The sequence below is a fragment of the Rutilus rutilus genome, assembly GCF_951802725.1.
Source record: "Rutilus rutilus genome assembly, chromosome: 15".
NCBI lineage: Eukaryota > Metazoa > Chordata > Actinopteri > Cypriniformes > Leuciscidae > Rutilus > Rutilus rutilus.
In genome coordinates, this window is record NC_140220.1 from 7,436,288 (window position 1) to 7,580,466 (window position 144,179).

At 36.6% G+C, this 144,179-nt stretch overlaps 10 protein-coding genes across 11 annotated transcripts; 6 read left to right on the forward strand and 4 right to left on the reverse strand.

Annotated features, from left to right (window-relative positions):
* The first annotated feature begins 286 nt into the window (after nt 1-286).
* On the forward strand, nt 287-7,616 carry unc93a (unc-93 homolog A). Its single transcript, XM_084432354.1, has 8 exons — nt 287-462; nt 1,012-1,193; nt 3,074-3,303; nt 3,383-3,508; nt 3,708-3,925; nt 5,660-5,795; nt 5,883-6,014; nt 6,695-7,616. The coding sequence occupies exons 1-8, from the start codon at nt 364-366 to the stop codon at nt 6,988-6,990; spliced, it is 1,419 nt and encodes a 472-aa protein (XP_084288480.1). The 5' UTR covers nt 287-363; the 3' UTR covers nt 6,991-7,616.
* Nucleotides 7,617-10,243: 2,627 nt separating this feature from the next.
* ttll2 (tubulin tyrosine ligase-like family, member 2) lies at nt 10,244-12,007 on the forward strand (the record flags this gene model as incomplete). Its single annotated transcript, XM_084431330.1, has 1 exon — nt 10,244-12,007. The coding sequence occupies one exon, from the start codon at nt 10,244-10,246 to the stop codon at nt 12,005-12,007; it is 1,764 nt and encodes a 587-aa protein (XP_084287456.1).
* Nucleotides 12,008-13,427: 1,420 nt separating this feature from the next.
* Nucleotides 13,428-26,891, reverse strand: LOC311305462 (uncharacterized protein). The gene is made up of 17 exons (XM_084433204.1): nt 26,805-26,891; nt 26,316-26,611; nt 24,344-24,440; nt 23,942-24,103; nt 21,264-21,393; nt 20,188-20,287; nt 19,123-20,111; nt 18,582-18,666; nt 17,983-18,183; nt 16,915-17,013; nt 16,194-16,254; nt 16,020-16,078; nt 15,623-15,724; nt 15,403-15,540; nt 14,900-14,984; nt 13,778-13,898; nt 13,428-13,688 (listed from the first exon to the last, which is right to left on the reverse strand). The coding sequence occupies exons 2-17, from the start codon at nt 26,586-26,588 to the stop codon at nt 13,499-13,501; spliced, it is 2,892 nt and encodes a 963-aa protein (XP_084289330.1). The 5' UTR covers nt 26,589-26,611; nt 26,805-26,891; the 3' UTR covers nt 13,428-13,498.
* Nucleotides 22,154-23,964, forward strand: gpr31 (G protein-coupled receptor 31). Its single transcript, XM_084433205.1, has one exon. The coding sequence runs from the start codon at nt 22,182-22,184 to the stop codon at nt 23,127-23,129; it is 948 nt and encodes a 315-aa protein (XP_084289331.1). The 5' UTR covers nt 22,154-22,181; the 3' UTR covers nt 23,130-23,964.
* Nucleotides 26,892-27,644: 753 nt separating the features above from the next.
* plg (plasminogen) lies at nt 27,645-36,012 on the forward strand. Its single transcript, XM_084432442.1, has 20 exons — nt 27,645-27,780; nt 27,930-27,959; nt 28,242-28,368; nt 28,508-28,614; nt 29,581-29,695; nt 29,811-29,950; nt 30,450-30,570; nt 30,649-30,767; nt 30,853-31,015; nt 31,494-31,618; nt 31,732-31,888; nt 31,985-32,181; nt 32,283-32,431; nt 32,514-32,607; nt 32,747-32,861; nt 32,953-33,027; nt 33,317-33,457; nt 33,855-33,961; nt 34,096-34,241; nt 35,546-36,012. Exons 1-20 carry the CDS (start codon nt 27,732-27,734, stop codon nt 35,705-35,707), a joined length of 2,439 nt encoding a protein of 812 aa, XP_084288568.1. The 5' UTR covers nt 27,645-27,731; the 3' UTR covers nt 35,708-36,012.
* Nucleotides 36,013-36,480: 468 nt separating this feature from the next.
* On the reverse strand, nt 36,481-45,192 carry slc22a2 (solute carrier family 22 member 2). Its single transcript, XM_084432443.1, has 11 exons — nt 44,708-45,192; nt 44,521-44,624; nt 40,999-41,153; nt 40,731-40,899; nt 39,660-39,774; nt 39,472-39,575; nt 39,188-39,402; nt 39,008-39,116; nt 38,756-38,868; nt 36,784-36,883; nt 36,481-36,698 (listed from the first exon to the last, which is right to left on the reverse strand). Exons 1-11 carry the CDS (start codon nt 45,116-45,118, stop codon nt 36,611-36,613), a joined length of 1,683 nt encoding a protein of 560 aa, XP_084288569.1. The 5' UTR covers nt 45,119-45,192; the 3' UTR covers nt 36,481-36,610.
* Nucleotides 45,193-46,202: 1,010 nt separating this feature from the next.
* On the reverse strand, nt 46,203-79,960 carry igf2r (insulin-like growth factor 2 receptor). Its single transcript, XM_084432906.1, has 47 exons — nt 79,750-79,960; nt 79,249-79,388; nt 75,597-75,715; nt 74,724-74,822; nt 74,115-74,247; nt 73,777-73,888; nt 73,335-73,446; nt 73,099-73,258; nt 71,942-72,122; nt 71,732-71,835; nt 71,372-71,527; nt 70,428-70,574; nt 70,042-70,329; nt 68,077-68,227; nt 67,717-67,894; nt 64,660-64,775; nt 63,802-63,961; nt 63,528-63,704; nt 63,318-63,419; nt 63,125-63,226; nt 62,600-62,774; nt 61,954-62,127; nt 61,333-61,476; nt 60,987-61,162; nt 60,005-60,092; nt 59,720-59,923; nt 59,479-59,609; nt 59,296-59,399; nt 58,871-59,004; nt 58,601-58,797; nt 57,961-58,087; nt 57,566-57,697; nt 56,447-56,709; nt 56,149-56,361; nt 54,980-55,129; nt 54,736-54,894; nt 53,831-54,029; nt 53,433-53,585; nt 52,153-52,390; nt 51,495-51,631; nt 51,302-51,422; nt 50,699-50,845; nt 50,412-50,596; nt 49,593-49,779; nt 49,340-49,486; nt 48,947-49,016; nt 46,203-48,852 (listed from the first exon to the last, which is right to left on the reverse strand). The coding sequence occupies exons 1-47, from the start codon at nt 79,866-79,868 to the stop codon at nt 48,478-48,480; spliced, it is 7,386 nt and encodes a 2,461-aa protein (XP_084289032.1). The 5' UTR covers nt 79,869-79,960; the 3' UTR covers nt 46,203-48,477.
* Nucleotides 79,961-80,823: 863 nt separating this feature from the next.
* Nucleotides 80,824-94,068, reverse strand: tdrd15 (tudor domain containing 15). Its single transcript, XM_084431556.1, has 5 exons — nt 93,950-94,068; nt 93,416-93,524; nt 82,744-88,364; nt 81,461-81,484; nt 80,824-81,381 (listed from the first exon to the last, which is right to left on the reverse strand). Exons 2-4 carry the CDS (start codon nt 93,436-93,438, stop codon nt 81,471-81,473), a joined length of 5,658 nt encoding a protein of 1,885 aa, XP_084287682.1. The 5' UTR covers nt 93,439-93,524; nt 93,950-94,068; the 3' UTR covers nt 80,824-81,381; nt 81,461-81,470.
* Nucleotides 94,069-95,539: 1,471 nt separating this feature from the next.
* Nucleotides 95,540-107,057, forward strand: rfx6 (regulatory factor X, 6; the record flags this gene model as incomplete). Its single annotated transcript, XM_084431557.1, has 19 exons — nt 95,540-95,735; nt 95,920-96,073; nt 96,189-96,312; nt 96,582-96,643; nt 96,762-96,839; nt 97,019-97,046; nt 97,657-97,764; nt 97,852-97,929; nt 98,017-98,130; nt 99,153-99,202; nt 99,321-99,480; nt 99,579-99,717; nt 100,415-100,524; nt 100,604-100,721; nt 101,872-101,994; nt 102,480-102,686; nt 103,495-104,010; nt 105,381-105,590; nt 106,563-107,057. 19 exons carry the CDS (start codon nt 95,540-95,542, stop codon nt 106,739-106,741), a joined length of 2,754 nt encoding a protein of 917 aa, XP_084287683.1. The 3' UTR covers nt 106,742-107,057.
* A 24,159-nt stretch (nt 107,058-131,216) lies between these two features.
* On the forward strand, nt 131,217-136,843 carry vgll2a (vestigial-like family member 2a). Of its 2 annotated transcripts, XM_084432875.1 has the most exons (4): nt 131,217-131,477; nt 132,088-132,379; nt 133,198-133,668; nt 134,867-136,843. In XM_084432875.1, exons 1-4 carry the CDS (start codon nt 131,394-131,396, stop codon nt 134,908-134,910), a joined length of 891 nt encoding a protein of 296 aa, XP_084289001.1. In that variant the 5' UTR covers nt 131,217-131,393; the 3' UTR covers nt 134,911-136,843. The 2 variants fall into 2 exon arrangements, with proteins under 2 accessions (XP_084289001.1, XP_084289000.1); XM_084432874.1 differs by lacking the exon at nt 134,867-136,843 and having other exon boundaries at nt 131,276-131,477; nt 133,198-133,779.
* The last annotated feature ends 7,336 nt before the right edge of the window (nt 136,844-144,179 follow it).

The window sequence follows — 144,179 nt, forward strand, 5'->3', positions numbered from 1 at the left end:
TAGCACAATTTTGACAAATGCCAGACTCTATATATATATATTTTTTATCTTAGGTTGATGTTTTAGAACAGGGACAGGACAAGAATAGGAACGTGCTTTTCCATCCTAAAATTTCCATTGAAAAACTTGTTAAAAGCACTTTTTGTAACTGATAAGAGATCAGCAATCATTGACCAAGCTTTAGTCGTGTAAATACTGTATGCTTTTTGATTGCATTGCATTGAACTTTGTCCTAGAGGATGTTCAGCCTAGCTATATTAGTTCAGTGTGAATTGCAAATCAGTTTAGAATCCGTTTCGTTTTGGCACGTGACACATTCACTGGAGGAATTCCTTCTTCTTGAAGCATTTACAGGATTTCAAAATGAAAACATTTATGAGCCGAACCACCAAAAATGTCCTTGTGGTTTCTTTTGGATTTTTGCTCTTATTCACAGCATATGGAGGGCTGCAGAGTTTACAGGTAACTAATATAAATCAAGAGATCATAGATTGTGTAGCATTTTTTATTTGTATGTCGCTTTGGACTGCGTTTGATAATGATGTCTAATAAATGATGTAAAAAATCTTTTTGTTGACATTACTCATAATCAGACTCTCGCAGTACAGCGTCAGTGTAATTTTCATAACCAAATAGAAATTGAGCTCTAAATTAGCATGATGTTAGATGACAGCATAGGTTATGTATATATAAAATAAATAAAATTCAACATATTTTTACTTAATAGACCTATTTATAATTGAAATATGATTATTTGCAGAAAAGGTGTAAAGTATAGTTCATTGATTTTTTCCACATCCATTTACTAAAGAGGAAGTTTGGGTGCATGGGAAATCAAATTCATAATATTGAAAGTATGGTACAATTTACACAAATTATTTATAATTTATGAAAACAATTTATGATTGATTTAAAGCATTTTTTTTAATCTTTAAAATCATCTAAAGGGACAGAACAGGTATTGATTTGTGGATGTATTTATAGTGACAGAAGCATGTTTGTATGTTACAGAGCAGTCTCAATGCTGAGGATGGAATGGGCGTTATATCACTCAGCGTCATCTATGCAGCCATCATTTTGTCCTCAATGTTTCTTCCCCCAATAATGATCAAAAATCTGGGCTGTAAATGGACCATCGTCATTTCAATGGGTTGCTATGTGGCATATTCCTTTGGAAACCTTGCGCCAGGCTGGTGCGTGTATTTCTCCACCTTTTGTACTTGCTTATCCATAATATACACAAATACTTAATGTAAGTGTTTAGTTTTAAGCTAAAATGTGAGAGACCGTTTCAAATCCCAGACATGACAAGACTATTATGTTTGAGATATAAGACAGAGCTTAAAGGGATGGTTCACCCAAAAATGGAATTCTTTCATTAATTACTCACTCTCATGTGAGTTACTCACTCACGCATGTGTCATGGTGCTTTTGTGAATGTGAGTTGTAGATTAATATTTTGTAAATAAAGTGGAAAATTATGTTTTTTTGCGCAAACAAAGCACTCACATCGCTCCATAAAACTGAGTTTAAACTATTTGGGTCACATGGATTACTTTAATGATGTCTTTATACCTTTCTGGGGCTTGAAAGTGGAAGTTAACTGTCAATGGAGGGACAGAAAGCTCTCAGATTTCATTAATAACTTCTTTATTGGATTTCCGAGGATGAACACAAGTCTTGCATGTTTGGAACGACATGAGGGTGAGTAAATAATGACAGAATAAAAAATTTGGGTGAACTATCCCTTTAAAGCAGTGGTTCTCAAAGTGTGGGGCGCGCCCCACTGGTGGGGAATAGAGACGTGACAGGTGGGGCGCGCCAAATGGGAGGAAATTGTCCTTTTATGCCTTTATATCTTTATCCAGACATCCCAACTGTCCCGGAAGTTCCAGGAGTCTCCCACATATTGATAGCGGCTCCTTGACGCCCGCAAATGAGATCCAATCTCCCGGAATCGTGCACTAGAGAGTGACTGCGCGCACATGTGTGTGTGTGTGTGTGTGTGTTTGTGTGACTATAAAGGCATATTAATATTAGCGGAACAAACTTTCGCGCCCATAGATATATGTGTAGCTATATCTATGTTTCACGCCGATGGGTAGCAGGCTAGTGTGGGCAATAAATAAATTGTGCAATGCAAAACAGGCTCATTGCAGCCACTAATGCAGGGATAAATAGACCTTTTTTAACAGATTGCAAAGTGGCACTTTTATTGCTTTTCTATTTTTGAACTTGATACAAATTTTGACACAGCTGCACTTTTATTTTCTCTATTTTTGAATTTCATGCAAATTATGACACAGCTGCACTTTTATTTTCTCTATTTTTGAATTTCATGTAAATTATGACACAGCTGCACTGTGTATTTTTTAACTTTCTGTTATTTGATGTAGATATTTAGTTTGTATTTAGATATAACTTGTTACTATACTGATACTACTTGTTAATTCAATAAATTTGAACATTTTATTTCTTTAGCATGTTGAGGCAGGTGGGGCTTGGAAATTCCCCCTTGTCCAAAGTGGGGAATTACCGAAAAAGTTTGAGAACCACTGCTTTAAAGGGATAGATCTGTAAAACCATCATAAAAGTGGTCCAAATGACTTGTTATGGAAGGGTTATGGAAGCTAGCACATAATATATGAAAAAAATATATTTAAACTGTTCAGAAGTTTTTTAATGTTTTTGAAAAAAGTATCTTACCAAGGCTGTATTTATTTGATCCAAAAATACAGTAAAAACAGTAATATTGCAAAAAATATATTACTGTTTTCTATTTGAATGTCAAAACGGAATTTTCAGCGTCATTACTCCAGTCTTCAGTGTCACATGATCCTTCAGAAATCATTATGATATGATGATTTGCTGCTCAAGAAACATTTCATATTATTATCAATGTTGAATGATGAATGATTTTTGTAAAAACCGTGATATTGATACACTTTAATGAATAACAATTCAAAATAATTTTTTTGGTAACATTATTGTCTTTACTATAATTTTTGCCCAATTTAACAAATTCCGAAGATAACAAATGACTGAAGTCTCTGAAATCATTTTGTTTCTGCAGGCCAAGTCTGATGACCACTTCTGCCATTCTAGGTATGGGAGGTTCTCCGCTGTGGTCTGCAAAATGCACCTATCTCACAATTAGTGGAAACATGCGTGGCCAGAAAATCAACAAGAAAGGCCAGGATCTCATAAACCAATATTTTGGCATTTTTTTCTTAATTTTTCAATCTTCTGGCGTATGGGGAAACCTCATGTCATCTCTCATATTTGGCCAGGACTCTAACATAGGTACAGTTGAATTAAATACTTTGCCAGCGTCTCTGTATTTTGGTGACTGTAAATGCACTGAGCGTCTATCCGTTTCTAGTCGAAGTCCCTGAGGAGAACCTGCAGTTCTGTGGTGTGGCAACATGCCTTGACAATTTCACCATCATTGGAAACTCAACCCGTCCAGCAAGACACTTAGTAAACACACTACTAGGCTGCTACATTGGTAGGTCATATTTGTGTACAAACATAACATTAATTTTTTTTTTTTTTTTGGAATGCTTGTTGAAATAGGACTTCATTAATATTGTCCCCTGAAAAATATCTAGCTTAGAATATTCAGCGCTGTGTGTAGGCAACTAATTTTCATTGTTCCATGAAGGTCCATTAAGACTGTATAACTTAGTGTTTCCTGGTCTATGCAGGTGTGGGGGTTCTGGCCATGATTTTTGTGGCAGTGTTCTTGGACAACATAGACAAAGGTCTGGCCAAAGAATTTCGAAAGAACAAGGGCAACGAATCATTTTGCAGCACCTTTCTGGCTACCTTCAAGCTCTTGAGAGATCCCAGACTGTTGCTGCTCATCCCTTTGACCATGTACAGTGGGTTCGAGCAAAGTTTCCTCTCTGGCGAATTCACAAAGGTACCTAACCAAATACAGACTGGGGCAGAGTCAAAAAATAAAGGGGGCTTGGGAAACAAAATGCCACCAGAATTAATAAAAATGCAAAAAAAATGTATGATGTTTTTAAAATTTATAACATACAAAACAGTTAAGCAAATGGATGCCCTACGCAGAACTTCAGTTATCCCCTTATATTTAAAACACTGAATATCTCATTGCATTATTTGGTTACACTTTATTTTAATGTTTCCATGTTACAGTGTTATTACACATTTAAAGGGATAGTTCACTTTGAAATAAAATTTTGGTATGTTTTAGCTTACCTCAAGGGCATCCAAGATGTACTGTAGGTGTCTTTTTTTCCGCAGTAGTTTCAATTTTGATATTTTTAGGTCAAACCGTTCTTGTCTGTCAGTCATATAATGCAGGTTGATGGTCACTGTCTCAAAACACAAGCACAGAGTCCAAATTAAAACAATTCCCCATCGTCCAAATTAAACAATTCCCCATCGTAAGTACACATTGATGGCCTAAGACACGAAACGAGCGGTTTGTGTGAGAAAACGAACAGTATTTATATCGTTGTTATCTCTTGAACACAGCACACGTCCAAATGATCTGACGGCGCGGGCGGGTATAGATATATAAATAGATGTCGCCTTGGCTACTGCAGTTCATTGGAACGAAACCGTAGCCAAGCGACATCTAGTGTATACATCTATACCCGCCCGCGGGCGGGTATAGATGTATACACTAGATGTCGCCTTCGCTACTGCAGTTCATTGGAACGAAACCGTAGCCAAGGCGACATCTATGTATATATCTATACCCGCCCGCGCCGTCAGATCATTTGGACGTGTGCTGTGTTCAAGAGATAACAACGATATAAATACTGTTCGTTTTCTCACACAAACCGCTCGTTTCGTGTCTTAGGCCATCAATGTGTACTTACGATGGGGAATTGTTTAATTTGGACGATGGGGAATTGTTTTAATTTGGACTCTGTGCTTGTGTTTTGAGACAGTGACCATCGACCTGCATTATATGACTGACAGACAAGAACGGTTTGACCTAAAAATATCAAAATTGAAACTACTGCGGAAACAAAGACACCTACATCTTGGATGCCCTTGAGGTAAGCTAAAACATATCAAAAATTAATTTCAAAGTGAACTATCCCTTTAAGTACTGAGTAATAATAATGTACTTACTATAAGGTTAGGGTTAGGATTAGGTTTATGATTAGTTCCATGTATTTAAGCACAATTCATAGTGATTACTATTTTTAGTAAATACTATAGTAAATAAAATGACGTTACTTATAACAAAGACACTGTAAAGTTACCCATTATTTATGCAATTGTAATTACTGCATTAAACAGTCTGTGTAAATACATTTACAGTAAATGCCACTTCAGATGCAAAGATGGATTTGGATATTTACCCCTAAAGGGTGCAACATGGCGAAAGTAGTACGTTAGAATTACATTCATACTACACACACTCATACATACAACACACTCTTTTAGCGGTTCTGAAGTAATCACTCACTCAAAATAAGTAGCTACCTGAGAGAGTATGCGATCTCGGACTCAGCCATTTTGTTTGACTGGTAACAGGTCAATTGCTTATTCTAATTGAATTTATTGTTTAAACATTTATAAATTCAAATTTAAGATCATAATGGGAAAGTTAATTTCTAATTCATTCTCATGGAATACGAGCATGTGTTTGTGATCCTCTTTCCCGCAGAACTATGTGACTTGTGCATTAGGAATACATTATGTTGGCTTTGTGATGATCTGTTTCGCTGCTACTAACTCCCTGTGCTCATTTGCGTTTGGGAGACTGGCTGAATACACTGGAAGAATCCCCCTCTTTTGTTTGGGTAATACATGAACAGGTTGACATATGGTTTAAGGTTAAATATTGTCTCTAGAATTGATGCTCATACTGTCTTACTACACTTTCACAGCGGCACTGACAAACCTGGGCTGTTTTGTGGGTCTTTTGTTCTGGGAGACTCAGCCAAACCAGCTGCCTGTGTTCTTCGTGATTCCGGCTCTCTGGGGCATGGCAGACGCTGTGTGGCAAACACAAACCAATGGTGAGTGCTTCATTCTGCATCCTACTTAGTTACCTATACAGTCAAGTTATTGTTATGAATATTAAAGGGTTAACGTTAGCTCACCTAAAAATGTACTCACCCTCAAGCCATCCTTAGTGTTTATGACTTTCTTTTTTCAGCCGAACACAATCAGAGTTATAGAAAAAATATCCTGGCTCTGAATGGCAGTGAATGGCACCATTTTTTTTAAGGCCAAAAAAGCGCTTCCATCCATCATAAAAGTAATCCATACAACTAGTTAATAAAGGCCTTCTGAAAGGCATTTTTGTAAGAAAAATATCCATAATTATAACTTTATAAACTGTAATCACCAGCTTCCGGCGTATGACGTAGGATGTAGGATGTAGGAGTAGCGTAGCGGAAACATTTCTCTTTAAAAATTCTCATTTTAGACTTCTAATTTGTGACCGGTGTTTTGTTTTGCTCGATCCTCTGCGCTTCCGCATTCGTCAATATGTCATGCGTCATTTAAAAAAAAAAAAAAAAGTATTATTATTACTATTATTATTACTTAACATTAATAAAAAAATGCTTCCACAGATATTTTATGTGTTTTATATTTGTTGTTTTGCATTTTATGGTGTTCAAGTTCACATTATGTTGTTAAGTTATAAATATTTGTATAGTTATTTATTATACTGTATATTATTTCATTGCAGCACTTTATGGAGTTCTCTTTGCTGAGAACAAAGAAGCAGCATTTGCCAACTACCGCATGTGGGAGTCCCTTGGTTTTGTTATAGCCTTTGCTTACAGCACATTCATCTGCCTGTCCACCAAGATCTACATTGCTTTGGCTGTTCTGGCCCTTACCATGGCAACTTACCTTTACGTTGAGTACCAGGAGTACAAGCATCCAACTCCACCAGTGATAATGGAGGACTTGCATAAACCGGAAAAGGCCGACCTCAAAGAATGTAACGATAAAGATATTATTGCCCAGACACAAATGTAAATAGATTTTGGTTGATATTTCTGCCTCAGCATGTAAAATGTTGATTTTTTTGTTGTTGTCTTTCAGAGATTATTTTTACAGTAGTTTTTACAGTGTTGATGTAGCATATAAATATTTTGATAAATCTTCTTTATAACTGTACAAAGGCAAATTTTGTGTTTTTATGATTCTGTTTTACCTCATTTTTACACTAAGTGCAACAGATAGAATGCTCATTATGTTAAATGTGAGCATGTCTGGTTAACATTTGGCACTCAAGGACCTGGTTTAACCTTAGTTCAATAAGTACATTTAAGTAGCTTTTATAAACGTGCCTTAGAAAAAAACATTACTGGTGTGCATCTTGAGACAAAACAATGGCACATTTATTTTAAGATATGTCAGTGCAAGTTGCTTTCAGTTAAAACAGCTCAAACATGCATTTTAGTCTAAGACTAGCTTAAGCCTTGTCTGTGAAACCAGGGGGAAAGTATTTGATTGATTAGGAGATCATATGAAAATATTATCATAAAGTAGGCTTGTTTTACTGATTTTGGGATAGATATCTATATGGAGTAAATAAGCTGTTTTTCCCCACATAAAACATGACGTTAAATTAAATTACACCAGCATCACTGTGCTGAGTCAATGATCAAAGTTTGGTGTTGTAAAACATGCCAAATCTACAAAAAAGAAAATCATTGGGTAAGATCCTGATAATAAAATGTGTAACTGAGACCATAAAAAAGAAATGACGTTTAAGATTATATTATTATCTTTTTATAATACTATATAATATTCTTTACAGACAGAAGATTAACCCCTCAGCATCACTGAAGTGGCAAAAACAAGACAGAATATATGTAAATATTGCCATATATGTATATATATTTGGTGGGGGGGGGGGGGGGGGGGGGGGGATTATATGAATTATGATTGTCATATAAGATAATCTTTACAGCTTTTATCAGATATGGCTAAAGGGTGTTTCTGCATGCAGGTTCTTCCTGAAATACTCATATAAATAGTTTGTGTGAGTCATCATGAAACCATTTGCAGATTAAACTCTTCCGGAAGCTCAAATAGTGTTTCAAACTTTGTATGCATTATAGCAATGGCTTTTACTTTTATTAAAGGCAAAATTTTGAAAATGAGAAGTTAAACAATGAATCAAAATAACAGAGGAAAGAAACTCATACAGGTTTGGAACAACTTGAGGGCGAGTAAATGATGAAATAAATTTTATGTTTTGGGTATTTTACATGACATTCTACCTCCAATTTTAGTTACCATGACAGGAGTTAATTCATTCCCCAATATACAAACAGCTGGACTATCAAATTCTGTACGCGGTCGGCTGCTATGAAGGCTGTAATGTAACTCACTGTTTTCAAATGTGCTTTCTCCCTTATGGTAAATATAAACTAATATGGTTTATGGTATGCAGCCTGGCCTGCACACTAATGCACAATATATGTAGCCTATAATACTACATACTGCAGCTACATTGTTTTGCATTGTAACCAGTAGATGGTAGCTTTCTCACTGAAAATAAACTCTCGGGCCTCTTCCTTAGCTTTCAATTGGTGCATTTTGATCTCCAGTAGGTGGCAGTGTTTTCTTCTTGTCTGTTATGGTCGGATCTGAGGAAAGAGAGAGAGAGAGAGAGAGAGAGAGAGAGAGAGAGAGAGAGAGAGAGAGAGCAATAACAATAACATCGCTCATCAGTTTACCTAAATTGTAACGCTATTAGGCCTACGTGACATTAAGTCTACGTTTCGACTTCACTTAAAATGTTATATGGTTGCCAATTTCATTTAGGCCTACATAATAACATTTTCATCTATTGTCAATTACTGACATTTTTGAAATGCTTACAAAATACACTAATCTTTACACAGCACAAGTGTAGCTATTAGTTAAACTGTATTCGATTTAGACCTTCGAAACATATTTTTAGACAGATAAATAGCCTAATATGCAAACAAAAAAATACGTTTGGAAAATATATATTTTAAATTGTATTATTAGTATTATTATAAAACACAAAAAATACAGAATGACAATATATTAGCCTGAATGCCAGGGAGCAAGAAAATAATGAAGGCTACCTTTTTAAAGGATTCACAGTTTTCAGTAGAAGAATCAGAAATCAGATACACAGTATAAAAAGGTTGAAGAAAGGCTTACTCTTACTAAATTTACACTTGTGTATAAAATATTTAGCCAAGTTTGGAAAATATGTTGACGTCGCTTATTCACGCATGGTGACGTCACCTGCTGTGACCGCGCAACATAACACTCGCATGTCAGCAGCTCACATGGGCGCGCTTTCATTCCAAGGTTTCCTAGCAACGAAAGATGACCAGAGCAGAGCAGAGGACAGAAAAGGAGCCACAACCACAACCTGTCTGACAGGAGCTCTGAGTGTAGAGGATCTCCCAGACAACAAAGCTCGGGCAGGTAAGAGTGATTTATATACTCTACACTCGGTGTAAAACTAAAACTATATATTTTATAATGTGATAATTTCACAGTTAATGTCCCAAATTAATGTAGAAACAACATAAAGACAGTTTTATAAATGAAGGCCAGTATTACTGATATTAATACAGCTACTGATGTCTCAATGAAATAGATTTTTTTCCCCCCAATTTTAAACTTTAATTATAGCCATTCAACATTACAGTGTAATGTTGAACGATAGGAAAGCTATCAATTGATAAGGCTTCAAAAAAATATATAACAACTTTTAATTTAAGTGAACTTCATATTTACCTGTGCCCTTCCTGCCTGTCTAACAGGTAGGAAATATACAGAAATTGAACAAGAGCGTGATCATATAGCTAATGTAACGCTAGCCAAAGGATGACAGAAAAATTACCGGATGCTGCGTTAAATGCGTTAACTTAAATATTTTAACGCATTAATCTGGATAAAAAATTATCGCATGTGTTAACACGTTAACGTTGACAGCACTAATATATATATATATATATATATATATATATATATATATATATATATATATATATATACTGGATTTGCTACTGGATTTGTAAGCCTGTTCACCTGTCGAGAGGAAGAGGTATATTTCTATATGTATCTCATGTATCTCATGGCATGCATTTGTAACGAGTCACGTGTCTTGTAATTAAGAGGCTGTTTACATTACTGTCCAAATGACTATCCAATGGATAATTAAATGTGATTTCTCCTATTTCCCATAATTCAAAGAATTGTCTGATTTCTTGGAGGTTCTGGGATCTTCTCTATGGCCGAAAAGGAACATGGTTTTGCTCCTCTGGTGTTCCGACTGCATGGAGGAGCTCCGCTGGTGGTGCGTGAGGTTCTGCTGGAGCGAGGATGGGAGGAGTATGATGAAGACGAGCAGGAGGAAGGAGACTGGAACCTCTACTGGAGATCCTCTGGCTTCCGAAACTCTGACTACAAAAACATCCTGCCCTGGCAGAGACTGAACCACCATCTCAAAATGACCCACATTACACACAAGGACTATCTAGCACGACATTTGAGAAGAATGAAGAGCGCTTTCGGCACAGCCTTGTATGACTTCAGCCCTGCTGCTTTCATACTGCCAAACGAATACACTAAGTTTCTAGGGGTGTACACTAAGAATCGCACCACTGATAGAGGGAAGTCTTGCTACTGGATTTGTAAGCCTGTTCACCTGTCGAGAGGAAGAGGTATATTTCTGTTTAAAGATATCAAGGACTTGGTCTACGACTCTTCAGTAATCATACAAAGATACATCAGCAACCCGCTTCTCATTTCAGGCTACAAGTTTGATCTCCGCATTTACGTTTGCGTAAAGAGCTTCTGTCCTCTTGTGATTTACATGCACCAGGAAGGCCTAGTGCGTTTCGCGACTGAAAAGTACACCCTTGCTTCTTTAGACAACCCATACTCTCACCTGACGAACACCAGCATCAATAAGTTCGGATTGTGCTACGCTATGGACAAAGAGCGAGTTGGCCGAGGATGCAAGTGGACCATGAGCAAATTCCGCAGCTTTCTTCACAAACAAGATGTAAACGAACTTCTCCTTTGGCACAGGATCAGCAATATCATCACGTTGACTCTGCTCGCAGCCGTTCCTTGCATTCCCTCCAACCCCAATTGTCTGGAACTGTTAGGGTTTGACATCCTCATCGACTCCAGCTACAAACCGTGGCTTCTGGAAGTCAACCACAGTCCGGCGCTTTCATTAGACTGCCCTGCTGATGTAACTGTCAAGAAAGGGCTGATCAATGATATAATCGACCTGATGAATTACAGGATGATGGATGGTTTCAGACAGAAGGAAGACCTCAGAAAGAGATATACAAGATCAGGTAGATGGTATTTACAGCCAAAAATTCCTCTGCTACCCAAAACTTTGCATGCTACTCCATCGGGCAAGAGAAGCTGGAATCAGTCTATCTCAACCTCTTCAAGTTCTCAAGACACTGTGTTGTGTTCTGTGGATGATTGTGCTAGAAATAACAGCAGGTATGCTTCTCGCCCCGTTCACCCCATTTCAAAATCCACAATGTCCAGTGGACATGAAAAGGCTCCACAGAAGCTGGAGGAAATTAAGGTTGAGGTGGATTCTGATAACCTAAAACTCACAACGCTTAACAGTACGAGGCAGTCTCACAGAAATACACCATCTTCCATATTCAAGTTGCCTTCTCTTCACATACATAAACTCAAGTCCCCAACCATCCCATGGAACCGCAGGACTCAGGACAGAGACATCCCTCCTTGTCGTGTTGGAGACTTCATACTGACGTTTCCCTTCAATGAGGCTACGTGGAAAGCCTCTCAGGACCAAGTGGATGTTAAGGGTATTGTGAATGAGGTCCGTAAACTCACGAAAAGACTGGGATCTTCCTTTAACGGAAAAAAGAGGACAAAGGCGGACAGCAGTCAGAGTTGTAATGCTGTCAGGGACAAATTTGAGTCTCTGCTTTGGGGGCCAAAAGATCCACCTCTTCTCAGCGAATGCTACTCCTCAAATTCAGAAACTACGTAAAATGGTTTAAGTTGGCCTAATTTTTTCAACAATTTGTATTCTCTTACAAGACAAGACAATTGGGGAGAGCATATATATCGCACTTGCGCATACACTCACCTAAAGGATTATTAGGAACACCTGTTCAATTTCTCATTAATGCAATTATCTAATCAACCAATCACATGGCAGTTGCTTCAATGCATTTAGGGGTGTGGTCCTGGTCAAGACAATCTCCTGAACTCCAAACTGAATGTCAGAATGGGAAAGAAAGGTAATTTAAGCAATTTTGAGCGTGGCATGGTTGTTGGTGCCAGACGGGCCGGTCTGAGTATTTCACAATCTGCTCAGTTACTGGGATTTTCACGCACAACCATTTCTAGGGTTTACAAAGAATGGTGTGAAAAGGGAAAAACATCCAGTATGCGGCAGTCCTGTGGGCGAAAATGCCTTGTTGATGCTAGAGGTCAGAGGAGAATGGGCCGACTGATTCAAGCTGATAGAAGAGCAACTTTGACTGAAATAACCACTCGATACAACCGAGGTATGCAGCAAAGCATTTGTGAAGCCACAACACGCACAACCTTGAGGCGGATGGGCTACAACAGCAGAAGACCCCACCGGGTACCACTCATCTCCACTACAAATAGGAAAAAGAGGCTACAATTTGCACGAGCTCACCAAAATTGGACAGTTGAAGACTGGAAAAATGTTGCCTGGTCTGATGAGTCTCGATTTCTGTTCAAGATGCTATCCTATCAATATGGGCCAACATTTCTAAATAATGCTTTCAGCACCTTGTTGAATCAATGCCACGTAGAATTAAGGCAGTTCTGAAGGCGAAAGGGGGTCAAACACAGTATTAATATGGTGTTCCTAATAATCCTTTAGGTGAGTGTATAATAATAGCTTTTTTACTAATTTAGACAGAATTTTCTTTTTGCCTTAAACATCTTTGACATGTTAGCAATTGTTACATATGACAATTAAACTCACTTGTGTATTTTTTTATGTATTTTTTTTTTACTTTTAATGCTCACCAAGGCTGCATTTAGTTATGCAAAAATACAGTAAAACACTTATATTATGAACTATTATTACAATTTAAAAGAGCTGTATTTAATTTTTAAAATTACATTTATAATTTTTCTGACCCAGACTTTTGAAAATTAGTGTACATGCTACGATTAGACAATACAAAAACATTTTCAAACACGAAACATAATGCTTATGTAAGATATTTATCCCAGCTCTCCCTTACTATTTTAGGAATGTTCCTCTTCTGAAACCGGAGAGTTGCAATGTAGTACAATGTCACGACTAGGTCAGAGGGTCTTCACCTGAATACAGTATCAGATGTGTTCATGCTGAGAGAAACTCTTAGCAACACAAGACACCTGCTGACAGCACATGTAAAAATAGGCAGGCTTAGTTCACCCGATTGTCATTTACAGTTTATTGATATGTTCAGATCAAAGACAAATAAATAAAATGAAAATATTTTTTAGAAGTTCACTTTTTGTCCATTATAAGGACACATTCATTGTTCTTAATGTGAACCCTCCCAGATGAGAACTTTGTCTCTTGTCTCCCATCCCTATAAACAGTTTTAACGGTTCCATCCGGATACATCCTCCTCTTGTACAGTGAAGTGTGGATCTCTCTCTGCCCATTAGGAAACTCCACCATCTTTTCACCATGTCTGTGGAAGCAGTGTGTAAGAGAGTAAATAAAAAAGAAGCAGAAAAGAGAAAGGAACAAATAAACAGGAAAGACAGACATTCATCTTACTGTGATATCTTGACAATAGTTCCATCTGGAAAAATGCTTTCCTCTCGACCATCGGAGTGGAGAATCTTGACGGTGCCATCCGGGAAGGATATTTCCCTTGTGCCATCAGGATGGTGTTTTTCTAGGGAAAAGTAACATTTAAACAGACATTTGTAATCCCAAATTCAAATTACCCTGACATTTTAAAAATAATTTCACTCAGAAAGTGCTAGTAGAAAAATTATTATAAAGAAACGAATTCCTGTAGTGAAAAATAAATATACCAAAATGTATTTGTAATACATTTATTTTAAGCTAAGTATACTACAAATACATTTACATATTTATGTACTTAATATAAATACCCTACAATTGTACACTTAGTATACTAAATTGATAGACTTAAAGTATGCTAAATTGGATACTAAATTGGAAACTAATTTTGTACTTAATGTACTTTAGTTATCCAGAAATAATATTGAAGTCCAACTAAAGATATACATAAGTATATATGATTGTGCTAAAATTTACTTTTGGTACACTTTAAATATCTTGCATTTAAAGACGTCATGCTATCCTTATTAATAATGATATTAAAACACATTTTAGGCTTAATATTGAGAAATGTGCTATGTTTCAATAAAGAAGTACTCCAAATAAAGTTTAATTATAATATTTATACCTGTAAGTCTCAAGCGGTATATCAGTAAATATATTAATGGATTTGTAGTATGAAATAAAAGTGTTTTAAATACATTTTGGTGTAGGTTTTTTTCACTGGGGTCACACTGCACTGACAGACGCAGACCAATGCCAACAATCACTAGATTACAGTGAGTCATTTCTCAGATATTCCACGACCCAACAAAAGCAGACTGAACATGGAAACATTAAAACAAGCGCCAACCAACGGTAACAGACACTGACAGGGTAACACACTGATCAGACAAAACCCACCGAAGCGTCTGTCGCTGTTGGTCAGCATTGTCTGTGCAGTGTGAGTTGGCATTAACACGTTGAATTAAACATGAAATGTTGAAGTCGAAAGACTGAAATAGTAATGTACTCCAATAGTCCAATTTATTTTTTAAATTTCTTTTTTTTTACAGTGTATGTCAACAAAAGAACATGTTTTCTTCTAACCTCTTTGGTTGTTTGGAAACTGTACAACCTCCAAACCAGATGGATAGGTTGAGTGAGTTGTTTGAGCATCACAATAGTAGTATATCTATATAAACAGAATTTAAAACAGGTTATTTGTTAACTAAAATGGCAAAACCAAACAATAATAAAAAAAAAATGTAAAATTGCGATGCTTTGGTATAAAAAGGAAAAACTTAAAAAAAAAAATCTAAAGGAAACCAAAATACAACATGAAATAAAAATAAAAACAAGTGACATTTTGAAACCTGTAAAAAACCCTGATCTGAAGACTTATCTGAAAAATACAAATTCAGGAACAAAGACAAAAGGCGTGGTGAATTACGGGAAACAAAAATCGAAAGCCTAAGCCTGTAGGAACCTGTAAATATGTGAATGTGCACATAATATTTTGTGAATTTTGAAATGTTGCAATACAGCAGCAGTAAATGTGGGAACAGACTTGAAAAGACATCCTTATTCTCTAAGGGCCTCATGATACACACCACAGTCCCGTCAGCCAACGTGCGTTTAACATCCCCATTGAAGAAGGAAACAGTGACCGACTTGTCAACGCCAATCTCTTTCTTTGTTCCATTGCGAAATGTGATCACACGACATCCGTTCAAAAAAAGCCGTTCTACCTAAGAGAAAGTAAAACATTTTGAAAAAGGGTTGGAAGATAATGCGTAATTCAAATTTCTAATTGCAAAACACCCTCCTTACTCTTCCATCTGGATAGTGAGTTTCCTCCCGTACTTTGTCTTTTCTGGCCTGGGATGCCATTTGTGCGTCATTGCAGTCAGTATGATGATAAAACAAACTTCCCTGTGAACAAAAGTGTCATTATGATACTATGATGCATTGCACATTTCATAATAGAAACTGGGTCAGAGTCTATTCTGTCATGATGAGTGATACAAAATACACTCAGAAAAAAAAGTACAAAAGCTGTCACTGAGGTGTATTAGTACCTAGAAGGAACAAAAGTGTACCTTTTGAAAATGTGATTGCTTTTGTACCTTTTTTTCTGAGAAGTGTGTGTAATTCCTTCAAGCTCTGTGAGTACTGATGTTGACTGCCTGCATCGGGTGATCTGTGCCTTTAAGAGAAAAGTAAATACCTTTCCGCCACTCATGCCATTGTTCTGTGGACTGTCAGTGGAAAGTGCAGAATTCTTTCCTTTTGAATAACATAACACACAAGATATAGCAAGTTGAACACAGTAGGCTTAGATTCAGTGATGACAACTTGTATTTTGGTTCATAAGAGATGAAGCACAAGCAAACATACTTACTCAAAGAGTCGGCTGAGCATTTTGTCATCCTGTTAGCTTTGGTAAAAGAGTGTCCATTTGCCTGTTCATCAAATAACAAGAACCAAGAATAACTTGAAAAAGACACTGAAATCAAATGTTTTCAATAAACAGTATTGCACTAAATATCATTTTTGTTCTGTTATCCATTAAAATATCAAAAAAGAAAAGGAAATGTATTTATTCACTTAATAAATCAAACAAATAGATGATGATACAGATGATCTGCATGCTTAATCATGCATGTCACAACAACATGCACAGTGATTGAATAAATATATTATGTGAAAGTGATTCTGCATTTATTCTCTGTTCCGTTAAATTGAATAGCTCTTTGTGTTCATAAATTATGAACAGGGCAAACAATTACAAAATAAAATCAGGATTTAACACTTACACTGTATGAAATGAAGATGGGTAGATGCATTGCACAAGCATGAATTAATTATAAAGAGCCGAGTCAATTATCTGACACTGGGCTTTGAGAGCCACCATGAATTATTTCTGAAGAGATTAAAGGGCACTTGAGAACACATTACACACCTCGACGGCTTTAGCAATTGAGTTTATAACTAGTTGTATGGGTCCTTACAGCAAATGACAAAAAATAAAAAATAAAATATTTACTTCAAAGTAAAATTATATTTTCATAATTAATATTTTATAGCAAGACCATGCACATTAATAATGTTAGCATACTAACATCGCACTGTTGTGTCCTATGGATGGTGGATTTGTTGAAGGCTGGAGTTGCGCTCCTAACACGAGGGGTCTTCTGTGGTTCCTCTCTGCTTTTCTCAAACTGAAGCACAACATATGTGTTATTCATTGAGGCATATATAAATACAGATATTTGTTTTTGTTCTGAGTAAAGATCATAACCTGCTGAGAAATATTGCCCTCCATGTTTAAATATTTAGGTATATGAGACTTTAGACATTCTTCTAAGTAACTTTGCAACTACAGTACATGTCAACAAGCAGTCATTCGAGTATTAGTAGACTGTAATATTTGCTAACACTTTACCGACTATAAGTAACTTTGCAACTAAGAGTCAACATATTATACTAAATCTAACCTGACAGTCTACTAATGAAAGTTGGTTGACATGTAGTTGCAAATTAATGAAATTAATGAGTTAGTTGACATGTAGTTGCAAATTAATGAAATTAATGAGTTAGTTGACATGTAGTTGCAAATTAATGAGATAGTTGACATGTAGTTGCAAATTAATGAGTTAGTTGACATGTAATTGCAAAGTTAATTATAGTTAGTAGAATGTCTAAAGTGGACTGTCTAAAAAAAGTGTAATCAACCGTATGTTCATTCAAAAAGATCGTTTTCATTTTGCCCTGCTTTCCATATAGAATATCTAAATATTCTTAAAAGAAGAAAGTTCCTTTGAGCAAAATTGCCAAATGTACTAAGGCACTTATAATAAAACAAAATTATAGGAGACTTGACATCTATATTATATTTTAATAAATAAATAAATAAAGTTATATATTCAAATTGTATTTCAATAAATAAAAATAAACTTCAGAGTTCAAAGGGAAAGTGTACTATATTGGGAAATATTGTAAACCTCTTGAAATGTAGTTATATTTCTCTGAAAACAAACTTAATGGCCTGGTTTCAGACAGGGCTTAGATTAAGCCAGGATTTGGCCTTAGTTCAAGATGGACATTTATAAATGTGTATAAAAATATAGTTTAAATCTAAATATTTAATCTGTGGATCATTATTGAATAAGGTTTGAAATAACTCTTACTGCGCAGTATGATCCAGCATGAGGAGCAGAGGAACCAGCGCTCTGGGGCAAACTCTTGTTCACATTAAACCTGCTGTGAAGCTCCTGGTTCTCTCGGATGAGGGCTTCCACACGGCTCTGGAGGAGACTGTGGGCCTGTGACCACTGAGACTCCCTCTCTATCAAATGCTGCTTCAGAGATGAGATCTGCTGGCTCAGATCCTATAGTAAATGCACAGTGATTTAAACATGATATGAAGTACTTTCTGAATGCATATTGCTATTAAAACCATGTAAGGATCCTAAAAAAAAAAACGTAAAAATAAAGGTTCTTGTTTGGCACCAATAGCTCCATGAAGAACCATCGACATCTATAGAACCTTTCCACTGAATGAAAGTTTCTTTATAGTGGAAAAAGTTCTATACAGAAAAAAGAGGTTCTTTACTACTTCCTGAAAGGTTCTTTGGGGAACCCAAAATGATGGTTCTATGAAATCGCTGTGAGACCCTCCTTTTGTAACTTGTATTTTAGAAGTAAAGTGGTGGTTCTTTACAAGGTCACACATGGAAATGTCATGCGAAAAAGGAGGAAACTTTGGTCTAAAATGTCTTGTTTCTACCTGAGGTTCATGAAGTTCTTTTGTAAGCCCGAGCAAAGGTCTGCAGCCATCCTCTCCTTTGAAACCATGCTCTTCCATCTCAGACCTAGTCAAATTCAGGAATATGTTCAATCAGAGATAAAAACTTAGAAATGTTCTGTTTTCAGTTGAAAACGACGTTGTGTAAGTGGCCCCTAAGTTAATAACTAATGATTTTTACAATGGAAATGAATGAATCAAAAACATACCCAGACAGCAAAATAGTGTCGGCCCAGATCTGGCCCACATCACACGTACCAGATGTGGGCCGGATCTGGGCCGACACTATGTTGCTGTCTGGGTACTTAAGCTAGACAATGACTTTCTTCTAGAGCTGCTGTAGAGCCAAACAATCTTTGTTGCATTAATTTCCTATTATCACTGTAAAGCTGCTTTGATACCATCTGTATTGGAAAAAGTGCTGCTATATAAATGAAGGTGACTTGACTTAGGTTTCAGGGCATATAGAGTTTCTCTTCAAAATACCAAAACATTGGTAAAAGTCATAATCTTTCTACAAAACCTGATTGAAGTATGTGGTTTCTCTTTCTCCATGCCATGTGCGACGTCTTCTGGAGTAACCTTGACTTTTGGAAATGTCTTTGTGAGAGTGTCAGGAACAGAAGGTGGTCTAAAATCAGTGTAGTTCCCTCTTTCTTCTGTTTTCTTGGAGCAGTTAGCCATAGACCCCTCTAAGTTCTTGAGTTCAGAATCACTGCTGAAGCTCGAAGAACTAGACATAGGAGTTGAAGTGCGATGTTCTTCATTGAATTGAGTCTCACTCGGGGCATCACTAGCATAGTCGCCATCCGACAGATCCGGACTCTGATCTTTGTGATCCGTGTGCCTTGAAAGATAATGAGGAAACGGACTGTGAGGCTGAGAGTTGGGTCCGTCCTCGCTGCTAGAGCTGTCGTTAGATTCACTAAGAGCCAGTGACTCCATCACCTCATCGGTTAAATTGACTTCTTTAGACGTCTCTTTGGTACGTCCGCTTTGACGGTGGTTTTTGGTAAGACAGTTTTTCTCATGGATTTTGACAATGTGGTCATTAACTTTTTTAAAGCCAACACTCCTGCTTTGTGTCGGAGCAGATCCACTTGGCTTACTTCCATTGGTTTTACCATAATTCCTCACAACTCCTTCCCTGTGCTTACTTTTAAGTGAGGCTGCATTGTTAGCATTATTAGCAGTCAAAGCTTTGACTTTCCCTTTGTTGTTTGATGAAAAATAATCGTCTTGTAGAACAATGGTCTTCTTTAGAGAGTCTTCCAGGCCCGGTTTTTGGTCACTGAGGTTTCCCACACTCTTCAGGGCAGGACTGCTCCTATTTGGTATCTCTTCAGTGGGTTGCACTGACTGCTGACTAGGCTTCATGTTCATCATTTGTGGACTAATAGAGCATCTCCTCTTTAGACTTAGTGAGCAGTCCTTAACCTTCGAAATTTTAGATGTTCCTTCTCCTTTACGAAGAAAATTCCTCTTCTCTGCTCCTCTGATTTGTGCACTAGCCTGTAAAACAGAAAGGATAATGCTTAGAACACACTCAATCTGCAGAAGAGTTTAAGAGTTTAAATGCTGCTCATACCTGATTCTCATATTGGAGAACAGCCTGGTCTGTTTTTAGATGTTCTTCAACAAACTCTTCAAATGTTTTTTGCTCTTCTCTCAGTCCTGGTCGAATGGGCCTGTGTTTAAATTATATTTCTTTTTAAATTGTACAGCTCTCATACTATACATATTGCAAAAGTCTTCTATTATACACTTGTGACGAACATGATGCACTGAGTCAGATGATGCACTGAGTCACATGATGCACTGAGTCACATGATGCACTGAGTCACACGGCTTAAGAGAGTTGGAAGACGGCAGTTAAAGGGCAATGCCTTGTACAGCGGGAAGATGTGGGAAGTACATCACCAAGCTGCATTTATTTGGTCAAAAACACAGTAAAAGCAGCAATATTGTGAAATATTATGACAATACAATATATTTTAAAATGTAATTTATTCCTGTGATGTCAAAGCTGAATTTCCAGCAGCATTACTCCAGTCTTCAGTGTCACATGATCCTTCAGAAATCATTATAATATGCTGATTTGCTGCTAAAGAAATATTACTTATTATTATCAATGAAATCAGTTGTGCTGATTAGTACTTTCATAGAAACCATGATCATTATTTTTAGGATTCTTTGATGAATATAAAGTCCAAAAGAACTGTATTTAATTGAAATAGAAAACTTTTGTAGCAATGTACTGTCACTTTTGATCAATTTAATGCATCCTTGATGAATCAAATTTCTTTAAAAAAAATCTTAACCCAAACTTTTGAACGATAGTGTATATGAAACCAATTAGCCTCTTAAGTGACTTGAATGGCTTATTTCTTTTACTTAAAAAAATCAAATAAACAGCAATATCATTATAAATATCAATAAACAGTTAAATGAATCATACAAATTTCAACCAAGTAGGTCATTAGCCTAATTGAGACAGTTATATTCATTTATAACTGTATATTTATTAATGTAGGTCACGTGTGTTTCAGAATTTGACAACAACTTCAACATCTTACACACCTTCAACAAAATCAAAGTGGCTCATCCAGTCAGTATTTAGAGTGATAACTAAATGTTTTCTAAACTATATAACTAAATATATACCTTTCCTCTGGGTTTGGTGGGAGACCTTGCCTCAGTCCGAAAGGGCTGAGAGGACAGTCATCTTGTGCAGGTTCTGAAGACTCTTCTTCAATAGGAGACAAGCATCTGAGCTCTGCTGCTTGTGCAACATCTGCAATACAAATTCAGATCTCATGTAATATTATGACTCAACTTGTTGGCATAGTTTAGTGTACGGGAAGTCAGGTAACCTGAACTTCGAGAAACAAATGTAAATGCAATTCACCTTTCCAACATTGTGCAAGATATAAAGTCTTAGAAATTAACGTCTGCATTGTTAGTAATAGTGAACAAAAAATCATCTTGCTGTGCAAATATATAAGGTGTGGCAAATCTTTTAAACAGGTCATAAAAGGCAATACTTGCCCTTCAGCTATTTTTTTTCTTTCCCATATCTGCTCAAGCTTGTCTGGACAAGCCACTAAATAGATCTAATTTATGGTGTTTAGAACAGAATATCAATAACCTTCAAATTTTTCCATGTACATTTGTTATAACTTGCATGGTGAAGTCAACACGCCCGCTATTGTCCTGCCTAAACATGCTCAGTTCTTATTATGATCTTTGCAAATAGATTTGACTGTCTTTAGCTGACTTTTTTTTTTAAATGTTTGTTTGCTTTGTCCACTGTGTGGACACTTGATCTCTATCAATGCACGCTCACTGAGAGCTCTTTAAAAGATTTAAACTTCAGTTGTCTTTGATGACTGTACTTGTCTTTTTCAAAGCAGTTCGTGACATCAGGCATTTAACTTCTCAACAGGTAGAGACTTGAACGCTCAGGCGGAGGAAGGGCTTCGCCTTTAAGTCTGAGGAGCTTTAAAATGCTCAGCTTTGGGAGCACAGACATTCAACATCTACACCCTTTAGGAAGCGGTTCAGTCCAGGGATCTGTAAAATATGGATAATTTAACCGAAACGGACAACAACTGTCAGGAGAACATCGACAAAAGCAGAGCGCTGTATATTTTCTACTCTTCTGTGGTTGTGCTGGAGTTTATCTTGGGTTTCCTGCTGAACATTTCAGTTATCCATCTCTTCGTCTTCAAGCTCAAGTTCTGGAAATCTAAAACCATTGACATTTTCCTGTTCAATCTGGTCCTGGCTGACATTTTGTTGCTGATTGGATTGCCCGTAAAGGCGTATAACTTTCAACAATGTAGTGAAAATAAGGTCGTGTGCAAAGTACAGCTCTTTCTGCAGTTTCTCAACCGAGGAGCCAGCATCGCTTTCCTGACGGTCATCTCCATTTATCGATATTTTAGCGTCGTCCATCCAGGGAAGAGGAAACTCCTAAGGATTTTGAAACGATCACCTCAGATTTCTATATTTATCTGGGTGCTACTGGGAATTTTGACTATTCCGGCCATGTTGCAAAGTTTTATCCGGTGCAACAGCAATGAAAACGATGAGGAGCCCAACTTGGTCGTTCTACTGAGGGAAATTGTGTTTTTTACCCAGATTCTGATCCCCTTTTTTGTTCTTGTGTACTGCTCAATACGGATAATCAAAAGACTCAATCAGAAGTCGGTGGGTGACAAGACTAAGCTCCGGAGAGCGATGTTCCTCGTCACTACGGTGGTTCTCGTCTTTGCCGTCTGCTTCTTGCCGTATACCTTTACAAGAGTGGTGCAGCTAAAGAATGGGTTTGTAATGAAAGAGGAAAAAGTTGCTGTCGTTAAACTATACGATGGGTTTATTTGTCTCTCTTATCTGAACTGTCTGCTGGATCCAATACTGTACTGTCTGAGCAGCAGTAAATTTAAGAAGTTATACATATCAATGTATCTCCCCTTTCTGCTGAAGAAGGAACAAGCGGAAATTTCAGATGACACTGCAGATGAGTGAACCTGAGCATGCCAACTGAAAAAGAGGATTCTTGGAAAGACTGTTTTGGGGAATTTTTTGTAAATTATTTGCAATTGTATTGTGTTTAATACATTTGAATAGTTGACTTGACACATCATGACATCGTGTCCAAGACTTATTTAAAAAAAAAATTTTTTTTAAATCAAAGTCTGGATTTTAGTTAAAAACTTTAAGGAATGTTTATGGCAAAAGTCTCTATCTTATGCACTGTAATCATTTTAAATGACCATTTTGCCTTTGCCTTTATAGTTCATTCTAAATGGTCCTGTGACAATTTTAAATTCACAAATAGTCCATGTATTCTCATTTTGCATTCTGCTTATGTCCTCATATTATTTTACTATTTAACAATTAATAAAATATGAGGTTATGAAAGCTGTATGCATAATAATGACAAAACTATTAGTCATATGCCATTTAAAATAGTTTTAAATGAAGTAGCATGTCACACGGAAGCATTTTTAACAGCTTTATCTCCCGTTTACACAATGTGTCTTGCACATATTGGACATTCTGATGTGAGTGATGTATTTGTAAATGTGACTCATGATTTGGACTCACAGGCGGTTGTCTGTTTTCTCTTTAACTGGAAATGTATGATTCTAGAGACTTCTCTGTCAGGCACAGAGGAGGAAGAAATGTCCAAGATTTTGTTTTGCATTCTATGTTAGGCTACTATAATTTTTTTGCATGTATTATTATTGTTTTGATTATTAATGTAGAGAATATAGTATCTCAAACTGATTTTTATCACAACACTATTGTAAGATAAAGGACTTCTCGATTCCTACCATTGCTGTTGTTAGTTGCCAGCAGAGCTTCTGACTTATTCTCAACCTGGCTTTCCTTGAAGGGATCTAAATTCTCAGTAGTGTTGTTGAGATCAGCTTCTGAAGTGCTCGGAGGTGTCTGGGCTTGCCAGTGCGCTAAGAATGTGGGAGATAAAATCAGCCCTGAAAGAGAAAGGAAGGTTCTGTAATGAGAGTGGTCAACTATAGTGATAGGTATACTGCATTTGCAGAGCTGGTGGCTTGGTGGTTAAAGCTGAAAAAAAGGTTGTGATGCAAATGCCACAGGTCTAATAACAGATTAAAATTGTCATTTACATTACGCTTCCATTTCAGAAATGAAACCCTAAAGAATGAAGACACTTTCACAAAGATTTATATGCATGAGGGTTTCTCCAGTCATACCTGGACTGATGAGAGAGAGCAGTGTGTTCTGTTCCTGCAAAACCCTCTGCAACTGCTTCACCTGACGCTGAAGGAGAAGCTCATTCTGGCCTGGATTCTGTTCAGACAGAGATATAAAAATCGAAATCTGTATTGAGATTCAAAATGTAAAGGTTCTATACTCTGCATCAAGCTAATAGAGTCACTAAGTGTTGCAACAAACCTATTCCACACTTCTTAATATATATATATATATATATATAATTATTAGAATCAAACATTGACAAAGAAGCATTTGTACTCTTAGGTTTTATTAATTTACAGTTATTTAAATAATTCATCCCCCTTAAGTGTCCTTTTTTTTTTAATAGACATGAAAATGCACATTCTGAACTTAAATGGTTGTAATTCAAGAATGCGTTGGAATATATAAATTTAGAAAGTGAAACAGAAAATAAGTTATAGAAGTTTAAGTTTATGAAAATGTACAATGTAAAAATGTAATTATTCATATTTTATTTTCAAAACATGTTGGAATCTAAAACTGCAAGAAAAGGAAAGCCAAAAATCTGAACAAGTTGTGTTTTCAAATTTTAGGTTGATATCTCAAAAAATGAGCTTTCAGTAAGATTTTGTTTGGGCGCAGTTCCAAACATTTTCACTAGGCTGGTGACAACCAGACTCCATTACCCATATAAGGGCGCCTAAATTTCCATATATGTTTTGAGTGACCTGAACCATATATTTCCAAAATTTCATACAATTTATAAAGTAGACATCCTATTCAGAAGTAGTATGGGAAGTTTGGCAGATTTTGATATGAATTCAACCTCTAATAAACATAAAAATAACACGTATGTGCGTTATAGTTCGCTGCCACATCACATATTTTCATTCTTTATATTTAAAACATTTTCAGACGTTTTTTTCAACAAAAAACAACAAACTTTTTTCAACAAACTGAGGTTTCTACCATTCTTTCATGATTTTTCATGTTCATTACCATTTCAAAATAAAGGTCTGAACACGCCTTAGGAGTATGAAAATATTCTTGTTGCAAATTGATAAATTACGACTCCTCTGTAATTTATTTTGAAGATCAGTCACCAAATATGAAAACTAGAGATTGTAAGCTTTCAAATGATATATAGTTTGTCAATATTAGTTTAGGTTTAGTATAGGATATTACTGTTTTAAATATGTAATGGCTTTGGGCCCACCGGTGAGCACTGTGAAATCAAAATGGACAATTCCTATTTTTAATGGAATATTGCAGGATTTATTATAAATGATTTATCCATGCATATCCCAATTTTTTTTCATAATCTTTAACCAAAATAAAGCAGCGACATCTCATAGAGAAAATCAAGTCCCGTCCTACATTTATTCTTGTTCGAGAAGCCGTTTCACCCAGTAAAAAGCTGTTATGTTTATTTTAAAAAAAAAAGAAAAAAAAGTTTCTGATAAGAATGTTTGGGGCGTGAGTGTGTGCAGTTTAACAAAAATGTTCAAGTATCGGAAAGTTGTTTACCAAATACATTATTTTACTCATAAACTAATAATAATATCTACTAACACTTTATTTTGATGCTCCCCTAACAAACATTTGCAAGTAAATGTCAACTTATTCTACTAACCCTATTGTCTAAAGTGGACCATCGAAATAAAGTGTAACCAAAAATAGTTTAAAACCAAAAGAATACACATTGAATAAAAATATTTGTGATTTACTTCAGAGTGAAAGTCAGGACCATTTAATATCAGAACATCTTTTCTGTTAACCTGTGAGTTTACCATCTAAAGGTAGTATTAGCTAAGACAATAGATTTCTGTTTAAACATGGCTTCATCTTACACATCTTACACACCTGCAAATTCCAACTTGCACATTATTCACTGAGATTATAAAGGCCACATTCAGCATTCATCATGTCCACTAACTCATTGATAAACAATACAAATTAATACAAATGTAAAAACCAAAATAGACTAACCTCCTGAGGGGATCTTTGAGACATTATATGTTGGGCAGGTTGGCAGGCGGCTCTGCCCATTTCAGATATCCGCTGTTCCTCAAACGCCTCCTGACTCACTGACTTAGATGGAAAACTGTGGTGAGACTCACTCATTGGAGGTAGTTGGCGGATCGACTGGTTTTCTTCATGATGCTGGACAACAGAGCCGACAGATTGAGACTCCGAACTGTCTGTCTTTGGGCTTAAACTGGTTTCTACCACAGTTCGGTTTTGGGGTATTTCTGCAGACATTGCCCTCAAGTTTGACTGTAGAACTTTGGTGAAAGATGTTTGATCGTTGTTATGAAATCAATATAGTTATGGACAAACAAATGAAGCAAACTCAAAATCAATACAATCTTAACAAATCTTCAAATGTCATGCCTTGAACAACTTAATTCAACTCCATGTAAACACAAAACTGATACATAATCTGTGCAATTTAACCTCAACAAAACTACAACTTACCTTGATCAATTCTTTAATCTGGTTAAAGTAAGCAATGAGCATTTACATGTGTAGACTTATGCGGCCATGCACACCCTACAGCGGACAGTTTCAACTGTACTACAGTAGTTATAGTAACTGTAAACAGTGGATGTTGATACCTGATTAAAATGACAAACCTTGAATGCTTCCTACAGTTTTGCTGAATGGGATAGACTGAGGAAAACAAGCTAAAAATCGAGTGTATTTTTCTGAGACGGCATGTTTATTTTTTCATTGCACTATTTTTGCCTTGTTAGCTTATTTTGCTGTCATTCCGTCTATTTTCCATTCATTTCAAATCTTGATTACACTAGTATTTTTCTCATGGTTGCTTGGCTCAATGTTCACAATTGCAAAATTAGGATGTTCTGTTTGTGTATTGAGTAGGATGGCTCCTAGTCTCTCAGTTGATAATTAACTTGTTGATTTGGTCTTTATTATTTGTGACACTGATGAGAATATTCTTTTAAGGAGGATTGAATTGATATGTATTTAAATCTGTATTAAAATATTGAAATGAAATACATTATTTACTTAGCCGGGTCTTAATAAACAATCTTGTAGTTTCTTTAATCGGTTGCTTTATCATGAATGACTTTCTCTGCCTATCCTTTCTTCTCAACTTTATTTCTTATAGTTTTTCTCAATGCAATTTTAGTACCAAATCAATATGAAATAAAACCAATGATGTTAATCAAATAAAAAAAGTCCAGCTCTGATAAATCATGTGATCAGAAACAGTAATGGTGGGTTCAAACGCACTGATCGACAAACACTATTTGACCTGGTCCATGTCCTTGTTAGGACAATGATTGACTGATGAGTGACGGCCCTATGATGTTTGTTGTACTGATATGCTTAAAAGATTGAAAACCTCTCAAAGTCCCTGCCTGTCAATGCTCCAACATGAAGGTTCACAAAGCTGTTCTTTTGCTTAGTCTATTCCTTTTTACAGGTAAGCCAACAGATATTTATTCACAGCGCCTTAATTATTAAGCTATTTCGGCGATCTATAAATGAACAAAAATAAAATGAACTGAGTAAAATCTATAACTAATAGCATTCATTTATCTGTATATCATTAACAACTCATGTTACCTTCAGATTTCCCAAGGGCCCAGACCGAAAGCACAGGCAAGTAAATCTGATCATCTGAAAATGTGTTTTTTCAATTCATGTTTTGATAGTTCTGTTGATCAAGTTTCAGATCTTTATATTTTAGAAATAGTCTGTAGTACAGTTGGTAAGGGCTTACGTGGGCTCTTGTTCAGGATAATTTTGCTTTGTTGGTTTCACTGAATCTAGATAGCACAGTCCACAGAACCCATTCGTCTTACTTCATCAACATCGGTAATCATGTCTTTATGATTAGAAGCGTAACTTTCTCTTTTTGCCACCCTTTTTTACATTTTACAGATGTTCTGGAAGCATATATTAAAACGGATGGGGCCTGGATAGTGAAGTTGCCTAAAGTTCTATACACTGTGAAAACAGTGGAAGAATGTGCCTCCAAGTGCGACAAAGAGACTTCCTTTACATGCAGGTGCAAGTCAGACCATAACTATAACTCTCAAAATACATTGTGTTGCACTAGTGCAGACTGATCTGATGTTAACGAGCAATGACAAATGATTTATTCTGCTCTATTATGTTAAAATACTGGGTACATATGTGCTTTGCAGGTCCTTTTTGTACATCGAAAAAGATCAGGATTGTGTAACATTACCTGCCAACTCAAAAACTGATCAGATACTGCGAAGAATGAGTGCTGTTCTCTATGAGAAAAAGGGTAAGTTTTTATTGCCCAATCTATTTGATCACTTTACAGATTTGAAAGTTTAATAGACAATGTTATGAATTATCTTCAGCATGCATTACCATTATGAATTATAATAATAAATGGTTACGCTTTTTCTTGTTGTTTTTTTCTTCTTCAAAAGTCAGTCCGAGTTAATATTTAATCTAGATTTATCAAAGTTTAGTTTGGTCCATGTCAGTAAACAAAGTAAATAAGATTATCTGAAAATCTATCGTCCAATGAGGGATTTCTCTTTCAAATGCAAATGTTTCAAGTACTGTCTAGGTTAAACAATGAGAAATGTTTCGCTCGAAATATACATGATGGATGTTGTCTTAACAAGCATACTTAAGGTCAATGGTTCTCAACTGGTTTTGCATTAAGACCCAGATTTTACATTTAAAATCATGTAGTGAATAGTAGTATCATAAAAAAGTCCTTAAAATCAAACATTTTGAAAATAATTGACACAACATAGGTAGATTTTAAAAATAGACCATTGTTTAAATGCATAAACAGCAGAATTGTAATTTTCTGGGCAAACCCTTGGCTATCACATGGAACAAACAATGGGCCAAAATACTGTAGAGCTTGTTTCACCATACAGTACATTGACATCAACAGATTTTGCCATACTTTTGATCTAAAAAGCCGGTTTCTTTTGCCATCTTAACAATAGCACTTATTTTGTCATATTTCAGTATTAGCATTTACCATCTTTCCCTTATGTCGTGAGAAAAGACATGAGACCCATTTTTGTATCACAAACTACATACCTTGTGAGAACCACTCCACTTGTGGGCCAAAATAATGTACAGTAACTACCAATAAGGAAATTAATACATCATCATCAGTACTGTATCAACATCAAATTAAATTAGTGTACTAGATTGTACTAGCTACAGTTAATGTGTTTTTAAGTATGTTGTAATGAATGCACTGAATTCCTTCATACAGAGTACTTACTGGAATGCGTGAATGGCATTGGCACGGACTACAGAGGGACAAAATCCAAGACAAAATCAGGAAAAACATGTCAGCGATGGGAGGGAACTTTCCCCCATGTGCCAAAGTAATTCTTAATTTGAAATTTTCAATCGTTATGCTGTAAAAGAGAAAACAGCTTTAGGAAATACAGAAACTAGTGGTTAAGTCAGCTAATTAACCTCAATAGTAACTTTCTACAGCATAACGCCAAAGACACATCCAAAAGCTGACTTGGAGTCCAACTTTTGTCGAAACCCGGATGGAGACAAGGGGGGTCCCTGGTGCTACACTACAGATCCACAGAAACGATGGGAGAACTGCGAAATCCAAGACTGCACAGGTATTTAGCAAAGTAACTGCTAAATCTTGTGGGCTGACATACTGATGTAAGAGAGACTGAATCTAATGCAAAAGTTAACCTAATGATGAAGTGCACTTATGAAGTGAGCAGGGCATTAGCTGTGTCACTACCACTTTATCCTTTATCCATCTATATTCTGAACATTCTTAAATCCATATTTACAGTATTTCAACTTGTATACAGTCTCTTTGTGCAGCGTTTGATAAAACTGGATTTAAATCCCTGGGAACATCACAACAATGATAATTAGCCTAGGTGTTAAAATAAATCAAGAAGATGTGCCACCCAGAATCATGTATTCATAAAAGAGAAGATTAGTTGCTTGAGACATCCGTGCACGTTTCAATAACGGCCTTGTGGAAAAGCCTTTCGTGAAGGGATTCAGTTGCTCACTTTCATTTGGAGCAACCTTTTGAAGCAATGTACAAGTGCAAAAATTTGGAATTTGTCCCTTGAATCTGCTCTTTAATATCTCCAGAGGAATGTATACAGTGCAGTGGAGAAAACTACAGAGGCAAGATCAAAACTACTGTGAGTGGATTTACCTGCCAACGTTGGGACTCTCAAAAACCCCACAACCACGGTTACATCCCTTCAGCGTGAGACATTATCATTTATAGCACAAATGAGATATGGTCTATTTTATGCATATTTTGACTATGGTCTGTCTTTTGCAGTCTTCCTGATAAGTACTTGGAAGAGAACTATTGCAGGAACCCCGATGGAGAGCCAAGGCCCTGGTGCTTTACCACCAGTCCATCCAAACGTTGGGAATCCTGCTCCATTCCACGATGTGGTAAGCAATGTTCTTGTCAATCTGTAACACAAAGTTGTGTGTCAAATGATTAGTCAATCATTAACTGGTCACCGTTTTCTTGTAGCAACTGAACCACCCACAATTGTACCAGAGCTTAATTGTACAAGTGGAGAAGGTAGCTCCTACAGGGGCACCATTGCGGTGACGGTCTCAGGAAAAACTTGCCAGGACTGGGCTTCCCAAAGTCCCCAAAAGCATTCCAGAACTCCAGAGAACTACCCATGCAAGTAAGCATCCACATGATGGATTTGATGAACTGGTTTTGAGAGACATTCAGGTTTTGATTAATTTCCCAAGGGTGTCAAATCCTACACCTGGAGGACCACCTTTGTGCTGAGCAGCTAATCAAGGTGTTCAAGATTACTTGAAAATTACAGGCAAGTGTTTGATCAGGGCTCAAACTCTGCAGGACAAGGCCCTCTCCGGAGCTCCAACCCCATTTAGCAAACATGAACCAGCTAATAAAGGTCTTCAGGATTACTTGAAACTTCCAGGCAAAAGTGTTGGAGTTAAACTCTGTAGCACAGGGCCCTCCAGGAGCAGGATTTGACACAGTTGAACTAGAAGAACGAAGTAGACGGACTTCTTCAAAGTCTTAATTATTCTGTAGGGCAAAGCTATGAAATTTTACTTGCCCCAGAATGCCAAACACATACAGAATAGTGACTGCACAGGGAATGCAACTAAAGTTTGTTTCCATCCCAGAGGCCTTGATGGGAGCTACTGCAGAAACCCTGATAATGAAAGAAGTCCATGGTGTTACACCACAGATCCAGAGACCCGCTGGGAGTACTGCAGTGTGCCTAGTTGTGGAGATCAACCTAGACCTGGTCGGTTTTGAAGGAGCTATTACAAACCATATAACATTAAATGTAGATTATGGTGTCCTTTCTTTGTATGTTACTTCATATGCCCATGTATAACGTAAATATTTTATTCCCAGAGGAGCCGGTGATCCCTCAGGGTGAAGGATGTTATGAAGGTGATGGAACCTCCTACCGTGGTGCCATGTCAGAGACCATCAGTGGAAAGAAATGCCAGTTCTGGACATCCATGGAACCTCATAAACATTCCAAAACACCTCAGAAATTCCCTAAAGCGTAAGACACTACACTGAACTATATCTTGAACTGTTGCAACTTTTGACTCCACTGATTTCCCCTCTGGCTCCTGCCATGATTTCACCCATCATGCAGAGATCTGAGGAGGAACCTGTGCAGGAATCCAGATGGTGACCGAGCCCCCTGGTGCTACACCACAGATCCCACAGTTCGGTGGGAGTATTGCAACATCGAGCGGTGTGAAGAAAAGCCCAGCTCACGGGAGCCTACTACCAATCCATCAGAGGCTGCAACTTCTCCATCTATTTTTCCACCTACTTCTCAGGAAATAGGTTAATCCACCTACAAGCTAACAGATTGTATCAAATGTCTGGGGAATAGTATTGACTAAGGGAGGAAGTGAGTTAAAATGTGCTTTATTTCTTTTTACAAGATTGTAAGGTTGGTAACGGAGCAAGTTACCGGGGTCCCACATCCACTACTATTATGGGAGTGACCTGTCAAGCATGGAGTTCTATGACTCCCCATCAGCATGCCAGTTTTACCCCTGAAACGCATCCAGACAAGGGTCTAGAGTCAAATGTAGGTCTATGTAGAATTTCAAGTATTTTTTCAAGGCAATTCCGGACATTTTAACACATTTTTTACTTGATTACACAATTAGCAATGCAGAAACCCAGACAGTGACGTGAACGGACCTTGGTGCTATACAACGGATCGAAATAAGAAGTGGGATTACTGTCAGATCCCAGACTGTGGTAACTGTTCTTAATATTCCTCTTGGAAATGCTTGACTCCAATGGCAAGGAAATTACCAAATGCTAATTGTTGTTTTTCCAGGCGATCAAATATCCTTGCTATGTAAGATACATGACATGCATATTCCTTTCTAATCAGATAGCCTGAAATGCGGACAACCAGCAACGAAACCCAAACGGTGCTTTGGGCGGATCGTTGGGGGATGTATTTCCAAACCCCACTCCTGGCCTTGGCAGATCAGTCTTCGGACCAGGTATACCACCAAGTAACCCTCCTCTGCCTGTTTACTCATTTCCAGGCTCAGATGAATAGTGGTTCTTAACTGTCATTTTCTGTCATGCCAGAAGCAAAATTCACTTTTGTGGTGGAACGCTAATTGATGCACAGTGGGTTCTAACTGCAGCTCACTGCCTAGAGAGGTAAGTTACTTTTTTTTTTTTTTTTAACTGTTTGAGACGACAAAAATGCAAATAAAGGGTTGAAAATGTTGCCAATGTTTAGAAGTGGAACCACTGTGCTAGTGCTATTCACAACACTTAACATTTTAATTGTCTGTGGACTCCCTGAAATGGAGTTGACGACCAAGTACTCCACTAGCATATACAGATGACCTCAAAGCCTAAAGAGACAAGGAAAAAAAAAAACACACAACTCTTCAATGGGGTCTTTATACAGCAAATGGTTAAATGTGTACATTCCACTATGCAGGTCTGAGAGTCCATCTGCCTACAAGATCTTCCTTGGAGTCCACACAGAACGTGCAACTGAACCATCCAAACAGGAGCGAGAAGTTTCGAAGATTATTAAGGGGCCAGCTGGAACTGACATCGCTCTTCTCAAGTTGGACAGGTTAGAGTATTCTGTGTGCAACTGTTGCCATTGCAACTGAAACAACACTCTGAATCTGGTGAAGTGTTTAATGTTTCATTTGTTTATACTTTGTCGTATTTCCCAGTTTAATATACAGATAAAAGAATGATTAAGTGATTTAACAGTTGATTCATGAGTTTTAGATGGGATTGTCTGTCCATTGGAGTAATGGCAGATGGAGAGTGTTGAGGAATCCTTATTGAAAACAGTCACTATCTTTGCAATTCGATTTGGTTACACTAGTGGCACAATGCTTGTCGTTTAAGCATTATTTAATGTCTTTGTTGCGTTAAATGCAGTTCTGGCTTTTGAAACTGTAACCTCATTTTATTTATAAATGACATTACGAAGGAAAACTAATTTTGTCTGATTTTAGGCCTGCATTAATAAACGATAAGGTATTGCCTGCGTGCCTACCAGAAAAGGACTACATTGTACCGAGCAATACTGAATGCTATGTAACAGGCTGGGGGGAGACAGAGGGTAGGTAACTTTAACAAGTAGGTAGCGAAATGGATTCTTTATCAAATCTCTTTACTGTTTTACTCAACAAAGATGATTGATTATTGATTAAAGATTTCACAGTGGTCATAGCTTCAAGACCTTCTGTTTCCTAGGAACCGGTGGAGAAGGTTTCCTGAAAGAAACCGGTTTCCCTGTAATTGAGAACAAAGTCTGCAACCGTCCATCTTTTTTGAATGGCCGCGTGAAGGAGCATGAGATGTGTGCAGGAAACATAGAAGGTGGAACTGACAGTTGTCAGGTAAGGGAGCTTGCACTATTTAGGTTCAATCACCTCTCTGATTTAAACCATAGTAAGTTGCCTACCTTGGCACCACTTTTAGCAATAATTATACACTGAAAAAAATTATATGATCAATAAGTTAGGACAGCACGTTTTTACATTGCTTTAACTCAAGTTTAGCAATTTTTCAACTTTTTTGTCAGTGTAATGTAATTTAAGTTGAAATGACTTAAACATCCAAGTTGATTGTACTTAAAAATTTAAGGCAGCAACTTTTTTTTACAGTGTAGTTGTGTCCCAAATGACGAAATATACACTATGCACTTACAGTATACACTATGTACTTTTGCACTATGTACTAGTATAGGAATTTTATAAGGTTATTTTGTCATTCGACATCGGAGTCTGATGCCCCTCCCACTCCACTATGTTATTAAAGTTGCGACAGTTGAGTGCATTAAGTGTCCAATAACATTCCACACTTTCTTTCCATTCATTTAGTGCATCATCCAGGTATTTAAAGTGCACTTTTTCTTTGTGGAATTTTCAGTGTGAACACACTACTTGCACTGTTTATACTTAAAAACGTCATAGAATAGTGCACAAGTACACAAATTGGGACGCACCTTATGAATACAAACAGACGTAGCCATGTACAAATGCCTTGAAGGAAGCATTGCAAATATTTGTCACTGATAAAGCAACCTTAAAAATACATTTATTCAACATCGAAATTAAGAAAATGACTAAATACTTGCATATGCTAAGAATCATTAGCTTAGTAGCAACATATGACATCCCACTATTGCAATATTAGGGTTTAAGTACTTCATGTGGGGAGCACTACGCTTGAGGTTTGGTACAGAACCACTGATTTTCCATGCATGTTATCATTTTGATCATAACATGTAATCATTATTTTACCTTGCGCCTTGTTTTTGCTTAAATTAAAAAATGATGTTAGCTAACTGCATGACATTTATTGTCTTAGAACTGTAATTTCTGCAATATGGACATTACTTTGACACAGTCACCTGATAACAGATTACTCTTAATTGTAAAGTAGAAACATGCATTTTCTGTGAAGCTGCTTTGAAAAGATATGTATGGTGAAAAGCGCTATACAAATAAATGTGAATTGTGCATTTAAAGGAATATTTCACCCCAAAATTCAATATTTTACTATAATCATTATCTCACCCTCATGTTCTTCCAATCATTTATAACTTTCTTTCACAAATGAAATTTGAGACCTACAACAAAGGGAAAGATTTTAAGTGAATAACAGATTAAATTGTGACGTGTTCCTCACACTTATACAGGGTGACAGCGGTGGGCCTCTTGTCTGCTACGCACAGAACACCTTCGTCCTTCAGGGAGTGACGTCATGGGGTCTTGGCTGTGCTATTGCCATGAAACCTGGAGTGTATACCCGCGTCTCCAAGTTTGTCGACTGGATAGAACGCAGTATGAAAGAAAACTGAGAATTAGTCGAATGATGTGCAGCGGAATTTAAGTTAACTGATGGTAAAATAATGAAATTACATTTTATTGATGCATAAGCCGTTTTAAAGTTACAGACCCTGTTAAGATGTTCAGTTTTACAAACTGTCAAGCCCACTTTCAGTCTGTATGGTTATATGCACAAGCCGGATGTGTTCCAATTTGAGGCAGTCCCCAGTGAACATGTTTTATTACAGAACTCTTCAAAGAACCAAAAATGTAATCAGATTTTTTTTTTAAATAATTATTTCCTACATTAAAGCGATAGTAAACATCTTTGAAGAAAGTCTCTTTATTTGTGCTCCACAATACAAACAATTTTGCTGTTACAGTAACAGTGCTCTAAAATGTCAAAACCCTAGTAAGTGACAGAAAAAATAAGTACAATTTACTATTATCATGAATAATTTAAGCCAACATTTAGAGAAAAAAAATATATATACAGATATTTTTATTGGGAGTTATTTTACATTTTTTTTAAATAAACATCTTTGTCAAAAACATGCATTTAAAGAAATGTAAAATTAAAACAATAACTAAATATATATATATCATAGTTAATGTATATATATATATATATGTATATACATATATATATACATTAACTACAGTCAATGACAAATCATTAGCTTGGGAACAATAATTAAATAATTACATAGCTGCGTAAAATCATTGGTCCTTTGATTAGATTGCTACATTTTTTCTAACTTTCTCAGCTTGATTACTAAATCAAATTCATATTTTAATAGTTCATTGACTTTTGGAATGACAAAACTTGTTGATTAATGAGAAATGGTTTTCAGTTTGTATAATTTAGATTAAATCCACAAATGACAAGGGATAAGCAGCATCACATAATAGTCAAGTTAAGGAGGTTGCAGTTTTCAGACTGCTGTAACTTCTTTGTTCGATGTCAGATCAGAGGGCAGCAAATTCTCTAGCTGTTGACCTTTCAGATGGTTTTCTTTGTTTCTGCATGTACAGTTCACATTTGTGAAGAAAGGTTCAAGGTGACAAATGTTACCATGGTGAACATGTGCAGGGAGTAAAACCTCACCTCTTTGGACATTCAATGTCATCAATGGTTTCTGGAAGAGGCACACCTTTGGTTTCAGGTAACAGAAGAACCAGTCCACCAGCCACAAACGCAAGAGCACCTGTGAGAGTGAACATTGACTTCACCAACCTGACACTGGAGCTAGAACATGCTCAACATCACTTTACTATGGCCAGGGGTGTCATGCATTTATTTTGAGGGGGCACCAGTGAAAGTCATGCTAAGATATGACCAATGGAAAACCCTTTTAATAGAGTTTCTGTGTAGCATTCCAAGCGGACCTGGGTTCTGCGATAATACCTTATTTGCTTTGTAATAAACAAAACATTTGACTGGAACATCCAATGAGGAAATGTTGGTCCAAGAGGGTCAAAGTTTGTCTGGTTAACATGAACCTACTAGCCCCTGGTTGTAGAACTACACCGTGCAGTGGGCAAAAATAATAAATAAATAAGGTGTATATTTATACATTAAAATATAATTTATATATACAGTGCTATGCATAAGTGAATACACCCATGCTAAAGTTGACTAAAAAGAGGAATAAAAAATCATATTTTGGAAATTGAACTTAATGCCTTAATTTAAAAAATTAGGAAAAATCCAACCTTTAAGGACACCCATTTTCTTTGTGAATGAATAATGTATCGTAAATAAATAAATGTTCTTCCTTAAAATACATGGTGCATAAGTGTGTACACCCCTATGTTAAATTCCCATAGAGGCAGGCAGATTTTTTTTTTTAAGTATTTTTGTAATTTTTTTTTTAGGATACTATGCATCCTGATAAAGTTCCCTTGGCCTTTGGAATTAAAATAGCCCCACATCATCACAGCCTTCACCATACCTAGAGATTGGCATGGTTTTATTTCAGTTAGCCTAATAGCTAGTTTGATTTGCATTGAGAGATGATCTTATGGAAAGTACCCCATGCCAATCTCTAAGTATGGTGAAGGCTATGTGATGATGTGGGGCTATTTTAATTCCAAAGGCCAAGGGAACTTTATCAGGATGCATAGTATCCTAAACATTTTTTTTTTTAAATACTTAAAAATAAAAATCTGCCTGCCTCTATGGGAATTTAACATAGGGGTGTACACACTTATGCACCATGTATTTTAAGGAAGAACATTTATTTATTTACGATACATTATTCATTCACAAAGAAAATTGGTGTCCTTAAAGGTTGGATTTTTCCTAATTTTTTAAATTAAGGCATTAAGTTCAATTTCCAAAATATGATTTTTTTATTCCTCTTTTTAGTCAACTTTAGCATGGGTGTATTCACTTATGCATAGCACTGTATATATATACACACACACACACACACACACACACACACACATACATACACACACACATATATATATACATATATACATATACACATACACACACACACATATAGATTTGTAATCGTATGTTTTGTTAGCGCCCAATATATATATATATATTATTTTTTTTGGTCTGTTAAAAGCCTGACATTGACTGCTGCCTTTGAAGGGATAGTTAAACCAAATTTTTTTAAGTTGTCCTTCTCAAGTTGTTCTAATCCTGTTGAACACAAAAGACCACATTTTGAAGAATGTTGGTGACCCAACAGTTTCTGGTCCAACTTTCTTTTTTTTTTCACACTATGGAAATCAATGTGGACCTGCAACCCTTTGGTTACCAACATTCTTCAAAATATCTTCTTTTGTGTTCAGCAGAACAAAGAAACTCATTCATGTTTAAAACAACTTGAGTGGGAGTAAATGATGACAAAATTTTCATTTTTGGGTGAACTATCCCTTCAACGTCTCACCTCAATAGTTTCTAGTGAAGTGTTTGGGACGGTGTGTTCAGCAGTCATTCAGCAGTCGGGATGTAATTTTCCTGCATCTTGTAATTACTTACATTCAGTGCTCTACCTAACAACACAAACAACTCCGTCTGATTGTATGTGAAATAAACATAACATCTGTTTTTGTACCGAAAATGATAAGAGGTAGTTCTAGCCAGATGACAGAGAGCCTGTAGAGCAGGAAGGGCGCTATAATCCCTCCAATGTCACACAGTGTGGAACAGACCGATACACCCAGATTTCTGCATCAAACAACGTCATATACAGTAGCATTATTGACCAACCTGACCACAAACAAAATTCTAGAAATTATATACTGATTATTCACATGCTATATACTACATGCAATGCATAATGTGGTCCCTCTGCAATATAACTCACCTGATAACAGTGGGATACAGTTCGGTATTCACAAACACTACCATTTCAAAAGCCATAGTGATGCCCAGCCTTCCAACACAAGCAACAGCGCTTTTTAACCAGAACATACCTGTAGAAGAAACAACATTTTAAGTAAGCATACATATATCGCTTTAATTACAACCACAAATGGTATCTCACTGTCCGGGATGAATGCTGTGATTAAGCAAGCCGCTCCTGCCACGATATTCGCAGCTGCAAAAGGAAGCCGCCGTCCGATCCGCTCAATAGTGAGAAGGATGAGGAAAGCTGCTGGCAATTCCACGATTCCCGATATGAGGAAGTCCACATACACGTTTCCTCCGAGGATTCCCAGTCTCATAATAAGACCCTGGTAAACCACAGCACTGGTGAACCTACAACATGAGGTTACAGATAAATGTTCGCCCCAGTGCACTTAATGTGGTGTTTAGGATCTGACGTACCAGTTGAAACTAAGGATGAACGTGTATCTTCTCAATTTGGAAGTCTTGAACAGATCCATGAAAGAAGCAGTTGAGACAGACTCTGTGTTTTCACCTGACAGTGTCTGATGGATGAATTTGGGCATTTAAGAGACATTCAGGCATTTGGTTTTAGATTTATGCTCCTCATCTATGTGCATGTGTTGTACCTCAATATTCTTGGACAGCGTTTTCTTGTTCTCCTTGGCTATCATTTTTGTGATCTCCAGTGCTTCGGTTCTCTTGTTTTGGCTGAGGAGCCATCTTGGTGATTCGGGGATAAACCTGAAAAAGTATATTTAAATAATGCAACATGGCTACACCTATCTAACATAGTGTAACACAAAAATACTTAACTACACGTATACAGTATCCTAAATGAAAACCCTGCTTAAGATTGTTCTTTATGTTCATCCAGAAGCCAGCCATGTCATTACAGTTTGGAGAGAATAATAATAATAATAATAATAATAATGTTAAAATGTTACAGTATAATGTTCATCTGTTAAAGAGCACATCGTTTGGAAATTTGCATTTGAACCAAATGGTCAAAAAATACATTTTCAGATGAAAATGCACATCAAATAGATACACTACTGTTTAAAAGTTTGGGTTGGTACGATTTTTTAAAAATGTTTTAGAAAGAAGTTTCTTATACAGTAAAAACAGTAATGTTTTGAAATATTATTACAATTTAAAATGACTGTTTTCCATTTGGATTTATTTTAAAATGTAATTAATTTCTATGATGTTTTCAGCATCATTACTCTTCAGTATCACCTTCAGATATCATTCTAATATGCAGCTCAAGAAACATTTATTCTTATTTTTAATGTTGTGCTGCTTAATATTTTTTATTTAAAACATAAATCACATAATAAATGTCTTTACTGTCGCTTTTGATCAATTTAATGAGTCCTTGCTGAATAAAATTTTTCAATTCTTGCCCAATTTTTTTTATGTTTTAGTCTTTTTTAATGTTACCCAAACTTTTGAATGGTAGTGTATCTTGAAGATATACGTGTGCTATATATATGTGCTATAAAAGTAACAGTGCTTGTATCATAGTTTATATTTAATTTATATCTATATTCTTTCAAGTTTTATAAAGGTGGGTTGGTGAAGATTATAAAAGGACACAATATTTAATAAATAAAGTTAATAAATCTGGAAAACTCAATCAATTAAGTGCAGCCTTCCGAAGACTCCACCTGTATTGCAGATAATGCACAGGCCCTTACCAATAGTAAGTCAGGAAGAAGATGTAAGGTACGGTGAAGACCACTTGAAGCCAGCGCCAGTTTGGTATGAGGTAGGCTAAGAGAGGAAGGATGAGAATGCCCATGCTGAAGAACATCTGATAGGTTACTCCCACCGTTCTCCTGTAGTCCACCCCAACCAGCTCCGTGACTGCAGCCAGGAAATATGAGGATATCAAGAATCCAAATAATGCGGTAAACATTTCATTTAAGTGTGATTAAATAAGTGAAAAATGTTTAGTTAGGCTACTTAGCACGTATCCAACCATCCAGCCGCCCTTCACTCCGAAGCCAAAGAGAACTCGGAACACCAGCAGGGCGATGTAATTCGGAGACGTGGCCACCAGAATCCCTGTTACTGCGATGAAGAAGTTGGTCATCAGGAAACTCTTCATTCTGCCATATCTGAAAGAAAACGGACAGATGGTTACCGAAACATTCATGTTGACATGGCAAAATAATAATAATTTGGTGGTTTTTATTTTGTATAGGCTAGCCTACTGCTTGATAACATTTACTCTACCGTTCAAACGTTTGGGGCTGGTAAGACAAGTAAGACAAAGCTCACCAAGGCTGCATTTATTTGTAAAAAAATTTTTTATTGTGAAATATTATTACAATTCTTTCAAAATAATTTTTTATATGTATTTATTCCTGTGATGGCAACACTACATTTTCAGCATAGTTACTCCAGTCTTCAGTGTCACATGATCCTTCAGAAATCATTCTAATATGCTGAATATTTGCTAAATCACCATATTAGCCAACCCCTCAAAAAACATTTCTTATTATTATCAACGCTGCGCTGCTTGATATTATCATTATTTTATTATAATATTTTTGTGGGACTGTGACATATTTGTTTTTTGCAGGATTCTTTAATGAATAGAAAGTTCAAAAGAACAGCATTTATTTCAAATATTTGTTGTGACATTATCAATGTCTTTAATGTCACTTTTAATCAATATAATCCATCTTGCAGAATAAAAGTATTAATTTACTGATCCAAACATGTATGCTTGCATTGAATAATATATATATTTTTAAAGATGTCTTCTTTTCCTCTAAAACATTTTTAAAAATCCCCCGGCTAGAAACATGATAAATTTACTTGAGAATCAACAGCATTAAAGGCCCATTCACAATGCTCATGCTCAGAATGGATTCTGATTGGCTGTCAATGTTTTATCTTCATCAGCTGGAAAAAAAATTCTTTCTGAGAATGATTCCAACTATATCGGTTATAGTTGTGGTGCAGATTCTGCTATTCTTTTAGAATGATTTTTAGAACTACATCTTTGCGTCATTGGTGTATGCCTCACACAGAACGCGTTTTTCCATACTTTCCACTGATCAGAATGATATATAGATATAGATATCATTATATAGATCAGTGATATTTTATATTACTTTAAGCGAAGAGGAGAGATTCGCGATTGCACTGAACACGTTTAAAGTGCAGGCATATTCTCTAAGCGAGCCCAGAGAAAATTCTTACAAGAGCAGCGTGTAACTGAGAGCGCGCGCCCAGTTCCCGCGCGCGAGCAGAGAGATTCGCGCTCGCACATTATATTAATGTACTTTCGCGCTACAATAATGCGCTCTCGACATTTGTATTTTCGAATGACCGTGCTTCCCTCCCTCGTGTCCCCCTTAGACTAGAGATTTCTGTATTTTGTGTCTGGAAAAATAAACCTCTGATGACGCAAAAATCGTCATTTTGGGTCATCAGAGGCTTTTTTTTTGCCAGAGGCTAGAGCAGGGGTCTCCAACCTTTTTTCATTTGAGAGCTACTTTTTAAAAATGAAAGTGGCCGAGAGCTACTCATGTAATACAATACCTAAATCTCTAAAATAATGTCTCATAACTCTCATATTAACAACTATCCAAACTGTTTTAGACCTAAAATAATCTTTGTCTTAAATGTCAGAGAAAAGAACAGAATCAGAGATCAGAGAGAAAAAAAATGTTTTATATAAAATTGTACTTTGCATAGTATACTGTAAAAACACATAATTATAGCCATTATAGTTGATCATAGTTGATCATAACTAGAGATGAAATGGCATGAAAATTTCATTGCATGATTATAGTGACCAAAATGAGCACGGTTATCACAGAATCCGGTTTAAAAAGTATTAATACTACACAATGAAATCAATTCACCAAGTTTTATGTAGAAAACCAGCAAATAACAAATATAATTAGCTTCAATATGCACTTTCTGTTTACATAAACATTAAAATAATAACATTAAAAATGATGGCCAGATTTTAAAGGAGTGTCTTGCAACATGTTATCTACTAAAATGTACAAGTTTAAATAAAGTTTTGACAAAAAAGGTTTTATGAAAAGATAAACCTCACATATTATTCAGCCTATAAATCATTTTTATAAAAAGAATGAGTCAAAAAAAGATCAATTACTGACATTTACATTGCACATTAGTTTATCTTTTATTATTAATCGTAAAATTCGGTCCGATTTTCCCGTGGTGTCTGTCGTTGCTATGCAACCATGCACTGCGCTCTCCACAATGACAGAAGAAGTTTTAGTAGCTAATGGATTTCCACCACCGAAAAACGCTTGTTGTAGCTGATTGGTTGGTTCTTGTCACATGACCTGCGGTGCGCTTGCAGTGAAGAGATCACTTCATCTTGGCTCACTGCGCCTGGAAAAAATGAGTGCGTCGCTTCAATTATGAGCGCGCCTACATTTGAAATAACGCACTCGAGCGCGCAAAAGACGCGATATGTGAACGGCCCCTTGGCGAGCTACCTCCAATCAGGCCACGAGCTACTGGTAGCTCGCGAGCGACGTGTTGGAGACCCCTGACCCTAAGCTAGGGACTACAGCCAGTATTAGGAGTTAGTTCCGCATATTTTCAACCCGCCCATAGGGGGTGGGATCTCACGATAAAACGGCGTCTTTTCAGTTTCGAGTCAACTAGTAGCCATAGACAGTATATAAACTGGACACAGCGACCCCATAGGTTTCAACGGAGAAAAGTGAAGTCAATTAGAAGCTCTCACTTCCTGATGGTCGAGCGTACTGCGCAGACTCAAACTGAGCTTGACGACGTAGATGTGACGCGAGCAAACTGTCTGTCTTCTAGTAGCTGTGCCAAGAGAAATCTGAATAATTCCCTTCCATTGAATCATCAATGGCGGCGCCCGGGGAAGCTTCAATGTTTTATGAAACCCTGCCCCCCTGCTAGTAGCCTAGTTGTATCATTTCTTCCGATACTGCCCTCTGTAACCGATAGGCGTGGCTTGGGAGTGGCCTCGTAGGGCAGCGAAGCAAGTGCATTCTGGGAGTTGTTCTTTCACCCACATGAGCAAAAAATACATTTTCTGGCTTTTCTCAGTCTAGAAGGCACCAACTTCTAAAATAATTTCACATTTCTGCTTCATAAATGACCCAATTTAAATACATATTCAAATTTTCCAGCAGTGAAATATACCTTTAAGACTTGTTTTCAGAGAATGTTGAGTCTTAAAACTAGAGCATTTTCCACTGACAGATCCCCCCACATTTTTTAAATATAAACAACAAATGAAAGAATCTGCCAGTGCAGAAAGACAAAACACACCTAGGCTATTTTCAAGATAAAAGCTGTGAAACAAGTCATCCTATGCAGCTTAATTATGTTGCTTATCAAGGAAAATGTATCTAGTTTAAGGAGAGTTAACTTTAGATATTTAATTGTAGAAAAAAAAAGCCCCATGTTATGGTAAAAAAAAAGATAAAAGATAAAAAGTGTCTGTCATACTTGTCTGCCATGTATCCAATTGCAATGCTGCCCACTAAGAAACCAATACCGAGCGTGGCTTGGAACATGTCAGCATACCAGGCGTCTGCACACACTAGATCAAACTGCAACACACAGGTCTCATAAGACATTTTGTTCCATTCATGCATAAAATTACCACCAAAAGAAAGTCTTGTTTTGTGATCACCTCAGTGACAAACGACTGTCTTCCATTATAGTCGTACTCCCAGCCGTCTGAACAGTCCGTCGTAGCAGAGAGCTGGGCCTGGACAAAGTCACTTTCTGGATTGTCGCAGTCGAGACCGGTGGCGTTCCAGTCCATGTCGAACCTCTTACACTGACTGTACGTCACCCCTGCAGAGCCGTTCATCTGGGGTACAGTGGCCCTGCGTGCGTCTTGAAGGCTCCAGCCGCATCTCTCCCGGATCTCACTGACGCCCGGGTCACGGCACCAATGCTCCGGGGTGAAGCCCTGGAACACAATCCCCACATAGACGAAAGAAAACGGTATGGAGACCAAACTGAAAGTGAGAAAAATTCGCATTTGGTACCGACCAAATGCGCCGGCCTCCTCTAAGATGTCATCGAAAGTGGCCATGGTCAATGTATGTCTAGTGGTGGAGGCGTCCACAGCTTTAGAAAGGGGTCTGCTAAGAGGAGGCACAGAGTATTTACCCACAGCTGGTTGACCAAAAGTCCAGAGGAGGTTGAAACTTGATATATTCGTGCTGTGATTGACCAATTACATGCTGAGATGAGAGGGGGGCCACAAAGTTACAGTTTAACCCCATGACATCTGAAGCCCGTTATGCAATTTGTTACTGTATAATTTCTGTTCAGCAAGTGTTGTATGAAAACGGCTGAGTAAGTGTTAAGTAAACCTCCATTTTATTTTAGCCCATTTCCAATGAGAAAAGTGGCACTTTTTTTTCCACCCTAAAGCAACCTAATCTTGTTTGTCGTCAACTAAATGTGTCAATTTTAATAATTGAAATACAGTTAAATATTAGAGGAAAAACTTACAAACAAGCAATAGAAATGTTGCATTGTAAACTAAAAGCTAAAGCACGAAAATTGCTAACCGGAAAATAATAAAATAGAACAAAAGAGAGTAATATTTAAAAATAATAATATATATATAAAAAAAACAATAAAATAACTCAGATTAACCCAAAAGTTAAAATGAAAACTAATAAAAAATAAAATAAATAATATATATATATATATATATATATATATATAAATTGAAATAAAGCTGAAATAAATTCTAAACCGTATATCTACTCAATATTAGATGAAAAACAAATATTAGAAATGTTGCAATGGCAATTAACTGAAATAAGTTTAAGCTAAATTCAGTTTAACCACTAAAATTGCTGACTGAAAAAATGTAAATTGAACAAACTAAAACTGAAAAGGAAAGCAAAATAACCCACAAATAGTAATATTTAATAATAATATAAAAAACATAAAACCCCAAAAATTTAAATGAAACTGAAAATATAAAAATAAAAGCTAGTTCAAAATATTTATAAAATCTATAATCATAAACATAAATAATGTTAAAATTATACTGGACACCATCATTCTATCAGCAGCCGTTTGATTCAACTGCTTGAGCGAGAATCAGTTACTGCCCTCAGAATAGTTAAAGTAGCGAGATGAACCACAAGAACTCCTAGTAAGAATGCATGCAGAGCAGCTGATAGTTTTATTGAAATAATGCCATCATATCTCAGCATAAACTATTTAAATCCAAAAACAAGATGCTGTATAACATGACAAATACAGTCTGAGAAGAGTTAAAGCTTCTAACAGAAAAAAAAAAAAAATGATCTCAGGACTCTTGAAGTTTTTCAGAGAATTAAACCATACAATATCCCATACAGCAGTCGCAGACATTTTTTTAGTAGGGAGAGGGGGAACCCGTGACGACCAATAGCTATCGAGTGTACCGTCCACCTTCTGCCCTAGGGACAGAAAAAAAAAAGTCCACCAAAGTGCAAAGTACTTAAAGAGACAGCCAGTCGTGCTTCACCTCAGTTTGATGTACCGTCTCAGGAACAGTGAGTTATGAAAAACATACAGAACTGCTGTGGCTTTATTTGGCAACCATATATGTGAGGAATACACTGATGGATGGGTAATACAAGCCTATGAGACAACCTATTAGAGCCAGAGTGAAAAATACTGTAACACATGCTGTCGAACAGGACCAGTGTCCTGTTTCATTGCCATGTGAGAAGAACGTTTTGGTAAATCATTTCCGGACAGCACAATGCAACCCTGCAACACAGCTTATGCAAATGTATGCATCTTTCTGAAAACCGAGTTAGTCAGCAGGACATTAAAGGTGAGCTGAAACTGATAAACAACACATTCAGCAAACAAAACGCATAATATTCGATTAATGTGACTAGCAACAAAACGGTTCATGCTAACGGGAAAAGTGCTTTGTAGAAGGCTTTCTGCTGCTTGCTGTACATGTGACTTCTTTCATAGGCGCGCATTTCTTCTGTGCAAAGCGCAAATTTAAAAGAACAAAAAACAACAAAAAAAACACTTTTACAATAAAGTTCAATTTGTTAACATTAATTAGTGCATGAGATATCACAAATTAACAATGGACAAGACTTTTACAGAATTATTAATCTAGGGAAATGTTCATTTCTACATATATTAATACATTTGTAATACATTAAGTATAAATTACCGTTGGTTAATGTTTCACGAAGTAACAGTATACTTATAAATGAATTAAATAATAAATTCTGGGGGGACAAAAACGTTGTTCACTGTTAGTAGTTCATACGAAGCAAGGGTGAAATGGTGATTATAAAAATTATATTTCAATGCTTTGCAAAAGCACTGCTTTTCCCAGAGAAACTTAAAAATCGCTTAATATTTGCAATTGCGTTCCCCTGAGAAACTTTGCGCTTGCTTGCAGAAGCACAGAAATACAGGTTTTCCCGCCACCACATTATTTTCCCATCATGAACACAAACTTTCTCTGGTGAACGCAAAAGTTTGGTGAGAGAACGCAAAAGCATTGAATATAACATCTAATTTTTTTTTACCATCACCTTGTCACTTTAGAGGCTCTGTAAGTTCGCGATATCAAATACATTTAATAATGTTAATGAATTCAACCTCATTGTAAAGTGTTACGCAAATATAATAATTACATAAACTTAACATAACGCAAATAAACAGCACACTGTGATGCACTTCTGATTGCGATGAGAAATTACAATTCTAAAAGGAAGCCTGCTGCAGTCTAACATGCATTGTCATTCCTTCGTGGCACTAAACCTCTGTATGCGCTCTGTGTTCTAGTAGGATAAGTAGAACATGCTTTTTTGGCAGAACAAGCGGGCAAAAGCATTGCACAAAACACTCAACGACGAATGGATGTTATGGTTAGATTAATGCTGATGCGGAACGCAAGCGCGAAGCGTGATGTTTGAAGCGAATCAATCTCCTTTCGGTGCTACATGGCTCAAGATATGTGAAATACTGCTTCAGATTGAAGTTTAGAAAAGGTCTTTGACTGTATCTGCCACAATCAATCAAAATCATTTCATAAAACAGTGTATTTTTCCAGTGAGCTGGTGTGTTAACACAAAAACAGTACCCAAAAATCTTTAAATAACAATAAAAAAATCGATATAGTCCATTTCTGTAAGTTTGTGGGAGACCAAATTCACATACGATGCTGTACACACTTCATCTTAATCAATGGGAAACGAACAAACAAACAAATAAACGATCAAATGACAAAAAAAAACATTTTTTGTCAGGAAGGCATCAAGTCTATTTAGAGGACGAAACGACTAACTTGCTCCTGAAAGCGGTCTCGCAAAGATTTCCCTTTAGAAAATCAAAAAATGGAGCAACTGAAAATTCAAAGCGTGGTGGCAGAAACATTCAAAAGTTCAGTTCGGCTGCCCGATGCGCTCAGACTTTAAGTAGGTCCTCGTCGCTGTCATCAGGGTCTGGCTGGGGTTTCCTCTGGTTTCTATCGCTGTATCTGGTCTGATTTCTGCTCCGTGTGTCCACCAGGAGCCCCACCAGATCCTCATCGCTCTCTGCTTTCAGCAAAGCCGACCGCAGCCGTGAGGAAGAGGACGACGAAGGGGCCATTCGGACCCCTGGGACCGTGAGCACCTCGTCCTCGCTGTCCTGTTCGTCCAGGGAGAAGGAACGCAGGGCGTCTGCGCTGACGGGTTTGGTGGTGATGTGACCGTTCTCTTGAGGCTCCCGCGTGGGCGTCCCGGTCTCCTCCATCAACCACTCCATCTCATCTTCACATCCATCCTCATCGGTGTTCACCTAAAGAGAGAGAAGAACAAAGACGAGGAGAGTTAAGGACAAACTCGGACTCCTTTTGAAATGATAAAAAAAAGAAAAAAAGATGAAACGTTACCCTGGAGTACTTGTAAGACACTGGATTTCCTTTCTTGAAGCAGCTTGACACTTTCTGCATTACAAGTTGCCTAAAAATACATAAACACATTTTAAGCAGCTCAAGTAGAAGTAGAATTCCTATATAATTGCTGCTCATGAAACAATTTCTATCATTATCAATGTTAAAACCAGTTGTGTTGATTAATATTTTTGTGGAAAAATTTTGTATTTTTTTCAGGATTCTTCGATGAATAGAAAGTTCAAAAGAACAACATTTATTTAAAATAGAAATCAAACATTATAAATGTCTTTATTGTCACTTTTGATCAATTTAATGAATCCCTGCATGAATCAAAGTATTAATTTCTTAAAAAAAAAAAAAAGCACACATAAAATGTAAGTTTTCATTTACCTCCTTTCTCGTTTGTGCAGCAAGAGAACAAGCAAACAGATTGTGAGCACAACCAACAGTAGGCTAAGCACCGCCCCTAAAGCCTGACTCCGCCCAGACAATCCCGCATGCTCCTCCCCTCCATCAGTGCTGTGTGGGTCCATGGAGCTGGATGAACAATAGGAGAACCAACGTACTTTACTCAAACTTCCTTTGCTGACATATCTCTGTATCAGAACTGCCTGGAAACATGTTTAGGCTTTGTGATACTCACAAAATTGTACAAACGGTGGAGGTGTGCCAAACAAACAGATACTGGCAGCCATCCGTTTCCAGCAAGAATTCTGGGATACCCTCTCCTGCTTGAGGGCTGCAGTGGAACAGGATGGTCGAGGACACGGTTTTGGTTTTGTCTCGCCCACATACGGATTCAGATGGTACCAAGACGTCAAGGTTTCCACCTGACAACATACAACATGCCAACAGTTACAACATTACAGGAATATTTTTTTCCCCTCAAAGTAAACTGTTTACAGAAAAATAAGTAACCTAAACTTAAAAAATATTATGAATAACATATTATTTAAAAATTCACAGTAAGTGATGAAAGTAGACTTTTGATCAATCTGCTAATTGTAGCAAAAAACTAATACTAAAAAAGGGACCAAATATTGAAAAAGTAAAGAAAAATCATCCAAAATATATATAAAAAAATGTATATATTTTTTTGTCATTTTCGTGTTACAAATAGAATTTATAAATTAAAAATAAACAAAACAAAGAACATATTTTAAACAAACTATTTCATATTTTAAATGAAATATTTTTGCAGTTTTGGCGTTGTTACAAACTAAAATTTAACATTAAATAAAGAAAAAGTATAGAAATATTTAATTATTTTGCCGATTTTGTGTATAAAACAAAATTTTTACATTAAAATATATAAATAAACAAACAAACAAACAAATAAATATATAAATAAAGGAGGAAATAAACCCTACTTTGCCTTTCATTTGTCCCAACATGCCGAAACATTTGAGCACTGCTCACACATTGTATTTCCCGATATGGTTCCTTATAGAATTCCTCTTACCTTTGATATAATACTTGGCTTTGCTGGAAGAGCCTATTTTTCTGCGGTAACTGCTTTCAATCTTGACCTGACAGATATTGGCACCCAGGCAATTGGAAATGGAGCTGTCGGTGATGCCTGATAGCTGGATGTGGTAGATATAGCGATCTCCATTGGAACGGATGTCTCCTGTGGCGTTGTGGAAACTGGGGACAGATAAAACACTGTTTATCTCATGCACATAACTAGATGTAGTTGTAGGCTCTGTATTAAAGCAGGAGAATTGAGAGAGAGCGAGACTTATTCACCGGTAATAAAGCGCTCCCAGGTTGAACACGGCTCCTGTCTCGGGGATTCTGATGGTTCCATTGACCATCTCGACTTCCTCCTGCTTTACAGCACATGCGGATCGAGTCTCCCACTCCACCCAGAACTCACATGCAGTTTTATCCTCCCTAAAACACACAAAGGCAAATACATGAATCTTACTTACCTACCTGAGAAGTACTGTGGTAAAGCCCAGTAAAAGTACATTAAAACTACAGACCAGATTCCCGATGGAAACTTTATAAATATGTATATGTTTTTTTCATATGGTTAAGTGAAGTCGGAAGTTGATGTCATTAAAGTCAGCATGGAATTAAAATGGTCAATTCTTGTTGTTCATGGAGTATTGCAGCATTTATTCTAAATGATTTATCTGTGCAAAACTTTGTTTTGTTTTTTTTAAATCATGTGCCCTCGTAATCTTTAATCAAAATAACTCTCCCTCCCTCTTGCAGAAACATCTCCTCTTCTCTGATGACGCGTTTCCGGCGCGAGGGCAGGACAACTTCAATTCATGCCAACTTTAACAGATTTAAAACACCACAAGTTAAGAATCCATTCACGCCAAGTTTCTCATAACTTACATAAATAGTAATTTTGGATGACCCATTGTGCTGCCACACTTCAGCTGTATGATTGTTCTGGCTGGTTTTTTGTTTCCACACACCTCGCCACCCATGGAATAATTGACCAGGATCTTTCCATCTGGAGAAAAGACATGCTGATGAGAAACCAACAAAGTCACAATTATGTCAGAGAAGGTTTAAAAACACTTACCGATTAACTCCATGGTCTGCGTGTGCACACGGCCCAGAGTCTCCGTCTTTCCGTTGGCACGTCTGCGACACACAGCGGCGTCCGCTGCACAACCTGGCTGGCCTCCATGGATGGCCTGGCACAGATTGAAGTAGTAACTGTGGGAACAAATAGTACAATTGTGACTTTCATACATACTGAACAGATGCAGGTGCAATATTACACAATTGTTCCATTACTGATTAAACGAGTTGTGTCCAAGTTCTACTGATTTAAAAGCGTCACACAAAAACATGAATTCTCCAGAAATGCATGTTCGCAGACAAATAGGAAAATACTTGCACAGATATAGCAATTTTGGCTGATACCAATAACTGGTAATTATTTTTTTTAACTGGTATGGCTTAAAATTATAGGTCAATATAATGAAAATAATAGTGCAAACTTAATTTTTGTCCATCTTACTTATAAATTATTATAATATATTTTTTACATTGGATATACTTTCAGCCACTCTCTAGATACTATACCTTAATGAAATGAAAATAAAAAATGATCAAATAAATAATTATTTTAGGATATTATGTTTATTTATAAATGTGTATATTTAGGTTAAACTTACTGTTATTTTATTATAACTATTATTAATACATGCAACAGGGTCAAATTAAAAACTCACGAATCTTCCCCGTGGCTAAATTTCCATGGCTCTGTAAGAGAAGAGAGGGTGCGCAGGTCGTAGGTCTGGTGTTGTCCTGCCAGCTTGCACTCCATCTTTTTGGGTGGGCACACCACATTCGTTCGCCACTGGAAGGTGGCAGAACACCCTTGGGTTTCGCTCAACAGCTGGGGTGTGCCACGGCCCGCCGCTGGGTCACACGAGAACAAAATGGACGACTGACGCTTCCCTCTTAGTGCTGTGAAATACACACAGAAAAATAAAAATACCTTAAAACAGCCCTTAAGTCAAGTGCAGACAGAAACACATTTCTTATTCAAATCTTATAAAACGCATACAATTTAAAAGGTATACAAATGTAACTTTTGGCCCTCTGGCAGTTTAAAAAACAAAACATGCATTTTGCAAAAGAACATTGTTTTGGATGTGCTTCGGCTCTGTGTGACCGTGCGGATGAATATGACGTTTCCCAATAGATAATGCTTTACAATGAACTGTTAAGAGCGCTACATATGGCAATTTATCTGTTCAATAAAATACCTTTTATAATAAAAAAAAAAAAAAAAAAATATTATTATTATTATTATTATTATTATTATTTATATATATATATATATATATATATATATATATATATATATATATATATATATATATATATATATATATATAAATAAATAAATAAATATCTGTTTATATCTAACCTATATCGCTCCCACACCATACACGTATCAGAGTAGCCGAGCAACTTTTCTCTATTTACGGATATGACGAGAGACACATGGGCGAGTGACGCATGTACGCAATTTCCCATGAAAACCATCCTGACAGGTCTAAAATATAAACACTTATATAATAAGTGGCTTACCATAGTGAATCAGGGAAGACAAAAAACACATTTTGGAAGAAGGATTGAAGTTAATTTTTAACAAGTAAATTTTTTATTAAGTTCATGTTCATGTTATGTGCTGCCAAAATGATGAACCTAATAATTAAATATTAGGTTTGAAATATTACTTGTTTAAATGAAACCTAATGTAATTACAAAACTGTTTAAATAAATAAATTTTTTTTTTGCATTTTGTAAACACAAATATTTACATTTGTACTTCAATTATTTATGTATTAATTATTATTCAAAAGGATATTAATATTTACTTCATTTTTCTTCCTTAACATGGAACTGAATCCATTAATAAAAAACAAAACTATTTTTTAAATGAAAGCTCTTTTTACATCAAAGCTATTTTATGAGGTTTTAGGCTGCCAGGGATTCTTACCATCAGAGCAGAAGCCCCATTTCTGATCTTTGTTATAGTTGCTTGTAGTTGCACACCACTTCCTTCCGTCAGTCCTGTCGTCAGTTGTGCAATCAGTATAAGACTTGACCCGGGTATTAAAGGGGAAAGTGCACACTTCATCTTTATCTGTAACTGAAAGACAATTAACACAAATTTTAATCATTTAGAGAAAAAGTGTAACTGGATTATTCCATCTTAGATTTTGAGCTTGCTTGATTGCAATGCATTCTGGGATTGCCTTTACTATGAAACATTTACTTTGCACCTTACAAAGCACCACAATTAATTATTGTCTTTTGCCAAAAGTCTGCCTATTATGCCTTAAAATGTGGTTTAGTTCACTAGGTTTTTAGAGCGATTCAGTGTGTCTGTCTTACCTTGAGGACAGGTGTCTCCTCCACTATACTGCATGATCACAGTCTGCTCTTCTCTCTCGTAGTCTAGGTTCATGACTTTGCTGTTCCCATATGAAGCCGCTGAGCCAGTGGAGATCAGACATACTGCGCTGTCTTTACATTTTGTGTCTGCCACAGTCCCACACACATTGATTGTAAAGGAGCCAGAGCTTCCAGGAACCTAAAAGACACAATAAACTGAGCTCCAGAATCATTCTTTTGCTACTATGGTCCTATAAGCTGACAAAAAATGAGATTTTTAATATATATATATATATATATATATATATATATATATATATATATATATATATATATATATATATATATATATATATATATATAAAGACACACACACACTACCATTCAAAAGTTTGGGGGCCGGTAAAAATTTTTTTTTAAGGAATTAATACTTTCATTCAGCAAGGATGCATTAAATTGATGACTGAGAGTAAAGACATTAATAACGTTACAAAAGATTTCTATAAAAAAAAAAAAAAGCTGTTATTTTGAACTCTTTATTCATTCTGAAAAAAAGTATCACAATTTCCACAAAACTTTTAAGCAGGACAACCGTTTTCAACATTGATATTAATAAGAAATGTTTCTTGAGCACCAAATCAGCATATCAGAATGATCATTTCTGAAGAATCATGTGACTCTAAAGACTGGAGTAATTCAGCTTTGACATCACAGGAATAAATTACATTTTACAATTCAAATAGAAAACTGTTATAACTGTGATCACATACATGCAGCCTTAGTGAGCAAAAGAGTCTTCTTTCATTAACATTACTATTCAAAAACTTGGTGTCTGTAAGATTTGTTAGTATACTTATTTAAAATGTTCAGTCTTTGTTTTCTGGAAAAAAGTCTCTTGTCATTACCTGAACAGGCCCTGACAGGGGTGAGAGGTCAAAGGTGTAACGCAGTTGGGAGACGGTCAGACTGCAGCCCTGCGCTGTGACGGTCTCCGGGCAAACCACAGGAGTGGCCCACTCGAACACATACATACAGTCATGTGCCCGGATCATCTGGGGAGAACCCTGTTTGTGGAAAACAAACACTTACACTCATGTATAACAGAAACAAATACCAAAATTATTGAACCAACAACAACTCCTCTCTTACCAACTCTGCCCCTTTCTGGCAGGTGAAAATGATCTTGGAGGAGTAGTTGGAGGTGCGGTTAGAAGGGCAGATGGTGGTGCTGGTAAAGGTGATCTCCACCTCTTTGGTGTTGGTGTTATAAAGAGGAGGGGAGGTGATGCGTCCGATGTCCTGCACAGAAAGGAAAAGCCCACACTGAATTTAAAATCTAATTCAAACATGTCACTATAGATTATGGTTGACTCAATAGCAACCCCTGGTACCTCTGTATCAGTAATGAAAAATACTTCATGACATTATTCCTATTCATTTGACTGATAGTATGAACTTTCTTCATCTAAATTGTTACATTTAAAGTGCAACAAGTTATGCATGCGAGACAGCTTCTGTAGCATATTGTTTATTAAATAAAACTAACAATACTATATTTTTATGTCTATGATGTAATTGTGTCTGATTAATAGAATATTAAGCATAAATACAATATTTATGACTGTATAGCTGGTGTGCACAAGCTGATAAGCAAAACATGCAGAGTGGGTTGAGTGTGCAGCGGCACAGAAGTGCCACGATACAAAAATGATGACTTTGATATGATACCTGACTAAAATATCACAATACCAATACTGAATTGATACCACGGCAAAAACTAAAATAACAGTAAAAGTAATTGAATAAAATGACAACTTAAAATTCATTGTTTTATAAATTAATAAATAAAAAAAACACAGTATTAATTATATTATCAATCAAATTCTGTAAAATTACACAATTCTGAACAGGTTGGAATAGGGGTGGGTGATCTGACCAAAATCTTATTTCATGATATGAGTAATTACATTTTGTTTTTAATGTCATTTATATCACAATATAGTTATTTAATTTGATTTTATCTTAAAATGTTATTTGCTATTTGCTAAACGAATCAAGCCAACTAATATGATTCATATTCTTTCTTCACCCAATATTTTTATAAACATTTCAATAATTAAATCATTATTTACTTAAATTATAGAAAAAAATTGCACTGGAAATACAGGTATCGGTACTCATATTGGCGAGTTACAAAAATTAAAGTATCACAGTATCATATCGGAATTGTTTAAGAAAGAGTGGCATCGTGCTTCCCTACAATACACCATCTTAAAAAAGCAAGAAAAGTGGAAATCACTGCTCATGTGTTTACTCACAATTGGTTCTCCATTAACAGGGTCCATGCACACAGCGGCCCCTGGAGGACAGTTGACCCCTGGGATGGGGTTGAGGGGCTGGCAGATGTTGATGTAGAAGTCAGGAGACTTCTCCCTGACTACATCTTCATCGATAGCGGTGTAGTAACCAATGAGATGGATCAGAGGACTCAGGTCAATCTGGTTGGTTCCATTCCAAACGGAGCACTTCACCTGCGGAAAAGATGCACTAAATATGTTGCAGGTTCAAATGAAGCGAGGTTCAGAGGATTGAAAGTTTTAAAACACTTTCCATTACCTGTTGTTCGCAGACCAGAGGGGTGAGCCAGGAGAAGAAGTGAGTGCAAGTGGTTTCATCCGAGAACACCAGAACGGGCTCACCCGTGCCTCCTTCCCCAGACTTGCAGACGAAGCTGAAGATGCTCTTGTGTTTTAAGGAAGGGTTAGCAGCGCACGGGTCTCCATCCTCATAGATGAGCTCCACCACCTGATCCTTATAGACCAGCTTCCTTGTGGCGTTTCCGCCATTTAAGGCCATCTGATTGTCCTTGATGCACACACCTGCAGCAAAAAAAAACATCTTAACATTACCATGTGAAGTCTTTGTTTAGGCCTAAATGTATTAAAACAATTATTCTGTTCTCACTGAAACAGAAATGAATAATCAAAACTACTTGTGTCTGTCTGTCTGTCTATTCATCTATGATTCAGGGACAAACAGCAACCAGCGATAGATGGACCGACGCCGAAGTCCAGGCATGTTGTGTTCTTATCTCAGCCTCGAACAGGGTTCATAAAATTCAAGCACTTTCAAACAGTGGCAGCGGTGCTTTTCAAGGCTGGGTACAGGTGAATAATCAAGGGTTCAGTGAATAATTAGATGTACATTATATGCAAAACAGCTGAGAAGTCATTTATACTTTCTCATGAACTCCTGTTGAACTGTTGAAGACTGGACGTGCGCATGATGCAATATTCAGGCGGCAATCTACTTAATGTGCCCGGATGACATCAACGCAGTGATGCACAAATGATCCACGACTCAATCATTAAAGGTTAATTTTTGTCTTAAAGGTTAAAGGTTAATGTCTACATTCCATCTTCGTTATCACGAAAGCCACAACACGCAACAAAAACACAGCACCGATCACGGCGTCCTCCAGTTGTTGAAGTTGTTGAATGCTGCGCTCAAATGCCATTGCTGTTGATTGGCTTACGTCACTTCAAAATTCCTACTGGTGGTGCGAATGCAACCAGGAAAATGGTGAAATTAAGTTATCGGGGGACCGCGCCGGTGACTAGTTCCTATAACTACCTGGTGCAAAAGCCCCTATAGACTCCAAAGTTCTACTTAAAAATAATCAAGAGATATTTTTCACAGTTTTTCACTAAATGAAGAGGACAAATGGAAACATACCTGTTCCAGATGCACAACCAGCATTGGCTACTTCTCCACACACGTTCAGTCTGAACATCTTCCTATGGGCCACGGGATCATAGACCGTATAGCCACCTGTTCGACTGAGGCCGTTAAGGTCAAAGAGATGACCTGTGGAGACCAAACACACACACAGTACATACACATCTTAGATTTGATTCAGGGGACAAAAATAAATGCAGTATGCTAGAGCTTGTGTGAAAAAACATTTTCTGTATTTAGGCTATTTGCAGGCAACAGACACATGCACCTAGAAGACAGTGTTATGAGCAGACAGGAAGTGTCTGGATAAGATGATTCAGTTGTTCTGGTTATGAGTGTTCATGTGAGTAATTGTGTATTCTGTGTGACTGACGCTCAAGTGGGCGACTCACCTGTAGCTGGATTAGTGACTTTACAGTCTCCGTGCTCAGTGCTGTTGAGAGGACAGGCTGCAGCAGTGAACCACACAAAGTTATACACACAGTTCTCCAGCGCTGTGATCAGAGTGGGTTCAGAGTCCTGTAGACAGACAGCAAGTCAGAGAGACAGACAAGAACAGGGTTACAGATATATACACAGAAATAATTGTAATTATTATTATTTACATATAATTATACATTTAGATTTTTTATGTTTTTGAAATAATTTAATTGATCAACAATACAGTAAAAACAGTAATATTGTGAAAATAAAACACTGTTTTCTATTGAATGTATTTTAAAATGTAATTTATTTCTATGATGCAAAGCTGAATTTTCATCATCATTACTCCTGTCTTCAGTGTCACATGATCCTTCAGAAATCATTATAATATGATGATTTGCTGCTCAAGAAACATTTATTATTATTATCAATGTTGAAAACAGTTGTCCCATAGACAGTTCAAAAGAACAGCATTTATTTTAAATATATTTTTTCGTGACATTATAAATGTCTATCTATCTATCTATCTATCTATCTATCTATCTATATATATATACACACACATACATACAGTCAGAATTATATTTAAAAGCCTTAATAATTACAGACCACTTTGTCAGGGTCGCATCTGAAGCGAATGATGGTGGTCCGGTTTCTCTTCTGGTCAGGACAGGCTTGTCCATTGGTATACTTCAAAATCAGTATGTTTTTATCCCACTGTGGTCCTGCCTCTGCCTCCCCCAGATTCACATACTTGTCTCCGTCCTTCAGACAGGCCGCTGCGCTAGACGGACAGCTCCACAACCCTGAGACAAACACCAGTTATAAAACCAATGCTGAATGGTCAATACACTCCCCAGCTGTGCTGCTGACACTCACCGGTCTGAGGCACCAAAGACTTGCACACATTGATATAGTAACGCTGACTCTGTTTGGCCTTTTCTGGCATGATCATCCAATTAGATTTGTGCAGGGCCAGAGAGGATAGATCATAGGAATGGCCATTTCCATCACTGCCAAAAAGAGAGTAGATGATTTAGACAGTTGCATTATGTGTTAGGTGCAAATACATTAGCAAGAAAGTTAGGTTACACTTTATTTTAAGGTGACGTAGTTACATTGTACTTACTCAAATAAGTACTGAGTAATATTAATTAAGTACACTAACTTACAATAGAGTTACGGTTAGGTTTAGGGTTAGTTACTTGTAATTATGCATAATTTACTGTTATTCCTATAGTAAGTACATGTAGTAACGTGTAACTGTCACCTTAAAATAAAGTGTTACCAAAAGTTGCTCTCACTTGTAAGAGCAGGTTGTGGTTTTGAAGGAAGGGCAGGCCAAAGCTGTGTGCCATTCAAACAGATATGTGCAGTCTGCCGTCTCCTTTATGAACTCTGGCTTACCCTGACGAACAAAAAATTTTTTTTTTAGGAAAACCATTCAACTTTTTAATAAACTTGTTCATTGGCTGCAAGGAACTCACAGGATTCTTGCTGTGGTCGCAGGAGAAGAGAATAGCCGTTGATCTCTCGTAGATTTTGTGGCAAGTTTCCCCATTCGTGTAGTTGATCATGATAATCCCATCATCAAATGTGAGGTTTTGATTGGCTACCCCTGCAAAGGAACATGGGAAAGGTTAAACATGAAAGAACATAAAAAAAAAATTTCTACTACTAATCACCTACTAGCTCAGCATTGATACTGAACTTAAGAAATAAACTCACCTGCTATTCTGTGTTTTTGGCCCTCGACCTGGCAGGAGGACACTGTGTTGCTGGGACCGTGAGGGCAGACCGAGGTTGTAATAGGGCTGCATACTGCAAAGTGATACTCGTAACCCAAACCCTTCACTTCATAGTCCTTTCCAGCCAGTGGTGTGAGATTGTATTCATAACCACTCTTGGGGTCCTGGACTTTACACTTTTCACCTACAAAGAGCAGGAAAAACACTGAGTTAAAGCGAGAGTATTAGTTAACTGTCCTGTGAAGGAATTGGCTGTTCATCTTACCCTGCACTCTTCTGATTGGACAAGCTTCTGAGGTTCTCCAGATGAAAACATACTCACAGCCATCTTTGCGATCAAACATGGGTGCACCCTGTTAATAGAAGTAAGAAAAATGTTTTAACAGCTTCTTCATAAAAACCTTCAGTCTCTTAAATACATGGGACACTTTCCAGAAATAGAGTACAATATTTGTGTAGATTTTTTCATGTTTTTGAAAGAAGTCTTTTCTGCTCACCAATGCTGCATTTATTTGATCAAAAATACAGTACTATTGTGAAATATTATTACAATTTAAATCAAATTTGATGGATAAAAAAAACTTTTGAGGAATAGAAAGCTCAAAATAACATTTTTTTTAAATGGAAATCTTTTGTAATACTACTGTCACTTTTAATCAATTTAATGCATCCATGCTGAATAAAAGAATTAATTTATTTCAAAGAATAATAGTACAATAATAATGTAGCTGACCACAATTTTTTGAAAGTTAGAGTATATTTTTTTATTATTTATTTTTGTTTTATTACATTTTTGTAATCCAGTTACCAAAATAGCGGGCATGAGTTTTTATCTTTTTTGTGATCCTGTTATTTGCCTAAATCTAAATAAAAATAAATAAAATACACCAGAATCAAAAACCCTAAAGGGGTTACAGAATTTGCTTATATTTAGCGGTCACTAATTAGGTACCAAACATTGGTTTGTAGTTACTTAGAAATTTACATTACACTTATATAAAAAATTTATATGGAATGATATTTTTTGATCAATAAAATAATTTAACAATAAACATTTAGACATAAATTTTAGGTTAGATTATAGTTTAAATATACATCATTTTTATAATCTAATAACTTTCATTCAAAAGAATATGAAATTACTTTTAAATTAATTAAAAAGGTATTGAGACACTAATTTGTTCCTTATTTGTGGAAAGTGCCATGGATAAAAATCTATTTGGACTTGTAACCAAGCACTTGCTTACAGGACTGTCATCACACTGGAAGATGATTCGGGTGGAGTAACGTCCTAAACCACACTTGTCCCCATTAAGATAAACAATACTGATGGAGCCATCTGGTGCAGCCTGCAGGCTGGACTGCACGTATCCCAGGTTCAAACTCCTGCCGTTGATCTGGCCACACGCTCCAATCGCTCCAGCTGCCAACAACAGAAATCTATTCGTTTATTACGTGGTCATTCAGACCAGAACTAATGTGTCAACCCTTGGTTGCAGTTATAAACAAACCATCAATCACAAAATACCCAGAACCAAGCTAGAAACAGATAGACCTTTCAAAGAGTCTGCCAACACATCAGTAGACACTCACCAGGGCAGCCCTGGACGCGAGGCAGTGGTTTACACACGTTGATGTAAAACTTTTGAGACCGGGCCTGATCCGAGGTGTCCAGAGGCACATAATAGTTTTCATCCAGGCTGAGGTCACCCAAGTCATACACTCTACCTTGTAAATCTGGAAATACAAGGGGAAACAGCTTGAGTTTGGTGATAATAGTGGTGCAGAAATGACACCTCAGTTTTAAAGTCACCATGAAATTAAAATGGACAATTGTTCGTTTTTATGGAATATTACAGCGTTTATAATAAATGGTTTATCCCTGTACATCATTATTTTTTTTAATTCATGTGCCCTCATGATCTTTAATCAGAATAACTTCCCCTCCCTCTTGCAGCGACATCTCTTCTCTTCTCTTTTCTGACGACGTTTACTGGCGCGAGGGCGGGACAATCTGTCACTCACCAATAGCAAACCACAACCATCCAATAAATTCCCCATGGACAAAATCAAGTCCCGCCCTACATTTATTCTTATTCAAAAAGCCATTTCACTCAGATATACATTACAATAGGAAAGACTCTCGCAAGTTCCATTTCATGCCGACTTTAAAAGCATGTTTTTGGTAAGTAAACGGAGCATGGGAAGGCTTACCAGTGATTTGGCAATCTACAGGAGCAGGCTCGCAGGCTAGTGCAGTGGAAAGCTCAAAGAACACATTGTGGGTTACGTGAGTGCTTGTGCCCAGCTCTTCCTGTATAAGCCTCAGGGAAGCTAGAGTGGCCTTTTGGTCACACACAAGATTAATGATGAAGGTGTCTTCGGTACCTGCAGTAGAGACGGGAAACAGGGTAAAAGTGGGTTCAGTCCGGGGCAGAACTGTTGTAACCTTAATGCAAGACTCTCTATAAGAGAGTTTTATACTTTACAAATAAATGCTGTTCTTTTGAACTTTGGAATTATTCATTAAGGAATCTGTTTCTCCAATATCTATAATAATAATAAATGTTTCTTGATCAGCAGATCAGCATATTAGAATGATTTATGAATGATCAAATGATACTGAACAGTTATTTTAAACTAAAAGTAATAACATTTCACAGTATTACTGTTTTTACTGTTTTTCTTTTTATCAAATAAATGCAACCTTTGTGAGCATAGGACACTTCTTTCAAAAAAAAGAAGAAAACCTTTCATCTATAAGCTATTTAATAAAGTTTTTTTATTTTTTATATCGGGACGCATAATATCTCTAACTAAAAGTGTAGGTCATTAGGTGATCTTTACACTGGCTACGCACCTGTTGGTTTGTCCATGGCCCCTTTGTATGTAAGAGTGAGAGCGCCATCGGTGGAGAACTGGAGAGATTGTTCCACCCCGACCTGACTCACGGGCTTATTATCTTCCAGCTCACAGCCGGACACAGGTTTATCTCCGACAGTTCCGCACTCTTTTACAGGGCCGCATATGTTCACCTACAGTAGACAGGAGGGGTATGTGACTTTTGGTTTCAATGTGTTATAATTGCACTAAAGACACATTTCAAGAGGGCAAAAATAAACTGGAGACAAACTTAAGAGTAGGACTGCACAGAATAATTGTGCTGAAAAAGTATCAGTATCAAAATTTTAGAACAATATGGTTTCATTATTTCTCAAATTCAAACTTAATAATAGTGAATACTTGACAATTACCGAATCTACTGAAAGTTTCATTTCATTAGTCATCCAATGCTGTTATTGCTATTTGTTGCTATTTAGTATCGATTTTAGTATAGATACAACCCTACTCAAGAACATTTGAAAGATTTGAAAGTGCTTCATACGACAAAGTCTTTTCCATGAGCCTTGACATGGTATCCGCTTTCAGAGGCCAGCGGCTGAAGGTTGAACTCAAAGCCATTGTTTGGATTTTTCACTGAGCATGTCTGTAGATAAAAAGAGAAATAAGAAACAAAATCTTCTTCATTTCCTCACATGAATCACTTTAAAAAAGAAAAAAAAAAGAAAAAGGTTGACCTGGTTGGTGTCAACAGCAGTTGAGATGGCACAGGCTGCTTCTGTGTCCCAAACAAAGTCAACGATACATTTCTGGTTCACCACAAAGCGAGGGCCAGATGGCTAAAGAAAAAGAGCAGAGAAAAATATACTGTTATCATATTGTTGTTGCCACTGATTTATAACTAAATAAGCCTTAAAAACAAGTAAAAGATCAAGAATGACTCTCACTGCTGTCCCAGATGAGCAGACAAAGTGGATACGTGTTGTGTACGTGGTCGTCACTCCATCCGCTTCACACATCGAACCATTCGTGTACTCCAACATTAGCTGGTCCTGATCCACTATCACCGGCCCTTTCTTAGCAATGCCCAAGTTACTGACCTCTACCTTCTCAGACAGGCCTTCCTGCTCAATTAACATGTACACACACGTTTTTTGTCAGTGTTGCAGTTTTATTTCACCATGTCCATTCTCCTCTAATGTTCACAATCAGTGAACTAACCTTGCCAGTCTCGAATTTTATCTCACAGACGGAAGCACTTCTGTCACAGCCAGGCACGGCTTTAAGAGGTCGACATACATTGATGTAGTACTTCCTTGGGCCGCTGGGGTCAGTCGTCTGCATGGCCTGCCAGTTCCTGCCTCCATTAGATACTGACAAACTGCGGAGAGGAAGGAAACAATTGATTCAGTTTAAAGCCATTGTTGTTAACACTGTCTAGCTTTCCTACCAGCACTTGTTCTGACACTGTCAAACATGTATTGAGAAGAGATTACACTGCCTTATGAATTGTTATATGGATTATTAGTGCACTTATATCAAGTAATCGTATCTAGTATCCAAAAACGTCTCTTATTTTAACAAAAAAGTTCAAATAAAAATAAAGTAAAATAAAAAAACTCTACGAACCAACAGACTAAAAAATACACATATTTAGTAGATAAAAGAGTGATGGAAATTGATACATTTTTAAATGTATCATTTTAAATGACAAGACATTTCTATGCCAATTCTATAAAAAAGGTCATTTTTTGTTGTCCATCTTAAAATATAAACGCCTATATTAGATTAATATACAGAGACAAGCCATTCAAAGGTTGATTCACTCATAAAGTGTGGACCAATAAAACATGGCACTGTTTGTTTAATCATCCGACCAGCAACATTGGCTCAACCAATGACATGAGTTTGGGAAGGGACTATCTGTTTGATTAATCAATGGCAAACGCGGAAGTATTCAGGTAACCAATTATTTGTTTAAACCAGTTTGATGACACTAGTGCAAAAATGTCACAGTTCACATTTACAGTAACATATTAATATTTCTCTAGGACATGAGTCTGTGAAAGGAGAGCTAACCTGGACAGGTCATACTGCTGCAGTGTTTTGGGGTCCGTCACGACACACTCGTGTGGTCTCTCCGGACAGGCGTAGGAAGTGTACCATTTAAAGTTATAAGTGTACTCATCCTCATCCTGCAGAAAAATATTCATAAATGTAGGATATTTTTATAAGACAAGACAAAAGCCTTAAGGCCCTGATATACTTCAAGAGAATTCGAAGAATTCAAAGATTGTCACTTTAAACAAAATAAAGTAAAAACAAAGTTCATTTGGATAGTGCGAAAAAGCACACCAAAGCTGGTAAACACCTTTGAACTACTATTGGTCTGTGGCGATTATGTAATAGGTGGGTGTGGCTCTGAGACTCCGCCTTCATTGATGTGGACATCTCTGGTTAATTTCATCTGTTCAGTCCGTCGAGCTCACACGTCCGCAAGTAAAACATGAACACGCTGGAGAGTGCTTTATAGTAGAAAATTAAGTTGTAATTCTGATTAAAAGTGGCACTGTTTTTTTTTCATTTTTAATACTGGTGCAATGTGTAATATTTCTGAGGATCTATTGACAGAAATGCAATATAAGATCCATAACTGTTTTCAGTGGTGTATAAAGACCTTACTTAATGAACCGTTCTGTTTTTATTACCTTAGAACGAGTCATTTATATCTACATAACCGCGGGCACCCCCTTCTATGAAGGCCGACATATCGTGACGTCATGTTTCTAACTTTCTACCGTAGCCGACAGCGAACAAACAGCGCTACAGAACGCGTTTCGTCACTAACTTGAATGAGAAGCAGCAGAAAAACACGCAGCAGAATACTCAGGTTGTCCCTGACTCTGCAAACGTGGAGAAAAACATGCTAGCTATTTCCCCTTACCTAGCTGCTTTGATGCTCTTACCCATAGCTCTTATCTTATACTAACTAGCATGGAAACAAGCTATGGTAAAGTCAGTGAATAAAAGACTAACACAATGATGAACAAGTAAAAATAACAATCGCAATAACATGTGGTTTTACTGAATAATTAAGTAAATATAATTTAATATAAAATATAATATAAATCATTGCTTGACTTGCTACTCTCTGCTGACTCAGACGACGACATCTTCCGATCCTACGTCGGCCACCGTAGCTTCTCCTTCGAGTTTGCAAAGGGAGGGATAGGCAGTGAGTGACTGGCTGTTTGCAATTCGCAAACCTCACCACTAGATGCCGCTAAAAATTACACACTGCACCTTTAAAGGTGAACTAAGTAACTTTTTTACCTTAACTGAACAGCTTCGGAGTCATTGGAATGGTCATATTACTTATTTCGGGTTGAATGGTGGTCGTTTCGCACCCCCCTGGTGCCCGTGAGCGGAAAATTCGCACTTGCAACTTTGAGACGGCGGGCCACCGGCCGCCGTGGCAGGAAGTATCGCGTGATATCAGGTCTCGCGATGTAAACAATTGCTTTACGGCCAAAATAAATCTGCTAAAATGCTGTCATTATTACGCTCCCTCACGCTGTTCGAACCCGAATGAAGAACATGTTTTAAAGAATGTCCCATCTGCTTTGATGTCGTTGATCTACTAGCCTCTGGTGTCTGAGAATCGCCAACGAGTTTTTACAACAGTGTTGTCAAATATCTATACCGAAGCTGTGGGGGGAGCTCTAGAGAGAAACCTGCGAGCAAAAAGCGAGAATACAGCGAAGAAATCGCGAAACTACTGAGTGCTGCTTTAAAGCAATATATTTTTTAAAGAGCTAATATAAATAAACATGACATGTCTTGTCTGGAGTGCCGAATTTCAGATCTTAAAGTCCCACAGAAGTGCCTTGAAATGCACAGCATTATTCAATGTGTTGACATTATTTGCAATGAAGCGGGACATATCGAACAAGCTCATCCCCTTTTTAAAATAGCCAATAGCTATTTATGTCACAGCTCGACTAGAACCGTTAAGATCGGTAAAACCGCAGTTTCCTCCTAATCTCTAACCGTTTCTCCTCCATATCGCTTAAAAAAAAGAAAAAAGCATTCTGCGCAGAATTCAAATGGGTTTGATACATTTTCTGGTCTCCGCCAACTTGTGCATAAGATCCACTCTGTGTATCGTGTCTCTGATGCGGAGCAGACTGTGTGCGTGATACGGCTATGTAAAGCTATGTAAATCTTTTGAATAACTGTTTGAATTTTCCTTGTTTTTATTTTGTGATTCCTCTCTATGTGAAGCACTTTGAATTGCCATACTGTATGAAATGTGCTATATAAATAAACTTGCCTTACCTAACGACGGTTCGTGTGACACTAATGTGAAACCAGATTTCATTCGCCCCAATGGTAATCATTTACACTGTCCGAATCGTTCCCATCCCCTATATAGTGCACTATGTACCATTCACCATGTAGAAAATAGTAAATGTGTCATCAAGTGACCGATGTTAGCAGCAGATTCAGTGTCTATTTATAATGTAGGGGGCGGGACGCTTTAGATTCTAGAGAGCATTTGATTGGACAGAATATCTGATGAGAAGCTGAAGTGCAGAGTCATGTCATCAAAATCATTAATCAATACATATTGGCGGAACTGAGAGGCTGAAAGTTTAGAACGCTTATATCTTCTTAAAATGCAAATTTTGTCATTGTTTTGGAGCACACTAGCTTATAGATAACATATTCATACTAAAAGCCAAAAAAACTTCAATTTTGATTTCATAGGGACTTTTTTCACTGCTGTCATTTTTGTTGTGTGTTTATTTTGTTATTAAACGGAAAGCACTCAGCATATATTTACATATTCATCTAAACACGGAACTAGCAGCGTGAGTTGCATTAGGATGTACAGTAACTGTATACCGCAGCAAACATACTTCAGGTTTACCCCTAAGAACAAAAAACATTGCTGTGAGTATATCAGGGCCTTTATAGGAATAACATCTGAAGGTGTGTCCAATGCAAAGCTTGAGACAAAAATGCTTAGCACACATCCCTTTATGTTAGAGTAGCGTTACTTGAGGTGAGGCTAAAAATATTTATTGTGTGTGAACAGTCAGCACAAACACAACAAATGAGCAGGTGTGATACCTGAAACTCTGGTTTGCCTGGACCGGCCTCTCTGTCACAGAGGAATGAAATGTGTGTGGAACGCTGCGTGTGCTGCTTGTTGTTGTACTGAGAGCCATTTTTGTAAGTCAACTGGATCATGCCATCATAGTAAGAAAGCCTGGAGTTGAACTGGCCGAGATTCCAAGAGTTTGTGCCGCTGCAGAGACCAAACAAAAAATGGTTCACAGTGAAATCTTATTGGTTCAAAAATCACTGTTAAACATCAAATATGTTGTGCTTGGCTAGATTCCGTTGCTTCATATTACATTTCACAAGTGAGGACAGAAGAAACTTGTTGGATTGTACCTTGTTAAATTTAAATGACCAAGGTGAACTTACCTCTGGTCAACTTGACAAGCCCCTGCTGTTTCTGGACACTGTGCGGCCTTAACATTGCCACACACGTTGATGAAGTAGTCATACTTTTCCCTGGACATGTTATAATAACCTCCACTAAGTTTCTGAAGGGGGGACAAATCAAACGAAATTCCTGCAAAGAAACAGAAGCACATTTAAAAGCAGCCCTAAAAGAGGCCAAATAAACCCCATGACCTTTAACCACTAAGACACTATCCCCACAGCAATAAAGCAGAGAGTACACTAAAATTATAAGCACTATAGATCAGAATTTTTTTTTTTTTAAATAAAAATTTAAATTATTATACTTTTAGTTTAATTAAGTGTAGGGCTGCACGATATTGAAGAAAAATGCGCTATGTCATAACTCAAATAATGCAATATTCGATATGCGATACGATAATGCTTAAAGTGTGTAAAATAAACGTATATAAATATATTTCAAATAAAATAATTTTTCACATTCTTTTTGTAACAAGAAAATATCCCTAAGGCCCGGTTTCACAGACAGGGCTTAGACTAAGCCAGGATTAGACCATAGATCAATTAGGACATTTAAGCAATTTTTATAAACATGCTTAGAAAAAAACATTACCGATGTGCATCTTAAAACTAAAAAGGCACTGATATATTTTTAAGATCAGTCAGTGCAAGTTTATTTCAGTGGAAACAGCTCAGACTTACATTTTAGTCTAGGACTAGTCTTAAGCCCTGTCTGTGAAACCAGGGGTATACCTTCTGAAAGTGAACAGCAGTGTTTTACTGTAACATAAGAAGTGTTGTTTTAACATCAGTGTAAACCACGGGGTTTAGGGTTTCAGGTAGGCCTCCATTAGGTTTAACAACAGAAACTGAATAATCATATGTAAAAATTAAACACTGCTTAGTTTTCACTGTATGAATTAAATATATACTGATTCTTATTAAAGCTACAAAAGTTATTCTGCCAAGAGCAGTGAGTGATTTTCTCTTTCTTTTGTTCATGATTTTCTCTTTCTTTTGTTCATGATTTTCTCTTTCTTTTGTTCATGATTTTCTCTTTCTTTTGTTCATGATTTTCTCTTTCTTTTGTTCATGATTTTCTCTTTCTTTTGTTCATGATTTTCTCTGTCTTTCTGTCTGTCTCTGTCTTTCTGTCTGTCTCTGTCTTTCTGTCTGTCTCTGTCTTTCTGTCTGTCTCTGTCTTTCTGTCTGTCTCTGTCTTTCTGTCTCGGTCTTTCTGTCTCTCTCTGTTCATGATTTTCTCTGTCTTTTGTTCATGACCCCAGTTATTGCAAGCTGTTGCGATATGCATATCGCGATATATACATTTGCGATATTTCGATAATTTCTATATATTGTGCAGCCCTAATTAAGTGTAGTTTACTTTATTTTAAATTAAAAATAAACCAAGCTTAAAAAAAAATAATGTTTTTGCACAGAAAAATCTTAACATGGTGGAATAATCCAGTTTGGGAGAAGACATATTATAATGGATACAGATTAAACAGTTTTTGCCAATTGTACCAGCGTTATTACTATTATAGGTTTTAATAATATTTTGAATTACATTTTATGCTGTCCGTTTTTTTCCGGTATCATTTTAATTTCAGTTAAAGTGTTAGAAATTTTGTTAAACTAAATGTATATGAGAAATATTTTTAATTTATTTTAATTGTTTATTTTTTATGGTTTTAGTTTCAGCTATTATAATAACCCTTCATTTTAACTAAAAAGTAAAACTATATAAAACAGGTTTTGGAAAACTTTTCTTTAAGTTTTGGAAAAATTTCTTGTTAAATAAGTTGTAAAGAACTAAAAACAGAATTTTTTATCACAAAAGCACACAAAACTACTGAAATGAAAATGAAAAATGAAATTATGAAAATAAAATCTAATTCAATATATCAATAAATACTATAAATAGTATATATAAGAAATATACATAAAAATAACACTGTCCAGTACCTGCTTGTGGGTCTTCCACCTTGCAGTCGTTCCCTTCTGTTTTGGAGAGGACGCAGGCCGAAGCAGTGAACCACTCAAACTCATAGATGCAGCCGTCACTGGACACGCTCCTCAGGACCGGAGCGCTCTCAACATCTCCAGGCTTACACTTCAGAGTGATGATCGTTCTCACCTTCATGTTCTCTCTGCATTTGTCTCCGTCAGTGTAAATGAGTCTGATGTCATCTCCTTCTGTCGCCTTTTGAGGAGAAGTCAGGAATTTGCCCAAGTTCAATGTTTTCCCATTTCCTAAGCGGAGAAAAAATGGGTTAGAATGAATCATCATGAGTATGATAAAACTGAACACATTATCTAGATTTATCCAGGATCTCTAATGGCACACTGACCAACTGCACATATCGCTGCGTCCTCAGGGCAAGAGCTGGCCGCCCGATCCTGGATGATTTTATGACAAACATTGATGTAAAAACGCTTCTTATCAGAATCCGCTGCCTTGGCGTCCACTGCCTCCCAGTTTTGAGATCCTTCAGATTCTGAGAAAACAAACATTCGCAATAAGTGGAGTTGGTACAAGTACCTTTTAAGATGTTTACAGAAACATTCATAGTTTTGAGAATGGGTTTCAAACTACCAGCCTGAGATCATTTTATATGGCCCATCAAATGCTCATGATTAATACTTGAATTCAGCTTGCAAATAAGTATTTCCACTTACTAAACTACATAATTGTTTGAGTTTTAATGTTACTAATTTCAGTCTGTTCCGGTGTCTAATAGTATGGCTTGGAATAGTGTGTAAAAAAAAAAAAAAAAGTATAGTACTTTTATTGTGCAAAGATGCAGTATATTGACAGGCATTTATAATGTTACAAAAGATTTATATTTCAACTAAATTGTTCATTTGAACTTTCTATTCATCAAGAACAAACATTTAATCACAGTTTCTAGTCTTAAATCACAGCACAACTGTTTTCAACATTGATAATAAGAAGAAATATTTCTTTAGCATCAAATCAGCATATTAGAAGGAGACCATGTGAAGTCTAGAGTAATGGCGCGTGAAAAATCAGCTTTGCCATAAAATATATTAAAATAGAAACTGGTTATTTTGATCTGTAATAATATTTCACAATAGTACTGTTTTTTTATATAACTTAAATAAATGCAGCTTTGGTGAGTATGAGTCTTCCTTTAAAAATATTACAAAAATCTTACCAACCCTGAAATTTTTAACAGTAGTGTTTTAACAAAAAAAAACATCATAAAGCCAGTTTTTATGATCGATCATTGCCGTCACTTCCCAGTGCACAAGTGATCTTTCTCATCTTTACCTGGGTAGCGTGTTAAAGGTGACAGATCATAACGCTTCTTGTGGTCTGTGACACGACACAGCAAGTCCTCCTTCTCCTTCACACAAGCGTACGCGGTTTGCCAGTTGAAGTAATACGTGCAATCAGACTCTCCCGTAAAAACCGGCAGGCCATTCCCTGAAAACCACAAGCCTGCTGTGAGCGGAACATTTTGAAAAGACTAAATTTGGACATGAAACAAGGTCGTCTAGGTCACGTTGTTGCACTTCCTTCCTTTTGGTTCTCAGACCATTAAGCTTCCTCAATCAGGCAGTGTTAAAACAGTGGTCTCATCAGCACTTGACTTCACAAGTCACTGTGTTGAGTCATGGTGTTACTCACCAGCAGTTGCATTGCACTCAAAGTTAATAATGGTCATGCGCTGGAATCCTGTGCTACATCTGCTGCCGTCTGGGTAGATTAGTGTGAGATCTCCATCTGAATATCTTAAGATAAAAGGCAAAGAGTTAAGACTGCTCATCATTTTAAATTCTGCACTGCATTTAAGGGCTGTGGAAATCAGTAACAAATAAAATGTGAGTAAAACCGAACCTCAGCGTTTGGTTCTGGAATCTCCCAGCAATCTTCTTCACATTCCCGGTGTCTTTGACTTGGCAGGAGGATACGTAACCTTTGCCACACTCACCAGCACTGGTCTCCCCGCACACGTTCAGATAGAAGGTATAGCTGTCACTGCCACTTGTTGCCTCAGCCATATAGGGTGTGTCAGTAGCTAAAATATGAAGAATGGTAAATAGTACAATGGAAACACCATGTTATTTGAACAGAGTACAATGCCAATGTCTTGTTTTTTGACTGAAAACCATGGAAATACTATGATTTTGGGACATGGTACCATACCATTATCATGCTTTTAGACATCAATGGTATCAGTGTTATTTTAGGATTATTTATATACCATTTGCCAAGGCAACACAAGTTTTTCATATTTATATATTTATATTAGCTTTACTTCAACTACTGAAACCTTTTAATAGTACCACTGTACCATGATACTGGTATATCTGTGGTTTATTCAATTAATGTACTCATTAAAGGTGCAGTAAGTGATTTCTTAAACGCTGTTGAATGTGGATCAGATCATGCACCACAACACACTTGTAGCCAATCAGGAGAGAGTAAGCAAGAGGGAGATTTGTAGAAAGAGGATGAGAGACATTACAAAAGAGAAAAGCTCAGAGGAATATCACTGGAAAAAGAAGGGTTAGGATCAGGCAAGAGCTTTAGGACCGCGTTAATATTAGAAAAGCATTCCAGCGCTGGAGAGGCCTTAAGTGTGAAGGGCTGAAAACGTCCGCTGAGGTTGCGTTGTTTCTGCTCCATAATATGCAAGTAACATTGGTTTTGCTATAATTCACAGAACCAATAAATACTGTTGTTGTAATGTTAGCTATAGTAACAGGACAGTTTTGAGTGTCATTGTTTGCCTGGAGCTGCTGTGCTGCTGGCGACTAACAACCAACTCTTGTTTGTATATACTTTTGTGTACTATATGTTCATTATTTGTTCTTCCTTGTTGTTTGTTCGTCATCTTCGCTTTATTTTTCGATATTTGTTGCTTTCAAATATCAACAGAATTTCTCAGAAAATCACTTACTGTACCTTTAAAGACCACATAAAATTCATCGCTCCTTCATTCTTTCCACAGAAAAATGTACATCACTTTCTAAACTATCAATTTAACTCACAGCTGTGTGTCAGGTGACTTAGGTCGATGGAGATGTCGTGCTGATCACTGGTAAGTTTGCAGTCGTGACTCTCCAGGTAATCTCTGTGGCAGGCGTACTCCGTCACCCACTCGATCTCATACCGACAGTTTGAGTTGCTGATCATCTTAGGGTTACTTCCCTGATAAACCATTGAGAAAACTGAGCTCAAGGAGTACAATAGGTACAATAAGATGAAACACTAGGCATCTTCTTACCGCCTGTCTTGTAGAGGGACAAATTAATGTAATCGTCACTGCTGGACTGTGGCCATCACATAAGTCTGGGATTTTGTCTGGAGTCTGGAGTCCCTCGTACCGCAGCCTTAGTCTGAAAAAGAGAACATCAGTTACGCTGTTCCTGTTTTCAACACTGATAATAATGAGAAGTGTTGAGAAGCAAATCAGCTTTTCAGAATGATTTCTGAAGGATCATGTGACACTGAAGACTGGAGTAATAGTTCTTGAACATTCAGGTTTGACAACAAAGGAATAAATTACAAAAACAAAATATATATAATAATAAAAAAAATATATATAATAATAATAATAAAAAAAAATTATATTATGTGTGTGTGTGTGTGTGTGCATTTTATTTTATTTTTTCTGAACAGCAGTGTAATAAACTTAATAACAAATTAGCTAATAAATGATCCCATACTTGTCATTGGAGAGCAACTCGAGCTGGTGAACGGGCTGACCCATGTCGAAGGAATCTTTGCCAGAGATGAGACAGGCAGCAGATCCCTCAGGACAGACACTTCCAGCAAGATCTGAACAGAGAGACATTATCTTAGTTATCTGCATTGCACTGTTAAATTATTTGGTTGTTTAAATAAGAACCTGCTCAGGTGCTTTGCGGATTGTTTGGTTTAAAGCAGCTATATAATCAAAATGTTTGTTGACTGGTTTCCAAACTCTTGAGAAGTGCACACCCCCACACTGTGTCCCAACACCGCTATGGATAAATATGATAAAAATATTTTTTTGGAAACTCACTTAGACTTCTGCATATATTAATGTAGAAATCACTTTCATCATCTGGGTCGTCAACCAGGTAGCCGTCCGACAGTTTTATCAGTGGGTTGAGGTCATGCTTCTTTCCATCCGAGTCAAAGGCATAGCAGGGGACCTTTAAAAATGCATTGAGTGGTGAATTTGAATTTAAGTCACTGCCATATACTCTATTTGTTGTATTATAAATAAGATATATATAAGATATGAGGCAGAATATTTAAAAAAGGGATTTTCACATTTTCTGAAAATATGATTGGTGCTTGGATTAGCATAATAAAATAATTAGTTTTCCCCAAATTCATATGTATACTATTTCAACGGGTAAATATATACATAAACAAACTGTGTGAAGCAATTAAATTAACTTATATGTGCTTTTCACAAGTTGAAAATGATAATGTTCTTCTTAGATAATTCTTTATGCAGACTATGCATAACTCAGAAAAATGATTTGTTCAAGCATGAGTTTAATTCATTATTTTCTCACTGAGAACAAATGAAAATGCCAAACACACACATTTACACATTCACACCTCCCCCCACATTCGTGCTACAACTGAAATGTCAGCACGTCTCATCAACTTTACTCACCTCCTTATGCGGTGTAAATTTATCACGTTTGCAGGCGAAATACGTCCTCCATTCAAAGTAATGCACACACTCAGAGACGGTGACAAACTCAGGTGTGCCCTTTGAAGAAAAACAAAAAACACAAATGTAATGTAAATCAGCAAGCAATGTGCTAAAAATGTTTGCAGCGGGGTTATTATTGTACACAAACTATTTAAAACATTTCTGTCAATTGAAATAAAAATGTAAATATATTATAATAAAAAAATTTATGTATGTATGTATATATATATATATATAAATATATGTGTGTGTGTGTGTGTGTGTATATATATAAAAAATATATCGATTAATTGCGATTAAATCGCATCTAATATAAAAGTTTGTGTTTATATAGTATATATATATATATATATATGTGTGTGTGTGTGTGTGTAGATGTATATATACTTTTATGTATCGATTTGACAGTCCTAATATTAGTTGAAAAACAAAACAAAAAAAAAAGTGAAATGTTGCCTTGGCAATGACCTGAAATAATTTTTAAAACTATGTATTAAGACAAAAAAAATCTATCTATCTATCTATCTATCTATCTATCTATCTATATATATAGGGACAAATTTCAGCACAAACAAACAATAAATAAATATAGTCTAGTGATAGTAATAACAAGCCAAACTATATAAGACGTTCAAGTATCCATCAAAGCCCATTTTGAGTAACTTCAGCCACAACTACTTTTACTTTGCCTCATTATTATATCAAGTTTTCCATCTATGTCATTTCTTCCTGCGCAGCAAGAAGGTGGAAGGAAACAAACAGCTTTGCAAATGCCACAGTCTGTTCACAGGCACCTCTGACTAACAGCGCATGCTGCGCACGAAAGCTCACCATTGTTTTGCCGCATTGAAAGGTGATGCTGCTCTGAAAGTTGCTGCTCTTGTCGTTGCATTTCCTCGAGCTGTTGAAATCAAGCACAGCAGTAGAGTCCTTCCGCAAGGAGAGCTCACCTATGGAGAAAAAAGCTTGTTTGACAGCAGAAGTGTGTCTGCATAGCAATAAGACACTAAACCTGAAACTGTTTTTCAGCAAGCTGGTAACATAATACAACTGCCGAAAGTTATTGCTATATATTAACACACTCTATATGCAGTTAGACTTTAGAAATAAGAACAAAATCAAAAGTAATTTGTAAATGCAGAGTTGTGTCTAGCACAAGAACAACACACACAAAACTGTTCGTTCAAACCCAAGTCAACTAAAGTTTATCAGCACAAACAAATCAGAAAATGTCTCTGTGACACCCAACAAGATAAAAATATTACAGCATGTGATCTGGAGAGGTTGGCCAAACATCTAGCAGTTCACAACCCATGGGAACAAGCAGCATGAGAAGAAGATAACCTAATAAAACGTAACAGACGGTTCCATAAACATGTTGGCTAGAGCCGGACAAACTATGGCTGAAATTTTAGGCCACTCGAGAACATTTATCATGCCATCCGTGGAGAAAGCTAATAAACTCTAGTATACTACTGCACAGTATTTTATACATACTATATATTTTTATTATTTTAAAACAGTGGGCATCATACAAAAATAAATGCTTACAAAGACAGAAGAGCATTACATTGTCATCACATGACCTCACTGTGTTGTTTATATTTAATTCAGCATGTGCCACTTCAATTATTTCATTGAAATTAGAAATGTTAATTTAACAAATATTATGCATGATTATTCCAAATTAGAGTAAAATTGTCTTAACTTACTTAATGCAATCGTCTCAAATAATGAAACAAGAAGAATCAAAATTGTCATACCATGCGCACTGCATTGTGGCATACAATGCTCATGCAGTGTGCTCTGCTTCTACATTTCACATTTTGCCAATTGTATGGTATCATAAAGGTATTCCATGCATAAAAAGGCATATCGCACACAGTATACACACTGCATTAATAAGAATTGTACATAAAGTTACATACAGTTGACTTGCATAGTATTTTTTTTTCCTACTATAGAAAATCAACGGCTACCTTCAACAGTTTGATTACCAACATTCTTAAAAATATCTTCTTTTGTGTTCAGCAGAATAAAGAAACTCATAAAGGTTTGGAATAACTTGAGGGTGAGTAAGGGATGACAACTTTTTAACTTTTGGGCGAACTATCCCTTTAAGTCTGCGAACATTCTTTCATTCTTCCATTTGTCCTGTTGTCGACAGACTCAAGTGCGTGGAGTGTATGTCAGAAACTGAACGCGCATCTGTATACTGTATCCAGTGTGACAACAACATCACTGATTATAAGGGGTTCTACTAACGCAATGATCACAACTAGGGTAGGCAAATTTCAGCAGTTAAGTGACTGAATGCAAGTGGCCTATGTTGGGATAATGTATTCATTAATGTTTTGCAATGATATGCAAATGTATTTGCCCGTGTGACATCACAGATCCCGCAATATCAAATCAAGCCCTTTTTGGAACTTGCTTAAATAAATGTTTATAATGAGGAGGACATTTTATTTATATTTGGAAGTCCATAGTATCTAAAAGACTCATACTTCAGACCTCTAAGCTTGTGATAGGACTAGCGCTTCATGATTTATAATATGTGACGGAGCCTGACATTTTAATTACTGCTATTTAAATACTGTCACTTACTTACAAAACAGGCATTTTTCTAATTGTCATATTCTACGAGTGCACCTGCTACTAGATAACTTTGACCTACTTATTGTGAATCACAAATAAACGACAGCAGGAACACGAGATAAAGAATACCACGATATGTCACTGAGCAGCATACACACTTAAATGAATGCAAAAGCTTTCAGATGCATTGACACTATTGTGTGAACCACACATTAAAGGGCCGGAAAGCCCCATAACAGATGCAAAACAACCACCAAAGAGTGACACCAAGGACGAACGAAATACTATATAAATAGACATCACACAATGGTGTTTGAATGCTTTTCTTACAGGGGTGGAAAATAAACAAATTATACAATGTATGTAATATGGCTGAAAGTGAATATAATGAATATATAGCACAGATTCAATCAGCAAGATTAACATCTGCAAGTTGTCTTATTTTGTCACTGGGTCACATGGTATGTGATGCAATATCTGGTAAATATATTGTGTTTGTTCTGACAACAAATGAAATTGACTCCATTTAAATCTTGGGCAAACAGAAGCAGACTCAGATCGCTATTGGTCAGGGTTTTCATTTGATAGGTTTGTGTCATATGGAGGTCAGCTGACTAAAAGGATAAGGCCAAACAAACAAGTGCTCTGTCATGCAGCTCTCGCTCACAAATGTTAAGTGCCGTGCACAGCTATATGACACGTGCTATAACAGCCCTGGGTTTATTGGGATGTTATCTAATGCAAAGGCAGAAAATGAGAACTATTTAGCGCACTTCCTTTAAAGAGTTTTAATGTTTAACAAAACAATCGTTTCTTTCTTTGACTTGAATCAATAGGAAATGGCATCACATGACCAAAACGATTAAAAGGGTGAATCTTGAGCGAAAACATGTTTAGGTCACATTTCACCACAAAATTAAAAGAAAACAAAGGGAAAGAAAAGAAAATATATACACTGCCATTCAAAAGTTTGCGTTCAGTTAATATTTTTTAAGTAGTTAATACTTTTATTCATGCATTAAACTGATCAAAAAGTGAGAGTAATGACATTTGTAATTTTATAAAGATTTTGATTTTAATTAAATGCTGTTCTTTTAAACTTTATGTTCATCAAAGAATCTTGAAAACAAACAAAAAAAGTATCAGTTTCCAGACAAATATTAAGTAGCACAACTGTTTTCAACATTGATAATAATGAGAAATGTTTCTTGAGCAGAAAATCAGCGTATTAGAATGATTTCTGAAGGATCATGTGACACTGAAGACTGGAGTAATGATGCTGAAAATTCAGCTTTGACGTCACAGGAATAAATTACATTTTAACATGTATTAAATGGTTGTTTTAAATTATAAAATGTATTTAACATTATAACTGTTTTTCCTGTATTTTTAATTAAATAAATGCAGTCTTGATGAGCATAAGACACTTATATTCTAAAGTCTTACCCAATCTTTTAAATGGTAGTGTATAAGTAATTATATATTACATAAAGAAAATAACCTCTATTTTAGGACCGATAGAATTAAAAAACTTGAATTTGGAAAATCTGAAAACAATGTTCTCATAGAGGTCTTGGATCAGTGCTACTCTCACAGATGGTATCATGCCTATCTTAATTACTACTAAATCAAACAATCATTCAAAAATGTCTTATCAGCATACAGTAGAACTGGTAATCACTATCCCATACCAGAAAACAGAATATTCACAATAGAAAAACACTTGGACCTGATAAAAATGAACATTAATAAATGTATGCAATACTATTTAGGATGAGTAAAGCACAGGTACGATAAAGTGTTTTGTGCTTTTATTTTATGAACATTGCTGTTGCAGTTTGGCTGTGTATGGTGTGATCTTGGCACATTGATGCATTGCACTTACCCACTGACTGATGCTGGTTGCTCGTAAGATTGTGGGCACAGACCGCACTTCCTTTTCCACATTCTGTGTCTGGAGACGAATCACAGATCTTCAAAGTGTAGCTCACATTGCTGTCCTGGTCGATGGCCTCCCATTTGTAACTTCACAGTCAGTAACACACACACACAACAATTTAATTTGAACCCATTTCCAAGATCAGAATGTATTTCAATTACATGACATCATTGGATCATAACACAAGCTGAATGTCTAAATGAATGCATTTCTTTTGTCTCAGGTGAGACAAAGTGTCTGTTATGGTTTTGATTAGGTCCAGGCATGTACCTTGATGCGCCCAGGCTAAAGAAGGGCCATGAACTGTATAAAAGCAGTGATCAGCAAACTAGATCATGTTTAAACGCATGAATTTCTTTCTCAACAAGTGTTTATATTAACCATCATGGTTTGCCAGTCATGATCAGCATTAAGAGTGTTTGTTTATTTATTTATTTAAGATCTCACCTGCACAGATCCTTGTACCATGGGCTGGCATCCGACTTCACTGCTGATGTGACATACTGAAGCAGTATGAAACTAGAAATAACAGTAGCGACGACTCCGCAAACACGAATACGACCCATATTTTACGCAAAGAAATAAATTAGTGTGCACAGTCCGACATGATACAGCAGTCCTTTCTGATTACTGATCATTACCGTTACAGGAACCACTCAGTCACATGACGGCATGACATGTGGTACAGGTCACGTGGTTCGCTCCGCTCGAATAAGTAGAATGACAGCAACGTGGAAAGGATCGTCCAAAATGGGCGTGACTTGGCGGCACAGACATTTTTAAATATGTAAGAGATTATTGAAAATTACAGCTGCATTATCGAAACATAAAACCCTGACCAGAATCATTACACTCAGTAGTCACTTTTTCTGTAACGTCTGACTGTCGGCTTACCAAATAAATAATTATATTCGTTTGTGTTGATGGGAATGTTTTAACATCTTACTTAAATATTTCGCTAGGAAAATATCCAGAACAAATATCTAGAACAAAACAACAAAATGCTACATTATATAATACATAATAAATATAATAATTATTGTAATTAATCCTTGGTAAATACAGTATTTTTTAAAAAAAATTGCGTCAATTCAACATTTCGTCTTCAAAGTGATCTCCCTTTCTATTTTATCATTTGTTGTTAGTCTATGATTTTTACCCGCATTTGGCGGGTGTTCAATGGATGAGTTGGTTGTTTGAGCCGCCATGCGCCCCCTCGTGGACGATATTTGTGTCGCATGAAACATTTAAAAATGTGTGATATGTGCCATCTAATATTTGCCAATGAGTCATCGTTACAAAACAAATGTATGTCCTGTTTTGTTAACTATACTATATTCCAGAGAGAACAATAAACCATTCATAAAGCCAGTGCATGTGTACATGCAATCACTACAGATGCACTGACTGTAATAATTATAATGTGTAATAACCATGTTATAACAGTCAGGATGGCCGAGCGGTCTAAGGCGCTGCGTTCAGGTCGCAGTCTCCCCTGGAGGCGTGGGTTCGAATCCCACTTCTGACAACAAACTTTTTAACCCACATCAACATTATGTTTTTATTGTGTTTCAACAGAACTGGAAATATTAACATCTTCACAATAAAACAACCACAATGTTTTACACAGCAAAATCAAACCGAGGTCAAATGTCAATCCTTTTAATAAAAAAAAAAAAAAGTAAAAAAAAAAGGTTTTCTGTTCAGATCTTAAAGCCATCATCATAGCAATCAAACTGATGGCATATTTCATCAGTCACATGTGTCCATTTATAGATACACAAAATCTGCCAAAAAGCTGCAAATTCACTCTTTAATTCTAAAACTAGACTCTTTAATCAAAAAGTATGTGATAGTTGCATGCTTAAAATGTTTTGATTTTAAGATCTTACAATTGACTAATGTTTGAACAATACAACCTCATAAAGCAAAATGCTCTATTTTTACAAAACAATTAAAGAACATCATAACTAGGAGGTCAAAAGAAAAAAGAAAAACAGAAAAAAGAAAAACCCAGCCATTCCAAAACTGGATTATTCTTTGATACAATGCAGAGCGTAACCCGCTAGCTTCTCGGTTCTGAAATAAACCAATGGGAAAATTAAGTTCATCAACACACTAAACATACAGATAATCAATCAAAATGTGTAATACTTACAAGAGCCTTCTCACATCAGTGCACCTAAGAAATTAAAGAAGAAGAAGAGAAAAAAAAAGTCATAGGTTATTTATAGGTCTTTAGAAAACACGACCAGTTAAAAGTCTGGACAGTGGACACACTTTACTAATTTTATATTATAATATTTTAATCTAAAGTTTTAGATTTATGTTCAGAGGATATTTCCTTAAATTATTAATTTCCTGACTATTTTTAACCCATATGACCATAGGAATCTAAAGAGATTTTTTTTTTTTACCAACAATGGCCAGTAGGTGGCACTATCACCAAACTTTACAGGTATGCTTAGATCAAAGTGCCACTGACACCTACTGAGCTTTGTGTATGTCCAAGCATTGCAGAACTACAACCGAAGCAGGATGGATAATGGCCAATATAAACAGATATATTACTTTTAAGGACAATATGGAATAAAATATCATATTTACAATTAAAAAAAAAAAAGTAATCAATAAAAAAAAAAAAATGTAGCTGTCAAAAGTTTAGAAACATTATTTTTTATGTTTTCTAAAGAAGTGTCTTATGTTCACTAAGGCTGCATTTATTGAATCAATACTGCAAAATAACTGTTTTCTATTTGAATTTATTTCTGTGATGTCAAAACTGAATTTAATCATTACTCCAGTCTTCAGTGTTACATGATCCTTCAGAAATGTCTTCACTGTCACGTTTGAGCAATTTAATGCTTAATTTCCCGCTTTTGAAAAAATACAATAAAAAATCTGACCACAAATGTTTGAATGGTATCATTGCTTCCACAAAAATGTTAAGCAACAAAAACTTTATATTCGTCAAAGAATCTTGAAACCAAACAAAAAAAAAAGTGTCAGTTTCCAGACAAATATTAAGCAGCACAACTGTTTTCAACATTGATAATAATGAGAAATGTTTCTTGAGCAGCAAATCAGCGTATTAGAATGATTTCTGAAGGATCATGTGACCCTGAAGACTGGAGTAATGATGCTGAAAATTCAGCTTTGATCAAAATAAATAATATTTTTAAATGTATTAAAATAGAAAACAATTATTTCAAATAATAATAATTAATAATAAATAATAAAAAAAATATTGTTTTTACTGTATTTTTGATGAAACAAATGCAGCCAAGAGACTTCTTTCAAAAAAATTAAAACAATGGAATGTTTCCAGACTTTTGACAAAGAAAAATAGATGTGTTCTATAATCCTTGTGACTGGTAGTAACAGAAAAGACAGTTAAATTAAAACAATAAATCAAAGTTTTTTTAATTCTCACTCACTCACATTGTTTGATACCTGATGGTGGACTAAGCATTGCCCTCTCCACAGGTCCAAGATGATCACCACTGCTGTTCGAAGTGTCTTGCTCCACAACAGAATCTTGAGATGACTTTTGATCAAACATGGACTCATTTGAAAAGATCTGCTGAGAACATGTGGCTTCGCATGTGTGCTCAGTTAGCATGGATAAAACATTCACAGTGCTGGAGATGTCTTGTTGTTTAGACTCTCTATTGGCTCCTTGCTCTTGCTGAAACCTGATTCCAAGCATATTATCGATATACATGGCATGATCAGCATCTACTAACTCTTTTGCGAGATTTCGCTTTCCCGTGATTATGTCAACCTCCCATTGTGTCTCAGAAACAGGCTGTCTGAAACGGATCTGTAGGTTCCCATGGCACATACAGTTCTGGAAGAAAACAATGGCATCATCAGACCAGTCCTGGCCATTGGGTTTCACTCCCCTCAGTAAACAATGATAGGTGACTTTAGGTAATCTACTGAGCTCCTCTGGAAGTTTTTTAAGCTGGCAGACATCGTGTAGGGACAAAACTGAATACTGCCCATAGTCAACCAAGTTTATGAGCACAGAGGTGGAATCGCACTGCACGATCTCGGCCCTGCACCATTTTTTCTTCTCTGCTGATTTCACCAAACAGCTCGCACCAGGAACAAAATCAACCGTCGGTAATGGCACCAAAACTTCGGGAAGGTTCTCAAGAATGGCAGAGACAGTATCTACAATCAAAAGCAGGTCTTCAAGAATGATGTAAAATTCAGATGGGGTTGTGACTGCAGCTGCAAATCCTTTATATTCAAAGTTCATTTGGACAGGGGCCTGGAATAGGTTCTGTGGTCGATCCAAACTGATCTTTGAAGAAGTGTCTGGGAAGGGAGTATGGTCATCAACAACAAGCAACCCATCAGTACTTTCCACTGCCTCAATATCTTCCACATCCTGCAGAGCAACGCTATCAGGTGACTTGGAGGTTTCATGAACATTTGCATTAAATGTAGAAACATTTTCTTGCAGGGCAATGCTATCAGGTGACTTAGAGGTTTCATGATCATTTGCATTAAATGTAGAAACACTGCAAGTTTCAGTCACTGATATGCTTGTGTCACATGGTAGTTTTGCAAGAACCACGTCCTTAGGCTTTAAGTTATTTTGCCTCTTCTTGTACTTTCTATTCCAAAAGACATACGTCGGGAAGTAAAAGCCTGCTTTCTTAATTGGCTTTGTTGGAACTGTCTGATTGTTTCCAAGTTCACATTTGCGTTGTGTGTTTGACTTTGTCTTTTGCTGGTAGGTTCTAACTTCTGCATGCTTCTTTTTGAGTTCACATTTGCACTGTTGTGTGCATAACTCAGTCTTTTGCTGGAAGGTTTTAACTGATAAAGCCTTGTGGGCCTGAGAATCAGTTTGGGTTTCACTCTGGGACACTTTTGGCAATTTGTCTTGACTAGACAAGACTACATCTTTGCCCTGATCACCATCATACTTTGAGTTCCCATGTATGTGGCCATCCTCAATCTTAATGCTCACTTCCCATGAATTTTCAAGTTTTTGAATGAATTCTACCATTAAAGGCTTGCCAACTGCTTCCTTGATAAAGGAGTCGTCGTTTTCAAAAGAGTAAGGTTCTGCAAGTGTGCACAGAGTGCTCAATCTGGGCTGAGACAAAAAAGTATCGGTTAGCATGTGAACATTCTTTCTGTCGACAGTTGCAGGATTGCCATAATCAATAAACTCAACTGCTAAGCTGCCACAGTTTAAAACGTCGGTGACAACAGCTCTGTACAAAGCCAAGTCTTCTTCATACTCTGCGGCAACAAGGTCTCCTACTTTTACTTCGGTTGCCACATTTTTCATGTGATCCTTGAAGACAGTGCTGTTTAGTTCTTCACCCATTTGAAGGATCTTTGTTTCATCGTCTTCCATCTGGACAAAGAAGCTTCTAACAGAACTGCAATGAGAGATGAAGCACACGCTGCTAGAACCTGGTTTCATTTTGACAGCAGGAAGATCAGATAGTTTAGGCAAGTTCTTATGTGATGGCACTACTTTAAGAGAACAGGTAGTGTCCTGTAGTTTCTCTTTTATTGCTGCTTTATGTTGCGTTTTGGGAGGTTTTATGGGTTTCGAAGTTTGCTTATTTCCCGGTTTGGTTTTACCACATCCCCTCTTTATGGTGTTCGCTGTACTGTTTAAAATGCAGACATCCGCTTCTTCTCTGAGGGAATCTAAAGCAGGTATACTGACAGTCAGATTACGTTCTGCCACACTGCAAGTTGCCGTGAGCGCTCTGACTTTTTCATTGATGTGCACATTTCCATCATAAAGATCACAAACAAAATGTCCATTGTTGTCCCTTGACATAAACTTGGCCTGGAAGGATTTGTTGAGGATGTCAGTCTCGAGCCACATGTTGACTTCTGGCAAATGTTCCCCCTCTGGAACATTCAAAAGGCTGCATCTCAGAGCCTGCATTGGTGTCATCAATAAATCACCCGCTGTTTTGGGAATTGTTATAACATCTGTCTTCTCAGAAATTTGCTTATCACCATAATCAACAAAGAACACACTCACATGTTGATGAGATTGGACGGGGTGTGTCAGAGCCCTGTACCACTGGCCGTCACAGAAATATTTGGCCAGGCAAACATTACCGCTGCAGTCGTCAGATGTCGTAGTCAAGAGCTGACTTTCTTCAGCAACTCTCTCCATCAGCGTATCAAGGATCTCTGTATTCCTGTCGAGCTGAAAGTAGATTTCCCAAGGACTGCAAACTTGAGTAACATGCACCAGTTCTTCGCTTCCAGAACTCAAGTTGAAAGGTGAGTAAATGTAGGAACGAGGGTAGAATGATGAAATTAGCTGCTTTGGAGATTGCATTTCCACTGCAACACCTTTCTCTAAAAGATACGTGGTAGCCTGTTGATGAGGTGTATGAATGGTGACCACATAAAGGAGACCTTTTCCTTGCTCATAGAGCTGGGAATGAACTCTGCATATACTGGGTGAACCCTCAGACACAAAATCCTTGAACAAACTGCATGCTTCTGAACTCCAAGAACTTCCTCCAACAGGTTCAATAAAGTTCAAACTACATCTAAATGCTTGTTCATGAAGTTCAAAGAACTGTGGTACAAGAGCTTGGATGTTTTGCATCCTTTCCTGGAGAATTATGCCTAAGTCGACCAGGATCAAGCGGAGTTCCTCATTGTTTTTTCCTAATATGCATGCTCTATGCCATCGGTTATCCTGTGGAGACTTTACTGCACAACATCCTGCTGGCGTTTCAAGTGCAACTGTGTGTGTTTTGTAAAATGCCTGCATCTCTTCCATCAGTTTGTCCAGATCAACTTTTGTGCTCTCATTTCGACACCAAAAGTCAGATGGAGAATTTATATGTAAGCAACAGACACTTACTTCAGATCCAGGCTTGAAATGCATTGGTTTGAAAGCCACAGCAGAAACGACCTTCAGTTTTGGCGTCACATTTGGATTACATCTTTCAAGGTCATTCTGTTGTTCACACTCTGGTTTCAACTGATTTGGATTGGGCTCATAAGAGATGACTTTGCAAAAGGTCACCACATGAAGGTCCCTTCTGTTTTTTTTCTTGCTCAGAGCATTTCCTTTGTCTTTACATGGCTTCTCCGCTTCAACAGATGCTAAAGCCGGGTTGTATCTCCAATCCAGGGCCATTTTTGCTGTTGTCATGATGTTTGCAATGCTATAGCTATTTTCAGCACCTCTCTCAAAAAGATCAACAACATATTTTGCATTTTTTCTGTGAATGGCATGAACCACCAAGATTTTGTTTGATGTGACTTGCCTGAAGAAGTTGGATGCTGTGGTTGTCCAGATGTCCTCAAATGGAGCCACATGAGCTAAAGCACATTTCAGTGCAAATTCTGGATGAATGGCAAACTTTGGGGGAAGCTTCTTAATTAATATGTTTGGCACCTTTTCAGTGTTTCCAAAGTCAATGAAAAACACCTCAGCTCCATTTTCCAAAGTATCTACTACAATGGCCCTGTAGTAATGCATGTCTTTTTCGTACATTGCACAGCAAAGTGCACCAGGCACTGGGTCTTCAAAAACCTCCTCTTTTAACTGTAGTTTGGTGAAGTAATCGTTCATTTCTTTTGTCATGTTTTCAAACTTAGGATTTTGTTCTTTGGTCCTTATCCAGAAATGTTTGGGACTCTGGACATGCACCACATAGCCCTCAAAAATAGAACCATTAGGTATCAATTGACTTGAAACTGAATCAGAAGTATGGACCGCTTTCGTTTCTGTAGCATACATCTTTGAAAGGATATTGTTGGGAAAGTTGGACTTGATGTCAAAAACTTCGGAGTGTTTCTCAGCAGTGCTTAATGTGACCAAGTAGAAGTTCTGATCTTTGCAAAAGTCATCGATTGCAACCTCTAAAGCTTTCCCCAGCAACCCTGTTTTCAGAGCCACTAGTTGTTGGTTTTTGATGGTTTCATCTGGTTCTTCCAAGCATGAAAGTGAACATGGGAATGCCATGATCGGTGTTGAGATGAATTCTGAAGGTAGCTGCAAGATGTTTTCAACTTTCACAGATTCAGAATAGCCACTGTCGACAAACACAACTTGGACCTGGGAGTTGAGGGGGAGACATTGCACAAAACCTCTGTGCCATTTTTCATCTTTCCCTTTGATTGCACAGAGCAAGCCAAGATTTTCAAGTGGTTTATTGCTTGGGTAACCACTGCCTGATTCACATGCACGTGCTAATTTGTCTGACATTTCTTGAAGGTCCTTGTCCATGGATGACAGCCGGCAGTAAAATAATCCAGGATTCATGGCTGCGGCTACAACAACTCTTACTTTTTGACCAACTTTCAGCTTTGGGCCATTAAGTGACAGAATTTCTTCAAAGCCAAGCAGGCTTGAGGATTTGAGACAACATTCTTGCCCTATTTGCTTTTCAATCAAGAGATCAGGGACAGATTCATTGTTTTGTACAACTGGTTCCCCAATAAGAATCTCAACCAGTAACAGAAATGTACTAGTGTCCACATGTCTCCCAAGCCTCATTTTTAACAAGTCACGATTAATGTCCGGAACTTCAAGAATGAGGACCTGGTATGGAAGACGAGCGTGGATGTACCCTTTGATCTGGCTGCCTATCAAGGAAGAGAAATAATTCTCTGTCAAACCGTCCCATCGGTTCTGGACTGGCAGTATATTGGCAAAGAAACCGCAGACAATCTTTGGTGGGAGCATTAGGAGTGTGTCCGATATAGAGGACAATTGGCTGGGCCCAACAATCAACACATCTCCATGGTCTAGCAAAAACATGTGGAATAAATTGTTCTGTATGTTTTGGACTCTTCCTCTGTACCAGCGACCAGACGCTGCATCTTCTACCAGGCAAACTTCTCCAACTTGAACAGAAACTTTCGATTTCACAGCATTTTGAATTTCAACTTGAAGAATGTTGTAGTCCAGTTCACAGATAGTCATATATTGGCCCTGAAAGTGTATTAGTGTCTCCTCAGGACTACAGTCAATGTGAGTCAGCTTCAGCTCCACAGGCCACAAAACACAGGGAGCAGGGAGCTTTGTCTCCTCTTTTGCCCTAAATTAAAAAATAAATAAAAATAATGGATACAAAACTTTCTCATCTATCGTCTGCATTCAGCAAATATGCATTTATATAATTTAAACAAGTATTTGAATATCTAATAAACATTTAAAGGAGAACTCGGTAACTCTAGCGAACTCTAGTCACTTCTTCGCTGATTTTCCCTTTTGTTGTCGCATGTTTTCCCCACGAGCTCCCCCTACAGCTGTGGGGGGGCGTATATTTCACAACAGAGTCGTAAAAAACTCACTTGCGGCGGCCTCCTCCCCCTCTCTACCGCTGCTCATGTGCGTTTGTTTTGATCAGAGCAAGCCAACTGTATCGCGTGGAGCTATGTCTACCGAGGTGGGTAATCTGGTAATACATCATACATGCGTGTGTGTTTATGTCGAATTGCCGTAAAGCAATTTGTGTTTCGCGCTCGTTCTCGTTCTAGTTCTCGCTTCTCACGAGACTTCCAATTTCTATTTTGCCAGGACGGTAGTCCCCAAGTTGCAAGGTTGGTTTTCCGCCTGGGAACGCTGGGGGGAGCGGGGAAAGTCACCAATATCACCAGAACAGGTTGTTTAAACATCCAAATGATTTCTAGACAGTTTTATTAAGTTAAAAAAGTTACCAAGTTCTCCTTTAATTTCAAAATCCTTGTAGCTGTGAGATCTTCTGAAGGCACATTTGTAGACAATAGGGCTAGGACAATAAATCAATGCATCGTGAATCGAGAAATGATTCTGGATCAATTCTGAGATTTTCCGAATGCATCGCGATTCTCTCTCGATTCGATTCTGAGTTTTTAACAGCAGATGGCACTGGCATTTCATTCTTTTTATGTAACAAATGCAAACCTCTATTGCATCTTGCCGGTTTGATTTTTTTTCTTTCTTTTTTTTGTAACAAATGCAAAAAAAAAACTATGGAAACCAATGGGGTCCATTGGTAACTGTTTGGTTACACACATTCTTCAAAATATCTTATTTTGTGTTCAGCAGAAGAAAGAGATTGATACATGGAGAGTGAGTAAATAATGACAGAATTTTCATGGGTGAACTACCCCTTTAATGATAATACATTTATTATTGTTATCGTTACAGGTCCATCTGAACTGTTAATCTTATGTCTTATTTAAGTATTTAATTTAATATTGTCCGTTTTGTACAATAAAATGTATTTATTATATAAGAAGATACTGTTTATCTAAAGTTATTTAGTTAATTGTTTTGCACATTTACACGTAAATTTTTTTTTAACCAAAGGCATTTAAAGTGGTTAACTAGTTAACAGTATGCATTGTCTGCTATAGTTTATTTAGCAACTTTCAGTACACCACATTAAGTAAGCCACTTAGTACTGTAAGATTTTGAATATTAAAGTTCAAATTAAACCGTAGAAGGGTAAAAACATGCCAGGCAGACATTGACGCAAGCAACAAGCTACAACTAATAACATTGATAAATGATAATGGGTGTGTTTTGTAGTCTGCGAATGATCAAGCATTGACAATAGTCAATCATATTGGCGCATAAAGGCTTGGGCCGACCCTGCCTGTGGGAGAAATGAAGGGAAAAAATACTTCTGGAACCAATTTAACTGACTCCAAATACAAAGCAAAAACACAGTACCAATTACAATATGTGTATACAAATAACTGATAACGGCATGACATATTGCATATACAAATATTGCCAACAGCATGACAGGGTGTGCAAATGCTGCTCAAAACATGTTCCTCGCCAAATGAATGAGAAGGGTTTTTAATCTAAATAAAAGGCTAGTAGGATTGTAAAATAAGTTGATGTGATTGCTCATTTATTAAATTACTTATATAATAATAAAATATAACGAGTAATACATGTCACCAAAGCCGCCTCAGATGCGTGTAACTCCTGTTGTGGACACGCTCTACTTGGGGCAACACGACGAATCACGGCAACTACACCCAAATAATTCACAAAGTTTTATTACAATATTGTTCTCTTTATAATGTTAAGTAAGTAATATGATAGTCGCAATCACGGTCATTATTAGTTGTGCATTGCTGTTTGAGCTGCATGCGATTTTCACGCGCATGCTTTACTACAGCGTTCATTTTTAAACAAATACATCCTATATGAGATAAATCAGATATAGATAGGCCTACAAATGCACGAGCATAATGCTGCTCAATCTACGATCGATAAGTTTTATAATTAACTCAATTAGTTAGCCTGGGTTTCCCCATGCTGCCTTGCGTGCAGAGCGATTTTATTCACGCTGCTAGGCAGCCTGGACACCATGGACCAGATTTTCCCCTCAAAAAGGGAACCAATCACAGAAGGGGGGGGGGGAGCAGCAAGACGATGACGACGTCTATGCGACACACCGAAGCAGTTTGTTTATGTCTGTGGATCCAACATGGCAGCAGACGCGAAGTTACCTTTCGATGCAGCCTTAGATAGTGTTCTAAGTAGTTTAGTCGCTGAACGCCATCGTGTACACAAAAAATCTCTGACCCATCGTCTTCTTCCTCGTCGAATTTCTGTCGCTCTACATACGTCATCTGGTATAATTGAAACGATTGGCTATGAGCTACGTACAGGCGCATTTGATAGACATTCTTAGCGCCCAATAAACGGCTCTGGGCATTCGTAAACCACGCCTCAAATACGAGAAAATGAACGTGGTTCCCAGACCACGAGACAGGTCTGACGTTAGCCAGGCTATCAATTAGTAGTTAACATTTCTACTTTTTATATTTAACACCACCTTTAGAAGCATTTTAATAATTATGTTGGGATTTTTTTTAGATCATGCCATTGATCTTATACATACATAAACATATTTTACGCTGCATAAATAACTACTTCTGCATGTGAAAATATTAAAGTGCATAAATCATTGGTTAAGTGTTGCCAAGTCCGCAGATTTCACGAGGAATCGTGCTACTTTTACACTGTTCCCGCGGGTTGTTTTTCTAGGTGCAAAGCTTCTGGATGCAAGCTGTCGTAAACCCCCCTTAAAACCCCCTTTCTAGTCCGCGGGTTGAAGAGCTAGATAGAAGTTTGGGTAAGTTTTGGACGTGATTTGAATAGTTATTTTGATTTGCAATAGGGCGGGCTTTATTATGCAGACCTGGCAACCCGTCATCGGTTATTCAGTCAAATGCTGAGTCCCAATTCGCATACTATCCGTCCTAAATAGTATGCGAAACTAGAATTAGTACGTCCCAAATCGTAGTATGTTGAGAAGAGTATTCCAAAGATACCCGGATGGTCTACTATTTCCGGTTAGAATTCGAAGTGCAGATCAATGCACACTCTAACGGCTAATATTGCCCACAACCCATTGCGTGCGGGAGGGAGAAGCTTTGTGGTGATGGTGGTATCTATGGTGATGTAAACATGGCAGCCGGATGCAGCCGCGGAGATTCGCCCTCAGTTTTTAAAGGGATAGTTCACTTTGAAATTAATTTTTGATATGTTTTAGCTTACCTCAAGGGCATCCAAGATGTAGGTGTCTTTGTTTCCGCAGTAGTTTCAATTTTGATATTTTTAGGTCAAACCGTTCTTGTCTGTCAGTCATATAATGCAGGTCGATGGTCACTGTCTCAAAACACAAGCACAAAGTCCAAATTAAAACAATTCCCCATCGTCCAAATTAAACAATTCCCCATCGTAAGTACACATTGATGGCCTAAGACACGAAACGAGCGGTTTGTGTGAGAAAACGAACAGTATTTATATCGTTGTTATCTCTTGAACACAGCACACGTCCAAATGATCTGACGGCGCGGGCGGGTATAGATGTATACACTAGATGTCGCCTTCGCTACTGCAGTTCATTGGAACAAAACCGTAGCCAAGGCGACATCTATGTATATATCTATACCCGCCCGCGCCGTCAGATCATTTGGACGTGTGCTGTGTTCAAGAGATAACAACGATATAAATACTGTTCGTTTTCTCACACAAACCGCTCGTTTCGTGTCTTAGGCCATCAATGTGTACTTACGATGGAGAATTGTTTAATTTGGACGATGGGGAATTGTTTTAATTTGGACTCTGTACTTGTGTTTTGAGACAGTGACCATCGACCTGCATTATATGACTGACAGACAAGAACGGTTTGACCTAAAAATATCAAAATTGAAACTACTGCGGAAACAAAGACACCTACATCTTGGATGCCCTTGAGGTAAGCTAAAACATATCAAAAATTAATTTCAAAGTGAACTATCCCTTTAAGTGTAAGAATTCAAATGTTTAACCCTTATTAAAGTGATATTTTATTGTCTCGTAATATTAATGGGGTTATGTTGTGCCAAAAAGTACCGTGTTTATCTTGTAGGGTCCGATGAAATAAAAAGTACAATGTCATGCAAGTGTCTTTTTTTTATGTATTTCTTCTGATGTTTCTGTCTTAAGATTTATAAGTAGCCTTACTATAAACCCTTATGAAAATAAACACCTTTTACTACACTAACCATAGTTTAACCACACTGACTTATTTGTAGTAATACTGTGGCTGTACAAATGTTAACTTTATCAATCCAACCAAAGAAACATGGTTACTACACTTTTACTATTGTAAAAGCATGGTTCATTTTCATCGGGGTATTTTTGAGTATTATACATAAGTATAAAATACGTTAAACAATAGTTATACTATAAACTTTAAATATTTTAGCTTTCGTTACACACATGAACGTCAGAACCAGCCGCCTCACAAACGACCTGCGTTTGGTTGATGATCTACGACGACATCCTGCTTCACTCCTCAATTTGGTAGGACACATTGTAAATGTATTTTGGAAAAAAGATGGGAATAGTAAATACATTTATATATGACATATAAGAATGAATGAAATGTAAAATGTTTTGTTAACAGTCATGGTGTGCGTAACTAAGCAACCACGTTCTCGTTCACGTTGCATGACGTCATCGAAGTATGTCCCAGAACGTGCATACTTTTTTGCTACACACTCAAAAGTATGTACTTTTTCCTCACAAAAAAAGTACATACTTTTAGGTCGTAGTATAAGTAGGCGAATTGGGACTCAGCCAAAGCCTTACCTCTCCATTTGACTTGAAGGCATCTGAATCCAATCTAACCATGCAGTCCTGGTAAATGTTCAAGTACTGAGCACGTCAGCCACAGCTTGGGATGATGGAGGTCAACACACTAATAAAATAGCGTTAATACAAATCGTAACGTTAATACATGGACCGAAATACCTGCAATAGAGTCATATTAGATTGTAGCGTGATTTATGTTAGGTTATATGAGTTGCACGATCATGCAAGTAACGTTAACACTTGATGATTCTATGATTTACATTTTAATACAGAATCTATATCCATAAACAGTACGGCAGTTCATCATTTATGAATCGTTTAAGCAGTATTTTCTGAATGACACAACTGTCGACATGACAGATTTTCGACTTCAGGTGTATTTTGGGTTGAAAAGTAGTTTTCTACGGTGTTTTTTTTATTTTTATGAATACCAAATACATTAAGTATTATCTACAGTCAAAGTGGTTATTTTGTCTGTAGCATTTATAAATTGAGTTGTTTTTACATTAGTGTCCGACAAAATTCTCTTACCTTCTCCCGCATCATGTTTTCTGCAGAATTCGCGGCCTTGGCACGTGCTGTAAGAGGAACGCTAAGCTGTAAAGTCGTGGGCCAATCAGTAAGCGCCTACCTACACATTTTACGCCTACAAAAGACATTTTAGAGGACATTGGGGCTAGTTGTCACTCAGGTACGTTGTCTGGATCTCCATAACTATTTGCCTTTGAATTAAATCATGTCCAATTAAACAAATGTTTGTTTTCAAGCTAGTTTCATTGCTACTCTTGGGTGAACAAGTTAACGTAATAAAAGCAAAATAAAAAAATATAAAAAATTAAGTATATAAAACATTATTAATTTTAATGTTTTTCAGAAATACAGAAGAAACAGTACTATTGTGAAAATATTATTACAATTAAAAATGATGGTTTTCTATTTGAATATACTTTAAAATATAATTTATTTCTGTGATGCAAAGCTGAATTTTCATCAGCCATTACTCCAGTCTTCAGTCTTATATATATATATATATATATATAAACACATGTTTTGTGGCAACATTAAAAAGTAATCCAAATGACAAAAATGACTTAACTTTACAAATTTACTAAAACTTTAACTAAAACTATAATAGTATCTCAGTAATACTAAAATAAGCTGTAAAGTTTTGCTAATGTGTATCCTACCTTTTACATTTGTTTCTGATTTATGTATTGTTTTCTAAATGTTTTACTTTAAAGGTTGCTATAACGGGGCACGTTGTCACAAAATTTTGACACTTATACAGACATTACAGTCAAACTGTCCCACAACAACTCAACACCTAAAGCTTTTAGATTAATAATATGCTCTCATTGTCCAGTCTTTTGTGTTTATTTGTCCATTTTACAATTTCCCTCTTATTTCCATGCTTCAGATATGGCGTTTTAAACTCTGCCTATTATACAAGGCCAGCAGAATCTTCTCCTCACTGTTACAGATGAAACCAGCGAAAAAAGTTCCAAAATATAGTGTGCGAATGGATGTAAACGAAAGGCAAAAGTAACATTAAGGAGGCCGGCTGACTCTGATTGGGTCTATAGGCGAGCTGCAAGATTTCCAGATTTCAAGGAGATGATATCCCTCTTGGTTAATCATTAAATCCCAGAATCCATTGCCAGTCTTCTGTAAATAAGATAAATGGCCCTAAGGCACTCACCTCTGTGACGCACCATTTCAGAGAGAGCAGAGCTTTAATTAAGACTGGAAGGTGTTATCTTACCCATTCTTGGATTAATGAATTTTTACAGGATTATTGTTATATTTCAGCTGCTATTTTTAGAGTTTCCATCATGCTACAGGTTTATTTTGTGAGCATTTGTTTCTAGTGAGGAAAGAGGAAAAGCAACACACATAGTTGACAAATTGTTTAAATGTTGTTGTTTTTTGGGAATGCTTTGGAGATGTGTTTCATTTCAGGAATGGATATATGCATCACTTTGCCAAACGTGAGAATGGGCCGCGTTGATTTTGGAATGTTTTAACAATTTCGTTTTTGAGGGGCTCTATTTTTTATTTATTATTTCACTTGGTGGTTTTCATTTTGCATTCCAGTTTTTCTTTTTCAATTTCTCCTTGAACATGCCAATGAAAAGAAATATAGGGAGTCCTTTGAAGAATGACACGTTTCATCAACTACAAGCGTCGCAGACAAAGAGAGCTTGCAAAAACGCAGATGACCTCCACGCGACAATTCTTGTTGACCAAGACAGTCTCGGAAAAAACATGTTTTTCAAAGCCAGGCTTGATGAGGAGGAGGATTCTGGCATTAAATCAGGTGGGGAAATCATCTTTGTTGAAAATTGTTTTCAAACTCGCTTTGATTAAACTACTGCTATGCTTTCTTTCAATGCACTGTTAGAAATTCTCAATCTGTCGCCAGTTTGTTTTGCAATTATACGTTATGAATAGTTTTGGCACACGTCACCGTTTGAAGGCTATGTATGTTATTCATTTGGCAGAAGCTGATGAAAGTAATGGAAGCATTTCCTCTGAAGAGGACCTGGGCCACCTGGATTATTCTAAGACGTTCTCTGTCAAACAAACGGTGCCAAAGAAAAGTATCAGTCAGATCATCAAGGACAAGAAGAAACAGACTCAGCTTACTTTACAATGGTACTCTCTGCTCAATTCTTCTTTTGAAGATGAAGCTTGCCATTATAAATAATCTACAAAAAGTGGAAGCAAAGAATGATATTACTATAACCTTTCGTTTTGCTTTTTCTATTAGGCTTGAGGAAAATTACATAGTTTGCGAAGGTGTTTGCCTGCCACGGTGTATCCTCTACGCTCATTATTTAGACTTTTGTCGGAAGGAGAAGTTAGATCCTGCTTGTGCTGCCACTTTTGGGAAGGTAAGAGGAGGTTTTAATATCTTCTGTTATAATACAGACAGTTATAATTCTCTGTGACAAGTATTATAATATATTCGACTTCAAAAATAGAGACCGATTGCACCGAAACCAATTGCATTTTAGGTGTATTTTAGTTCATCTTTAGGATAAATATCTGGTAAAAGGCTGTGCTTGCCAAATATGTACATTATCAGACATAAATAGCTGTTGATCTTGTATTTACAGTACATGGAGATCGATGTGTTAGAGCTCTAATGTTATCATTTCAGACCATAAGGCAGAAATTTCCTTTGCTTACAACACGAAGGCTTGGAACCAGAGGCCATTCAAAGTAAGAAAGAGCCACTTGGCCCGGTCACTGACTGAAAACTTGATTTACTTCTATTTAATAATAAATAAATACCTAAGCTATAGCTCTTGACAGTGTTTGTCCTCTAAATGTTTTTCAGGTATCATTATTATGGTATTGGAATCAAGGAGAGCAGTGCGTATTATCACTCTGTGTACTCAGGAAAAGGCTTGACACGGTTAGTTTTGACCTTCATCCCTTCAATTCAGAATCCAATCATAAGTCCTTGAATGTTTTGAATAAACACATGAAAGGCGAGTGATTTCACAATGCCCATACTGAGACACATTATATTTTTCAAAGTTATTTTTCATTTTGGTTTTTAAATACTTAAATGCTCTTATGTGTTTTGCACAGATTCTCTGGAAGCAAGCTAAAAAATGAGGTGGGCAGTCTTACTATATATATATATATATATATATATAGGACCATTCTAAAGTTTGGGGTCGGTAATGTTTTAAATGTTTTTTTAATGTTCTCACCAAGGCTGCATTTATTTGATAAAAAACAGTAATATTGATAAATACTGTTTTCTATTTTAATATATTTTAAAATAGAATATATTCCTGTGATGACAAAGCAGAATTTTCAGCATCATTACTCCAATCTTCAGTGTCACATGATTCTTCAGAAATCATTCTAATATGCTGATGCAAAAAAACATATTTCTTATTAAAAATGTTGAAAACAGTTGTGCTTCTTAATATTTTTGTGGAAACGTTTAATAATTTTATGAACTTCATATGAAGTTCAAACGAACAACATTTATTTAAAAACGAAATATTTTGTAACATTATGAATGTCTTTAGTGTCACTTTTGATCAATTTAATGCAAAGTATTCATTTCTTTAAAGTCTTTTGTGGTGGAATTTATGCTTGCAAAATAGGAGACTTCACATACATTCCATATAAATATTTAGAAAATGTTGTCATGTGTTTCTATCAACAACATAGCAGAATATGATATAATATTCCTGCTTCTTATTTTTTCACAGGGAGGATTCACCAGGAAATACTCTCTTAGTTCTAAGACAGGAACTCTTTTACCAGAATTCCCAAGTGCACAGCATTTAGTGCTTCAGGAGTCTGTTTCAAAAGAGAAGGTCTGTTCATTTCAATGGAAACCCATTCCAAAATGCTGTTTATTTAATTTACTTACCTCAGATTCTGCTATGCTCTTTATCGTTTAGGTCGACACATTGATTATGATGTACAAAACTCACTGTCAGTGCATTCTGGATAATGCCATTAATGTCAACTTTGAGGAGGTGCAATTTTAAGCTCTTAAAGAATCTATTGTCATCATATCTAGATTCTAGAAAATAATTCACTCTAATCAATCAAATTTGTTCCAGATCCAGAACTTTCTGCTTCACTTCTGGCAAGGAATGCCTGAACATCTCCTTCCACTGCTAGAGAATCCAGTTATTGTGGACATCTTCTGTGTGTGTGACTCTATACTTTACAAAGTGAGTGTTTATGAACCATATCTGGGTGTTTTTTCAACTATGTTTCGTTCATAGGTTTGGGGACGGTTAAAAATGGATGTACTGTTTAATATTTTTATGAAATCTGTGGTCTGTCATTTTTTCCAAGATTCTTTAATGAATATAATGTTCAAAAGAACAGCGTTTATTCGAAATAAAAATCTTTTCTAATTATAAATGTCTTTACTGTCACTTTTGATCAATTTAATGCATCCTTGCTGAGAAAACTATTCATTTAGCTTACTGACCTCAAACTTATGAACGGGTATGTCTCAGGGAATTCATTATTATTATTATTATTTTCATTTTCTTACATGGTCACATTAAAAGTGTCCAGAACACTATAACAAACATTTATTTTTGCTACTTTTCAAGTGCCATTTATGTTTAAATTTTATTCTTGAATCATAGTCCCAGAACAATACTTTGAATCTTAAAAGATTCAAGATCAATCAAAGAAATCTTGTTACATTTTTAAAGCTACACTCTTAGAAGAAATGGTTCTATATAGAAACTTAAAGGGTTCTGTCAAGCACTTCATATGTGGAACTTTTTAGGGGTTCCCATAATGGGATCATTTTATGGATATAGTTTTCATAAATGTATTTAAAAAAAAAATGTTTTATTCAATTTTAATCTTAATTAAGTTTTATGAATTAAGCAGCTCGTAAATATACTTTATCACTAGAAAAAATGAAATTACCCATTGAGCATGAAAGTATTATGCAATCATTGAATCAAGAAATTTCTCCTTATAGAACCTTTTTGGCTTCCTTAAAATTGAGTAAAGAACACTAAAGCTCTATATAGAACCCCATTGAACAATTTTTTCTAAGAGTGTATAATAATATACAAAAGAGTGAAATAATCACAAACCATTTCAATATTTATTGTGTGAAAATGTGATCATTTTTTACATTTTTTTTTTTTTTTTTGTTCACTGTAGTTCATTATTGTCACGTCATGTTTGACTTATCACCGGCTGGATACATTGTTTTTCACAGGTACTGACCGATGTTCTCATCCCTGCCACTATGCAGGACATGCCAGAGAGGTTTGTATTTTAGACTGCTGCATGATATACACAACATTTGGTTATGCAGTGGATTCAAAAAGATGTTGACTTTCATACTGTTAAGCGTTTTTGAGTGAGTTTAGGAAAATATCTCCAGTCTTTTGGCAGATATTAGAAATTTTGCCAAGCACTGGGAACACTGGATGGTGTCTTCCTTGGAGAATCTCCCAGAAATCCTCTCAGACAAGAAACTGCCGATAGCTCGACAGTTTGTGTCCTCCTTAAAGAGACAGACCTCCTTTTTACATCTTGCACAGGTAGATGATTTACAGACACATCAATAATTCTTGCTTTTGTTTATTGTAAATATTCGTGTAAATATTGGTGCAACTATAATGTACTCATGTCTTTTCAGATTGCAAGACCTGCACTTTTTGACCAGAATGTTGTGACTTCTATGGTGAATGACATTGACAAGGTGGATCTGAACAGTATTGGTTCTCAAGCACTCCTTTCAATTACAAATGACCAAGATTCAGACTTCTATTCCGAATGTGAGTTACTGGTGGCTTGGTAGTCAAACCTTTGGATGTTTTTTTAGAGGGATCATGAATTGAGAAATCAAATCTTCCTTGATCTTTTGACATATAAGAGATCATTACTATAAAAATATCCTGTAAATTTCAGAACTCAAAATGTCCTTGTTAGTTCAAAACCAGCTAATTAAACCAAGCTCTCAAAACGACTCATTTCGGAGTCTCAGTATGACGTAATAGTGCGACGACAGACCGCCTGTGCTGAAGATCAACGCCTACTTCTACATCATTGCCTCTTTAGCCCCGCCCACAGATTTGCATATGGCATGTCGTAGTATATACGAGATAATTTTAAGTTCAAGCTCGCATCAGTAAGACATTGTTCATTTGTTTACTTTTACTGCGAATCCGTACTTAAACTTTATAAGTCTTGGTTGTAATAATAAAGTTTATATAATACGCATAAATGTTTCACAGTTGGCAAATGTTTCAACTATTTAATGAGATAAACACCTTTCAGTAGCATTTTCATTTCAACTATAATGTAATGTAATAAAATAGCCTATTACTTCTAAATTAGGATGTTTTTTGATGTAAAAATCTTGCTAACATAATAAGTGGACCTCAAAGTAGATTATAAAATTCGTGACCCTTAAAAAAAACTCAAATGCTAAGCCTCAAAATATATTTATGATTTCTTTATCTTTTCTGCTAGATGACTCCATTTCAGTGTTTCAAGAGCTGAAAGACCTCCTGAGGAAAAATGCCACTGTAGAGTCTTTCATTGAATGGCTGGACTCGGTGGTCGAGCAGAAAGTCATTAAGGTTTGTTGCATTGTAATCTCACAGCAGTCAGACTAGCAATGAATGTTAATATTGAATTTGCATATTATCTGTCTCATAGCCCAGCAAGCAAAATGGTCGGTCGGTGAAGAAGCGAGCTCAAGATTTTCTTCTGAAGTGGAGTTTTTTTGGAGCACGAGTGATGCACAATCTCACCCTAAACAATGCTACCAGCTTTGGTAAACCTTTAGCATGCAGTCATACACACTGTAGTCATTGATTCAGTTTCTTTCAAATACTCCAGATTATTTTAAAGTCAGCAGGAAATGGAAGTTGCGACCGTTTTTTATTCCCTATTGTGACTTCTATCCAAGTGAACCTGTTTCTCAAACTAGAAAAAGTGTAGGGCAAAACTTGAATTTGTCCATGGGGTGGTTGTGGTTTGATATTACCATGTTGTCATGTGAGTGACAGGTTGTCCCGCCCTCGGGGCAGTAAACACGTCTTCAGAGAAGAGATGTCACTGCAAGAGGGAGGGAAAGTTATTTTGGTTAAAGATTACGAGGGCACATGAATTAAAAAAATAATGATGTGCACGGATAAATAATTTATAATAAACACTGCAATAATTCCATTGAAAAAAACAAGAATTGTCCATTTTAATTTAATGGTGTCTTTAAATTCTTTAGGTATAATTGGAGCATCATAGTATATAGTCAAATTTATACCATTCGGTTTTAGCTGGGGATCCACTGCGGAGAATAAGTCATAAAAGCCTGTACAAACAATCCTTTATCTTGTGCCGTGTGTGCGCGCCCTGATTAGAGCATGACCTTTCTCTGTGTTCCTAACATTTGATGACCCTACAGGTGTTCACAAAGCCAAACAGTATCACCTGGAAGGCCACCCATTTGACCTCAGCACTAGCTCAGTGAAACCCGTGGGAAAGGGAAGTTGAGAGCATTGCATTGTGGGATACAGTACTCTGCGTTGTGTGCTAGTGTAGTTGCACACTGCAGTTTTTTGAGAGCAAAGCCAATTTATGAGCAGCATAAGTGAAGCAGTCGGATACCTTTTATTTTGGATTATTACTGTTTAGGCAGTGATTTTTGCAATATATAGCCTACTAAAACGATATGAAATATGAATTTCTTTCATCTTCTGAACACAAAAAAAGATATTTTGAAGAATATGGGTAACCAAACAGTTGATAGGAATGAAAAATACTATAGTCAGTGGGACTCATCAACTGTTTGGTTTGGCCCATCATTCTTCAAAATATCTTCTTTTGTGTTCAGCAGAAGAAAGAAATTCATACAGGTTTGGAACAACTTGAGGCTGAGTAAATGATGACAGAATTTTCATTTTCTGCTTTAATGTTACTTACAGGCTCGTTCCACCTCATTCGGATGCTTTTGGATGAGTACATCTTGCTAGCAATTGAAACACAATTCAACAACGACAAAGAGCAGGACCTTCAGAATCTACTGGAGAAATATATGAGGAGTGCAGGTACCCTAATAATTTAGTTTTATTTATATTATTAGTTTGTTGTTTTACTGAACACTGCCTTTCAAAAGTTTGGGGTCGGTAAGATTTTCTACAAATATTTTTGGAAAAAGTCTCTTATGCTCACCAAGGCTGCATTTATTTGATCAAAAATACTGTAAAACAGTAATGTTGTGAATATTAAAATAACTTTTCTATTAGAATATAATTAGAATTTTCAGCATCATTACTCCAGTCTTCAGTGTCACATGATCCTTCAAAAATCATTCTAATATGCTGATTTGCTGCTCAAGAAACATTTCTTATCTGTTAACATTTCTTAAGCAGCATTTATTTGAAATATCAATTTTTGTAACATTAGAAATGTCTTGACTCACTTTTATTCCCTAAAATTAAAATGATAAATCGTACTGACCTCAGACCTTTGAATGGTGGTGTATATGCAAATGCATTTAACCCAATTATCTGTGATGTTTCCATTTCGACAGATGCTAGTAAAGCTACATTCACCGCCTCCCCAAGTTCCTGCTTCTTGGCCAATCGGAATAAATCCAGCGTGGCGTCCAATGATTCGACTGTCAAGGACGAGAACCCTCCAGAACATGATTTCCTGTCGCACACTGCTGCACAGCAGGGGCTCGGGGCCAGTGCTATCGTGTACCATAGCACAGATCCGGACAACTTTACTATTACTGGTACTTAAAAACAGCAGCTCACACGAATTAAGAGACATGCTCATTTTTTATGTTTTTCGTTCAAATTATTTGTTATAGTGCGCACATGTTTCAGGAGCCTTTATTCCAGAAGTATTTTTTCTATTCAAACAATCCTTCAGCTTCAAGATGAATCGCAACATCGCAAATTTATTTTAAAATCAAAGAAAGGGATGTGAAAGCAGGGAATTAAGCTGTTAACTGTCAGTGTGCTGGTAGCGGGACACTTGGCATTTTGAAATTGGACATTGCGTTACCATCGATAAGGTACTTTAAAACCTTTTAGCGGGCTCAACTTCAAAATAATTGATTTGCTGATAATTTATTACCAATTATTATTATTGGTGCTAAGTTATTAATAATAGTTTTTATTATTATCAATGTTGAAAACAGTATTTTGCTAATTTAATGGATCCTTGCTGAATAAAAGTATTCCTTTCTCATTTTCAACATTGATAATATTAAGAAATATTTCTTGAGCATTTTAGAATGAATTTTGAAGGATCATGAGACACTGAAGACTGGAGTAATGATGATGAAAATTCAGCTTTGCCATCGCAGGAATAAATTAGATTTCAAAATATATTTAAAATTGTTATGATGTTTCACTGTATTTTTGATCAAATAAATGCAGGCTTGGTGAGCATAAGAGATGTTTCAAAAACCTTTCAAAAAAATCAGAATTATTCAAAATTTTGTCCAGTAGTGTAAATAATATTTAATATTAATAAAATGTAAATGATTATTAATAACATAATTTATATGAATATAATTACTAATATTTTTCTAGGTCAAATGGATTACTCGCAGAACAGCGCCCCCCTGATGACCCCTCCGATCTCTCCAGCCATGATCAACCGTAGCAGCGTGATCAACCAGGGCCCGATGGCTGTGAGGCCGCAGAGCAGCTGCCCCATACAACCCCAAGTGTCCTGCCAGACTTTCCCCGACACCATGTACCAGAGTCTGCACAGTGCTAGTTCTGGCTCCTACCCCAACTCCTCTTACTACCAGCCTGTGTTCAGAGCTCAGACTCACACTCCCACATCTGCCTATCAGGCTCATACCGAAAGCGGACGCTACGCACCCTTTTCTGGACACCAACTGACTAAAGACTGCTTCAGCAGCAGCTGTACCGGGTCTCCCTACAGCTCGAGGGTTGCATCGACTGGATACGCAGCCACAGGTGACCCTGCGATGGACACTGAGGGCGTACAGCTGCTGGACTCCACAGGGTACAGCTTTGGAGGAAGTGCTGCCAGTGGAGATGGATGTGCAGGTTCGGTTTGCAGCTCTGGGCACAATGGTAAGAGAAGCTGAACTTATTATTGGCCAATTAAGAGTGCACTTAAATACATTTATACAAATGTACACTACAGTTGGGTCAGTATGTAAAAAAAGAAAAGAAAAAGACTAATACTTTTATTCACCAAGGATGTATTAAATTGATCAAAGTGACAGTAAAGACATTTATAAAGTTACAAAAGATGACTTTTTCAAATAAATGCTTTCTATTCATCAAAGAATCCTGAATAAACATTCAGCAGCACAACTGTTTTCAACATTAATAATAATATGGAATGTTTCTTGAGCAGCAAATCAGCGTATTAGAATGATTTCTGAAGGATCATGTGACACTGAAGACTGGGGTAATGATCCTGAAAATTTAGGAACAGGAATAAATGACATTTTAAACATATTCAAATAGAACAGTTATTTTAAATTGTAATAATATTTGACAATATTGCTGTATCAAATATCAGATAAATGCAGCTATGGTGGGTATAAGAGACTTACAAAAATTAAATTAAATAAAAACATTAAATAAATCTTACCAACCCCAAACTTTTGAACAGTAGTAGTTAGATGAAAACAATTAAAAAAATGTTTAAGTTAAGATTAGCTTATGCATATCGACATGCCTAATGGTGACCTTAGTTCAAATGTTGTCTCTTTTGTCTTTTATTAATGCAATTATATAAAAAAAAGACGAAAAAAATAATAAATGGAAATAATATATTATACCAATTGAAGCATTTCCTATCCTTTCTTCACTATTCCTTTTTTTTGTAATTTTGCAAGGTTTTTTATATATATATATATATATATATATATATATATATATATATATATATATATATATATATATATATATATACATATATATATATATATATATATATATATATATATATATATATACATACATATGTACATACCGGTATGTATGTTATATTTATGTCAACTAACTCTCATTAGAGTATTAGTAGACTGGTTAATATCTGCTAACATTCAATTGTAATGGTCCTCCAACAGACGTTCTACTGATTATAAGTAACTTTGAAACTACGTGTCAACTTGTTCTAGTAACCCAAACCCTACCCCTAACAGTCTAATACTAATACTCAACTAATACGCTAGTGAGAGTTAGTTGACATGTCGGTGCAACATAGTCAACAGAATGTCTAAAGGGGACCATCAAAATAAAGTGTAACCAGGAATAATAATAATAATTTATCTGTAACGCATAACAAGCCCCAAAACTGAAAGAGGTCCTCAGAGGACAAGATTTATCATGTATTTTAATTATGTTACTATGCAGCTCAGAAAGGTAAATATGAGTTTGTTTGCAGATGCTCCTATTGAAACATTATTGTTCATCTTTCTCCCGAACAGGATATTACAACAGCAGTGGTTACGTGGACGCTCAGAGGATGGGCACGTTTATCGATCAGCATGTGTCAGTTATCAGCAGCGTGAGCAGCATTCGCTCCGTTTCAGCCTACGCCGAAGTGCACGACCCTCTGAACATCCTGGACAACACGAGCAGGAAGACAACAAGACCCTACTACACTGAACTGTCTGCAATGGGCACACACACAGCAGGTAAGGACAGAAATCCTTCTAGGGGACACCGGGGCTAGTTGTCACACAGGTGCTATATCTCAGCACTTAAAACAGCTGCTGGGAAAACACTGATATAGCAAGAGTCAACAAGTTTAGCACGTTTTATTTTTACACGATCCTTCCAAAGTTTAGTACGGTCTGTACTAGTCTAGTTTAGAAGTCTCTTCTGCTCACCAAGGCTGCATTTATTTGATCAAAAATATTGTGAAATAGTATTACAATTTAAAATAACTATTTTCTGTTTTAATATATTTTCAAATATAATTTATTGCTGTGATCAAAGCTGAATTGTCAGCATCATTACTCCAGTCTTCAGTGTCACATGATCATTCAGAAATCATTCTAATATGCTGATTTTCTGCTCAAGAAACATTTCGTATTATTGTTGTGCTGCTTAATATTTTTGTGGAAACGAAAAATAAAACAAAAAAATTCAGTGATACTTTAATGAATTAATGCATTTATTCTAAATATAAATCTTCTGTAACACAATAAATGTCTGTACTGTCACTTTTGATCAATTTAATGCATCCTTGCTGAAAAAAAGTGTTTAAAAGTGTTAAACTTACTGACCCCAAACTTTTCAATGGTATTGTATGTTGTAAAATGTTGTATTTCATGAATTGCTTCATAACATAATTTACTCTAAGTTTTTCAATTAAATGTTATATAATGAATTATTTAATGGCAGGTTCTTACTGTGACAACTTGCCTCGCTCAATGTGTTTCAAATAAACTACATCTTTATTCTTTATTTATGTTCAATAGCTGTTTTCTAGCCAAGAATATGTGCTTTGTACGGAGTGTGACAACTAGTGTGTGTGTGTGTGTGTGTGTATATATATATATATATATATATATATATATATATATATATATATATATATATATATATATATATATGTATATCTGCTATTATATCAGTCTTATGCTATTTCTGTTCTATTTCAGGATCCAGCATCGCTCATTCCTGCTCCGTCTCAACACCCTGCATGTATGGAACTCCTGCTCCTTATCACTCCCAGAATGCACTGCTGCCTCTCCAGGGGACCACAGAGATCAGAGAAATTGTGTCGTCCCTGCCCCCCATCAACACTGTGTTCATGGGCTCAACTGGTGGGCCACCCTGACTGATACCTTATCTGTAATTCTACATCTCTATTATACTCACAGGAGGTGAGACATGTTTTAGTTCATCTGTATATCTTACAGTAAATGTTTCATTGCCAAATACATTGCAGACAGGCTAACTGATTTATTTTTTATTGTTTGATTTGAAATGGGGGGGGGTTTGTGCTAACAAATGACAGGTAATGACCCAATTATATAATTACTTTTTTCTTTAAGGTTGTGTAGTATATACTGTAATATAATCACAATTCATCTTTGTTCTTAGTTTAGCATTCTTGTATATACTAATAAAAAAATATCAAATTTGTTCGCATTATTCTGGAGGCTGAAATGTATTATTTAATAAACTACAAACCAACAAACAGCACTGTGAAAATCTGATATTGGATAAGCGGATAAGTTGATTTCTGCATTGTTAACTAGGTTAACAAAGGTGTTGACTAAAACTAGGCAACCAGGCCACAAGCTGTTCATACATTGCGACTCTTGGTGTGGGTTCTTTAAATTTAGCTTTGTTAGTCTTTGAGCAGATGGGCGCTAATAAATCCATAATCAGATCGGCTGAAATGATATCATTGCATAATATATTTGTATGTATGCTGCTGGTGCAAACTCGCCATGGCTCGGATGAGGATTTCAGCATTTGTCTGTGTGTAAAGACGTGACGATAAATGATAAAACTGGCCACATTGTGCTGGCCTTTATCTCCTCAAAGGGAAAATCCATTTCAAGACTCGGACAGGAACAGATGGCTTGAAATGTAATGATTACAAAATCCTGACGTTAAAATAGTTTAATTACAAAGTCAATAATGCCTCCAACAATTGCCAGGGCTTTAGTGTAAAAACAACAGAAGGCAGAACGCAAACCTTGGGACAATGTTTAACCAGAACTTTGCATTAGGCAGGGAGACTCCATATGCAGCTCCGGTAGAGCAAAGATCAACAGATCCTGTGTAATTATGACTGTGTGTGTGTGTGACAGAGAGAGGTAGAGATGGGGTTAGTGCAGTAATGTGTGCTTACCTGACCGGTCACAATCATATTTACCACTTATGCTTTTACAATCATTTTACACTCTTCTTACAACAGCTTTCAAATGTTAATTCACATCTGTAGGCTTCTTTCTCAGCACACGAGTATAGCAGTCATTCGTTGCGCAACATCCATGCTAATACACCACCATTCAAAAGTCATGCATAAGCTAATCTTAACTATAATTGAAAAAGTTTTTGTCTAAATACTGTTTAAAAATATGGGGTCAATAAGATTATTTAAAGTTTTTGAAAGAAGTCTCTTATGCTCACCAAGGCTGCATTTATTTGAACAAAATACAGTAAAAACTGTAATATTTTGTGAAAGAACTGTTTTCAGCATCATTACTCCAGTCTTCAGTGTCACATGATTCTTCATGTGATGAATAGAAACTTCAAAAGAGCAGCATTTATTTGAAATATCACTATAAATGTCTTTACTGTCATGTTTGATCAATTTAATGCATTCTTACTGATTAAAGTTATTAATTTCTTTCAAGAAAATCTTACTGACCTGATACTGTCACTGTTACATATGTTATTTCATGTGTAAGAAGGTTTTGTATCTAATGGCTAACTTTGATGCTAATTTCATCCAATTTAACATTGAATGTACATTTAAATTCAACCAACAGGGGTCGCTACAGATCATTTCCAGTACTGTGATTATAGCATTCTGGGAGATTTATTTGATAGGCCTTAATTTTATTTGATATTATGGGTACAAGTGAACTACTAAATAAAGCATACATAGGCCTACTGTTAGTAAAATGATTATATTGTTTGCTACATGCTACTTTATTATCATATGAACTCAAGTTGCATGTGTAACTCAACCAAATGGTGTAAACTTGGAAATAAAAATGATTATTTGGGTTTTTAATTCAAGTTTGTGAAAAAATTACTCACTTTTTGTCAGGCCGAGTCAAGAAAGAGATAAAAATATGGACATTAATTTTAGAGTAGACACTTTAATTAGTTTGTTAGTAAGAGTTTGAGGGTATTTGATAAAGTCAGTATTTTAGATGCATAATATTGTTGTGTTTTCAATGACGGGCAGCACACAGCTATGCAGATTCAGACAGTTTACACGTTATCGCCAGGATCAGCTCCGCTGTAGAAGTGTTTCCTCAACACTTGAGATTGCAGGGTTGAGAGGAAAAAGCCCTACAGCATCTGTAGCAACACATCCATGAAGGAACTTTATCAGTGTGTACCGTTTGCAGAGGAGGCTTTTGACTAGATTTCCCAGTAGGGGTTTGTTAACAGGTTGTCAGAGAACTTATGCCAATAGCCAAAGGAATGGGTAATACAGTCCTTAAAGGGATAGTTCACCCAAAAATGAAAATTCTCTCATCATTTACTCATGTTGTTCCAAACCTGTATGAGTTTCTTTCTTCTGTTGAACATAAAAGAAGATATTTTGTCAGTAACCAGACAGGTATGGTCCCCAATGACTTCCATAGTATGGGGGGAAAAGAAATACTAGCCTACAGGGCGATATATCGCATGACATTGTTAGGTGCATCTCGTCAGTAAAGCCGGTTCCTTGATTAGTAGTAAATCGCCATCACCTGCTTTCAAATGGAGCGGCATTTACAACACAGAGCCGTAGTTAACTGACAAGCTGAGCCATATCGCATTAATTATCGCAGGCGATACGGAACCGGGTTTATTGACGACGATATGCACCTAACAATGTCATGCGATATATCGCCCAGCCCTATATGGAAGTCATTGGGGCTCATCAACTGTTTGATTTGACCCATTTTTCTTCAAAATGTTTTCTTTTGATGACAGAATTTTCATTTTTTGGGTAAACTACCTCTTTAAGGTTGGACTCTATCAAAAAACAATGTGATGTGTATTGCTTAAACGGCTTTTTTAATGTAAAATACATTTTAAATGGTTTTCTATGTAGACACAACTTAAAGCCTTGGCCAATAGCAGGGAATGTTGTCACACTGGATGGGTTAAGTTGTCACTTGCAACTGAGTTTGGTTTCTCCCCAGGTTTCTTCTCCATTTCTGTCACGCAAGTTTTGGTCATATAGAACAACAATATGAATTGAATCTCTTTTTCCTGTTTATTACTGTGAAACCTTTTTTTATATATATAAAGAGCTATAGAAATAAAAGTGACTTGACTTGCCATTTGCAGGCTTTTCAGCAAACCGTAAAAAGTAAAACAATAAGTGAACTCTACAAATTGGGGTAAAAACTATGTGTCAACCAGCCCGATGATCATTTGCTCTCAGTTGCATTCATTTAGGCATATGGAGAGAAGTGCTAACTAATTTTCGTCCTTCATCTCTTTTGTCTAATTCTTGTATTCTACTTAATGACTCTGCATTATGATGTCTTCTGTATGAGTATTATTAGATGTTATGTGCTGTATGTCCACATAGGGGCAGTGTAGTGAAGGAGATTGAAACACAATTGTCCCTCACAGAGGGTTCAGGAGCACTTTGGCCTGTTTTAGAAGATGATGTATTTAATTAATCATAGCCTTTTAAATCTGGTTGCACTGACATTCTATGTTTCTATTAAAACATTTGTGTTTTAATGTTAACATTTTTTTTATTGTCCATTTCCTCGTTCGTAGGTCCTTTGCATAGAAGCATCTGTTTAATGAATAAATGCAAATGGTAATAAACAACAAAGGGCTGTTCTTTTTTTAAGTGAACCTGAAATAAGGAAATGCTGAAAAGATGTATTTTTATTCATTTTTAATTTGGCTTGTTTTCCAGGAAAAGGTTTCTTGCACTCTTAAAAAAAATAAAGGTTATTTATTGGTATATTATCTCATGAAGAACCTTTACCATCCATGGAACCTTTCTATTGCACAAAAGGTTCTTTATAATGTTCTTCATATTAAGGGGAAAAAGGTTTCTTTTAAGAACGGTTCTTTGGGTGACCAAAAATGGTTCTTGTATAGGGCGTCTATGCGAAGCCCGCCTTTTGGAACCTAAAAGCGTGTGGAAAAAAACTTCGGAATATAAGTTTATAGTTTATTAATTTTCTAGCTGTTTTTAAAGCATAAATCTCACAAAATTATATTATATTTGTGCTTAAGTTATCCGACTGAGTATGAAAGATTTAGTTTTATTATCTTACAGGTTTGCTTCTCAAGTAAATTTATTGGAAAACAATACTGCTACATACATCTACTTTACTGAAAACAACTGAGACTGATTGTTGACATTCAAAACAAAAAACAAATATCATTATCTTTATTTTCATATAGTTGATATTTTCACACCTTAGCTCATATAGATGGAATGTAAGAATAGATGGTTAGAATGTCAGACAGACGATAGATAGATAGATAGATAGATAGATAGATAGATAGATAGATAGATAGATAGATAGATAGATAGATAGATAGATAGATAGATAGATAGATAGATACAGATAGATAGATAGATAGAATAGATGGATAGATAGATTTAATGTGATCTTTAATGCGTCCATGTCTAAATAAAAATTTTTAATGCATCTTCCCAGACAGAAATGTTTATCTCTCAGACAGATATTAATTATAATGTTGTATTGCTCAGATGTCTGTTCTGGAGGCTCACTCAACCCAGAGAAGAGCTCCTTCAGCTTCAACGGCTGACGTCAATCCGTTTCTCTCATATGCAGCATGTACATGTCAGATCACAGTGAATCTTTTCCCAAACATACGGTTTAATCCAAAGAGTTGATTTGTTTCTGTCCTTTTTAACTGTTACTTTTCTAACTTCGATTCAACAGCATATCAGTATGGGAATCAAACCCATGGCCTTGGCGTTGCTAGCCACGCTCTACAAAGAATGCATTTTCAAGTAAAAATACCAAAACATCCTTTTTGATTTGTCATAAAACAAGATGCAAGATTTACTTGAGCAAAATTTTCTTAAAGCTGAAGTGTTTAATTGCTTAGCTATTAGGGTAAAATAAAAAAAAGTACTGATTAGCCTATTTATTTATTATTATTCTATCATGTACATTTGCTTTCATCTTGCATTCTGACTTTCCTTTTACAATGTTTCTCCAGGTTGGTCAAAACAACTTAACCTCCTTTGTGCACCCCATTTTAAAGCAAAAATAATTGCAAATGCAATCCTTAGCTTTCTTAATAATGTCAGCGTGAATTCTAAGGCGCTTTATGCCAACACTGAGCATCCAGCTGGTTGTTCTCCTGCTTTTGCCCTGTATGATCTCCATTTGACGGAGCTTCTATTGGAGATGGAGTCTTTACACGTTTATCTATTAGCTGGGTAAAGTGAAAGGATTCTATTCAAAACATCATTTTAATTAGAGCGGGAGGTGAGACGCCCATTGAGGGCCACTTGATGCAAATGGAATGAAAGTGTCAAATGGGTGAAATCAAATGAATATGTTTCTCCACGTTCATGCCTCGGCTTAAAGAAGCAAAAGATATGTGAACAAAATCTCCAAATAATGTTAGTACAAACCCTATTGAAAGCTAATTTGCAAACATCTTCCTCGTCTTATATCATTTGCAGCTGATGCAGGTTTAATCACATAAGGGGTTTTTGCTATTCTGTGTAGCTTTTTGATATTTTGCGCCTGCGTTTTGACTGTGTACCTCAAGCCAAATGAACGTCCCCCATCCCCCTTGTCTCTTTGTTATGGACCCTTTGCCTCACTGGTCTGTGTCAGTGTGTCTCTTTTGTGAAGACGTCCCATGTCTCTATGGCAGCCCAGATGAGGTTCAGTGAAGGCAAGACATGTGATGTCTGGTGAGATGGCCAGGTGTGACGGGACTCTTTACAATGGGGCTGCCGAGACAAATCACTCCCACAAATATTAAGACAGCGTTTAGAGGTAACACTGACTATCATGCGGCAATGCACACTTTTTTTGTTTGTTTGTTTATATAAAACCTTCACCTAAAATAGCAAGTTATTTTATAATCATTGTATTATGACAAATTATATTGTATTGTATATGTCTATATAATATATATAAGGTCTTTATTTCATGTTTTTTTTTCTTGTGACCAGATATACAGTATAATACCAATGTATTATACAAATATTCTATTATACATATATATGTTCTAATAGAATATTTGTATAATATAATCCTCTTTCTCTGCTTCCACTCACTCACCACCTGCTACTTGTCCTATAAAATAAAAAAAGTAGTAAAAATATAATATAAATGAAAACTTTTTTTTTAAATATATATAAAAAATTCATTGCAGATAAATTATCTACAGTTTTGCACAAAATGTACAAAGTTTTATCGAAAATGTATATATATGAATACATCATTGAAAATGAATATGTTTTACCTATTATAGCTAGATAATGTAATCATGAGAACTGCTGCGATCAGAAATTCTGTAAAACAAATTCCCTAAAATAAACTGAAAAGATTCAGGATTCTTAACACCTTTTTTAAAGTTTCATGGAAACATGAATTTACAGAATTTCTTAGTGAATATACTGTATATATATATATATACTCACACACACATGTTGTGTTTATGTTTTATGGGGACTTTCTATAGACATTATGATTTTTATACTGTATATTCTATCCCCTCACACTAACCCCATAAACCTACCCATCACAGAAAACTTTCTGCATTTTTACATTTCCAAAAAAACACCACTTTATGATTTATAAGCTGTTTTGCCCATGGAGACCAAAAAATGTCCCCACAAGGACAAGGATTTCAGATATTGCCATTTTGTGGGGACATAGGGTTTAACAGGACACACACACACACACACACACGTCTGGTTCGCTATCTTTGTGGGGACTCTCCATAGACGTAATGGTTTAATGAAAAAACTGTATATTCTGTCTGCTTACACAAACCCGACCCCTAAACCTACCCATCACTCAAAACTTTCTGCATTTTAAAATTTCAAAAAATATATTATTTAGTATGTTTAGTAATCCATTTCCCTCGTGAGGACCGCTGGCTTGTCCCCACAAGGTGATCTCAGGTTTTACCATCAGATATACTATCATTTGGTCCCCACAATGTAATATAAACCTGCACACACACACACATTTAATATAACATCTAAAGAACAAAGACATAAATCAATCCAGATGCTCTACATTCACTAACTGCTTTCTAGTACTTTACTCTGAACACTAATAGATCTGTTGAGATCTACACGGATGCTTTCTAACGATTCATACAAACAGAAAACGCTTTGCTTGCCTTTATAGAGAACATGGAATTAAATAAAGCATTTGGAGCCTCTTGAGGGGCACTATTTTCCCCTTTCGGCCTTGATGGAACAGACCTCAATGTCATTTTAACAAATAGGACGGGAAAAATAAATGTGTGGACTTCCAGAATGAGCCACACACTTTCACAACAATCCTTTAGACTATACAGTCCTTGTAGTGGAAGAATACAGTTCTTTTCATGTGCCACCAGAAGGGCACGGGTAAAGATAAACTTGCTTTGCATTGCTTTCTGATTCATTGTATGAAAGAAATTTTTTTTTTTTTTTTTAAAGTACCAGCTACTTTTTTATTTATTTATTTAAACACATATTTTAAGGATTTAAAATCTGATATCTCTCTCCACTGTAATATTTTCTTTAGAAATCCAAATTTCTGTCTTTGCAATTTTCATACTTCTTGTATTCTATGAAAAGATGTCCTGCATTATTTTATCTGTCCACCTTGTCTCGACCTTTTATTCTAAGTTGCATGGAAACCCGGGAGACAGAGATGCTTTATTCTTGGACTTTTTTTAATACTATATTGTTGTGTTTCATAAGAAGCCGTGTGCCTCCTGACTCCATTGTATGAAATATCCTATGCTTCCTTTCAATAATACTGACTTTATGCAGTACATCGGTTACTATGATGTATAAGAACATTGTGCACAACACAACAGTCTCTTAAGGATGCTTCATAATGAAGAAAAAAAACCCAGCCCTTTGAGAATGTTGTACCAACAAACGGGGGGAAGAGTCACATCACCAAAACACAATCATTTTTTTATTTGCACCTGTTGTGGTGTGAATTATAGGAATATGTAGAACGCAGATCTTTCATCTGTTAATGAGTAACATCCTTTTCATCCCCTCGGCTGCCCTTGCCTTTTGTCCCGCCCGGCTCACCTACAGCAAACGCACTATATGAGCATTCAATTAAAGTCTTTGGAGGAGGCGCAAAAATGCTGGGGAGGAGACGAGCAAGAAAAACAGGCCTATTCTTCCAGGAGGACATTGAAAATGCTTGAAAAGGGTCTTAATTAGGAGATATGTCTAGATGTTTAATTAAGGTGATGCCGGGATAACGATATCGGTGCGTCAATGAACAAATTCTCAGATGATCCCAAATGGAGCGAAGCTAAAATGTAAGAAATGTTTTTCAAATGGTGTATTTAGGGCCGTATAATGATGCCTTTTATAGCCGCAGAATGAATGACCTGTCTGACTTGAAGCTGGTGAATACCTGGGCCCTCGGCAACTGTAATATATTCCTCAAAAAAGTCTCCGCTTCCCACTGAGGCCAAATTCACATGTCCGTGTCCTTCCGCGGCATCAGCATACTTAACGGGCTTTAACGATACCTAGATGTTGATTAATACAAATACCACGACTAATGAGCTAATTAATGGCTCCTCAGGCATCTCATATCAGTTTGCATAGATTAAGGACTAATGTGTTTGATTAACACCTCAATACAGACACACAGACAGACGGACAGATAGAACGATTGATGGATCAACAGTCCAGATAAATCGATGGACAGAATGATGAATCAATAGAATGATAGATTGATCAATAGATTTATATTTATGCATTTAGCAGACACTTTTATCCAAAGAGGAACAAAAGCAATACAGACAGACAGACAGACAGACAAACAGACGGATAGATAGATAGATAGATAGATAGATAGATAGATAGATAGATAGATAGATAGATAGATAGATAGATAGATAGATAGATAGATAGATAGAATGTCAGACATACGATAGATATAGATAGACGGACGGACGGACGGACGGACAGACAGACAGACAGATAGATAGATAGAATGTCAGACATACGATATATATATATAGATGGACAGATAGATAGATAGATAGATAGATAGATAGAATGTCAGACATACGATAGATATAGATAGACAGACGGACGGACGGACGGACGGACGGACGGACAGACGGAACAGACAGACAGACAGACAGACAGACAGACAGATAGATAGATAGATAGATAGATAGATAGATAGATAGATAGATAGATAGATAGATAGATAGATAGATAGATAGATAGATAGATAGATAGATAGATAGATAGATAGAATGTCAGACATACGATAGATATATATAGATGGACAGACAGATAGATAGATAGATAGATAGATAGATAGATAGATAGATAGATAGATAGATAGATAGATAGATAGATAGATAGATAGATAGATAGATAGATAGAATTTCAGACAGACGATAGATAGATAGATAGATAGATAGATAGATAGATAGATAGATAGATAGATAGATAGATAGATAGATAGATAGATAGATAGATAGATAGATAGATAGATAGATAGACAGACAGACGGACGGACGGACGGACGGACGGACGGACGCATGCTTGGATGGATAGATAGATGGATAGAATGTCAGACAGACGATAGATAGATATAGATAGACAGACAGACAGATAGACAGATAGATAAAATGTCAGACATACGATAGACAGACAGACAGACAGACAGACAGACAGACAGACAGATAGATAGATAGATAGATAGAATGTCAGACATACGATAGATAGACAGACAGACAGACAGACAGATAGACAGATAGATAGATAGATAGAATGTCAGACATATGATAGATAGATATATAGACAGACAGACAGACAGACAGATAGATAGAATGTCAGACATACGATAGATAGACAGACAGACAGACAGACAGACAGACAGACAGACAGACAGATAGATAGATAGATAGATAGATAGATAGAATGTCAGACATATGATAGATAGATATAGATAGACAGACAGACAGACAGACAGATAGATAGATAGATAGAATGTCAGACATACGATAGACAGACAGACAGACAGACAGACAGACAGATAGATAGATAGATAGATAGATAGATAGATAGATAGATAGATAGATAGATAGATAGATAGATAGATAGATAGATAGATAGATAGATAGATAGATAGATAGATAGATAGATAGAATGTCAGACATACGATAGATATATATAGATGGACCGACAGATAGATAGATAGATAGATAGATAGATAGATAGATAGATAGATAGATAGATAGATAGATAGATAGATAGATAGATAGATAGATAGACAGACAGACAGACAGACAGATAGATAGATAGATAGACAGATAGAATGTCAGACATACAATAGATAGATACAGATGGGCCGACAGATAGATAGATAGATAGATAGATAGATAGATAGATAGATAGATAGATAGATAGATAGATAGATAGATAGATAGATAGATAGATAGATAGATAGATAGAATGACACACAAATACACTCAACTCTCCTTGCTCTCATATTTTGTTTCTTGCGTCTCTTTTTCAGCTGTCCTACTAGGGTTACAAGGCTGTTTATAACTGGTGTCTGTCCGAGTGTGTGGAGGCCCCGTCACATGACCGTTGATTCATGGGGACGCCCATAGAGCTGTCAGTCCCGAGCCAGGTGTCGAGAAACTGGCAGGGCGCCTGAGTAAAGAAAAAGATTGTGACCTCATCCTGAAATACTGCAAGATGATGGCCCTGCTGGTCACAGGACCCAAGCCACTGACATAAAAGTGCTTTTCTAGGTTCTCAAATGAAACCTGATCGACACTGAAGACTTATGATGTGTACACATGACAGCGACGACAGCCAGTCCTGAAGCCGGCTTCCCCGCTAGATACAAGTAATTGGTTACATGATAAATATTAGGGTCAATATAAACAAGTTGATGTCCAGAGAGAAAACTTACGAAGGTTTTTAAATTTGTAATATATTTTTTAAGGATTTGAAAATGTAACATTTTCAACAAATATATATTTTAATATTTTTAAAATATTATATTTTAATATTTTTAAAATATAATTTTAACATATTATCAGTAAACACTGCATTTCTTTTACATTGGAAATCATTTGTGATATTTTTTTTAGTTACTCTAGTCTAGGGTAAAAAGTTATGTAGCCTAATGTATATATATATTAAAATAAAATTTCAGACAAAAATATTTGTCACATTATTAACTATGAATTATTTTTTAAATACAACATTTTGAAATATTGACTGATAAAAGACTTATGCCCATTCACAATGAAAGCAAGAGACAACAACGTATAGTATATACCATCATTAAAATGAAATATTACAACATTAAATAGTTCAACATTAAAATATATAATTTAAAATAAGAAAATATAAAAAACATTCTTTCGTAAATACAAATTTGGCAATTTAATGATAATATAATTTACACAGAAAATTGTTCTGCTTGTGTTTACATGAATGAGGGCTAATGACATTTACTGTATCTGCATCTATATCACGGTCGTGATTGGCGTTTTGACACTCTTTATCGAGTAAGGCGATGCGTTTTAATACTGTGCATGCATGCTTATTTACTGTGTCTGTTGTTATTGAGACGCCACAAGAGTCAGGAATTCTTGCCACGCAGAACACGATCCATATGTAAGCGCTACCAGCGTGTCTCCGAGCGAAACAAGCGTTTTAAACTGGGGGAATGTTTCCCAAGGTGCCATCCTGTAAAAGTGTGCACTCTCCCGGTTCACTGCTCAGTTTAGCACCCAGATTCACACTATCGCTGTGCATTGTCAGCATTTATCTTCCTGTGAAGACCTATGTGGTGTAAGTTTAGGGTTCTGGTCGAGACCACACAATGGCGCCCAACTCGTTCCACTAAGACTCCAGCAAATCACTTTCCAGCTGTCCGTGACATAAACCTTTGTGGCCCAGATCCTGGAAAATCATTTTAATCGTGTGAGCGGGTGGTGATGATCCACGGCCACCCCCTCACCCCTGAGGTCCTGCTGAAGGCTCGAAGGCATGGTGGTTTAAGCTTCAGATTCTCAAGATTCCCCACAACATAGCAGCAATGCTTTAGAGAGTTTCTGCAGCTTGTTATAGGAGATGCCTGGGATGCTTCTCCCAGTGTATATTTTCATTTACTCTGAGTGCTTGGCACACTCGCTTCATAAACACAAGCCTAGGTACACATAGACAGAATTGTTGCTTTGCACTCCATGTGATGAAAGAAGTTATTCATTAACATGTCTAATTTACATAGCTGAGAGGTGATATTTAGGGCCCCAAGGAGCAACGACCAGACAGATGATGGTTTCTTAAGAAACCGTAGCAAAAGTTACTTTAATCGCGATTTAAAATTGAATCAGTGACATTCAAGAACATAGAATCTTATCAAACTTACATTTGTTTATTTCTTCTTATGTTTCTGATGTTCGCACTGACAAGAATTGGATTTCATCACAATTCTTTACTAACCAATGAAATCTGACATTTGCTCATGATCCAGTTCAGTTGAATCAATAATTATGGTATGATTTTTTTTCTTTCTCAAATATTTCATCTTTTCACCTCGTGGTTGATTTTTTTTGTTTGCTTGTTTGTTCGTGAAGGAAATTAATTATTTTATTCAGCAAGAATGCATTAAAGTAAAGACGTTTACATTGTTACACGAACTTTCTATTTGGAAAAATGCTGTTCTTTTGAACTTTCTATACTTCAAATCTTGAAAAAAAGGATCACGATTTCCACAGATATATTAAGCAGCACAACTGTATTCAACATTGATAATAAATGTTTCTTGAGCAGCAAATCAGCGTATTAGAATGATTTCTGAAGGATCATGTGACACTGAAGACTGGAGGAATGATGCTCATTCAGCTTTGACATCACAGGAATAAATTACATTTTAAAATATTTTCAAATAAAAAAAGAGTAATTTTAAATTGTTAAAAAATATATCACCATATTACTGTTTTTTCTATATAGCATAAGAGAATTCTTTCAAATACATAAAAAAAAAAATCTTACTGATCACAAATTATTGAATGGTATGTATATATATATATATATACATTTATATAATTACTGCATTCAGAATGGACAAGTCATGTTCGAGCACAGAATAAGTACAAGGGGGTTTTCTCTCTTTTTTTTCCTTCTTCCAGGTGACAGTGTTCCCCTGCTGTCTATGGTCCCACGTCGGCTGTTTTTGTGCACCCAAATTGTGTATCCCATTCTCCCCATGTCTGTCATGCACCTTGTTTCCAAGTATGGCCACTATGAGGGAACTGTCACTGGGGGCCCTTGTGGGAAATTAATGGCGACAGAGAAGGGCAAAAAAGACAGGACAGCTGCCTCTGTCACCACCAGGGTCAGACTTCAGGCACTGGGGGGCTTTAGGTGCTCCACGGTATGTACCTTACACTTGTTTTTCTGCCAGTATGATTCTGCTGTCATCATCTGTCTCTCATTGGTTTACATTATTCTGCTTGGCTCCACACACACAGTTAATGAAATGTTCTAAAAGCGAATTTCAATTATTTACAATGTACAGAAACTTTGTAGGAACATTGTTTTATAATGTTACGCTGTAAAAAAAAGTTGCTGCCTTCAATTTTTAAGTACAATCAACTTGGATGTTTAAGTCATTTCAACTTAAATTACAGAATTTGTTTTTGTTTTCAACAAAAATGAGTTGAATCTTGTATAACTTATAAAAAAAGTTGAAAATTGCTGAACTTATTTTGAAGAGTTAAAGCAAAGTAAAAACGTTATCATAAATTATTGATCGTATCATTTTTTACAGTGTACTAAGGAAGTGTATTAATATGAATTATGTATATTATGTATGTCAAAATGTGTATTAATATGATATATGATATATATTATATGATATATATATATATATATATATATATATATATATAAAGGACATTAAACTATTTTCTACCAAAACAGTGACATCTTGACTAAATACAGTAAAGAGTAATGATAAAGATTAACTGTTTCTTTAACTTAAAATGTCTCGCGCCATTAGTGGTGCATCACACGTACGTAAGACAAAGACCTCCAAAAATTCAAAAGTATTTTGACAATGTGTGAATCGCGTAGTATACAGTAAGGTATACTTTCATAGGTCTGTTGAGACAAATGTGCATTACACATTCAGCTAGTCATGTGCAGTGCAATCAATCAAACTGCACAATCAATCAAGTGACGTACAGTACATTAGAAAAATCGTACGTTCATAAACCTTGGAACAGTAAAACAACAACTGTTTTGGTTCTTTTTTTAAATATAAATGACCTTGCAAAAGCTGTGCTTTTCTAAAGGCAGGATCTTTAGGTTGTAAAATCGAATTACTGTTTAAAAGCTAACCATTAGATTTAATGTGAAATAATGATTTTTTTTTTTTGTGTGAGTGAAAGAAATGTGTTTTATTTTCTTGCAGAGATGTGTGCTGTCCCACAGCCCTAATGGCCCCTTATAAATAAGATGTAGAAACAAAAACTTCAATAGAGAGTTCAGAGACCAAGGACACATCTGCCCATGTGGTCTGCAGAGGCACAATCAAATCATGTTAGATTGTGTTGCATTGTCCACCAGGTGCCCTAAACGCCAGACCGGAGCTGAAAAACACAAAGATAGTGCTTCATTTTTCAGTGAACTCTTTTGATTCCAAATGCACATGCGCACAAGCTAGTTGTCTTTCCTGTGAGTTTCAATCAACCAACACTGATAATGTTCTAGGACCCCATTCATGACTTCACAAAAAGCTTTGCCCTGAGGGTGTCCTCTACTACCCAGAACCCCGCTCTCAGCTGTCTCCCAAATCACAGGACCCAATGATGATGGACGGCACATGACCATGACACCGCACCCTAGCGCTCCGCTATCCTCACCGTCTCACGCCTTTGTTGGAAGAGAGTGTGTGTGTTGTTACAAGCGGACCACCCTAATTTTAACCGCTAATGGGCCCGACCCTGCCTGGATCCAAGTCCCTGCCAGAAATAGCCCACCGACTGACAGTCATGGGTTTGACGAGGAGCCGGGACTGCAGCCAAAACACATTCGAGTCGGGTGGAATTTCTTGCCCCTGTGAAAATGCAGTACTAATATCTTCCTCCTCAATTTTTGCCCCTTCACGACCTGTCCGGCTTCACCCCAACCCCTAAATGCATTTTTGAGTGGAAAAGAACCAGCATTTGTGTAGTACCAGTAGTACAGAGTATATTCGGTACATTTTTGAGGGTGAGCAAAACCGCACCGTTTTGTGTGTGTTCCTTTAAATGCAAATGAACTGCTGCTCCCGGCACAGAGGGCGGAGCTTCAACAGCTTGCACAGACATGCACTGAAAATTTCAAAAACTTTTAGCCTTTTATGTTCAAACCGGACATCATCCAGACAATGCGGATGATGGATGGTGCGATTGACCAATCAGAATCAAGAATTCCACAGAGCGGCGTAATAATAATAGCATCTCAGAATGGCTCAGTTCATTTACTGTGCATCGAGCCGCTATGAGACACTGAAACACTGTATCATAAGCTGCATGTGGTGTCGTGCTTCACTCTGAAACCTTCAGAGCATATATTTATTGGCTGGCAAGTTTCATGGTTCGATGTTTGAAAATTAAAAAAAGAAACATGTATGAATCATTCACAATAAGACTAATAACATGCATTTAGAAAAATTGGGTGAATTTCTATTTAATAACAACACTTTCGAATGTTCGGTTCTCTAATGTTGGTTCATGATCACAAATTAAATATTTAATATTTTTAATTGTTGTCTTTTACATTTTTATAATTAAATTAATTATTCATTAATTTAATTAAATCAGTTCTCTCACGAACACTAGTTTGGTTCTACTTGGATATTCATGTTACAGTAGCAGCATCTCTTTTTAATCTTTACGAGATAAGACTCAAGAGTTCTTCCAAAAAGATAACCAGAGAAGAACGACCTTTTCTTCCATGTAATGGTCTATTTTGGGGTCTAAACAAGCATCTCAGACATATGCTCTTTTAAAAACTAATTGGATGTTGGTGCTCGTATAGGACCAATTTTCAGCACACTGTTCAGAAGAATAACATCGTTTTTTTTTTTTTTTTTTTTTGCAACAACAAAAAACACTTGAAGATAAAAAGCATCTTCCTGAGCATCAGTCCAAGTACCCTAAAAATTATCCTCTGATGAACTGCATGATGAATCCCAAGTAAATGTAACCAGACTGGTCAGTACATATCCATCATTGTTTATCAAAAGGGTCAAACCTGACGTTGCCTTCATTTCTTCAAAAGTGGTTCCCGTTCCTTGCTAATTCTCTTTTTTTAAATCACAAATGAACAAAGGAACCACGCCGACTGACTGCACGTGTAGTCAAACAGGAGATTTCAAATTGATTAGTGCACTAATTCTTCAACAGAAGCACATTAACACTTCATAAGTCCCTGAACTTTCAAGGACGGTCCTCACTGCAGAAACTCTACATTAGTCCTTTCTGAAGCTTGGAAATCCAAATATCTCCACCGAACCACTGGGTTATTCAAACATCAATTTAAATAGCTGGCCTTGCGATTCTCTGCAGTAAGAATAACTTTAAAAATGAATGGAAATTGCATTTAACAAAACATAATGACACTTGTATGGGCTATTGAGTTTGATATTTGAATGTCTGGGCAGTGGCTTATTTTCAACAATGAGGCAGGAGAAAGTGTTTTCTAAAAGGACCGCCCAAACTGAATAATAGCAGAACTTGGCAAGGAAAAATAATCAGTTTCTGGAATTGACCGTGAATTAAAAAAGTAATTAAAATTCATCCATGCTGAATTTTGGCTCATATCTGTTTCAAGTTATCATGCAGAATTGATGTAGTTTTCTGTGTGCATGTTTTTTTTTTTTTTATACAAACAAATTTCAGCATAATGTACATTTTATTTAGAATTCAATATAGCGAATATAATTTACTGCAGGGCCTGTTTAACAATGAGACCTGTGAGAGCCATGAAGAGCGTGTCTAAAGCAAAGCTTTATGGAAGGGATGACTGAATGGAGACACTGTGTGTGGATCTGTTTCTACTGACACTCGAATGGCACTGGGAGCCAAATTCACAGCTGACGCTGTGGTATGAAGAGTTGATCCGGTGAATGTGGATTTTCACATTTCCTCCTCAGTCTGGGTCACCACTTCATCACTGCCCAAAAGCAGCAACAGGTGTGTCATTTCTACTTGGACGACTGCAGTTCATCCCTAAAAACATCCGTTATTTGTAACCAGTTTGTTGTCATTAAATATTCTGGGCAACCGTGAACAGAACATTTGAAATGCACGATCATGTAATTCTATTATACTGTACATGAATATTGTTCACAGTAGCCTAGCATGGCTGGTTCATATATTGAAAATACATAGATTTTTCGGACTATTTAGACCAGCCATACTGCAATGCTCTTGCTTGATGAATCCGATCTTCAAGCAAAAGGAACTAAATGAAATATTTTAAAGCATACCGATGCACAATCTGATTTCTAACTTGTGATGCAGCCTGAATCATAATCACACAGTGTTCGTTCATTGACCGAAGGAGAACTGGTTCATCCCAAGGTTTCTTTCTCCATTCTGTCACCTGATGGAGTTTGGGTTCCTTGCCACTGTCGCCTCGGGCTTGTTTAGTTGGGGACACTTAATTTTCTTAATAATTATTGATCTGACTGAGCTGGACGATGCCGTCACTGTTTTCCACAGAACTGCTTTATAGATAAAATGAACTAATTTAATAATTGATTATCTTTACAATGAAACTGACTTCACACTGAACTGACTTCAGCTATTTACTTTTAGAGCTGCATGCTGTACAGTCAAAACGAACTCTGTCATTGAATCATTTTCCTGTTATCACTGTAAAGTTGCTTTGATACAGTCTGTATTGTATAAATCGCTTTATAAATAAAGGTGACTTGGCTTGACTCACATCTCGTCTATTTTTTGTACTCTATAGACCTTATGTAGCCCCGCCCCTTTTCAGAGCTGCGCTCGTTGTCTGTTGTCTTCAGATCTGTATTTTCACAGCGATCTTATGTATTTATGAATGAACGGCTCGTTTTAAAATCTTCCCGGTCTATTGACATTTGTTAAGACATCTGCTTTAAACATTACAATCCTCATGATAACTTTCGTTAACTTTACATTAAGTAAATCCACTTCAAAAGCAAATTACTCCTGGACAGCAATGCCATAGAAAAATACAGAGCGACCGCAAAAACTTAAGTTCAAAGACATTATTCTAAAGATGGCGGCGCCCTCGTTTCTCTGGCGCATAAGGTCTATAGGTAGGCCTATGTAGATTTGTAGTAATTAAATTCCCGTACATACTATAGTATCTCCTCAACTCCCGTTTCCTCATGCAATAAGAGTTTCACAGGTCGCACACTTCGTACTGCAGATGCAGCAGTAGCTAGATCGCGTCAGGTATTGTTTACGCAATTGCTTCATGTAGCCTACTCTGCAAATTCAGACTCTTTTAATTGTAGGCCTGTAGGCTACTGCTGTTTGCCTACTATGCTGAGGAAGTGCGTATTCGGACGAAGGACAGGTGTCACGAATGCACATCCTGATTTTGCTGAGTTAGACGTGTTCCTGGGTCAACATATTTTTGAAGCGTTCTTGGGTCAACATATACAAAGATGTTGCACTTGGCGACAATGGGGCAGTCGTAGCCTAATCGTTAGAGTCTGGTAACCCGTAGGGTGTGTGTTCAATTCTCAATAATGGCAGCAAGGCACCTAATCTCCCAGTGTGCCACAGCAAAAATGGCTACCCACTGCTCACTATACTCCTAATGTGTGTACACTAAGTTGAGTGGATTAAATGCAGAGGACAAATTCCGAATATGAGTTACCATACTTGGACTTCACATGTCACAAAAAAAAAAAAAAATTCAGGTTCTGCATTGCAAATGATAACACAGACGTTTTACTGCCGTAATTAACTTAAAGTTTACCATATCTATATACATACTGTAGATGCCTCATGTGAATATCTATATCTGCAATAGACTTCTTAGCAGATGGCTTTCATAGGATTTAGTTTATCATTACAGTTTTTCTCAGTCGCTTTGGTGCATTTCTCAAATCATCCTTAAAATTTGCCAAGAAGTAGCCTATGTGCATTCTCAAAACAATTCGTACAAACAGCACCACACATTGGATTACCTGCAAAAGCCTGTAACTTACTCAAAATCTTTAGTTCATCTCTCAAAAGTATTTATGTCAATGACCATATCAGTGCCATCAGAATGAAAAGTCCTTGTGTCATTGTTCACAAACAAGATAATCAAAATGCTTAGTCATGTTGTCAATAAAACACTGGACTCTGTTAGCCTGATGTGAACTATGGCAACAGTTTGGATGACAGTTACTGTACTGAAATGTACAAAGCTGCGCTTCTGCCATATATCCATTTCAAAAGTACAAATTTACACACTACTGTACTTGAGTTATTGATTGAAAGAGACTGGATAGGATTCACAGTTACACTTTTACCAGTGGTCTGACAAAAAAAAAAACATTACAATATTATTGTGATATAGAAAAGAAAAAGAAATAGGGCCACAAAGGTGAAGATACAACATTAGACCGTCTGTCTACACCTCTTGACGTGCCAGTCTGTAGGGCCACAGATTCTCATCTACATCACAACGAATATCTTCCCTTGCAATGCAACATAGAAAAAATCTTTTGGAATGTCTTATCCAACCTCTGCAGGCGTCTACTGTGATGTTCTCTCAGGCTACATCCATGGCAGCCAGCACCCAGCAAGCAATAGCCGTCATTTCACCGTCTCGGTTAACTATAGACTCGATATAGATATAGTCTGGCTGTGAGTAACCCACTTCTAGCCAAAATAACCTTGAATTTGGTTACATGTCGTTTTTGCCAAAATAACTTGCAAGATGTATGATATTCCATCATGTAAGAAAAGTGATTACAAGGTGTTTGGTTTCATTTCTTCACTCATTTCATTTCTTTGTTATCTAGTTGTTGACTAGTCTATTTTTGCGCAGTTGGGTTAAGGAATGGGGAATAAGGTGTGAGGAATTCCATCAGCATCCTATAGTGGGTCACAAACCATTGCCTGATGGCATATATATATATATATGATATATATATATAGGCTATATATATAATAATTATTTATTTAATAGTAATTTTAATGTTAATGGCTTAATTAGAATTATAGACTAAAATATGAAGCTTATTTAAAAATATATATTTATAATTGTTATGATAATTGCAATACATTAAAAAAAACATAATTTATACTTTTAATTTATAATTTTGTTGCAAACAATTGTTTAGCTGACTTTTATCCAAAATATCATCTGTAATTTATAAAGAAAATGTCTTAAATATCACCTGCAATTTCTAAACCTGACCTTTGACCCCACAACAACCATTAAACAGTAAAACAAGTTGTGGTGGTCTCCATGAAGGATCTAAAGACCCTCAGTGGACTGAAATGGTTTGTGCATACGTTGTGCTGTCTCTGCGGCTGGGACAGGTGCCACTACAGCTCTCCTAAAACAGACACTCTCTGTTTCGTGTTCCACAGCAGACCCCCCTCTTTCCTCAACAGTTGCCGTGGTCACATTGAGTGCAGTGGTTCACTTCCATGTCACAAACCCACAATTCACCAGGGCTTCTGTTGCCTCATCAGCAACACATGGAGCTCAACTGTTCCCCTGACCACAGTCCAGCTAAAATCCTGTCTTGTCTTTTGTTTTTGCAAAGGCCAAAATGAATATTCTGTCATCATTTACTCACCCTCATGTCGTTCCAAATGACTTTCCTTTAACAATTTTGCATCAAGCATGAACAAGACTGAATCAATAAATCTGCTTATGGAGTGCAGTCCCATGTGGGCTCGCCAAAAAATCACTATGTGTCACTTTTTTTGTTGAAACATTTCTACATCCTTTACTCAAGTACATGTTTACATTCCATTCTCTCTTCAACTTGCCTTGACAATGTCTTTGCTCTCTCTTTCTCTCATTTCCTACCCCCCCTTCTCCCTCGTTTTGAACGTACCCAGGCAGATTACCTGCAAATGGATGACTGGAGGCCAAGGGTTCCCTCTGTCAGCAGAGGCACAAAGCCAGGAGGCTCCTTTATTCTCGCATATTAGAGAAAAGAGCCCATGTTGAAAACTGTGGGCCTGTTAAAGCTGTAAGTGATGTGCCCTCATCTTCCCTGATTCATTAGATGTGTTGAATGCACTGCTGTTTCAGCAGGTTAGGTCCTATTAGCTGGGTGTTAGCACTCAACATTTCCTTGTCCTTAAGCTATTTGGGTAGAAATAGAAACCTTGTCAGGTTACACAGTCTAAAACCCCCATTGTTTGAGAGCTGTCACATCAGAAATGGAGAGTTATTGCTCGCTGTAACTCTATCTGTGAACAGGTGTGAAAGCGCTAAACTTGAAGCGGGAACAATGAATATGAGTTGAATTAAAAGCACATTTATATTGACATATTTAATGGCATATTCAGACTGCAATCAAATTTTTAAAGGGATACTCCACTTTTTTCGGAAATATGCTCATTTTACATCTCCCCCAGAGTTAAACAGTTGAGTTTTACCGTTTTAGAATCCATTCAGCCGAACTCCGGGTCTGACGGTACCACTTTTAGCATAGCTTAGCACAGATCATTGATTCTGATGAGTCCAGTAGCATTTCTTTCAAAATGACCAAAGAGTTTCAATATTTTTCCTATTTAAAACTTGACTCTTCTGTAGTTAAACCGTGTACTAAGATCGACGGAAAATGAAAAGTTGCGATTTTCTAAGCCTATATGACTAGGAACTACTCTCATTCCGGCGTAATAATCAAGGAACTGTGCGGCTGTACCATGAGTGCAGCAGGCGTAATGATATGACGCAGCGCCTGAAAATAGGTCTAATAGGTTAGACAAACTTAGTCCCGGTCACGTTGGAAGAAGTTACCGAGCTGGGGACTATTTTCAGGCGCTGCGTCATATCATTACGCCTGCTGCACCCATGGTACAGCCGCACAGTTCCTTGATTATTACGCTGGAATGAGAGTAGTTCCTAGCCATATAGGCTTAGAAAATCGCAACTTTTCATTTTCCGTCGATCTTAGTACACGGTTTAACTACAGAAGAGTCAAGTTTTAAATAGGAAAAATATTTAAACTCTTTGGTCATTTTGAAAGAAATGCTACTGGACTAATCAGAATCAATGATCTGTGCTAAGCTATGCTAAAAGTGGTACCGTCAGACCCGGAGTTCGGCTGAATGGATTCTAAAACGGTAAAACTCAACTGTTTAACTCTGGGGGAGATGTAAAATGAGCTTATTTCCGAAAAAAGTGGAGTATCCCTTTAAAGGTTTATATTTCGAGAATTTATAGAAAAATATATTTTATTAAAAATTATTTTATAATAAAAAATATTATTATTAATTTGAATTCAAATTATTCAAATTATTTTCTTCTTATTTTTTTATTTTTATTTTAAAATGATTATTTTCTACACATTATAATGGTTTTTTTCACACTGTATTTTCTGTTGATTGTATGCAAAAACATTCCGTATTAGTTTCTGTGTATATTTTAGCTTTTTTGTTCTTACATTAAAAATTGTACATGTAATTTAAGAATAATTTATTTTAATGGCTCTCTGGAAAATGTGGAATGTGGATGTTTGTTTGCACGATTTTCGTGATAGTTGCAATATATATTTAATTAATGTCTTTAATAACAATACAAATGAAAGTATAAATAATGTAGGCTATATGTATATATATATATATAATTATTATTATTTATAATTGTTAGAAATATTTTCTCTAAAGTAATTATTGATTACATTCTTGCTATGCTTTGATGCCATTTCATTTTGTTATTTGTTGTCATTTGACAATGTAATTTGTATGTGGACAAGATATAGTTTCCTAACTATGCTCTAGCAAGAATTCTTCCAGCACAAAAAATGTTTTTTCCACATCAATGAATCAAAGATTTCCTCCTTGGTTATGTTTTTACAACAGCCAACATGACCAGCGTGGTACAAAGATGATCTCTCTTGGCAAGCCATTCATTTTACAGGCTCATGTGAGTGTTTTGTTGTTGAATAGAAAACCATGTCTCATTGTCTGGGCCCTTGGAAAATATATGTGAATGTCTAGTTCAAGAATGTACAAATCCTGGGAAAATCCATCTACAGTAAATACAGACGTTAAAACTGTGTGGATTGTTTTACACCTCAGATACTGGTATTAGTGTTTGCTGAGAAATAAGCAGAATAATTCACCTCCAGCACTCTGGACAGCGCTAGTTTAGCTTAATTCATGAAAGTCTCCATGAAGTGGGCTATAGCCTATAGCGCCGGAATACCAAACATTCCTGTGAAATTCCCAGTAAAATAACGATGAGCTTTAACCACCACTTCAGCTGCTCTTCTGAAGTGTATTGGTTACTACAGCAGCAGTGTCATTGTCTCAGACTGAGCAGTGTATCAGTGTTTTCTCAGTTGCAGCATATTGTTGATTTTAAGGGTCCTGATGACAGAAAAATGCCCCTTGACCCCAGGACCAATTGCATGAAAACTATTTGACCTTCGACCTGGAAATCTAAAGAGTCCAGGGCAACTGGGCACAGAGAACCATGGCATTTTAGATAGACTGATGGCAGCACACTTAGGCTATTTAGCCTTTTTTTTTTTTTTTTACAAGCAACCGGATTTTAAAAATGAAACATTTTCTATTCAATAGCAAAACAGGTAGGCCCATTCAAATAGATTGTAATAGCAGAACACTTTGATGGTAAAAGGGAATTGAGCTACCAGTAGAAAGGATTCATAGGGAGCTGCTGTTGGTCTCTTTTGAAGAGATACGTCAAAACGAGTCGTTTCATAGAAGTCCGATTCTTGGAGGAGTCGTTAATTTGAACTGATTCATGCACGGATTTGCAGTGTTTCTCGCGCGGACTTCAGTAAACACGATGAGGTAAGATAAGAAACACTTTTATATCAAAATATCAAACAAAAAGGAATTGTACAACAGAGGCTATGTTTACTGGCATATCTCATTTAGGATGACATGAAACTGGAATACATCCAAACGAGTAAACTGACTAAAGTTTTTTTTTTTTTTTTATATAGTCGCTGGTCTAGCTAATGACCAGCTAATATATGTTCCAAAACACACATACCACGTTATATTGTTGTGCAAAGTTGTCTTGTTTGAAGATTATCCAACACGTCACAATTCGTAAATTGCACAGGGACTTCTGTGAACACTTTGAGCGATGATTCAAATGAGTCGACTCATTAAACCATTCATCAGTTGAATGAACCGAATCTCTTACATGAATCAGACTCGTGCGTAAAGACAGAGTACTGAACATAAAAGGTGCTCAGTGCGCTTCAGCCGCAATCGACACGGAGCTTCATTTTCTGACTGTAGACACTGAACCAGCGCTTTATTTCAAATGAAGCGTCCTCTCATTCCACTAATAATTTTTTATACGTGATATAACAGCTGTCTTCGCCATGAGCTGCTTGGATGTCATGTATCAAGTTTATGGTCCACCTCAGCCTTATTTTGCCGCAGCATACACACCTTATCACCATCAGGTATGGTCGTCAAGTTCAGTTTATTATTATTCTGTTGTGTTAGAAGAAAATTTTGTGTTTGTGAGTAGTTTAAATTCCCATTATATTTTTGAGTAAAACTTTCTCTCCTCGACTTGTTGCGCTGCGCGTGCATTTGATGTTGACGAAATAGTTTTAAAATGAGTCACATAGTTAGATGTTGATGCATTTTTTTTAACTTGATTAATGGCAGTTTAAATGTTATTTAAAGTTATAAAAAAAAAAAAAAAAAGCATATTTTTATTTTCTGACAATGATGTAGTAGGCTATATCACTTGTTTCCTTAAGAAAAGCTTGTAAAAAAGATAGACTTGGAAATATATTTTTCTTTATTTAACAGATATCATGTTATCTTCAATGCATATTTAGTTTAGGATAAATACATATACAGTATACATAAATTGAGTATATATTGGTGACATATACCGTATGTTAGCATTATAGGAACATAAATTGTGCAACACCAAACACACTGGTGGAATACACAACTATAGTTTCTCCCTATATCTGTCTATGTATGAATAGAGTGTGTGTGAGTGTATTTCTGTATCATGTAAATTGATTTTGCCTTTTTTTTCTTTCTTTTTTTCAGAAATTGGCATTTTATTCGAAAATGCAAGAATCACCAGAAACAGTCAGCGGAAGCAGCTCTTCTTTTTCCAACCTCTCTGGGCCACCCATAAAAGAGGAGGACTGCGCCCGGGAGAAAGATCACCCACCGGAGGCTGAGTACATCAGCTCCAGATGTGTGCTTTTCACGTATTTCCAAGGGGACATTAGTTCGGTGGTGGATGAACATTTCAGTCGAGCTTTGAGTCAGTCTAGCAGTTACGCACCCGGATCCACCAACAGCAAGACCGCGAGAGGTACATCGTCCTGGCGAGGTGGGAATCTGATGCAACCTGCATTTTGAATCGAACTGAATTAAATTGAACTTTATTGGCCAAGTATGCCTGAGTAAGGAATTTGTCACCGTTATAAGGCATCCACACAGTGCATTTAGACATACATGCAATGTATTTTAGTAATTATAGAAAACAAAAATACAATGCTCGACTAAAGAATAATGTTTAATTATAACAAATAACAGGACACATTACCGTGCCAAACATACCCAATTTTGGTATACAATACAATAACACACTGATCCGCACAGAAATAGCAATGAAAACCTGTTACTTACAGTAGGTAATATAAATAAGTATTGCTCTTAAATATGATATTGCACAAAAAGAGAAGGAAATTGATTTAAATAGTTCATTTATACTTTACGCCTTTATGATTGTACAGCTATTAATCATGATAATGGGCACAATTTTCCTTCTTGGTTTAAAATTGTTTTAAGGTCGATTTTTAGATAGATTTTTAAAAGCAAATGAATTAAATTAGTTTGATTATTAATTATTTTTTTTACAATTAGTTTAATTAACATATTTTCTTTGCATCATCTATGATTGCACATGTATGATTTTATTTGATTTATTTTGCATTGTTTCATAATCTATATAGTTTTTTTCAAAGCTAATGCAAAGCAATTCAATTTGATTGTAGAGGACAGTTTGTCGCATTTGTTTTGTTAATCCAAATGTGTGAGCATTCATTTTTAAATCTCAAACAGAATATTTGAATTGTTATATATTTGAATTATCACAGGCTTTTGTCCATATTAACATGTAAAACTTTTAAATGTGTTCCTCCTCAGAAGGCTCATTCCCTATGAGCCAGAGAAGCTTCCCTCCCTCGTTCTGGAACAGCGCGTATCAGCCGTCGGTCACGGCGTCTCTCAGCAGCGCCCTGGGTTCCTCCCACACGGATCTCCCCTTCTCAGCGGACCCTTATTCCACCGCGTCTCTACACAGCCACCTCCACCAAACCACCCCGGAGCCCTGGCACCCCTCTCACCACCATCACCCTTACTCACTCAGCGGAGCCATCGGCACCCAGGGGTCTGCTTACCCCCGGCCCTCCATGCACGACATGTACGGAACGCACTTTGACCCCCGTTACAGCTCTCTGCTCGTGCCCTCGGTGCGGCCCCATAGACTCCCCCCGGCCACGGTGCCCGCAGCTGGAGCCTCGCCGTGTGACATCAGCAAGAGCGAGCCGGGCAGCTCGGCGTGGACCGGAGCTTTCACAGCGGCGAGCTCTGACATGAGTCTGAACATGGATACAGGTGTGAACATTCAATCCACATACAGCAGACCCACAATGTATTTATGCACATAACAAGCAACACTTAAAACACATATGGATGTCATTGCATTTGAAAACAAAATATCAACTCAAAAGGCATTTATTTAAAAGAAAATAAAACATTTGATTCAAAAGAAGTTTGGTTTTAAATGATAAAAAGATGAGACAAAATGTTTTGTGGCACTTTCTAGTTGTTTCTGGTCATTTAAAAGGTTTTATTGATGTTTTTGAAAGAAGTATCTAATGTTCACCAGGGCTGCATGTATTTGATTAAAAATACAGTAAAAACATTAATATCGTGAAATATTATTACAATTTACATATAACTGATTTCTATTTGAATATATTTCCAAATGTAATTTATACCTGTGATGGATGCAAAGCTGAATTTTCAGCATCGTTATGCCAGTCTTCAGTGTCACATGATCCTTCAGAAATCATTGTTGTGACAACCGTGATACTTTTTTTCACGATTCTCTGATGGATAGAAAGTTCAAAGAACAGCATTTATTCGCAATAGAAATGTATAACATTGTAAACGTATGTACTTTTGATCAATTTAATGCATCCTTGCTAAATAAAAGAATTCATTTTGTTCAAAAGCAACACATTTTTTTTTACTGAACTCAAATGTTGAATGCTAGTGTATGTGATAACCTCTGGTTACTCTGCTAGGGTGCAATGTATATCATACATGCACAAAAAAATAAAAAATAAATCACCTTGACACATCAGTTTATTAAGACTGAGTGCAAAAATTGTGCAGGAAAGTTCTGAGAAAAGCTTTGTCTGTAAATGCCACTTTATGTTTTGTTATCTAATGCAGTGACATTTAGACTTGTTTTTTAGGCTTAAAGCATATAGGGCCGTCAAAGGTTAAACTCACTTCATAAAAAAATTCAATCATATAATGACAAATAATACTAAGTCTATAAGAGCTTCTTGAAATACTGTAAATGATCAATTTGAGAATATATCCTGAGTTTAAGATCTTTTTTGAATCATTATCTTCAAGGCTTTTGACGTTGACCTCTGCTGACATTGGTTTTTCACTCTTCATCTTTAAGACTTTAATGCTTTCTTTGCTTCAAGTCTTCTCACTTTTCACTCTGTATTTGCTACTTATTTTCCGTCTTTTCATTTCTTTATCTTTTTTTCCCTTTCCTTCTTCCTCTCAGGTCTACAGAGCCAGGATAAGAGCAAGGACTTGTACTGGTTTTAGTGCCCTGCGGCCACTTTTTTCTCCGCCGGCTTGTCTTTCTCTGGCTTTTCTGTAACAGATTCTCATCTCACTTGCAGCCCGGCGCTACACCCTCTGCAGCGGGACCATCCTAAGCTGAAAATGGATAAGAACCCTTCGGATGAGTGCAAAACTCTCTCAGTAAAGAGGAGCATACTGTAGTGGTGTGACTAGCAGCTGCTCTCGCCCCTTCCCTCCCCCGACCCTCAGCGCTCTCAGCAAAACGGACCCAAAATAAGATTTGAAAAAGAGACAAACGTTACTTTCGGGGGGACATTTGAGAGCCGAACTTGCAGAAAAGACTTTTCTACGAAGACTTTTCTTTTGACCAGAAATGAGTTTCTGACCAGAGAGCAGCATTCCCTATCATCGCTGAAGACCGAGAAGGGCTATTTGAAGCCACTTGACTCTATCTATATTGCTTTCAGCACCTGTCATCGACAACTGTTGTGGAACTTAGCAGACGCACAGACAAGCGCTTTGACCGAGCAAGCGCCCTGGATTTCATAAAAGAGGCGTTTTGTTGTATCTGGACACACTGGGAAAGGGAACAACTGGTTTGGCTTTTCATTTTTTTGTGAGGTGTGGTGTAGGTTCGACTGGAAGTAGATACAAACACTATTAAGCCGTACTGTATATACTTTGTGTCTTAGTGTGTCCAGTGCTACATGTAAGATCAAACAGCATGATGATATGCATCAGAAAAATTGATTCTTTCATTTGTACTTTTTTAAAGAACCACTTTTAGTCGCCGCCAGCTTAGGTCGACGTCTCACCACGCTGTATTTGAATGTATCACATGTAATATATTACCTTTGAAAGTATTTTTCCAGTGCGTTGAGGACAATGAGGCGTTATCTGTTTTGTTATTATCAGTTCAGCCTATGAAACAGAAATGGAAATAAAACCAGGCGATACACACTTTTTTTTTTTTTGCTGCCCTTGAGTGTTTTAGAGGTTGCTCGTGAAATTGCGAATGCGATCGATTGTACAAACTTGTGACATCTTTTTATACCAAACACATCTTGACATTTATTCAAGATTGCTTTGGGCTCTAGGAAACAAAAGACTATTACAAACCTGCTGCAACCTTCAAAACCTTCAAATCGACTCCATCAGAGATTAAATTATTGATTTATTTCAATATAGATGTTTTTTTCTGTGTCAGTATGTTCGACGTGTTAAAGAAGGATGGGCTACTTTTAATCACACTCTTAAAAATAAAGGTTCCAAAAGCGGGTTTTCACAGCAATGCCACTGCAGAACCTTTTTGGGTTCCAGAAAGAACCTTTCAGTGAACAGTTCTTAAAAGAACCGAACCATTTTTTCTTAGTGTGAAGAACATTTTAACAATCTAAAGAAGCTTTGTCTACAATAAAGAACCTTTTGTGCAATGGAACGATTTATTGGATGTTAAAGGTTCTTCATGGGACCATAGATGGCAATAAAGAACCTTTATTTTTAAGAGTGTGTGATGTTTTTGTCCCCTCAGCCATAGATTCAGCCAATGAAAAGGAATTGGGAAGCGAGAAAGAAAGCGGGAGACTCAATGTTATCACGCTGACATTTGATCCTCTGCCTTTTGGTTGTGTTCGCAGTGAATACCAGACAGCTGTTGATTAATATTGGCTTATGACAACAGCAATGATGGACAAGAGATGTGTGGCCAGGAGTTTCTCTTGCTTAAGTGGGTAAAACAAAGGCCTCTTTTTTAAAAAGTAGTACTGAGTGCCCTCCTAAAGTGCTGGGGGTGCATGAGAAAATAATGTAGTTCATGTGGCAGATTAAACAGTCACATTTCAAAATGTATAACTGGTGTACAGAGTTACTACTAAGCCAACTTGTGTTTTTATGTGACTACAGTAAAGTATGTGTATTTTTTTAAATGATGTCTATTGAAACTCTACTCTGGTTGTATTTGTAGCCTGTTTCTCTTCCTTGAATTCAAAGTTGAGATAATTTTATTTGTCATATAGAACAGCATATCTGCTGACTGACAATGAAATGTGTCATTCAAGCTCACTATTTGAACGAAAATAGAAATAAATTATATTGCAAAAACAAAGTAATATAGGTTTAGAAAAATTAGAAGTGTAGAGGAGACCGGGGCTTGCTGTCACATATCTCAGAGTTTATTTTTGAATGTCAGATTCAATATAACCATTTCTGTATTGACATTAGTTTCTATAGATTTTGAACTTTAGCAGAGCATGTTGTCACACAGTATATGGGCCCCTGCCAGTTATAGACTTGTACAAATACATTTGAAGGAAACCAAAGGCAAAACAATTAATGAAACATTATTATTTAGAAGAACAGGACGGTATAATTCACACACAAAAAAAACTAATTTAAAATAGAACTAGATATTTGAAACCAATTAACATAAAAAACACACATTGGGAACACTTTTGAAACCACATCCTAGTGTGTCAGAGTGCATAAATAGCATTAATTATTAGCGATAGGAAAATAAAACAATAGGCCTACAAAAAATTAGGTTTATACAACGGCTAATGTGCTCATGAATCTATAAACATATGATTACGCAAAGCTGTCACATTATCCCTGCCCAGTAACTCCGTGCCAATATTAGCATGACTGGACTATTTAGGGCCGCGCCGCGCCGCGCGCACAGGACCAGAAGCAGCGCGCGCAATTACTCGCGACACTCGATATCCGCCGTTTCAGTGACTGGAGGTTTTGTGATGTGGAGGCATAATCTCGCAGCAGTAGCTCCTTAATTGCCGAGCACTAATTAGGGGCAAGAGGCCGAGCTGTCAGTCACATTATCCCAAAATTTCAAACGCACTCCCATGTACTTCTTTGGAGTGGCGTCGAGGAACCCGCAGCCAGTTGTCACTTCGCCCACCGTTTGCCGAAATGACAGACATCAGCCATGTGAAAGGTCAGCTCCCCACACTTTAAAAAGCAGATCAACAGTCCGCTGGCATTTTAATCAGCTTGAGTCTAATGTTCTCTATCAATAAAGTAGTTAAGTTAAACGACCACGTGATAACTGTTAAGCTTTGCCTGGTAAAATTATTACGGGCGCTGGGTTTCTAATACATTTACAAAGGGTTACAATCCCGAATTGTGCTAAAAAGAAATTGATTTATAATTATCTATTAGCCTACATTTATATTTCTTAGTCGCCCCCCAAAAATATTTTATCCACATTTAAAAAATGCATTAGATAAAAATATATAAAATATAGGCCTATTATATAAAACATATTTTATATTTATATTTTGGTCCATACTGACATGATCACACAGTTGCTGCAGATTTGTTGGGAGCATGTCCCAGATGTGAATCTCCTGTTCCAGCACATCCCAAAGGTGCTCTATTGGATTGAGATCTGCCGACTGTGGAGCCATTTGAGTTTAGTCAACTCATTGTCATGTTCAAGAAACCAGTTTGAGATGATTTGAGCTTTGAGACATATCGCATTATCCTGCTGGAAGTAGCCTTTAGAAAATGGGAACACTGTGGTCATAAAGGGATGGACATGGTCAGCAACAGTACTCAGGTAGGCTGTGGTGTTTAAACGATGCCCAATTGGTACAAAATGTGATAAGAAAATAGCCCTCACACCATTACACCACCAGCAGCCTGAACTGCTGATAGGATGGATCCATGCTTTCATGTTGTTTACTCCAAATTCTGACCATACCATCTGAAAGTCGCAGCAGAATCGAGACCCATCAGACCAAGCAACGTTTTTTCTAGTCTTTTCCAATTTTGGTAAGCCCATGCGGATATAGCCTCAGTTTCCGGTTCTTATCTGACAGAAGTGGCACCGGTGTGTATTCTGCTGTTGTAGCCCCTCTGCTTCAACGTTGGACGTGTTGTGCGTTCAGAGATGCTCTTCTACAGACCTCGGTCTGGCTATTCACATCTGACCTCTGGCATCAACAAGGCATATATTCTCATTTACTGATCATTCTCTGTAAACCTTAGAGATGGTTGTGCGTGAACTTCAGCAGATCATCTTGACCATGTCTACATGCCTAAATTCATTGAGGCGTGCAAATACATGCCTAAACTGCCATATTATTGGATGATTTGATTTTGGCGTTAATGAGCAGTTGAACAGGGGTACCTAATAAAGTGGTGGGAGAGTGTATGTATATAAATTATATATATATATAAATTACACATGTTGTGTTTTCATGTTTTATGGAGACTTTCCATAGACATAATTACTTTTACATTGTACAAACTGTATATTCTATCCCCTTACACTAACCCTACCCATAAACCTACCCATAACAGAAAACTTTCTCCATTTTTACATTTTCAAAAAACATCACTTAGTATGATTTATAAGCTATTTTCCCCATGGAGACCAAAAAATTCCCCACAAGGACAAGGATTTCAGATAATGCCATCTTTGTGGGGACATTTTGTCCCCATAATGTAGGGTTTACCAGGCCACACACACACACACACACACAGGAAGATTTCTGCCTTGTCTGTTTAGACAAATACCTATAGTAATTGTATAGTATAACTTAATTATCAAAAGATTATTTTTTTTCTTTGGAAGTTGCATTTAAAATCCACTTGGCTGGAACATCTGAGGAGGCCCATGCAGTCTGAATGAGCATGAAACTTCTGGATGCTGCCGTGCTCTCCTTCATTTGTCCGAATGAATGCACTCAACTACAAAGCATTACAGCTTCCAGCTATCATTTATTCTATAATAAGCGACCAGAGCCCTGTCATCAGAATTCTGCCAAACATAATCTCAGTGTATCGCCCGTGGTAATCCAACCTCAATAGTCAAGATGCAAATGTAAACACGTGTTGGCCAAATCACAGAGGGAATTGATTTTTATTTAGACTCTAAATAAACTCACACACTTTGAGCTGCACAAACACAGACTGAATATCTACCAAGCTTGACTACGGGCACTGCGCCACAACTGTTACTGTTAATAAAAGAACTTGCCTCTAATGGTAATTCATTCTTGAGAGATCAGTGAGTATATTATAAGACACCTTGTAGTAACTTTGGCTCCTACAGGCATGATTTGTATAGTTCAACAAAGAGGGTCTGTCAATCTCCAAAAATTACAATCAAAAAGCATAATAAGTACCAAGCAATGCATATTACAGACCATAATTTAAGTTATATTCTTCCTATCCAGCATGTTTTTAAATCTCATGCACTACCGTTCAAAAGTTGCACCATATGTAAATATATGTGAACATTAATTAGACTTGACTTACATTTCGTCTCTTCTTCACACAAAGCTATTGTCATGGTTAGCTGTGTATAAAGTCCACAGATGATAAAGAGACTAAGAAGATTTAAAAAATAAAGGTATTTTAATAAAACAAACTCAGACAGTCCACAGTAGAGTTGTCAAAAAGTACCGATTTGGTACCGAAGCATTGCTAGATGCTAAATGCTAGATGATACTAGCATTTCCCTCAAGCATTTTGAGCACTGTTGAACAGATTCTTAAACACCTCTGATTGGCCATTGCGATGACACGCTCAACATATATGTCTGTGATTGGCTACAATGATCAACAATGGCATCTTGACGCTCTTCACCGAGCGCTTACACAGATACACACGGGGCGTTTAAAAGCAGGCGTCTATCAGCAGATCCCTAATATATCCGCTGATAGACGCTGCTTTCAAATGCTCCCGTGTGCATCTGTGTAAGCGCTCGGTGAAGAGCGTCAAAGTCGACATGTTTTTGAAGCTTTGATCATTGTAACCAATCACAGACATATATGTTGAGCACGTCAACACAATGGCCAATCAGAGACATATATGTTGAGCGTGTGAATGCAATGGCCAACCAGAGGTGTTTAAAAATCCGTTCAAAAGTGCTCAAAATGCTGGTATACACAGATAACGAGCTAAAAGACTAACAGGTGGGATGATCAAATGAATATCCATAGCAACTAATGCTGGCGGGAAACATGAACAAAGACAACAGGAAATAACGAGAAGCAAACTAAAAGTCCTTGATAATGAAACTAAACTAACAAATGACCGAACTTATAAGACAGCTATAAGAAGACTTTAGAGCTTTAGAAAACTTTGTCTTCTAATAGAGCTTTAGAAGACTTTGCATATTGTGCATATGGACTACTGTTACGGGAATGTTATAGTGCTTTTTGTCGTTTTTGGATCCTGACATTTCAATATATGATGAAAATTCCACAGAAAGAAATTCATATGGGTTTTGAATGACATTCGGGTAAGTAAATAATGATATAATTTGAATTTTTAGGGTACGTTTACAAGACAACGATGTATTAAAAACGGAAAGTTTTTCCTTTGCATTTTTCGCGTACAGACGACTACGTTGTCAAAATGATATCCGTTCGCACCGATCCGCAAAACCGATTAAAAACGCTGTCTTATGCATGACAGGCCAGTAGTTGGCGATGTCACTTTGTAAAGAAACCCTGCGCATGCGCATGACGTCACAGTTTTCTCTAGTTTACATGGAGACGATAAAAGTATTGTTTTCAAAAACTTGCACTTTGAAACCCGTTTTCAAAAATTAGCATTTTCAGGCCCCCAAAACGCCTTTGTCGTTCAATGAATGGCCAAAACGCATAAAAAAATGTTTTTCTTTAGTTGAAAACAGTGGCGTGCAAGCGGCCCCTAAGTTGAGCTGTTTCTTTCAGATCTCATGTTGTACCCCCATGACAACCAATTGAGCATGTCACCTCTTTCTTGTGTGGTCTGTTTTTGAAACAGTTACAAACACAAGTAAGTGATCAGGGTTGTGGTTTTTGTCTCAGAGAGAACTTTCTCTTTAAGGGGGGAAGAGGCAGATGTGTGAAAACATCTCGCCCGTAGTGGATGAGGAATGTGAACCTCGCTAATGCCGGAGCTGAAGGCCAAGCTCTATATGACATGACATTCAGAACATCCACAAGTGCCACATGGCTGTCAATTTTCACACCACTGCTGGTGGTATTTTTCACATTAGTCACCATAAGCAGTAATTCTACTTCATTATTAGGCAGGCCAGACTAAAGATTGTGTTCCCCGGAACACTGTGGTCTTTCTGGATCAAGGGCACTACCGCTGCACCAAAGCACCATGATGTAAGACTGTTAATCTAGCCAATTAACAGCATAAAACCATGTTGAAACCATTTTGAGCATGTCACAGGATTGATATTACAATTTTAATTACGAGGGTAATGACTTCTTTAAGGTCGAGGAGCTGCAGAGATGCTTTAATGGATGGAGAATGTTGCTGATCCCACATCTAAGAGCAGCAGGTTTGTGAAACCTTTATCTTTGGCCCATATCCCAAAGCCTGGAGCTGTCACTCATCAGCAGAGGACGGACAACACAATGCTCCTGAACAAACAGCACACCTTTGGCTTTTAACAAGGGTCTTTTGTAAATGTTGCCTTGTTTAATGTCATATAAATGGTGAAGCAATCATTTTTTATTTGATTTCCTGGATTTCTTTAAATACTAAAATAAGTTTTATATTTGGTAACACGTTACTACATGTACTTACTATAGTAATAACAATACATTATGAATTACAAGTAACTAACCCTAAACCAGTATGTCCATGTGGTTAACTAATATAACTTTAACTGTAACTATACGTCAAAGTGTAACCTTATATTATACTATAAAATATTTTATTAATATAATTAATATTATATAAAACATCATCGATTTACCAATGAAAATAAATCTGAATAAATAAACAATTCGGAAATTGAATTGTGTGACCTTTTATAGGATCTATACAAAGTGGTTTCAACAAAAGTAACTTTACGCTATCTCACGACCAATGCATACGAATTCGTACGAGTGATAAAAAGGTGGCTAATTCGTACGAATTTGTATGATTTGTCTAAACCCACGTGATGGGTAGGTTTAGGGGCGGGGTCAGGGGTAGGTCATTCGTATGAATTCATACGAATTGGGCAATTCGTAAAATATATGATTTAGCAAAAATCTTATGAATTCGTACGAGTGAGGTCGTATGAATTCGTACGAATTAGCCACCTCGTAGAATTCGTACGAATTGCCGTGAGATCAGGCTGGAATTTCACATATAAAATAATTTCAAGTTTATTAAAAAGAAAATATTCGATTATATTTTAAGTTATAACTAAAGAAATCATTTAAATAAACAAATTTAGAATTTTAAGGCAATGTTACATGAAGTGCTTTCAACAAAAACTTAAATGGTGAATCTTTACTTTACTTTCACATTACAATATATTATATTATAAATACATAAAATTATCTCACTATAACCACAGAAATAATTAGAATGTTGTGGCCTTTATGTGCTTTTAAACATTTTTAAGGAAACACTTGAAAAACACAAGTTTTGGTTCGGTGGTAAAATTTCCTTATATAAATACTATAGTATGGCAGGGACCAATCTTTTAGTACCATTGTATACATAAAAGTACTGTATCCGATACCGCGGTACTACCGCAATCTGTTACGGAACGTTGCTAAAGAGTACTCACGAAGACGAAATAACAAAGAGAACAGACTTTAAACCAAATAACTCACGGCGATACAGAGAAACAGGCTTGCAACACTTCACAAACACAACATTAAGGACAATTGAGCTCGGGAAACATGGATTATAAATACTAAACTAAACGAGGACTAATAAGATAATTAATAAGAAGAACAGAACACAATAATCACACTCTGGGAAACTGGGTCAAACAAGACACCGATGACAAAACCAACAATACAAAGACCACACGTGATAATCATTTTCGTAAGGTTTAGAAGGATTTCTAAATGCTTTCAGAGATTTTTTTCCAATAAAGACTAATTAATTAGATTCAAAAGCATTCATTCCAGCAAACAATACCTATAGGCTTTAGGGTTTTACTAGTCAAATTCCACTCAACCGGCCTTTAATGTGCGGAGATGAAGCATCAGTTTTACTTTTAAGCATCGTGCCGATCTGGGAGATGATGTTGTGTCTGAAGTGTTAAGCCTAGATATCACATTTCACTCCAGTGCGCAGTGTTTGGCTTTTCACTGAAGCTGAACACACCTTACAGCAGCAAATGAATCCAAAGGTCTTGAGCTGGGAATTCCTCACATAACTCTTGTGCTTTACTACAGTTCTTTCGATGGAGGACACAAAAAAAGTTGTTCTGTAAATGTTTTGTTAAAGGGCATATGAAGGATTTTGGGACGAACAATCATAATCCGACTTGAAAATGGGCCAGTGTGTGATTTCAACGGGTGACTTCCACAACT

Bases quoted from the DNA above. Each gene is read 5' to 3' on its own strand.
- vgll2a (XM_084432874.1), top strand. From the start codon at position 131,394: ATGAGCTGCTTGGATGTCATGTATCAAGTTTATGGTCCACCTCAGCCT. The intron at 131,478-132,087 runs GTATGGTCGTCA...TCTTTTTTTCAG, and splicing joins ACACACCTTATCACCATCAG to AAATTGGCATTTTATTCGAA. The intron at 132,380-133,197 runs GTGGGAATCTGA...GTTCCTCCTCAG, and splicing joins AGGTACATCGTCCTGGCGAG to AAGGCTCATTCCCTATGAGC.
- slc22a2 (XM_084432443.1), bottom strand. From the start codon at position 45,118: ATGGCCACTTTCGATGACATCTTAGAGGAGGCCGGCGCATTTGGTCGG. The intron at 39,117-39,187 runs GTGAGATACCAT...TTTCTTCTACAG, and splicing joins CACAGCATTCATCCCGGACA to GTATGTTCTGGTTAAAAAGC. The intron at 36,699-36,783 runs GTGAGGTTTTAC...CTGTACATGCAG, and splicing joins GACATTGAATGTCCAAAGAG to AAACAAAGAAAACCATCTGA.
- unc93a (XM_084432354.1), top strand. From the start codon at position 364: ATGAAAACATTTATGAGCCGAACCACCAAAAATGTCCTTGTGGTTTCT. The intron at 3,509-3,707 runs GTAGGTCATATT...TGGTCTATGCAG, and splicing joins ACTACTAGGCTGCTACATTG to GTGTGGGGGTTCTGGCCATG. The intron at 5,796-5,882 runs GTAATACATGAA...ACACTTTCACAG, and splicing joins AATCCCCCTCTTTTGTTTGG to CGGCACTGACAAACCTGGGC.
- gpr31 (XM_084433205.1), top strand. From the start codon at position 22,182: ATGGATAATTTAACCGAAACGGACAACAACTGTCAGGAGAACATCGAC.
- igf2r (XM_084432906.1), bottom strand. From the start codon at position 79,868: ATGGGTCGTATTCGTGTTTGCGGAGTCGTCGCTACTGTTATTTCTAGT. The intron at 67,895-68,076 runs GTAAGTTCACCT...TGGTCTCTGCAG, and splicing joins GCTTGTCAAGTTGACCAGAG to CGGCACAAACTCTTGGAATC. The intron at 62,128-62,599 runs GTGCGTAGCCAG...TCTCTACTGCAG, and splicing joins GGCCATGGACAAACCAACAG to GTACCGAAGACACCTTCATC.
- plg (XM_084432442.1), top strand. From the start codon at position 27,732: ATGAAGGTTCACAAAGCTGTTCTTTTGCTTAGTCTATTCCTTTTTACA. The intron at 28,369-28,507 runs GTGCAAGTCAGA...TGTGCTTTGCAG, and splicing joins GAGACTTCCTTTACATGCAG to GTCCTTTTTGTACATCGAAA. The intron at 32,432-32,513 runs GTAGGTCTATGT...TTACACAATTAG, and splicing joins ACAAGGGTCTAGAGTCAAAT to CAATGCAGAAACCCAGACAG.
- tdrd15 (XM_084431556.1), bottom strand. From the start codon at position 93,438: ATGCCTTCAAGTCAAATGGAGAG. The intron at 88,365-93,415 runs GTAAGGCTTTGG...TTTTTAATTTAG, and splicing joins CCTTCAAGTCAAATGGAGAG to GGCAAAAGAGGAGACAAAGC.
- LOC311305462 (XM_084433204.1), bottom strand. From the start codon at position 26,588: ATGTCTGCAGAAATACCCCAAAACCGAACTGTGGTAGAAACCAGTTTA. The intron at 17,014-17,982 runs GTAAGAGTTATT...GTTGTGCTTCAG, and splicing joins ATGCTGGATCATACTGCGCA to TTTGAGAAAAGCAGAGAGGA. The intron at 14,985-15,402 runs GTGTGTATCATG...CTGTTTATATAG, and splicing joins CGTTGGCTGACGGGACTGTG to ATATACTACTATTGTGATGC.